Genomic DNA, 144179 nt, shown 5'->3' with positions numbered 1-144179 from the left:
CTAAAACACTACAAATAAATAAAGCAGTACCTATCTGTGCCTCCTCTTCACCCCCTCCTTTGGCTCAGTGCCAGTTTAAAGTAGCCAGTGGTGACACCCTCCAAACATGCCCTCATATCAGCTAGCATGGACTCATCAATGGGCCTCTGACTATCCTCCGCTACCAGCTGTTCCCTAGCCCCTCCCTTTAACGTTTTCCAAACCAGAAACCCTTAGTAACATCACACTGACCCTGTAAGTTAGAGTAAATGGAGATTCCCACTAAGGCTGTGGACATGGCACCCTTAAACATACCCCACTGGAAACAGTCCCAGATAATGGCAGACCTACAGTGCTGCAGCCCTTTACCTCGCTGTCCTTGAAAGCCAACCAGTCTCTCCAAACTGCACCATACATCCTGTGCGTGGTTAGAGCCAGGGATTTTTCTGATATGCTAAGCCAGACAGACCATCTGCCAAACATAAGGGGGACATGGCACACTGGTAACTGTGGCATGGGGCGCCAGCCCTCTACACCTATCCCACTAAAACCTGGACAGGGAGTCAGCTATAGAATTCTCAACCCCCAAAACAAACAGCACGGAAAACAATATTAAAATGCAAACATCGCAGCACGAAATGAAGCAACAACCAAATAGTCGGGGAGGATGAGGCATATTGTTAATAGCCTGGACCACCCACATGTTGTCGCACCAAAATATTATTGATCTGTCCTGAAGGCTCTCCGTCCAGAGGCAGACAGCTATGTGACCTCTGTGGCCACACATAGGGAGAAGGAGGTGACCACGGCCACTAAAAAGAAAGGAGTCTGGTCTTGGGAAAGGGGCCAGCCACCAACCACACTACGTGTCCTGTGCTGGCATCTTTGGCCCACGGGGAACCTGAAAGAGGGAGTTGGAAGACGTGCATTGTAACATGGTTTTGTCCAGGAGACTGAAATAAGAAGTTTCTCAAGTTAAGATCCTTATTGAATCAGGCCCCATGTCCCTATCTTCCTGGTATATACTCTGTACTACACTATTTTTCTCCCTCTCCGCCACACCATTAAGTCACAGGTTTACAATGGTTCATTCTTAATGTGACCCATACATTTATCTCACCCCCTTCTCTCTGTGGTCTTGTGCACAAGAACTTGCTTTTACTCTATTTTTAGATTTATGTTTAAGGACAATTAAGTTTCTCCCACGTAGCGCTACAATGCATAATGTTTTCTGAAGTCAGATTATCTTCTGTGCTTTATATGTATCCATTTGATGTTCTGTCTTTAATCAACAGAAGCTGTTCCTATCTTTTGTAATCATTAAATTATTCACTAAATGTCTACTGTTCTATTTGAAAATGCAATTCAAATGTTGTTTTCTTTAAAATAAGAGTATATTTAGCTCTGTCTGTAAAGAATTACCATATATTTAAGCTGCACACTGGCCTGATGATTGCATAAAAAAACCTCCAATCAGCCGACATACAAACATTCTGTCAGATATCGTGTCACAACTAACGGCGCCTAATATCGTAACATACAAGCTATTCACGGAAATAACAGTTAGTAAATAGTCTTAAACAAAATCAGCTCTTGAAAGCCGTTTAATTCACAGTGTATGACTCTTCTTTATGATGATACATTTCATCCGGATCCTTATGAAAAGAAATCCCCCTCAGGGAGATGTACTCACCAGAAATAGGTAGTACATCAGCATGTATCACTCTCCTACGGACATTCCGTTTATGCCGTGAACTCCTCCACGAGCTGCGATCAGGATGACGCCCTCTATTGCAAACCCAATCATCAGGCACGGACAGAAGGGGGAGTGGTCGCGTCTCCCGTTCTTTCATCGATCCACGATCCTCTGTATTTAAATCACTCTTTTCCTTGAATGACCTCAGTAGATGAAATATATGTATGTATCCCGCAATCACTTGCCTCGGTTCAGGTATAGCGAATCCTCCATAGTATAGATCCACCGCATATGATATGAAACGGGGGATATAAGGAAATGCTAATAGTGCATTATCTTCTTATATAAAACAGTTTATTCAATAAAAAATAGACATACATAAAATACAATAAATGCTCCTCTCATCCGATGTACCCTTACCAGCATAAGATGGTATATATGCAATATATATATGTCCTCAGAATCGCCGGCAACTCACGGGAACAGCTATATAAGGTAAGGGATATGCACAGTGAACCTCCAGCCAACGCATTTCGATTCAGTATGGATCTTTCTCAAGGCTTATGGAGGGTGGGTTCTTCCTTACTATTTATACTAATGGGTAATCTTATCTGCAGGTGTTGTGTATGACCTGCATAAAAGTAATTCTCGTAGAGCCCGTGAATTAAGGCGGTTCATCCGATATACGCTACATGGAAAGGTAATAATATCAATCACCTTAAATAGTCTAAACAGCACATATGTATGAAATCATATATAAAAAGACATATTCTATAATTCCCAATGGTCTCAAAAGCTTAAAAAGGAAGGAACTGAGTTTATCCACGGGTGTGGTGTATAATCAGTACCCATAAAAATCCATGATGCAATATATCTATATGGACATATCCTTAATATAATCAATAAAATACACATATCCCAATGGTCTCAAAAGCTTAAAAAGGAAGGAACTGAGTTTATCCACGGGTGTGGTGTATAATCAGTACCCATAACAATCCATGATGCAATATATCTATATGGACATATCCTTAATATAATCAATAGAATACACACCCTATTTAAAATATGCAAACCAACGGCAATATATTATGCCAAGCCTCCATATATGTTAGGCATAATGAACAGAATAAAAAACAGATATTAAAACAAATATATAGAAAATGTGCAGAATCTGTTAAATAACACACATATAGTGGGGGAAAATCTGTATATTAGAATAACATTAAAAACCATTTAGTCTCAAAATCTTTATTAAGACCCCTAGGGATAAGAGAATCCATATGGTATATAATTCTCATTTCTGCTTGTGCTAGCTGTACTGCTGAGTCTTTTTTTCTCCAATCTCCCCATATCTTCTGTATCCCACAGAAAATTTTTATTCCTTTTGTGTCACAATTATGATGTTCCTTAAAATGTAACGATAGTGAGTGTTGTTCATAACCTTTTTTAATGTTTCTAATATGCTCGCTCCATCGTTCTCTAAGTTTTCTAGATGTTCTCCCAACATACTGTCTATTACAAGTGCATTCCACCACGTAAATACAGTTTGTAGTATTACACGTAATAAAATCTTTTATATTATGCACGTAATCTGCAACAGAGGATCTTACTTCTTCACATTTTTTCCCATTCCCCTTAACTGTACGACAGGATAGGCACATTCCACACCTAAAAAAACCTTGTGATTTAATGGTCATTTTCTGTTTTTGTTTCAAACAACTTTTTACTACATGGTTTTTGATGGTGGGAGCTCTTCTGTATATAAACTTGGGATATTGTTGAATGACCCCATTTAGCATCGGGTCTCTCATGAGGATAGGCCAATGGCCTTTTATGATTTTTTTGAACTCCTTTGAGTGTGAGCAATGTTGGGAGATGAATGGGATTCCCAAGTCTTTATATTTGGGATTCTTATCTTTTGTTTTAGGGATAAGCAATTGATCTCTATTAATCTTCTCAACTTGTTCATTCATTCGTTCTAGTTCTTCCCTATTGTACCCTTTTTCTATAAACTTGACTTTTAGTTCCTGTGATCAAAAGTTATACATTCAAATAGAAAAGGAATACAAATAGTGTAATATGTTCTGGATAAATGTAATCATAAGATAGTAGTAATACATATATAATGGGAAAAACAAATCAAACAGTGAAAATGAGATCATATTTATATAATTAACTGAACATTCACTCAATGAATTATTGTTCCCCTCTTTGATATTTAAATGAACATGAAAGTTTTAGTGCTGAATTAGTTTACCAAAGTGCTCGTGTAAATATCCTCTATAATCCCATAGTACTAATAGTGAATATATTAATATATATTAAACATTTGATACCACAGCACTGATAGAGAAAAATTGCACACATGACACCACAGTACTGATAGAAAAATAATTCACAGTAGTGTACTCTTATAATTATATGTATGATTGTTGGATTGCAATACTAGCTATATAAATATTACTAAGACAAGAATACAAACAATTATAAATCACAAAATCTGCAATCACTTCTGTATGGATCAATATATTCTAATGCATAATATAGTTACCTTACTCTGTAGATTTCTCCTTCAGTCTCTTTTCCTCATGCTCATTCTTACTGTTCCATCCTTCCAGGTCTCCAGCCACCAACTAACTAACACCAGCCTGATACAGCCTATTTATATTCATTCCTCCCCAATTCTCTTCAATAGTTTCTTGGATTACCAAAATGTATTCTCACACTATTTGTCCACAGATGAAATTTAAATTAGTCTCTCCAAAAATTAAATTATTTAATCACAGCAGCTTCAGTTTCTGGTGTAAACCTCCTTGACTTGTAAATGAGGTATAAACATTCCTAAGGTCACTTACAACTAGGGATGTGCACCGGCGACTTTTGAGGTCTCGTGTTTTGTGTTTTGGATCCGGATTTTCGTTATTTTTGAGGTTCGGATTTGTCTCGCAAAACACTTGACGAAAGGTCTCGGTTCGGATTTAAGGTATTGGATTCGGATTTTTTTTGAAAAAAACATAAAAAGTTTAAAAATCAAGTTTTTGGGCTTATTTTCACTCCTAAGCTATTATTAACCTCAATAACATTCAATAACAAGCATTTCCACTAATTTACAGTGTATTCTGAACACCTCACAATATAGTTATTAGTCCAAAACGTTGCAAAAAGGTATCTTTCTGGACTGCGTAGAGGAGTGGGTCACCACAATATCTTAAAAACCCTGAACTTTTATGATTCGCACCAATAATTGTACCTGGACTGCGTAGAGGAGTGGGTCACCACAATATATTAAAAACCCTGAACTTTTATGAATCGCACCAATAAATGTACCTGGACTGCGTAGAGGAGTGGGTCACCACAATATATATAATAAGAAAACCATCAACTTGTTTGATTCGCACCAATAAATGTACCTGGACTGCGTAGAGGAGTGGGTCACCACAATATATTAAAAACCCTGAACTTTTATGATTCGCACCAATAATTGTACCTGGACTGCGTAGAGGAGTGGGTCACCACAATATATTAAAAACCCTGAACTTTTATGAATCGCACCAATAAATGTACCTGGACTGCGTAGAGGAGTGGGTCACCACAATATATTAAAAACCCTGAACTTTTATGAATCGCACCAATAATTGTACCTGGACTGCGTAGAGGAGTGGGTCACCACAATATCTTAAAAACCCTGAACTTTTATGAATCGCACCAATAAATGTACCTGGACTGCGTAGAGGAGTGGGTCACCACAATATATATAATAAGAAAACCATCAACTTGTTTGATTCGCACCAATAAATGTACCTGGACTGCGTAGAGGAGTGGGTCACCACAATATATTAAAAACCCTGAACTTTTATGAATCGCACCAATAAATGTACCTGGACTGCGTAGAGGAGTGGGTCACCACAATATATTAAAAACCCTGAACTTTTATGAATCGCACCAATAAATGTACCTGGACTGCGTAGAGGAGTGGGCACTGGGCACCACAATAAAATATATAAAAAACCTTCAACAGGTCTGCATTACACTACACATACGGCTGCTCCTCCATCCTCTCCATCATATACATGTTGGAGTTTTAGCGTGTGACAACCTCTTGTTTTTGATAATGTCAGTGCATTTTGAATATTTTTCAATTTGCCCCACACCACTGAATGTACTTTATCTATGATACGCATCTATCTATCTTGACTGCGTAGTGTGGTGGCCCCGGTACACAATTTGGTACCGAGGCCACAATATAATTAAAAAACCCTCCACGTGTCAGAATTCCACCAAACAAGTATCTGGACTGCGTAGTGGGGTGGCCCCGGTACCCAACTTGATACCGGGGCCACAATAAAATAAATACACCCTCCACGTGTCAGAATTCCACCAAACAAGTATCTGGACTGCGTAGTGGGGTGGCCCCGGTACCCAATTTGATACCGGGGCCACAATACCTCCTCCAAACATGCTACAGACAATTCGTCATTGAGATCCCATTAAGTATGTTAAAGACAGACAGGGTCCAAGTGTTATTAGTTGACTTTGTAAAGAAAAAAACTGTCCCTGTTGCACATAGTCGTGCAATGAAGACTTACTTTTTCATTTAAAGGCACGATCTTTCAAGTGTAGTGTTTGTAAGTCTAAGTCATATTATACTTTTGGTAAAATTGGTTTTTTTTGTTCCTCTTTATGTTAATTAATTAGTAATAGAATTAAAGTAGGAAATAGAATTAAATAGAATTAAAGTAGGAAATAGAGTGGTATAGAGTTGTAGTGTGGTATAGATAGAGTGGTCCACACAATATAATAATAAAACCCTCAACTGGTCTGAATTCCACCAAACAAGTATCTTGACTGCGTAGTGTGGTGGCCCCGGTACACTTTTTGGTACCGAGGCCACAATATAATTAAAAAACCCTCCACGTGTCGGAATTCCACAAAACAAGTATCTGGACTGCATAGTGGGGTGGCCCCGGTACCCAATTTGATACCGGGGCCACAATACCTCCTCAAAACATGCTCCAGACAATTCGTCATTGACAGACCCCAGACAGACAGGGTCGTAGTGTTATTGTTTGACTTTGTAAACCCAAAAAAATGTCCCTGTTGCACTTGCACATAGTCGTGCAATGAAGACTGACTTTTTCATTTAAAGGCACGATCTTTAAAGTGTCAGAAAGAGAGAGAAGACACAGGAGAGGAGAGTTGTAGCTGGGGACCTGGGGTGGAAGCTCCCAGGCTCCCCCAGCATTGCCTGGAAGTCTGAGCGTGGTGACTGAGCCAGGGCAAGGAATGTGTGCCCTGGATGAGGGGGAGAACTCCATGCCACTATAGTGAACCCAAGAGAGAGGGGGACACTGCACATGGAAGAGGCCCTGGAGTGAGGGCTGCTACAAGAGGCATGGTAGCTGTAGTGTCAGATCCTGAGGCTGAGAGTACACAGAGTGACGTGTCAGAGCACAGGAGACATTATCCCCGCAGAGGAGGGATGAGCTGCAGTTGAGAGGTATGTTGTTGAAATAGGACATGCACACTTTAACAAACCAATCATTTCAGCGACAGGGCCTACCAAACAACTTTGACTGAAATGATTGGTTTGTTTGGGCCCCCACACCAAAAAAGCTATTCATCTCTCCCTGTACAGACTAAACAGGCTCTACTGAGGCAAGATGTCGTCCTCATCCTCAACCTCTGATTCCTCTCCCCCTACAGTGTGTACTTCCTCCTCATCACACATTATCAATTCGTCCCCGCTGGACTCCACAACCACAGGTCCCTCTGTAGTATCTGGAGGGCAGTGCTGTACTTCATTGAGGAATTGATTATTCATTTTTATAAACATCATTTTTTCAACGTTGTGAGGAAGCAACCTCCTTCGCCGCTCACTGACCAGGTTCCCCGCTGCACTAAAAACTCTTTCCGAGTACACACTGGAGGGGGGACAACTCAGGTAAAATAGAGCCAGTTTGTACAGGGGCTTCCAAACTGCCTTTTTTTCCTGCCAGTAACAATATGGACTGTCTGACATGTCTACTTGGATGGTGTCAGCAAAGTAATCATCCACAATTTTTTCTATTGTGACAGCATCCAATGCAGCGAGAGTAGACATGTCTGCAATGGTTGGCAGGTCCTTCAGTCCGGACCAGATGTTATCAGCATCCCCGCCAGTGCCTCTTTTGGGAAAACTGAGCTTTTTCCTCGCAGCCATAGATGTGGAAGAAAATGAGGGTGGAGCTGTTGGCATGTCACGGTCCTCTTCAGAGGACAATCTCCTGACCAGCAGGTCTTTGCACCGCTGTAGATTTGTGTCCGCCGGAAACAGAGACACAACATACGCTTTAAACCGAGGATCGAGCACGGTGGCCAGAATGTATTCCTCTGACTTTAAAAGAGTGACCACCCTCGGATCCTGGCAAAGCGTACGAAGGGCTACATCCACAAGAGCTACATGCTTGCTGTAATCGCAATGGCTTACCAGCTCCTCCCTCACTTTCTCCAGCTGCTTCTGCAACAGCCTGATCAGGGGAATGACCTGACTCAAGCTGGCAGTGTCGGAACTGACTTCTCGTGTGGCAAGTTCAAATGGCTGCAGAACCTTGCACAACACGGAAATCAGTCTCCACTGCGCTTGACTCAGGCGCATCCCCACTCCTTTGCCTATGTCGTAGGTGGCTGTGTAGGCCTGAATGGCCTTTTGCTGCTCCTCCATCCTCTGCAGCATATAGAGGGTGGAGTTCCAGCGCGTCACAACCTCTTGTTTGAGGTGATGGCAGGGCAGGTTCAAGCTTTTTTGATGTGCCTCTAGTCTGCGGTAGGCACTGGCTGAATGCCGAAAGTGTCCAGCAATTTTGCGCGCCACCGCAAGCATCTCCTGCACACCCCTGTCACTCTTCAGGTAATGCTGCACCACCAAATTAATGGTGTGGGCAAAACATGGGACGTGCTGGAAATTGCCCATATTTAATGCCCGCACAATGTTACTGGCATTGTCTGACACCACAAATCCCCATGAGAGTCTAAGTGGGGTAAGCCACTGGGAGATAATTTCCCTCATTTTCTCTAATATGTTGGCAGCGTTGTGCCTCTTATTAAAGCCTGTAATGCACAATGTTGCCTGCCTTTGCATGAGCAGCCATTTTGTAGATGCTGCTACTGATGCAGCTGTTGCTGTTGCTGCGGAAGGGGATGCATCTACCCAGTGGGCTGTCACAGTCATATAGTCCTTCGTTTGCCCAGAACCACTTGTCCACATGTCCGTGGTTAAGTGGACAGTGGGTACAACCGCATTTTTAAGAGCACTGAGGACACTTGATCGTACTTCTCTGTACATTTTTGGTATCGCCTGCCTAGTGAAGTGGAATCTCGAGGGGATTTGGTACCGGGGACACAATACCTCCATCAACCCTCTAAATCCCACTCCACTGATGGCGGACACCGGGCGCACGTCTAACACCAACATTGCAGTTACAGCCGCAGTTATACGCTTTGCAATAGGGTGACTACTATCGTATTTGGTGGTCATGGCAAACGACTGTTGGACGGTCAATTGTTTGGTGAAAGACTTAGCGGTCTTACGACTTCCCCTCTGGGAAGATGACCGACTAACAGCAGCAACAGCAGCAGTGGCAGTAGTAGGCGTACCGCTGCAGGATTCCTCGGATGAATCCCGTATTGAGGAGGACTCAGTCTGGCTGGTGACTTGGGCTGCAGGACTGAATCTGATGGAGATTGTGGAGGAAGTTGACGAGGAGGGTGTTGCTGGTGTGTATCCAACTGGACCACGGGATTTAGGTGTCCCTGTACCGATGAGGGTCCTAGCCCCAGTTCCTGAACTAACCACTGAACTATGAAGGTTATTCAGGTGACGTATAAGGGAGGATGTTCCTAGGTGGGCAAGATCCTTACCCCTGCTTATTTGAGCTTTACATAAGCTACATATTGCCATACATTGGTTGTCTGGATTTGGATAAAAATAACTCCAGACCGAAGAGGTGCATTTTTTGGTCTTCTGACCAGGCATGACGATGGGCTTTTTCATCCCATGGACATCAGCTGTTTCCCCCCCTGGTGCCTCATTTACAATAACCACATCACCATCCTCATCATCAAGTTCCTCCACAGCGCCAGCTACATCATCAATAGCCTCCTCCCGAGCCACCTCTTCCCGTACAGTGATGGGAAGGTCAGGCTTGACAACCACCAACACCCTTGGACTCGCCTTGGGGATTTGTGATAATTTCTCTTTAGAAGGCAGAGTTGTTTGCTGTTTTGTTGCTGACAGCATAACTCTCTTCAATTTTTTGTAGGGGGGGGGAGGAGGAGGAGGGCTAAGATCCGTGGGTGAAGCTGAACCACTAGTCATGAACACGGGGCAGGGCCTAAGCCGTTCCTTGCCACTCCGTGTCGTAAATGGCATATTGGCAACTTTACGTTTCTCCTCAGATGATTTTAAGTTTCTCTTTTTGCTACTTTTTCTTAACTTGGGCTTTTTGGATTTTACATGCCCGGTACTACGAGATTGGGCATCGGGCTTGGAAGACGACGTTGATGGCATTTCATCGTCTATGTCATGACTAGTGGCAGCAGCTTCAGCATTAGGAGGAAGTGGGTCTTGATCTTTCCCTACTTTATCCTCCAAATTTTTGGTCTCCATTATATGTAGCACAAGATACTGCAGAATGTGTGAACTTGGTAATATTGCAGTACCAATGGACTTATAATGCTGGATTGGTTTTGCAAATTTGGTTATAATTATTATATATTTTTTTTTTTTTTAATTTTTTATTTTTTTTTACTTTTTTTTTATTTTTTACAAACTTGGGAATAATGGGGAAATAACTATGCCCTTAGAAGCACAGAGCACAGGACACAGCACCACTGGACTGAACAGGACACGGCACAGGACCCAGCAGCACTACGGAACTCAGCAGGACAGAGCACAGGACACAGCACCACTGGACTGATACTGCAGAATGTGTAAACTTTGTAATATTGCAGTACCACTGGACTTTTACTGCTGAATGTGTGAACTTGGTAATATTGCAGTACCAATGGACTTATAATGCTGGATTGGTTTTGCAAATTTGGTTATAATTATTATATATTTTTTTTTTTTTTTAATTTTTTATTTTTTTTTACTTTTTTTTTATTTTTTACAAACTTGGGAATAATGGGGAAATAACTATGCCCTTAGAAGCACAGAGCACAGGACACAGCACCACTGGACTGAACAGGACACGGCACAGGACCCAGCAGCACTACGGAACTCAGCAGGACAGAGCACAGGACACAGCACCACTGGACTGATACTGCAGAATGTGTAAACTTTGTAATATTGCAGTACCACTGGACTTTTACTGCTGAATGTGTGAACTTGGTAATATTGCAGTACCAATGGACTTATAATGCTGGATTGGTTTTGCAAATTTGGTTATAATTATTATATATTTTTTTTTTTTTTTAATTTTTTATTTTTTTTTACTTTTTTTTTATTTTTTACAAACTTGGGAATAATGGGGAAATAACTATGCCCTTAGAAGCACAGAGCACAGGACACAGCACCACTGGACTGAACAGGACACGGCACAGGACCCAGCAGCACTACGGAACTCAGCAGGACAGAGCACAGGACACAGCACCACTGGACTGATACTGCAGAATGTGTAAACTTTGTAATATTGCAGTACCACTGGACTTTTACTGCTGAATGTGTGAACTTGGTAATATTGCAGTACCAATGGACTTATAATGCTGGATTGGTTTTGCAAATTTGGTTATAATTATTATATATTTTTTTTTTTTTTTAATTTTTTTTTTTTTTTTACTTTTTTTTTATTTTTTACAAACTTGGGAATAATGGGGAAATAACTATGCCCTTAGAAGCACAGAGCACAGGACACAGCACCACTGGACTGAACAGGACACGGCACAGGACCCAGCAGCACTACGGAACTCAGCAGGACAGAGCACAGGACACAGCACCACTGGACTGATACTGCAGAATGTGTAAACTTTGTAATATTGCAGTACCACTGGACTTTTACTGCTGAATGTGTGAACTTGGTAATATTGCAGTACCAATGGGCTTATACTGCAGGATTGGTTGTGAAAATTTTGTGGTAATTAAAAAATATTAAAGTAGTTTTTGGTATTTTATAAAAAAAACTTTTTTTTATTTTTTTAAACACAGGGGAATATTGGGGAAATAACTATGCCCTTAGAAGCACAGAGCACAGGACACAGCACCACTGGACTGAACAGGACACAGCACAGGACCCAGCAGCACCACTGACCTCAGAAGGACAGAGCACAGCACACAGCACCACTGGACTGATACTGCAGAACACAGCACAGCACAGCACAGCACAGCACAGCACAGCACAGCACAGCACAGCACAGCACTAAACAGCACAGCACAGCACAGCACTAAACAGCACAGAACTAAACAGCACAGAACTAAACAGCACAGAGGACCACCTAACACACCCTCCCTCTACCCTGATCAATGCCCGAGTGAAGATGGCGGCGACTAGCGGGGAATTTATAGGATCCGAGTATCGCGAGATCCGACAACGGGATTATGAGTCAGAGCCTCAGTTTCACTTTTGAATTTGGCGCCAATACCCGGATCTGTCTCGGATCCGACTCGGATCCGCAACGTTCGGGTGGGCTCGGATTTCAGAAATCCGAGCGCGCTCATCCCTACTTACAACAGAGGAGAATTGTAATTAGATCTTGGCTGGTGGTAACATCTTGCTTTCTAATTAGATCACAGCAGTCTCTGACATCCTGTTATGTCAACATATGGAACTTTTGTTTAAGATTCTCCTATTGTTTAGCCAGAGAGAGCCACAATCTTCTCTTTTGCTCAGTTTTAGCTAGTTTGAGGTGATTACTGACTCCACACATCTCATGTAGTCTATAATGTTTTAGAAACATAATAACTAATATTATTGTGAAGTATAATAATATATAAGAATACTGTGAAATTAGGATACAGGTCATACATTTACTAATAAGATACTCAGGTGTTTACTTCTCGGAAAAACTTGTGACAGCAGCCAATTTATTGGTTAGAGGGAGACCAGTGTCAGTATTTAATCTCTGAACATTCTCAATGAGTGCTGCCAGGATTTGAAGAAGTATCAATCATGTTCTATATATTTCATACATTTACCCTGTACTAGCTGAACATAATAAACAAAGAATCATACATGCATTTATGTTTAAGACAATGGCGGAATACGTTAAAATAAATATGGCCATATATTGTTTGAACGAATAATCTATAACAATAGGTTATATCAATTTGAATGATTTAGAAACATGTGAGTATTGAAGAAGAGCTTCAGGAATTGATTATATGATATAGGGAAATAGTCCTAATTATTATATTTTCAATAGACACAAAAAAATATGAAATCAGATCAAATCAATTCTTCCCTTTGGCATTTTTATATGGTTCAATATTCTTCTTTCTGATACACCTTCTTGACTATCAATTGTAAATGATGTTACTGCTTTTAGACTAATTAGTGTTCAGTGGGGGGATTGAACATTTTAACATTACCAAAAGAATTATATACGTTTTATATATTTATATTTCCCAGTATCTGAGTGGACCTCTACATATGATAAACACCACTTTCCTCTGCTTTGTATACATTAGTATGAAGATCAAGAAAGTAGCAGGGTAAGATCGTACTGGAGGATACACTGAGGTTGGTTGGGTCCTGGACTTATAAGTGTCACGATCTGCCCTCAGCTTATGTATTACATGCTGCTTTGCATGGCAGCTCCTGCCCTTTGTGTCCTATTATTGAATTGTATTGCAGCAGTACCTCTGATTACCAGAGGTGCTGCTATTATGCCTTTCTTGTTTGCCTTAGGGGTTAACTTGTTCACCAATTATCCCATGCACCTGGGTGTGGTTTTCCCTTTATATACCTGTCACTCCCAGCACACAGGGCTGGTTATTGTTGTCCCATCCTGTGATGTCCTTTCCTGTTGTCCAATCCTGATGTAATTTCCTGTTGTCCTTACCTGATTGTTGCTGGACATTCATGCTACTTTCTGCATCAGCTGGAACCTGGTATTTATCACTGCTCCTTATTACCTGTTGTTAATACCTCTCTGCAAATAAACACTGAGTGTTTTCACCAAATTCGTGACTCCTAGCTGTACTTCTGTTTGAGATCCGTGACAATAAGGAAGTGGAAGGTTTTAGAGATTCAAAGTAAGTTTTTTAAGGTGGATGACAAAGGAGGTAAGTAATAAAATTGGAGGTTCCCAAGGAGAAGTAACTGAGCACAAGAGGGCAAAATAGGATAGTTACAGCTTTGTTCAGCGAATTTTGACGGAACCTGTGCAAGTGTCCGATCTGCTCAGTAATATCACCTCACTGCTTCTACAGAACTATAAATACAGCTGCATTAGTGTGAGAAGCAGCGGTACGTTTTATGTACTTACAAAAGTACATAAAAATGAGAGAAGACCACCCGGCAGACCAATAGTTTCAGGTCTAGACAACCTAACGGAGAAAGCTAGTATATATGTTTACACCTATTTGAGAGAATTTGAATTCTTCTTGCCTTCATCTGTACAAGACACCTTAGATGTCCTTAGTAAAATGCAACATATCACGGTATATGAGAACACTTGGTTATGTACATGTGATATGGAGGCTCTATACACTAGTATTGACCATCAAAAAGATTTAGAAGCTGCCAGACAATTGTTTAAGTCCAAAGTGAGAAATGAACATAATAGCTTTGTTCTAAACCTATTAGGATTTGTCCTGACAAAGAACTTTTTTTACATTTCATGACAAATTCTTCTTACAGGTGAGGGGCACGGCAATAGGGACGACTTGTGCCCCAAGCTATGCCAATCTCTTCATTGTAGGGTGGGAAAGAGAGATAGTGTTCACCACCGAAAATGAGATCTACACACAGCATGTTGTTTTATGGTTAAGATTCATAGATGACATATTCCTCATTTGGGAAGGAGATGAGATTCTCATAAGATTTATTAACCATCTGAATGTCAATCAAATTAATCTTAAACTCACTTTTGACATCAATTCTGACAAGATAACCTTTCTAGACCTTACAATTTCCGTTACAGATCAGAAAGAACTTTCTAGTGACATTTTTAGGAAGAAAACAGCAACAAACAGTATTCTCCACGCATCTAGCTCTGATCTCCCTTCTACAATTCGTAGTATCCCTAAAGGAGAATCTCTCCGTATGAGAAGAAACTGTGGTGATTTAGCTACTATTGAGAAAAGAGCTAAGGAGTTACGTGAAAGACTCCTGAAAAGAGGGTATAGCCATAATTCGATCAAAAAAGCATATAGAGAAACTAGAACTATTAAAAGAGATTCTTTAATCCTTCCACAAAGACAACATAAATCAGAAAATACAATCATTAGATTTGTTAGTACCTTCAACAATCAGTGGCAGCAAATTCAATCTATCCTACAAAAACATAATCACATCTTGAAATTAGATCCAGATCTTCAAGAGATAATGGGAAACAGAATACTTACCAGCTGGAGGAGATCGAAGAATCTACGTGACTTATTTGTACATAGTCATTTTCAGGACAATTCAAAACAGATGACAATTAGAAAACAATAACTGCATTTTACCCTTGTGGGAAATGTAAAGCCTGCAAGTATACAAAGAAGACCTACGAATTTGTGGACAAATTTGCTAATCGCCACACCATTAAAAGCTTTATTAATTGTGACACACAAGGTGTCATATATTGTCTCACCTGTCCTTGTGAGTTAAGCTATATCGGGATGACTAGCAGACCTTTTAAACATCGACTGCTAGAACATGTAGGCAACATTTGGAATGCCGAACAAGATACCAAGAGAATGAAAACTTTAACTTTAGTAGCCAGACATTTCTTAAAGGCACATAACAACAACGCAAAATACTTAGTAGCTTATGGAATGGAAAAAATAAATCTTGGAACTAGAGGTGGCGATATTAAACAGATGTTGTTGAAACATGACGCGAAAATAATCTTTTTAATGGGGACAATTAATCCTAAGGGATTAAATGACAACAATAATTATACATCTTTTCTCTGATTGATGGAGTGATATAATTAAATCCAAATGGATTATCATATGGACCCTCACTGTATTTCATTTGCTAATACTGATACATTTGGGTGGAACCGCAGCCATAATTAATTATGCAAGGGACCATTATACAGAATTTTTATTTGACTTTAACTGCCAATATTAATATATCTGGGTGGAACTATAGTTACATAATGAGTTATATATATAAAAATTCAATAAACTCTTAATGATTTAGTTACAATTATATATAATCTACACTATTTAGTGTCTTGTAGGGAAACATATATAAGAGTATACTTAATTTGAATTTATGTAATTGTTAAAATAAGAAAAATGTCATTATTATTATAATATAGTTTTTGTCACTTAATATCACATAAAACTAATATAAAGAACAAAAAAATGAAAAGTAATAAATTAAATAATATAAATAAAAACTAAAAATGTAAAAAATGTAAGAAAAATAAAATAATAATATATAAATTAAATATTAATTAATAATAAAAATAAAAAACAATGAATAATTAATTTAAAAAAATTAAATATAAAAATATTCAAAAATATTAACAATTATTGCACAAATTAATGAATATGTTATAACAAAATAACACACTATTAATATTAGTCACATCATCACTTACCTCACTTTGGATCTAACAATCCCTTATTATAGTTTCATTTGGATACTTTAATACCTTATCTTCAACACTTTTTGGCATCATAGCACATTATTTTCACTTTATTTTCTTTTTTGTTTTAATTTGATTCATAATTTTATTATGGTACATATCTGAATTCTATATCACCAAAAACAATATATAGATCTAACCCACTGATCTTTAGTGATCGTGATTAATTATGGCTTACTTGATCATCTATGATTAAGATCTGCTAGACCTAGTAGCAACTATAGTAAATCCCGTATTATTAAGCCGTATTATTAAGTTTATTTATTATTCCGTTCCTTATTATCGGCAATGCAATGCATTTGGACCAATAGAAATCCGAATGGGAGGAGTTGGGATTGTAACCATCAGAGATTGGCTGTATATTATGCCAATCACTTTGATAACACTCTTTCTGATAGGTGGAGACACCCTCACGTCATGAGGTTAGCCCCACACTGACAGTATTTATTAACTGTAAGAACAGTCTCTCGGCTTGCCTTGAATAAGCACACAGCGAAACGTGAGTCGTTCTATCGCTGGATGCACTAGATTATACTTGACCTTAGGGGAAAGAAGAAACGAGAAATTGCTCCAGCAAAACCAGAGATATTCTGGAGCTTTTTGTAGGCAGATAGTTAGCCGCCGCTGTATAATTGAAAGCTGTTTGAGAGTATAATTAATAATACTGGCGCCACTACCACTACATAACTGGAAGCTGATTGAGAGTATAACAAACAATACTGGCACTACCACTACATATCTAACAAATGAGACTATCTTTTACCTGATGGGGTATATGTATCTAAGATGAATGGGAGCTAATTGAGAGACTAGCGAGTAATATTAATGTTACTGCTATATATAATCACGAGACCATCCACATCAGATGTGTAAAATAGAAACTATGACTCGCTCCAACAAATCCTAGTTAGTGTAGAGCCTCTCTAGGTAGATAGCAAATCATCTCCGTGTATTACTAAAGCTGATCAAGAGAATAGTGAATAACACTGGTGTCATTATCATATATGCATTTAATGAGATTATTCACAGCCAATGTATTTGGAGATATGAAATGTGGGTATTACTCTAACTCTATTATATATTATACTCCCCATTATATTAAGGCAAGTTACCTGGTGCACCCAGTCACTTTTAATTACACACATTGATTTTATTGAATATATACTTTTATATATCGCTGATTTAATCTAAACAATAAAAGTTACGTTTTAAAAGTTAATATCCTTTAATATTGAGAACCAATGTGCACCTATTTATTTCCATTCAACTTTGTTGAAGATTGTACATGGCAAGGAGAGGACCTGGGAGGAGTGAGGGTGTTCCGCACACAGTACAGAGTAAGCATACAGTGCACATTGTTTTGCAGAGACGAAATTTCATTTTGCGGTTCAAGATGGCCATCGGCGCACTCTCGCTGTTGTTTGCTGTGTGGAAGGTGCACGACCATTTCCAGTCTCCATAAGGACCTGAGTTTTGCACCAGCTCAGAGCTGGAAGAGATTACGTCTCATCCTATACTTTAAATTGGATACATTTAAAACCTCCATATTGAACTCCAAACAATGTAATAAAAGGGTTGACAGACAAATAATCGTCACATGGAATTTTCAAAAAATCCTTTATTTCTAAGGCACTAGAACGAGTTTGACAACCAGCAAAATAAAATAAAATGTACGTGAGCAATAAAATTGTATACGTACAGGCAGCAAGCTTACACTATTATACCCTGTAAAATAACATAAAGAAAACACTTGGAAAGAGGGACTTGCGTGGGTGACAGCAGTATAGAGATGGTAATGGAGGCCAAAGGAGCTGATACCATCACAGAGGGAAGAATTATAGAGGGAGAGGAGCAGGGGGACGAGAACAGATTACTGGGGGATGGTGACAGGTAGTGGCAGAGGAGGGAAAATAGAGACAGAACTAGAGACCCATAAGGAGTAGATGGTGAGTAGCAGTTGAACCATATAAGGGCAGTTTCACAGAAGCTAATGAAGAGAAGGGATTGCTGGAGGAGAGGGTGGTCAATGGTGTCTAGTTGTGCAGAGGTCTAGAAAGATAAGCAGGATGAAAAAACACTTAGATGGGACCTTAGTGAGGGTGGCTTCATTGGAGTTGAGGGGATAAAAACCAGATTGAAGAGGATCAAAAAGGGGAGTGGGAGGAAACGAAGATAGAGATATGGTTGTAGCCCCTATTACCAGTCCCTCTCATGATTATTTAATCGGTTTGCAGAGTGAATCGAATGCACTTTGTAAATTACCTCCACTGTGTGTAAGTGACATGGACACTTTAAATGTGCTACTGGTTTAAAATAAGAACATAATAAAAAACATTCAACTTCATTAGTATCTTAATAAACCACATGACACCTTGGGACTTCTTTGTCATTGATGGTTGGTATACAGTTGCTCTCAATTACAGGGAGACCATCCCAGGGGAAAAATTCCTAAGTCTCAATGGTAGACGTTCCAGTCTAAAAAATATTTGATTTTACAAACAACATTTGCCACATCCAGTAAATAAAAATTGATTCTCTCCTTTGTGAATATTATAATGATTAAACAAGTTAACTTGTCTATGAAATACATGCTCTATTCGGAAACAAGTGACTTCCTTGTGTGACTTCTCTGGTGCGTAAGAAGTGTTATCTTTTGTTTAAAACATTTGTTACATTCAGAGCATATAAATGGTTTCTCTCCTGTGTGGCTTCTCTGATGACTAACAAGGTGTGAATCAGTGTTAAAACACTTGCTACATTTAGAACATGAAAAGGGCTTCTCTCCAGTGTGAATCATGTGGTGTCTAACAAGGTGTGACTTCTGTTTAAAACATTTGTTACATTCAGAGCATGAAAATGGTTTTTCTCCTGTGTGAATCCTCTGGTGCATGATTAATTTTGAATTGGTACGAAAATGTTTGTTACATTCAGAGCATGAATATGGTTTTTCTCCTGTGTGAAACCTCTGGTGCAGGATTAAGTGTGAATTGGTCCCAAAACATTTACTACATTCGGAGCATGAAAATGACTTCTCTCCAGTGTGACTCCTCTGGTGACTAATAAGGTGTGATTTCTGTTTAAAACATTTACTACACTCGGAGCATGAAAATGATTTCTCTCCAGTGTGAATCCTCTGGTGACTAATAAGGTGTGATTTCTGTTTAAAACATTTACTACATTCAGAACATGAAAATGGGTTTTCTCCTGTGTGGATCCTCTGATGTGTAACAAGATCTGACTTATGAGTAAAACACTTGTTACATTCAGAGCAACTAAACATTTTTTCTCCTGTGTGACTCCTCTGGTGTAGGATTAATTTTGAATTGGCACTAAAACATTTACTACATTCAGAACATGAAAATGGCTTTTCGTCTGTGTGAATCCTCTGGTGTATGATCAGGTTTGACTTCCGTGTAAACATTTTATCACACTCAGAGCATTGATATGGCCTCTGTCCTGTGAGACTCATTGTGTGTTTATTAAGTTACAAGCTATAGAAGGCTGCTGCTATTCAGAAAATGAAAATAGCTTTTGTAAATCCTCAAGTTTTATAAGAGCTGACTTCTGTAGTGGATATGACTTGTGGGTGACTCAGATATTCAGTATAGAATGTCGTTCTATGGGTGTCCTCTTCTGCTGCTAGAGGGAATCCTGCTCATTAATCCACCTGTTGAAAAAATAAATATATTTTATACCAAAATTATATGAATGTACATTTTACACGTTGTTTGTAAGCTGTTGACAATGGATTGTACATAATTAAGAAATTTTGATTATTTCATCTTGGAATACATTCTGATTTCAGACACATATATAGTAAAAAGGAAATATCAGAACAAAAAGGCGCCTAGTAGTGCAGTAATTTCTAAATCATAACTGACAACGTCCCAAAATATGCTCAAAATGTGAATTAGCCTCATACCAATGTGCATAACATGAACCAGGTTTATCTGATTATCTCTGGAGAGATTCCAAAGCTCCTTGCTAAGGTGGACTCCAGATCAAAAGTTATACATTCAAAAAGAAAAGGAATACAAATAGTGTAATATGTTCTGGATTAATGTAATCATAAGATAGAAGTGATACATACACAATGGAAAAAACAAATCCTGTGTATCTAATTTATAAAAGATTATATGGGGAATCAAACAGTGAAAATGAGATCATATTTGTATAAATAACTGAACATTCACTCAATGAATCATTGTTTCCCTCTTTGATATTTAAATGAACATAAAAAGTTTTAGTGCTGAATTAGTTTACCAAAGTGCTCATGAAAATATCCTATATAATCCCATAGTACTAATAGTGAATATATCAATATATATTATACATTTGATACCACAGCACTGATAGAGAAAACTTGCACACATGACACCACAGTACTGATAGAAAAATAATTCACAGTAGTGTACTCTTAATATTATGTTTATGATTGTTAGATTGCATTAATAGCTATATAAATATTACTAAGACAAGAATACAAACAATTATAAATCACAAAATCAGCAAGCACTTGTGTAAGGATCAGTACATTCTAATGCATAATATAGTTACCTTACTCTGTAGATTTCTCCTTCAGTCTCTTTTCCTCATGCTCATTCTTACTGTTCCATCCTTCCAGGTCTTCAGCCACCAACTAACTAACACCAGCCTGATACAACCTATTTATATGCATTACTCTCCATCTCTGTCTTAAATAGTTCCCGGGATGACCAAAACTTATTCTCACACTATTTGTCTTCTGGTGAAATTTAAATTAGTCTCTCATAAAATTAAATTATTTAATCAGAGCAGCTTCAGTTTCTGGTGTATACCTCCTTGACATGTAAATGAGATATAAACATTCCTAAGGTCACTTACTAAAAGGAGAATTGTAATTAGATCTTGGCAGGTGATAACATCTTGCTTTCTAATTAGATCACAGCAGTCTCTGACATCCTGTTATGTCAACAAATGGAACTTTTGTTTAAGATTCTCCTATTGTCTAGGCAGAGAGAGCCATAATCTTCTCTTTTGTTCAGTTTTAGCTAGTTTGAGGTGATTACTGACTCCACACATCTTATGTAGTCTATAATGTTTTAGAAACATAAGAACTAATATTATTGTGAAGTATAATAATATATAAGAATACTGTGAAATTAGGATACAGGACATAAATTTACTAATAAGATACTCAGGTGTTTACCTCTCGGAAAAACTTGTGACAGCAGCCAATTTATTGGTTAGAGGGAGACCAGTGTCAGTATCTAATCTCTGAACATTTGGAACGAGTGCTGCCAGGATTTGAAGAAGTATCAATCATATTCTATATATTTCATACATTTACCCTGTACTAGCTGAACAGAATAAACAAAGAATCATACATGCATTATGTTTAAGACAATGGCGGAATACGTTAAAATAAATATGGCCATATATTGTTTGAACGAATAATCTATAAAAATAGTTTATAACAATTTGAATGATTTAGAAACATGTGAATATTGAAGAAGAGCTTCAGGAATTGATTATATGATATAGGGAAATAGTCCTAATTATTATATTTTTAATTGACACAAAAAAATATTAAATCAGATCAAATCAATTCTTCCCTTTGGCATTTTTATATGGTTCACTATTCTTCTTTCTGATACACCTTCTTGACTATCAATTGTAAATTATGTTACTGCTTTTAGACTAATTAATGTTCAGTGGGGGGATTGAACATTTTAACATTACCAAAAGAATTCTATAAGTTTTATATTTTTATATTTCCCGGTATAAGAGTGGGGCTCTACATATAATAAACAGCACTTTCCTCTGCTTTGTATACATTAGTATGAAGATCAAGAAAGTAGCAGGGTAAGATCGTACTGGAGGATATACTAAGTTTGGATGGGTCCTGGACCTATAGGAAAGTGGAGCATTTTAGGTATTCAAAGTAAGCTTTTTAATATGGATGACAAAGGGGATAAGTAATAAAATTAGAGGTTCCCAAAGAGAAGGAACTGAGCACAGGAGGGCAAAATAGTCAATGTTGGGTGGAAGGGAGACAGATGGGCTAATTACCAGAGAAGCTGAATGTTTGCAGATTCACGAAAAGGAGTAAACATATCAATCTGCGGAATATTGAAGTCGACGATATTCAGCGACTTTGTGGCAGGATTTAAAATGGCAATGTCTTCAAAGGCAAGTTTTGTCACACGCCAGTCCCATAAACAGGTACCCACTATGTTACTTTCCTCTTGTAAGTGGTGATTGAACCTACTTCTTTGTTCTGAGACTTGACTTTAACACATGTGCTCCTTGTTAATTTGTTTTGGGCCTCCTCCCTATTCTCATTGGTTCAGGTATTTTGGAGCACTATTTAAACCTCCCATGGTTCTCTGTTCTTTGTCTGTTCTTCGTGTTACCCACTCAGTACGAGGATTTGACTTCCATAGGTCTGACTTACCTATTATCCGTTGAACGTCTGGAATCAGCTGTACTCTTCACTGCTACTGTTTGTTTCACCTGGACTCATAATAGCGGTTGAACAACTCGTCTTGTAGCACCTTGTTCGGTCCAGCTGTTTTAACACTGTTATTGCCTCACTATCAGGACTACTACCAAATTGCTTACCACTTGTAGTTCCACGAACTGCTCAGCTACAATTCCCTTCTTCGCTACTCCTAGGTAACGAACTGTTTGATATACCTGATATCCCTGTATTCATCTCTGCTGCTTGGGATTGTTATCTGTGGATCAACGGGTTCAACGCTTTTGCCTTTTCTACAACAGGAATTACCACTATGCCAGTAACTCCCCTGCTACGTTGAATTATCTTCGTTTACGGATCAGCTAGTTCTAAACTATCATTCTGTTCGAACTGTCTCTGTATTAGTGATTCGCCTTCTATGCTGTGAGTTACTAATATTGGATCTAGCTATTCTCCCTCCGTCATCTTCAGCGTTGAACTGTTGCTCTGCTCACTCCCTGCAGTTGTCAAGGGTTACCAACTATGAAGTAGCGTGTTGTGACTCATCACTTCACCCTGACCAAGTTGCTGTGTGTTCAGTCTTTGCCGTTATCTCAAGTTATCCTATCATTCAATTATACCAGTATCCATTACTATTACTTGGCAGCACCCCCTAGTCTGTAGCTACTATTTCTCAGTACTACTGCTACCTGTGTTACCAGTGAGCTATGAACTTTTAACTCTTGTATTTGAATTCTCTTGTTTATCCATCGTGTCTAAAACTCCACTACCATCTGCCAGCACTCGTTTGGGAGACCGCGACCTGCGGGACAGGAGCAGTGAAGTCCATATTCCCTTGTGGGGATCACTGGCAAAGACCTCCTACCCATTAGACTCCACACTAATGGGCGAGGTCCATCTCGGCAGAGACAAGGGATCTATTAATTCATTCAGAGTCATGACAGCCGGTAATGACATTGCCATTTTAAATCTGCCCTGTAAAGTCTGCAAGAATTGGCGATTTTCAGAATGTGTGGATTGATACATTTACCCCCAGGGCAATTACAGCCTTGCTCAGAGAATTTTGTTTGATGATTCATAGAAAATGCACCGTAAGGGGCGTGGCCTGGACGCCATAGTAGCTGGCAGCATTTTCTAAGAGCTCCTCGATCCACTCTAGGAAAAACCCTCTTTCCCTTAAAATACCCGTATTCTGGCTGGCCAAATCGGGTCCTGGTGGAACTGGGAGGCGTTAGAGTGCACTTGGGCTCAAGTGTGACTGCTGGACCCGTCGGACGGAAAGATAGTACACTGTGGACATCGGAACCCGGCCGGGTTGCATCTTCCCTGTAAATAGCCCCTCTCCTGCTGTACAACTTACCGGCAAACGAGCCTCCGCCGGGGTCAGGACATCGCTGGTCGCCTTAGTTAGTGCGGGGGCCTAATTCCGGTTCAGAAGCCTGGGCCTCAGGTAACAACTGTAATATGCTAAGACATTCAGCGCTATCTGGTTCTCACGAAACACAAGAATAGGTGCAGATAAACTCCACCTTAATCACAATGCAAACTTGTTCAGCCCTTCATTAACAAGTATTGTAGAACAGTTCATATATTCGTCTCTATCTTGCAGAGATGTTAATGATGATCTTTTCACATCATAAGTAGTTTATTTCAAAGAAATAAGCACCTCCCCATCACCTTCGTGGTAATAATATAAGATGGACTCCTACCAGATTGTAGAATAATGTGAGCTTGTAAGTATTTAGAGGACTTCTCCCAACTTAGAATTCCTGTATAACAAATATCTCGCTGTTCATCTCCTCTCCAACATGGATGACATCAGTTCCAATTCACAAAAGGGAAATAAACAGAATCTGGCGTGATATCGTTTAAATTTTCCAAAATGTATTAAAACTACACATAAAATCACAATAATAAGTGAATACTCCTACCAGAGATATGGTCTTTATCGCATATAGGGAAGAAATCAGATGTTATTGATCCCGGGCTATTTTTCTTCACTTTTATGCCATACAGTCAATCTCTAGCAAGCTGTTAAAATGTCTTCATAAATCAGTCATACCGCTCCGACGTGTTTCAACCGTCTTGCGGTATTTGTCAAGGAGATATGACTGATAATAAAACCCATAGCTACTTAAACCGGATGTAGCCAATCCGGAATAGTTATGATATCAATATGTCACGCTATGTTAAATATAAATGAAATTGTATATTCGATGTGCTAAATAATGCAATATGTTCCGATGGGCATAAAATGAGACATAAAATACAATTCAGATATCTACATCTCTTAAAAATAATAAATCCATCGTAACTAAACCGGATATGGCGTATCAATATCAGTGGGAATCTTGGGAAATGTAGTTCACACTTCATACAGGGCTCCAAATGTCAAAAATCGGATGTGACGTATCGCTACTAGCCCTCACTGATATCAATATAATCCACAGTGCATGATATATATCGCTAATACATCTGACATATTGGGTAGAAATATACATTAAATATAAAACATAAAACATAATTTCATGACTTTATGCACTGTAGAACTCAGATCACCAAAAGTGGCGTATCGTTACCAGAGCTTAATGTTGTAATGCAGTCTATAATGTGTAACATACATCGTCAAACCATCTGATATATTCAGTTGGGATTTACAATAAATATAGAACACAATATCATGACTGTCAAGTGTATATAACCGAAAGAGAAAGGGGCACGGCTTTTTGACTCTAGAAGTGAAGTGAGGGATTGAGGAGGACTCCTGAGATACTCCCCAAGAGAGTTGCTGATCGCCCAGCGCTGCTCCTGACATCCCCTTGGAGCCACCGAGGCTGTTCACTGCTCTCTTCAGTGAAACGTATTCAGAGTGGGAACTGTGACCAGGATTGGCTGATCATCCTGACAGCGCTGCGCTACAGGTCAGTCTGGGGCTTTCAGAGAGGGATCTACATTCAACTTGATACCAAGGATCCCCACAGTTGAAAAGTTTACTGAATGCCTGTGTTGCCTGTGTAGCTTATGCCAAGCTGAGAGTAAAACTATCCACCCCAGCCTCTATTATCTACCTGCTGCAGATCCTGATCAGCTAAAATCAAAATCATCTGCTTTACTCAGTTGCTCCAACACTTTCAGTACCCAGGCTGTAATTTATCTATAGACCCACTATCAGTCCTATTTGCTGCGGGTTGCCGCCATCTAGTGGTCATATGTTTTATTGCAATGTATTGACTGGGTGACAGCTGCCAGATGACAGTGAATCCAGTTTTAGCTAATATTCGCATGTAAATTACCAGATGTTCTGACCACCGCCCGCATGTGTCCTACTATACGAGATTGAGCACGACTAAATCATAGGATCAAACCTCATGTTGTGTCAATAGTGTAACGTGGAAGGATCACCCGGTAATTAACTGACCTCCTTATCTATAACAATATAGAGCTCCGTCTGGTTACCTCCCTCCAGAGCTTCTGCAAAGTTGAGTCTGCATATCTGATTGACACTCCCATTAAACTAAGTGCCCTGACAATGTACCCAGATGGCTCCAAGAAGGATCAAAAAGCTTAACCCGCCTAGCACAACTGCGCAGCTTCCCTTCTTTAGACAAAACAAACAGCGATCTATGTCCCCCCTTCGGGAAGCGGGAAGTGGATGGGGTGATGACTCTAAACAGCTGGATATTACCTCGACATCTACCCCACCTTCTGAGTCCCCTATTCGTATGACCGATCCTGAGGCACCGATTTTGCTTAAGTCAATGCAATCCTTATTACCTTCTTTGAAAGCCGACTTATCATCGGAACTTAGAGCTTCCATGAAAGCCATTCAAGCAGATGTGGCTGCATTAGGTTCCAGGATGGTCCAGCTAGAGAACAAGTCAGAAGAGGTGGTCTCCTCACATAATGAGCTAATTACATCTCATGAACAACTGGGGGCAGAGGTTGCCACCATGAGGGATAAGATGGAGGATATGGAGGATAGATCGCGTCGCAACAACCTCAAAATTCGGGGAATACCAGAGCAGATCTCAAATGCAGATTTACCATCCTTTGCCACAAATCTGTTTCAGAAACTTCTCCCTTCTGCTTCCATATTAGACTTAAACATTGACCGCATACACCGGCTCCCTAAAAATAAGAGAGTTCCGGACAACGTTCCCAGAGATACCTTATTATGCATCCACTTCTTCCATATTAAGGAACGTATCCTGTGGGCAGCCAGGGAAGCATAGGGCACAGATCTCCTACAGGATATTCAAGTGCTCCCAGATTTTTCCCAACACACATTGGCGAAGCGAAGAGCTTTCCAATCAGTCACTAGAGCTCTAAGAAGTAATGATATTTCCTACAGATGGGGTTTCCCAGTGAAACCATTAATCTACAGACACAACGTGCTACATATCATAAACTCAGTTGAGGAAGGGACAAAGCTCCTAATTTCCTGGAACCTTCCGGTTATACAGTCTGATCCCAAAGCTAGAACCCACATTTCCAACGATTGGTCTACTCAGGGGGGATCGAGACATAGTGAATCTCCTTCTCGGGAGGAACTCCCTAGTTCGGTTTGAGCTCTTTCTTATTTGGACTGAGACCCAAGTACACATTCTTCCTCTGATAATGAAAATAGTCGGTCAGAGTTATACAAACTCTCCGGGGACACTTCTCCTTAAAGACAATACAGAAAGATCCGTTGAAGCAAGTACTTATCAAGTCCATCCGACTATTTCTGGGCTAAACTTACAATTATTCTCTAACAACCCTCTGACCCACAAACCAAACTACATTGTGAACACATTTAGTTCCACTAATCACTTTTTCTATTTTAATCTGTTAGATCCAATATACACTCTGATACACTTATCATCATGTATAAACTCCTATTTTGCTATAAACTGCAAATGTGTGAGCATGACTTCCATACAGCTTTGTCAATCACCTGTCTTGTTCGTGACCAACTATAAAGTGCTGTGGAATATGTTAATGCTGTATAAATCAAAGTTTTTATTAACAATTGTCTGTAAAGTAACATATGTAACTAACCCCTAACCCTCTAATCCCCGCCGCCTCTTCGCCACCTTCAGCACTCTCTTGGCCCCCTCCCCTCCCCCCCCCTCCCTCCTCCCTGACTGCCTCCGATTTCGCCTCCTTCTTCTCCCCTAAAATCAAGGCCATCCGACTTGAAATCTCCTCCTCCACTCTCTCTTTCACCCCTCCCACTCTTCCGTCCTCCCCCTCCCTCCTGTTATTATTCTACTATTTATATGCATTTATCTTGTTTTTCCTGATTTTATATTTACCAGCAACTACTTTTACCTGTTATTATTCTTGCCTATTTCCATTGTCCTTATTACCTCTCCTTCTGTTATTCCTTGCCTTCCACGCCCTAATTGGTTGTTGTCCTCCATCTTGCTATTGTCTCCCTGCTTATTCTTACCTGTTATCCGCTGTCCTTATTATCTGACTGTTCTGCTATCATTCTTACCTGTTTTCATTGTCCTTAATATCTCACTGTACTGTTGTTCCATGCCCTCCACGCCCTAATTCGTTATTGTCTTCCACCTTGTCATTGTCTTCCTGCCATTGTTCTTACCTGTTTTTCACTGTCCCCACTATCTCACTGTTCTGTTACTCTCTCTCCCTACTATGCCTCCCCGCTCTCACTCCATACCCATACTCTCCCCCCGCCCTACCTCTCCCGTTCCTCCCCGCCCTCCCCTGCACGCTGCTCATCTTGCTAACCTCATCCCCATTTCATCCCCATTTCCCCCCTCTCTTCTCCCCCTTTCTTCTGTGCCCTCTGGAATGCCAGATCCGTCCGCAGCAAACTAACTGCTATCCACGATCTCCTTTAACCTTCTTGCCGTTACTGAAACCTGGCTCTCCGATTCTGATACTACTTCCCCCGCTGCCCTCTCCTATGGTGGCCTCTCCTTCACCCACTCCGCCAGGCCTGGTGCCCGCCCAGGCGGTGGAGTAGGCCTCCTCCTCTCCTCCACCTGTACTTTTCGTTTCATTCACCCTGAACCCTCTCTCTCTTTCTCCTCCTTTGAAGCTCACTCCATCCGCCTCTTCTACCCCATTCACCTCCGCGTCACTGTCATCTACCGCCCCCCTTGGCCCCACCTCCCTCTTCCTTGACAACTTTGCTAGCTGGCTTCCCCAACCCTGGCACTCCAAATTTACCCGCTTCCTCTAAAAATGCTCCAGTACCGCCGAACGTCATTGGAGAAAATCCCGCTCCCTGGCTGACTTCCTCCACTTTAAATTTATCCTTTCATCCTACAGCTCTGCACTCTCACTCGCTAAACAATCTTTCTTTAAATCCCGAATCTCTTCCCAGTCCTCTAACCCCCGCCGCCTCTTCGCCACCTTCAGCACTTTCCTGGCCCCCTCCCTTCCCCCCCCCCTCCTCCCTGACTGCCTCCGATTTCGCCTCCTTCTTCTCTAAAATCCAGGCCATCCGACTTGAAATCCCCTCTTCCACCCCTCCCACTCTTCCGTCCTCCCTCCCAACCACTTTTTCCTCCACTCCTTCCGCCCCACCATCGGCGAGGAAGTCCATTCTCTCATTTCATCCCCCCCCACTACCTGTCCCCTGGATCCCATCCCCTCCCACCTTCTTCGGTCCCTTTCCCCCACCACCTGCTCCCACCTCGCTCACCTCTTTAATCTCTCCCTCTCCACTCCCCTCCTCCTTCAAACATGCTCTCGTATCCCCCATTCTAAAGAAACCTAATCTTGACCCCACTTCTCTCTCGAACTATCGCCCCATATCTCTTCTCCCCTTTGCCTCCAAAATTCTCGAGAGGCTCGTCTGCAGCCGTCTCACCTCCTACCTTTCTGAACACTCCCTCCTTGATCCTCTCCAGTCTGGTTTCCGCCCCCTCCACTCCACTGAAAATGCCCTGGCTAAAGTCACCAATGACCTCCTCTCTGCTGAATCCAGGGGCCACTTCTCCCTTCTCATCCTCCTTGACCCCTCTGCAGCCTTTGACACCATTGAACACCCCCTCCTCCTTCACAATCTCCAGTCTTTCGGCCTCTCCGGCCCAGTCCTGTCCTGGTTCACCTCTTACCTTACTCACCGATCCTTCTCTGTCACCACCTCTGGGTCTCTCTTCCCCCCGTCCACCCTTCCAGTTGGGGTCCCTCAGGGCTCTGTTCTGGGACCCTTACTCTTATCTATATACACCTCCTCCCTGGGTGAACTCATCAGCTCCTTTGGCTTCAGCTACCACCTTTACGCTGATGACACTCAACTATACCTCTCCTCTCCTGATTTCTTTCCCTCCCTCCTCTCTAGGGTGTCCGCCTGCCTCTCTGCCATCTCCTCCTGGATGTCCTCTCGATTCCTATAACTTAACCTTGCCAAAACTGAGCTCATAGTTTTTCCTCCCTCTCATACCTCATCCCCTTCTGACCTCTCCATCACTGTCGACAACACCTCTTTCTCCCCTGTCCCCCAACTTCGCTGCCTTGGTGTCATCCTCGACTCCTCTCTCTCCTTTGGCCCCCACATCCTCTCTCTTGCTAAATCCTGCCACTTCCAGCTGCGTAACATCGCTCGCATCCGGCCCTTCCTCTCCCAAGATGCCACCAAATTCCTTATCCACTCTCTGATCATCTCCCGCCTGGACTACTGCAACTTCCTCCTCACTGGTCTCCCCCGCTCTCATCTTGCTCCCCTTCAATCTGTTCTTAACGATGCTTCTAGGCTTATTTTCCTTTCTCGGCGCTCCTCTTCTGTCTACCCCCTCTACCTAGCCCTTCACTGGCTCCCATTCCCCTTTAAGCTCCTCACACTCACCTACAAGGCCCTCGCCAACTCCACTGCGCCCTACATCTCCACCCTCCTCTCTATTCATGCTCCATCCCGCCCTCTCTGTTCTGCCTCTGACGTCGCCTCTCTTCCCCCTATATAACCTCCTCCCATGCACGTATCCAAGACTTCGCCCGCGCTGCCCCCCTCCACTGGAACAAGTTCCCTCCCTCCATCAGAACTTCCCCTAATTTGTCCAGTTTCAAACGGGCCCTAAAAACTCCTCTTTTTTTTAAAGCCTTTCTGTCTCCCACTTAACTTCCTACCTTATCTTCTGCCTTCGTCCCCCTACTCTCCCTCTCTCCCCTGCGTCTCTCTCTGTCTGTCCACCCCTCCTCTTAGATTGTACGCTGCTCTAAGCAGGTCCTTCTCTCCTCCTGTTTCCACCAGTTCTAACTCTGCTCTCCAGGTACTTATTCCCCCTCCTCCTCGAGGGTCCTCCACCCCACGTCCACTCTCCTTCCCTCCTCCCCCCTGGGGGTCTCCCTGTCTTCTGAGCCCTCCTTCTTGGGGCCTCCTCTTGGGCGGATCCTGCCTCCCCCTTCCCCGCCCTCTCAAGCTGTGCATTGAGCTTATTGAGTTACTGTGCTTACTCTTTACTGTACTGTGCTGTCTCCCATTGTATTGTAATTTGTTTGTCCCTGTACGGCGCTACGGACACCTTGTAGTGCCTTATAAATAAAAATTAATAATAATAATAATAATAAAGCCAAATGTTTACATTTCAGTACAGGTTGAAAAATTCATAGTTAATACATTTGCTGTATATTAACATGGATAACTGGTGTTTGTGGGTATTTTGGTTGTTGGGTGCCAGATTGTCAGCCCTGCATCAAATATCAACTCTGTTTTCAGCTTCTAAAATGCATAAGAATGTAAAATATTTACTAACAATGAAAAAATATATTAATTCCAAAAATAAAAAAGAATCTGCACATTCATCCACATCTCAATCTTTATGCATCATCAAGTGTTATGGAGGCAGCTGTTGTACATGTTTTGCAGAGAGGATATTTCATCTTGCAGTTCAAGGTGGCCATCGGTACACTCTTTCTGTTGTTTTATGTGTGGAAGGTGCACGACCATTTACAGTCTGAATAAAGACCTGAGTTTTGCACCAGCTGAGAGCTGGAAGAGATTACGTCTCATGCTGTACTTTAAATTGGATACATTTTAAACCTCCATATTGAACTTAAACAATGTAATAAAAAGGTTGATTGACAAAAACTCGTCACATGAAATATTAAAAAAAAATCCTTTATTTCTAAGGCACCAGAACGGATTGGACAACCAGCAAAATAAAATAATATGTACATGAGCAATAAAATTGTATACGTACAGGCAGCAAGCTTACATTATTATACCCTGTAAAATAACATAAAGAAAACACTTGGAAAGAGGGACTTGCGTGGGAGTCAGCAGCATAGAGATGGTAATGGAGGCCAAAGTAGCTGATACCATCACAGAGGGAAGAATTATAGAGGGAGAGGAGGGGGACGAGAACAGATTATTGGGTGACAGGTAGTGGCAGAGGAGGGAAAATAGAGACAGAAATAGAGACCCATAAGGAGTGGATGGTGAGTAGAAGTTGAACCATATAAGGGCAGTTTCACAGAAGCAAATTAAGAGAAGGGTTTACTAAAGGAGAGGGTGGTCAATGGTGTCTAGTTGTGCAGAGGTCTAGAAAGATAAGCAGGATGAAAAAACACTTAAATGTGAATCCTCTGGTGTATGGTCAGCTTTGACTTCTGTGTAAACATTTTATCACACTTACAGCATTGATACGGCCCCTCTCCTGTTAGACTCATTGTGTGTTTAATGAGTAACAAGCTATAAAAGGCTGCTCCTTTTCTGATAATTAAAGAAGCTTGTGTGAATCCTCAAGTTTTATAAGAGCTGACTTCTGTAGTCGATATGACTTATGGGTGACTCATATATTCAGTATAGAATGTCATTCTATGTGTGTCCTCTTCTGCTGCTAGAAGGAATCCTGCTCATTAATCTACCTGTTAAAAAATATATATATTTTATACCAAAGTTATATAAATGTAAATTGTACACATTGTTTGTAAGCTGTTGGGAATAAATTGTACATAATTAAGAAATGTTGATTATCTCATCTTGGTGTACATTCTGATTTCAGACACATATATATATAGTAAAAAGGAAAGATCAGAACAAAAAGGCGCCTAGTAGTGCAGTAATTTCCAAATCAAAACTGACAACGTCCCAAAATGTGCTCATACCAATGTGCACAACATGAATCAGGATTATCTGATTATCTCTAGATTCTAAAGCTTCTTCATAGTGAGGACTCCAGATCAAAAGTTATACATTCAAATTGAAAAGGAATACAAATAGTGTAATAAGCTTCGGATAACTGTAATCATAAGATAGAAGTGATACATACACAGTGGATAAAAACAAATCCTGTGTATCTGATTTATAAAAGATTAAATGGGGAATCAAACAATAAACATTAGATCATATTTGTATAAATAACTGAACATTCACTCAATGAATCATTGTTCCCCTCTTTGATATTTAAATGAACATGAAAGTTTTAGTGCTGAATTAGTTTACCAAAGTGCTCATGAAAATATCCTATATAATCCCATAGTACTAATAGTGAATATATCAATATATATTATACATTTGATACCACAGCACTGATAGAGAAAAATTGTACTCATGATACCACAGTACTGATAGAAAAAGAATTCACGATAGTGTACTCTTATTATTATATTTATGATTGCTAGATTGCAATATTAGCTATAGAAATATTACTAAGAGAAGAATATAAACAATTATAAATCACAAAATCTGCAATCACATGTGTATGGATCAATATATTCTAATGCATAATATAGTTACCTTACTCTGTAGATTTCTCCTTCAGTCTCTTTTCCTCATACTCATTCTTACTGTTCCATCCTTCCAGCTCTCCAGCCACCAACTAACTAACACCAGCCTGATACAGCCTATTTATAGTCATTCCTCCCCATCTCTCTTCAATAGTTCCCGGGATGACCAAAACTTATTCCCACACTGTTTGTCTTCAGGTAAAATTTAAATTAGGTTCTCATAAAATTAAATTATTTAATCAGAGCAGCTTCAGTTTCTGGTGTATTGTTGTACAGTTCTTTGACATGTAAATGAGGTATAAACATTCCTAAGGTCACTTACAACAAAGGAGAATTGTAATTTGATCTTGGTTGGTGGAAACATCCTGCTTCCTAATTAGATCACAGCAGTCTCTGACATCCTATTATGTCAACAAATGGAACTTTTGGTTAAGATTCTCCTATTGTCTAGGCAGAGAGAGCCACAATCCTCTCTTTTGTTCAGATTTAGCTCGTTTGAGGTGATTACTGACTCCACACATCTCATGTAGTCTATAATGTTTTAGAAACATAAGAACTAATATTAATGTGAAGTATAATAATATATAAGAATACTGTGAAATTAGGATACAGGACAAAAATTTACTAATAAGATACTCAGGTGTTTACCTCTCGGAAAAACTTGTGACAGCAGCAATTTATTGGTTAGAGGGAGACCAGTGTCAGTATCTAATCTCTGAACATTCGCAATGAGTGCTGCCAGGATTTGAAGAAGTATCAATCATATTCTATATATTTCATACATTTACCCTGTACTAGCTGAACAGAATAAACAAAGAATCATACATGCATTTATGTTTAAGACAATGTCGGAATACGTTAAAATAAATATGGCCATATATTGTTTGAACGAATAATCTATAACAATAGGTTATAACAATTTTAATGATTTAGAAACATGTGAATATTGAAGAAGAGATTCAGGAATTGATTATATGATATAGGGAAATAGTCCTAATTATTATATTTTCAATAGACACAAAAAAATATGAAATCAGATCAAATCAATTCTTCCCTTTGACATTTTTATATGGTTCACTATTCTTCTTTCTGATACACCTTCTTGACTATCAATTGTAAATTATGTTACTGCTTTTAGACTAATTAATGTTCAGTGGGGGGATTGAACATTTTAACATTACCAAAAGAATTATATAAGTTTTATATATTTATATTTCCCAGTATAAGAGTGGGCCTCTACATATAATAAACAGCACTTTCCTCCGCTTTGTATACATTAGTATGAAGATCAAGAAAGTAGCAGGGTAAGATCCTACTGGTGGATACACTGAGGTTGGTTGGGTCCTGGACTTATAAGGAAGTGGAGGGTTTTAGAGATTCAAAGTAAGTTTTTTATGGTGGATGACAAAGGGGGTAAGTAATAAAATTGGATGTTCCCAAGGAGAAGGAACTGAGCACAAGAGGGCAAAATAGAATAGTTACAGCTTTGTTCAGCGAATTTTGACGGAGCCTGTGCAAGTGTCTGATATGCTCAGTAATATCACCTCACTGCTTCCAGAGAACTATAAATACAGCTGCATAAGTGTGAGAAGCAGTGGTACATTTTATGTACTTCCGAAAGTACATAAAAATGAGAGAAGACCACATGGCAGACCAATAGTTTCAGGTCTAGACAACCTAACGGAGAAAGCTAGTATATATGTTTACACCTATTTGAGAGAATTTGAATTCTCCTTGCCTTCATATGTACAAAACACCTTAGATGTCCTTAGTAAAATACAACATATCACGAGAACACTTGGTTATGTACATGTGATGTGGAGGCTCTATACACTAGTATTGAGCATCAAAAAGATTTAGAAGCTGCCAGACAATTTTTTGAGACCAAAGTGAGAAATGAACATAAAAGCTTTGTTCTAAACCTATTAGAATTTGTCCTGACAAAGAACTTTTTTTACATTTGATGACAAGTTCTTCTTACAGGTGAGGGGCACGGCGATGGGGACGACTTGTGCCCCAAGCTATGCCAATCTCTACATTGTGTGGTGGGAAAGAGAGATAGAGTTCACCACCGAAAATGAGATCTACACACATCATGTTGTTTTATTTTTAAGATTCATATAAAGGAGATAACGAGATTCTCATAAGATTTATTAACCATCTGAATGTCAATCAAATGAATCTTAAACTCACTTTTGATATCAATTCTGAGAAGATAACCTTTCTAGACCTTACAATTTTTGTTACAGATCAGAAAGAACTTTCTAGTGACATTTTTAGGAAGAAAACAGCAACAAACAGTATTCTCCACGCAACTAGCTCTCATCTCCCTTCTACAATTCGTAGTATCCCTAAAGGAGAATCTCTCCGTATGAGAAGAAAACTGTGGTGATTTAGCTACTATTGACAAAAGAGCTAAGGAGTTACGTGAAAGACTCCTGAAAAGAGGGTATAGCCATAATTTAATCAAAAAAGCATATAGAGAAACTAGAACTATTAAAAGAGATTATTTAATCTTTCAACAAAGACAACATAAATCAGAAAATACAATCATTAGATTTGTTAGTACCTTCAACAATCAGTGGCAGGAAATTCAATCTATCCTACAAAACCATAATCACAACTTGAAATTAGATCCAGATCTTCAAGAGATAATGGGAAACAGAATACTTACCAGCTGGAGGAGATCGAAGAATCTTCGTGACTTATTTATACATAGTCATTTTCAGGACAATTCAAAACAGATGACAATTAGAAAAACAATAACTGGATTTTACCCTTGTGGGAAATGTAAAGTCTTCAAGTATACAAAGAAGACCTACCAATTTATGGATAAATTTGCTAATCGCCACACCATTAAAAGCTTTATTAATTGTGACACACAAGGTGTCATATATTGTCTCACCTGTCCTTGTGAGTTAAGCTATATCAGGATAACTAGCAGACATTTTAAACATCGACTGCTAGAACATGTAGGCAACATTCTGAATGCCGAACAAGATGCCAAGATAATTAAAACTTTTACTTCATTAGCCAGACATTTCTTAAAGGCACATAACAACAACCCAAAATACTTAGTAGCTTATGGAATGGAAAAAATAAATCTTGGAACTAGAGGTGGCGATATTAAACATACGTTGTTGAAACATGACGCAAAAATGATCTTCTTAATGGGGACAATTTATCCTAAGGGATTAAATGACAACAATAATTATACAGCTTTTCTCTGATTGATGGAGTGATATAATTAGATCCAAATGGATTATCATATGGACCCTCACTGTATTTCATTTGCTAATACTGATACATTTTGGTGGAACCACAGCCATAATAAATTATGCAAGGGACCATTATACAGAATTTTTATTTGACTTTAACTGCCAATATTAATATATCTGGGTGGAACTATAGTTACATAATGAGTTATATATATTAAGATTCAATAAACTCTTAATGATTTAGTTATAATTATATATAATCTACACTATTTAGTGTCTTGTAGGGAGACATATATAAGAGTATACTTAATTTGAATTTATGTAATTGTTAAAATAAGAAAAATGTCATTATTATTATTATAATATAGTTTTTGTCACTTAATATCACATAAAACTAATATAAAGAACAAAAAAATGAAAAGTAATAAATTAAATAATATAAATAAAAACAAAAAATGTAAAAAAAATAAAATAATAATATATAAAATAAATATTAATTAATAATAAAAATAAAAAATAATGAATAATTAATTTAAAAAAATTAAATATAAAAATAGTCAAAAATATTAACAATTATTCCACAAATTAATGAATATGTTATAACAAAATAACACACTATTAATATTAGTCACATCATCACTTACCTCACTTTGGATATAACAATCCCTTATTATAGTTTCATTTGGATACTTTAATACCTTATCTTCAACACTTTTTGGCATCATAGCACTTTATTTATACATTATTTTCACTTTATTTTCTTTTTTGCTTTAATTTGATTCATAATTTTATTATGGTACATATCTGAATTCTATATCACCAAAAACAATATATAGATCTAACTCACTGATCTTTAGTGATCGTGATTAATTATAGCTTACTTGATCATCTATGATTAAGATCTGCTAGACCTAGTAGCAACTATAGTAAATCCCGTATTATTAAGCCGTATTATTACGTTTATTTATTATTCCGTTCCTTATTATCGGCAATGCAATGCATTTGGACCAATAGAAATCCGAATGGGAGGAGTTCGGATTGTAACCATCAGAGATTGGCTGTATATTATGCCAATCACTTTGATAACACTCTTTCTGATAGGTGGAGACACCCTCATGTCATGAGGTTAGCCCCACACTGACCGCCGCTGTAGACTTGAAAGCTGTTTGAGAGTATAATTTATAATACTGGCGCCACTGCCACTACATAACTGGAAGCTGATTGAGAGTATAACAAACAATACTGGCACTTCCACTACATATCTAACAAATGAGACTATCTTTTACCTGATGTGGTATATGGATCTAAGAAGAATGGGAGCTAATTGAGAGACTAGCGAGTTATATAATATTGATGTTACTGCTATATATAATCACGAGACCATCCACATCAGGTCTGTAATATAGAAACTATGACTCGCTACAACAAATCCTAGTTAGTGTGGAGCCTTTCTAGGTAGATAGCAAATCATCTCCGTGTATTACTAAAGCTGATCAAGAGAATAGTGAGTAACACTGGTGTCATTATCATATATGCATTTAATGAGATTATTCACAGCCAATGTATTTGGAGATATGAAATAAGGGTATTACTCTACCTCTATTATATATTATGCTCCCCGTTATATTAAGGCAAGTTACCTGGTGCACCCAGTCACTTTTAATTACACACAGTGATTTTATTGAAGATATACTATTATATATCGCTGATTTAATCTAAACATTAAAAGTTACGTTTTAAAAGTTAATATCCTTTAATATTGAGAACCAATGTGCACCTATTTATTTCCTTTCAACTTTGTTGAAGATTGTACATGGCAAGGAGAGGACCTGGGAGGAGTGAGGGTGTTCCGCACACAGTACAGAGTAAGCATACAGTGCACATTGTTTTGCAGAGACGAAATTTCATTTTGTGGTTCAAGGTGGCCATCGGCACACTCTCGCTGTTGTTTGCTGTGTGGAAGGTGCACGATCATTTCCAGACTGCATAAGGACCTGAGTTTTGCGCCAGCTCAGAGCTGGAAGAGATTACGTCTCATCCTATACATTAAATTGGATACATTTATAACCTCCATATTAAACTCCAAACAATGTAATAAAAAGGTTGACAGACAAATAATCGTCACATGGAATATTCAAAAAATCCTTTATTTCTAAGGCACCAGAATGAGTTTGACAACCAGCAAAATAAAATAATATGTATGTGAGCAATAAAATTGTATACGTACATGCAGCAAGCTTACACTATTATACCCTGTAATATAACATAAAGAAAACACTTGGAAAGAGGGACTTGCGTGGGTGTCAGCAGCATAGAGATGGTAATGTAGGGCAAAGGAGCTGATACCATCACAGAGGGAAGAATTATAGAGGGAGAGGAGCCGGGGGACGAGAACAGATCCATGGGGGATTCTGATAGGTAGTGGAATGAATAAACACTTAGATGTGACCTTAGTGAGGGTGGCTTCATTGGAGTGGAGGGGATAAAAACCAGATTGAAGAGGATCAAGAAAGGGAGTGGGAGGAAAGGAAGATAGTGATATGGTTGTAGCCCCTATTACCAGTCCCTCTCATGATTATTTAATCGGTTTGCAGAGTGAATCGAATGCACTTTGTAAATTACCTCCACTGTGTGTAAGTGACATGGACACTTTAAATGTGCTACTGGTTTAAAATAAGAACATAATAAAAAACATTCAACTTCATTAGTATCTTAATAAACCACAAGACACCTCGGGACTTCTATGTCATTGTTGGTTGATATACAGTTGCTCTCGATTACAGGGAGACCATCCCAGGGGAAAAATTCTCAATGTTAGTCGTTTCAATCTAAAAAATATTTGATTTTACATACAACATTTGCCACATCCAGTAAATGAAAATTGATTCTCTCCTTTGTGAATATTATAATGATTAAACAAGTTAACTTGTCTATGAAATACATGCTCTATTCGGAAACAAGTGACTTCCTTGTGTGACCTCTCTGGTGAGTAAGAAGTGTTATCTTTTGTTTAAAACATTTGTTACATTCAGAGCACAGAAATTATTTCTCTGCTGTGTGGCTCCTCTGATGCCTAACAAGGTGTGAATCAGTCTTAAAACACTTGCTACATTTAGAACATGAAAAGGGCTTCTCTCCGGTGTGAATCATGTGGTGTCTAACAAGGTTTGACTTCTGGTTAAAACATTTGTTACATTCAGAGCATGAAAATGGTTTTTCTCCTGTGTGAATCCTCTGGTGCATGATTAAATGTGAATTGGTACAAAAATGTTTGTTACATTCAGAGCATGAATATGGTTTTTCTCCTGTATGAAACCTCTGATGTAGGATTAAGTTTGAATTGGACCCAAAACATTTACTACATTCGGAGCATGAAAATGACTTCTCTCCAGTGTGAAGCCTCTGGTGACTAATAAGGTATGATTTCTCTTTAAAACATTTGTTACACTCAGAGCATGAATATGGCTTTTCTCCAGTGTGAAACCTCTGGTGTCTAATAAGGTGTGACTTCCGTTTAAAACATTTACTACATTCAGAACATGAAAATGGGTTTTCTCCTGTGTGGATCCTCTGATGTTCAACAAGAAGTGACTTGGAAGTAAAACACTTGTTACATTCAGAACAACTAAACATTTTTTCTCCTGTGTGACTTCTCTGGTGTATGATTAATTTTAAATTGGTACTAAAACATCTACTACATTCACAACATGAAAATGGCATCTCGCCTGTGTGAATCCGCAGGTGTATAATCAGCTGTGACTTCCATCTAAACATTTTATCACACTCAGAGCATTGATATGGTCTCTCTCCTGTGAGACTCATTGTGTGTTTAATGAGTAACAAGCTATAGAAGGCTGATTCTATTCAGAAAATGAAAATAGCTTGTGTGAATCCACAAGCTTTATAAGAGCTAACTTCTGTAGTCGATATGACTTGTGGGTGACCCAGATATTCAGTATAGAATGTTGATCTATGGGTGTCCTGTTCTGTTGCTAGAGGGAATCCTGCTCATTAATCCACCTGTTAAAAAAATATATATATTTTATACCAAAATCATACGAATGTAATATTTCCCTCTTGTTTGTAAGCTGTTGAGAATGGATTGTACATAATTAAGAAATTTTGATTTTTTTTTATCTTGGAGTACATTCTTATTTCAGACATATATATAGTAAAAAGGAAAGATCAAAACAAAAAGGCGCCTAGTAGTGCAGTAATTTCCAAATCAAAACTGACAACATCCCAAAGTATGCTAAAAAACACAATGTGAATCAGCCTCACACCAATGTGCATAACATGAATCAGGTTTATCTGATTATCTCTGGAGAGATTCCAAAGGGCCTTCCTGGTGTGGACTCCAGATCAAAAGTTATACATTCAAATAGAAAAGGAATACAAATAGTGTAATATGTTCTGGATAACTGTAATCATGAGATAGAAGTGATACACACACAATGGAAAAAACAAATCCTGTGTATCTGATTTATAAAAGATTAAATGAGGAATCACTCAATGAATCATTGTTCCCCTCTTTGATATTTAAATGAACATGAAAGTTTTAGTGCTGAATTAGTTCACCAAAGTGCTTGTGAAAATATCCTCTATAATCCCATAGTACTAATAGTGAATATACCAATATATATTATACATTTGATACCACACCACTGATAGAGAAAACTTGCACACATGACACCACAGTACTGATAGAAAAAAAAATTCACGATAGTGTGCTCTTAATATTATATTTATGATTGTTAGATTGCAATATTAGCGATATAAGTATTACTAAGACAAGAATACAAACAATTATAAATCACAAAATCTGCGATCACTTGTGTATGGATCAGTACATTCTAATGCATAATATAGTTACCTTACTCTGTATATTTATCCTTCAGTCTCTTTTCCTCATGCTCATTCTTACTGTTCCATCCTTCCAGCTCTCCAGCCACCAACTAACTAACACCAGCCTGATACAGCCTATTTATAGTCATTCCTCCCCATCTCTCTTCAATAGTTCCCCGGGTGACCAAAATTTATTCTCACACTAATTGTCTTCAGGTGAAATTTAAATTAGTCTCTCATAAAATTAAATTATTTCATCAGAACAGCTTCAGTTTCTCCTGTATACCTCCTTGACTTGTAAATGAGATATAAACATTCCTAATTTCATTAGATCTTGGCAGGTGGTAACATCTTGATTTCTAATTAGATCACTGCAGTCTCTGACATCCTGTTATGTCAACAAATGGACCTTTTGTTTAAGATTCTCCTGTTGTCTAGGCAGAGAGAGCCACAATCTTCTCTTTTGTTCAGATTTAGCTGGTTTCAGTTGATTACTGACTCAGCACAAATGAGAAACAAATCTCATGTAGTCTATAATGTTTTAGAAACATAAAAACTAATATTATTGTGAAGTATAATAATATATAAGAATACTGTGAAATTAGGATACAGGACATAAATTTACTAATAAGATACTCAGGTGTTTACCTCTCGGAAAAACTTGTGACAGCAGCCAATTTATTGGTTAGAGGGAGACCAGTGTCAGTATCTAATCTCTAAACATTTGGAACGAGTGCTGCCAGGATTTGAAGAAGTATCAATCATATTCTATATATTTCATACATTTACCCTGTACTAGCTGAACAGAATAAACAAAGAATCATACATGCATTTATGTTTAAGACAATGGCGAAATACGTTAAAATAAATATGGACATAAATTGTTTGAACGAATAATCTATAACAATAGGTTATAACAATTTGAATGATTTAGAAACATGTGAATATTGAAGAAGAGCTTCAGGAATTGATTATATGATATAGGGAAATAGTCCTAATTATTATATTTTCAATAGACACAAAAAATATTAAATCAGATCAAATCAATTCTTCCCTTTGACATTTTTATATGGTTCACTATTCTTCTTTCTGATACACCTTCTTGACTATCAATTGTAAATTATGTTGCTGCTTTTAGACTAATTAATGTTCAGTGCGGGGATTGAACATTTTAACATTACCAAAAGAATTATATAAGTTTTATATTTTTATATTTCCCAGTATAAGAGTGGACCTCTACATATAATAAACACCACTTTCCTCCGCTTTGTATACATTAGTATGAAGATCAAGAAAGTAGCAGGGTAAGATCATACTGGAGGATACACTGAGGTTGGTTGGGTCCTGGACTTATAAGGAAGTGGAGGGTTTTAGAGATTCAAAGTTAGTTTTTTATGGTGGATGACAAAGGGGGTAAGTAATAAAATTAGAGGTTCCCAAGGAGAAGACACTGAGCACAAGAGGGCAAAATAGGATAGTTACAGCTTTGTTCAGCGAATTTTGACGGAGCCTGTGCAAGTGTCCGATCTGCTCAGTAATATCACCTCACTGCTTCCAGAGAACTATAAATACAGCTGCATTAGTGTGAGAAGCAGCCGTACGTTTTATGTACTTCCGAAAGTACATAAAAATGAGAGAAGACCACCCGGCAGACCAATAGTTTTAGGTGTAGACAACCTAACAGAGAAAGCTAGTATATATGTTTACACCTATTTGAGAGAATTTGAAATCTCCTTGCCTTTATATGTACAAGACACCTTAGATGTCCTTAGTAAAATACAACATATCACGGTACATGAGAACACTTGGTTATGTACATGTGATGTGGAGGCTCTATACACTAGTATTGAGCATCAAAAAGATTTAGAAGCTGCCAGACAATTTTTTGAGACCAAAGTGAGAAATGAACATAATAGCTTTGTTCTAAACCTATTAGAATTTGTCCTGACAAAGAACTTTTTTTTACATTTGATAACAAGTTCTTCTTACAGGTGAGGGGCACGGCGATGGGGACGACTTGTGCCCCAACCTATGCAAATCTCAACATGGGGTGGTAGGAAATAGAGATAATGTTCACCACTGAAAATGAGATCTACACATGGCATTTTTTTTATGGCTAAGATTCATAGATGACATATTCCTCATTTGGAAAGGAGATAAGGAGATTCTAATAAGATTTATTAACCATCTGAATGTCAATCAAATCAATCTTAAACTCACTTTTGATATCAATTCTGAGAAGATAACCTTTCTAGACCTTACGATTTTTGTTACAGATCAGAAAGAACTTTCTAGTGACATTTTTAGTAAGAAAAGAGCAACAAACAGTATTCTCCACGCATCTAGCTCTGATCTCCCTTCTACAATTCGTAGTATCCCTAAAGGAGAATCTCTCTGTATGAGAAGAAACTGTGGTGATTTAGCTACTTTTGACAAAAGAGCTAAGGAGTTACGTAAAAGACTCCTGAAAAGAGGGTATAGCCATAATTCGATCAAAGCATATAGAGAAACTAGAACTATTAAAAGAGATTATTTAATCTTTCCACAAAGACAACATAAATCAGAAAATATAATCATTAGATTTGTTAGTACCTTCAACAATCAGTGTCAGGAAATTCAATCTATCCTACAAAAACATAGTCACATCTTTAAATTCGATCCAGATCTGCAAGAGATAATGGGAAACAGAATACTTACCAGCTGGAGAAGATCGAAGAATCTACTTGACTTATTTGTACATAGTCATTTTCAGGACAATCCAAAACAGATGACAATTTGAAAAACAATAACTGGATTTTACCCTTGTGGGAAATGTAAAGCCTGCAAGTATACGAAGAAGACCCATAAATTTGTGGAAAAATTTGCTAATCGCCACACCATTAAAAGCTTTATTAATTGTGACACACAAGGTGTCATATATTGTATCACCTGTCCTTGTGAGTTAAGCTTTATCGGGATGACTAGCAGACCATTTAAACGTCGACTGCTAGAACATGAAGGCAACATTTGTAATGACGAAGAAGATGCCAAGAGAATGAAAACTTGAACTTCAGTAGCCAGACATTTCTTAAAGGCACATAACAACAACCCCAAATACTTAGTAGCTTATGGAATGGAAAAATTAAATCTTGGAACTAGAGGTGGCTCTATTAAATAGACGTTGTTGAAACATGAAGCGAAAATGATCGTCTTAATGGGGACAATTTATCCTAAGGGATTAAATGACAACAATAATTATACAGCTTTACTCTGATTGATGGAGTGATATAATTAGATCTAATGGGATTATCATACTGACCCTCATTGTATTTCATTTGCTAATACTGATACATTTGGGTGGAACCACAGCCACAATAAATTATGCAAGGGACCATTATACAGGATTTTTATTTGACTTTAACTGCCAATATTAATATATTGGGGTGGAACTATAGTTACATAATGAGTTATATATATTAAGATATAATAAACTCTTTCTGATTTAGTTACAATTATATATAATCTACAATTGTTAGTGTCTTATAGGGAGAGATATATAAGAGTATACTTAATTTGAATTTATGCAGTTGTTTAAAAAAAGAAAAATGTCATTATTATTATAATATAGTTTTTGTCACTTAATATCACATAAAACTAACATAAAGAACACAAAAATGAAAAGTAATACATTAAATAATATAAATTAAAACTAAAAATGTAAAAAATAAAAAATGAAATACAAATACAAAATATAAAATAAATATTAATTAATATTAAAAAAAAAAAAAAGAATAATTAACAATTTTAAAAAATTGGACCAATAAAAATCCGAATGGGAGGAGTTCGGATTATAACCATCAGAGATTGGCTGTATATTATGCCAATCACTTTGATTAACACTCTTTCTTATAGGTGGAGACACCCTCACGTCATGAGGTTAAGCCCCACACTGACAGTATTTAATAACCGTCAGAACAGTCTCTCGGCTTGCCTTGAATAAGCACACAGCGAAACGCGCGTCAGTTCTGGATAACTGTAATCATGAGATAGAAGTGATATACACACAATGGAAAAAACAAATCCTGTGTATCAGATTTATAAAAGATTATATGGGGAATCACTCAATGAATCATTGTTTCCCTCTTTAATATTTAAATGAACATGAAAGTTTTAGTGCTGAATTAGTTTACCAAAGTGCTTATGAAAATATCCTCTATAATCCCATAGTACTAATAGTGAATATATCAATATATATTATACATTTGATACCACAGCACTGATAGAGAAAACTTGCACACATGACACCACAGTACTGATAGAAAAAGAATTCACGTTAGTGTGCTCTTAATATTATATTTATGATTGTTAGATTGAAATATTAGCGATATAAGTATTACTAAGACAAAAATACAAACAATTATAAATCACAAAATCTGCGATCACTTGTGTATGGATCAGTACATTCTAATGCATAATATAGTTACCTTATTCTGTATATTTATCCTTCAGTCTCTTTTCTTCATGCTCATTCTTACTGTTCAATCCTTCTAGCTCTCCAGCCACCAACTGACTAACACCAGCCTGATACAGCCTATTTATAGTTATTCCTCCCCATCTCTCTTCAATAGTTCCCCGGGTGACCAAAATTTATTCTCACACTGTTTGTCTTCAGGTGAAATTTAAAATAGTCTCTCATAAAATTAAATTATTTCATCAGAACAGCTTCAGTTTCTCCTGTATACCTCCTTGACTTGTAAATGAGATATAAACATTCCTAATTTAACTTACTACAAAGGAGAATTCTAATTAGATCTTGGCAGGTGGTAACATCTTGCTTTCTAATTAGATCACTGCAGTCTCTGACATCCTGTTATGTCAACAAATGGAACTTTTGTTTAAGATTCTCTTATTGTCTAGCCAGAGAGAGCCACAATCTTCTCTTTTGTTCAGATTTAGCTAGTTTGAGGTGATTACTGACTCCACACATCTCATGTAGTCTATAATGTTTTAGAAACATAAGAACTAATATTATTGTGAAGTATAATAATATATAAGAATACTGTGAAATTAGGATACAGGACAAAAATTTACTAATAAGATACTCAGGTGTTTACCTCTCGGAAAAACTTGTGACAGCAGCAATTTATTGGTTAGAGGGAGACCAGTGTCAGTATCTAATCTCTGAACATTCGCAATGAGTGCTGCCAGGATTTAAAGAAGTATCAATCATTCTATATATTTCATACATTTACCCTGTACTAGCTGAACTGAATAAACAAAGAATCATACATGCACTTATGTTTAAGACAATGGCGGAATACGTTAAAATAAATATGGACATATATTGTTTTAACAAATAATCTATAACAATAGATTATAACAATTTGAATGATTTAGAAACATGTGAATATTGAAGAAGAGATTTAGTAATTGATTATATGATATAGGGAAATAGTCCTAATTATTATATTTTCAATAGACACAAAAAAATATGAAATCAGATCAAATCAATTCTTCCCACTGGGATTTTTATATGGTTCATTATTCTTCTTTCTGTTACACCTTCTTGACTATCAACTGTAAATTATGTTGCTGCTTTTAGACTAATTAATGTTCAGTGGGGGGATTGAACATTTTAACATTACCAATAAAGTTATATAAGTTTTATATTTCCCAGTATAAGAGTGGGCCTCTACATATAATAAACAGCACTTTCCTCTGCTTTGTATACATTAGTATGAAGATCAAGAAAGTAGCAGGGTAAGATCCTACTGCAGGATACACTGAGGTTGGTTGGGTCCTGGACTTATAAGGAAGTGGAGGGTTTTAGAGATTCAAAGTAAGTTTTTTATGGTGGATGACAAAGGGGGTAAGTAATAAAATTGGAGGTTCCCAAGGAGAAGAAACTGAGCACAAGAGGGCAAAATAGGATAGTTACAGCTTTATTCAGCGAATTTTGACGGAACCTGTGGAAGTGTCCGATCTGCTCAGTAATATCACCTCACTGCTTCCAGAGAACTATAAATACAGCTGCATAAGTGTGAGAAGCAGCGGTACATTTTATGTACTTCCGAAAGTACATAAAAATGAGAGAAGACCACACGGCAGACCAAAAGTTTCAGGTCCAGACAACCTAACGGAGAAAGCTAGTATATATGTTTACACCTATTTGAGAGAATTTGAATTCTCCTTGCCTTCATATGTACGAAACACCTTAGATGTCCTTAGTAAAATACAACATATCACGGTACATGAGAACACTTGGTTATGTACATGTGATGTGGAGGCTCTATACACTAGTATTGACCATCAAAAAGATATAGAAGCTGCCAGACAATTGTTTAAGTCCAAAGTGAGAAATGAACATAATAGCTTTGTTCTAAACCTATTAGAATTTGTCCTGACAAAGAACTTTTTTTACATTTGATGACAAATTCTTCTTACGGGTGAGGGGCACGGCAATAGGGACAACTTGTGCCCCAAGCTATGCCAATCTCTACATTGTGGGGTGGGAAAGAGAGATAGTGTTCACCACCGAAAATGAGATCTATACACAGCATGTTGTTTTATGGTTAAGATTCATAGATGACATATTCCTCATTTGGGAAGGAGATGAGGAGATTCTCATAAGATTATTAACCATCTGAATGTCAATCAAATTAATCTTAAACTCACTTTTGATATCAATTCTGACAAGATAACCTTTCTAGACCTTACAATTTCTGTTACAGATCAGAAAGAACTTTCTAGTGACATTTTTAGGAAGAAAACAGCAACAAACAGTATTCTCCATGCATCTAGCTCTCATCTCCCTTCTACAATTCGTAGTATCCCTAAAGGAGAATCTCTCCGTATGAGAAGAAACTGTGGTAATTTAGCTACTATTGATAAAAGAGCTAAGGAGTTACGTGAAAGACTCCTGAAAAGAGGGTATAGCCATAATTCGATCAAAAAAGCATATAGAGAAACTAGAACTATTAAAAGAGATTCTTTAATCTTTCCACAAAGACAACATAAATCAGAAAATACAATCATTAGATTTGTTAGTACCTTCAACAATCAGTGGCAGCAAATTCAATCTATCCTACAAAAACATAATCACATCTTGAAATTAGATCCAGATCTTCAAGAGATAATGGGAAACAGAATACTAACCAGCTGGAGGAGATCAAAGAATCTACGTGACTTATTTGTACATAGTCATTTTCAGGACAATTCAAAACAGATGACAATTAGAAAACAATAACTGGATTTTACCCTTGTGGGAAATGTAAAGCCTGCAAGTATAAAAAGAAGACCTACGAATTTGTGGACAAATTTGCTAATCGACACACCATTAAAAGCTTTATTAATTGTGACACACAAGGTGTCATATATTATCTCACCTGTCCTTGTGAGTTAAGCTATATCGGGATGACAAGCAGACCTTTTAAACATCGACTGCTAGAACATGTAGGCAACATTTGGAATGCCGAACAAGATACCAAGAGAATGAAAACTTTAACTTCACTAGCCAGACATTTCTTAAAGGCACATAACAACAACTCAAAATACTTAGTAGCTTATGGAATGGAAAAAATAAATCTTGGAACTAGAGGTGGCGATATTAAACAGACGTTGTTGAAACATGACGCGAAAATGATCTTCTTAATGGGGACAATTTATCCTAAGGGATTAAATGACAACAATAATTATACAGCTTTTCTCTGACTGATGGAGTGATATAACTAGATCCAAATGGATTATCATATGGACCCTCACTGTATTTCATTTGCTAATACTGATACATTTGGTTGGAACCACAGCCATAATAAATTATGCAAGGGACCATTATACAGAATTTTTATTTGACTTTAACTGCCAATATTAATATATCTGGGTGGAACTATACTTACATAATGAGTTATATATATTAAGATACAATAAACTCTTACTGATTTAGTTACAATTATATATAATCTACACTCTTTAGTGTCTTATAGGGAGACATATATAAGAGTATACTTAATTTGAATTTATGTAATTGTTAAAATAAGAAAAATGACATTATTATTGTAATATAGTTTTTTCACTTAATATCACATAAAACTAACATAAAGAACAAAAAAATGAAAAGTAATAAATTAAATAATATAAATAAAAAACTAAAAATGTAAAAAATTAAAAAAATAATAATAATATATAAAAAAAAAATTAATTAATAATAAAAATAAAAAAACAATGAATAATTAACAATTTAAAAAAATTAAATATAAAAAATATTCAAAATTATTAACAATTATTGCACAAATTAATGAATATGTTATAACAAAATAGCACACTATTAATATTAGTCACATCATCACTTACCTCACTTTGGATATAACAATCCCTTATTATAGTTTAATTTAGATACTTTAATCCCTTATTTTCAACACTTTTTAGCATCATAGCACTTTATTTTCTTTTTTGTTTTAATTTAATTCATAATTTCATTATGGTACATATCTGAATTCTATATCACCAAAAAAATATATAGATCTAACTAACCGATATTTAGTGATTGTGATTAATTATGGCTTACTTGATGACGTATTATTAAGATCTGCTAGACCTAGTAGCAACTATAGTAAATCCCGTATTATTAAGCCATATTATTAAGTTTATTTATTATTCCCCTCCTTATTATCGGCAATGCAATGCATTTGGACCAATAGAAATCCGAATGGGAGAAGTTTGGATTGTAACCATCAGAGATTGGCTGTATATTATGCCTATCACTTTGATAAACACTCTTTCTGATAGGTGGAGACACCCTCACGTCATGAGGTTAGCCCCACACTGACAGTATTTATTAACCATCAGAACAGTCTCTCGGCTTGCCTTGAATAAGCACACAGCGAAACGCGCGTCGTTGTATCACTGGGTGCACTAGATTATACTTGACCTTAGGGGAAAGAAGAAACGAGGAATTGCTCCAGCAAAATCAGAGATATTCTGGAGCTTTTTGTAGGCAGATAGTTAGCCGCCGCTGTATAATTGAAAGCTGTTTGAGAGTATAATTAATAATACTGGCTCCACTACCACTACATAACTGGAAGCTGATTGAGAGTATAACAAACAATACTGGCACTACCACTACATATCTAACAAATGAGACTATCTTTTACCTGATGAGGTATATGGATCTAAAAAGAATGGGAGCTAATTGAGAGACTAGCGAGTAATATTAATGTTACTGCTATATATAATCACGAGACCATCCACATCAGGTGTGTAATATAGAAACTATGACTCTCTCCAACAAATCCTAGTTAGTGTAGAGCCTCTCTAGGTAGATAGCAAATCATCTCCGTGTATTACTAAAGCTGATCAAGAGAATAGTGAATAACACTGGTGTCATTATCATATATGCATTTAATGAGATTATTCACAGCCAATGTATTTGGAGATATGAAATGTGGGTATTAGTCTACCTATATTGTATATTATACTCCCCACTATATTAAGGCAAGTTACCTGGTGCACCCAGTCACTTTTAATTACACACAGTGATTTTATTGAATATATACTTTTATATATCGCTGATTTAATCTAAACAATAAAAGTTAAGTTTTAAAAGTTAATATCCTTTAATATTGAGAACCAATGTGCACCTATTTATTTCCTTTCAACTTTGTTGAAGATTGTACATGGCAAGGAGAGGACCTGGGAGGAGTGAGGGTTTTCCGCACACAGTACAGAGTAAGCATACAGTGCACATTGTTTTGCAGAGACGAAATTTCCTTTTGTGGTTCAAGATGGCCATCGGCACACTCTCGCTGTTGTTTGCTGTGTGGAAGGTGCACAATTATTTCCAGTCTGCATAAGGACATGAGTTTTGCACCAGCTCAGAGCTGGAAGAGATTACGTGTCATCCTATACATTAAATTGGATACATTTAAAACCTCCATATTGAACTCCAAGCATTGAAATAAAAAGGTTGACAGACAAATAATCGTCACATGGAATATTCAAAAAATCCTTTATTTCTAAGGAAACAGAACGAGTTTGACAACCAGCAAAATAAAATAATATGTGCGTGAGCAATACAATTGTATACTTACAGGCAGCAAGCTTACACAATTATACCCTGTAAAATAACATAAAGAAAACACTTGGAAAGAGGGCCTTGCGTGGGTGTCAGCAGCATAGAGATGGTAATGGAGGCCAAAGGAGCTGATACCATCACAGAGGGAAGAAGTGAAGAGGGAGAGGAGCAGGGGGGGGGGCGAAAATAGATCCATGGGGGATTCTGATAGGTAGTGGGAGAGGTGGGAAAATAGAGACAGAAATAGAGACCCAAAATTAGTGGTTGGTGAAGGAGAAATCGAACCAGATAAGCGCTGTTTCACGGAAGCTGATGAACAGGAGAGTTTTCTGGAGGAGAGGGTGGTCAATGGTGTCTAGTTGTGCAGAGGTCTCGAAAGATAAGCAGGATGAAAAAACACTTAGATGTGACCTTAGTGAGGGTGGCTTCATTGGAGTGGAGGGAATAAAAAACAGATTGAAGCGGATCAAGAAAGGGAGTGGGAGGAAAGGAAGATAGTGATATGGTTGTAGCCCCTATTACCAGTCCCTCTTATGATTATTTAATCGGTTTGCAGAGTGAATCGAATGTACTTTGTAAATGACCTCCACTGTGTGTAAGTGACATGGACACTTTAAATGTGCCACTGGTTTAAAATAAGAACATAATAATAAACATTCAACTTCATAAGTATCTTAATAAACCACAAGACACCTTGGGACTTCTTTGTCATTGTTGGTTGATATACAGTTGCTCTCGATTACAGGGAGACCATCCCAAGGGAAAATTTCCTAAGTCTCAATGTTAGTCGTTCAAGTCTAAAAAAGATTTGATTTTACAACATTTGCCACATCCAGTTAATTAAAATTGATTCTCTCCTTTGTGAATATTATAATGATTAAACAAGTTAACTTGTCTATGAAATACATGCTCTATTCGGAAACAAATTACTTCCTTGTGTGACTTCTCTGGTGCATAAGAAGTGTTATCTCTTGTTTAAAACATTTGTTACATTCAGAGCACATAAATGGTTTTTCTCCTGTGTGGCTTCTCTGATGCCTAACAAGGTGTGAATTAGTGTTAAAACACTTGCTACATTTAGAACATGAATAGGGCTTCTCCCCGGTGTGAATCATGTGGTGTCTAACAAGGTTTGACTTCTGTTTAAAACATTTGTTACATTCAGAGCATGAAAATGGTTTTTCTCCTGTGTGAATCCTCTGGTGCATGATTAATTTTGAATTGGACCCAAAACATTTACTACATTCGGAGCATGAAAATGATTTCTCTCTAGTGTGAGTCCTCTGGTGACTAATAAGGTGTGATTTCTGTTTAAAACATTTACTACATTCGGAGCATGAAAATGATTTCTCTCCCGTGTGAGTTCTCTGGTGACTAACAAGTAATGACTTCTGTTTAAAACATTTGTTACATTCAGAACATGAATATGGTTTTTCTCCAGTGTGAATCCTCTGGTGACAAATAAGTTGTGATTTCTGTTTAAAACATTTACTACATTCAGAACATGAAAATGGGGTTTCTCCTGTGTGGATCCTCTGATGTCTAACAAGATCTGACTTATGAGTAAAACACGTGTTACATTCAGAGCAACTAAACATTTTTTCTCCTGTGTGACTCCTCTGGTGTAGGATTAAGTTTGAATTGGTACTAAAACATTTACTACATTCAGAACATGAAAATGGCTTCTCGCCGGTGTGAACCCTCAGGTGTATGATCAGCTTTGACTTACATGTAAACATTTTATCACACTCAGAGCATTGATATGGCCTCTGTCCTGTGAGACTCATTGTGTGTTTAATGAGTAACAAGCTATAGAAGGCTGCTTCTATTCAGAAAATTAAAATAGCTTTTGTGAATCCTCAAGTTTTATAAGAGCTGACTTCTGTAGTTGATATGACTTGTGGGTGACTCAGATATTCAGTATAGAATGTCGTTCTATGGGTGTCCTCTTCTGCTGCTAGAGGGAATCCTGCTCATTAATCCACCTGTTAAAAAATATATATATATATTTGATACCAAAGTTATATGAATGTAAATTGTACACCTACTTTGCAAGCTGTTGGGAATGGATTGTACATAATTAAGATATTTTGATTAAATCATCTTGGAATACATTCTGATTTCAGACTTATATATAGCAAAAAGGAAAGATCAGAACATAGAGGCACCTAGTAGTGCAGTAATTTCCAAATCAAAACTGACAACGTCCCAAAATATGCTCATGAACACAATGTGAATCGGCCTCATACCAATGTGCACAACATGAATCAGGTTTATCTGATTACCTCTAGAGATATTCCAAAGCGCCTTCCTGTTGTGGTCTCCAGATACAAAGACATATATTCCAAAAGGAAAGGAATACAAATAGTGTAATATGTTCTGGATAAATGTAATCATAAGTTGTAATACATATATAATGGATAAAACAAATCCTGTGTATCTGATTTACAAAAGATTAAATGGGGAATCAAACAGTGACAATGAGATCATATTTGTACAAATAACTGAACATTCACTCAATGAATCATTGTCCCCCTCTTTGATATTTAAATGAACATGAAAGTTTTAGTGCTGAATTAGTTTACCAAAGTGCTCATGAAAATATCCTAAATAATCCCATAGTACTATTAGTCAATATACCAATATATATTTTTCATTTGATACCACAGTACTGATAGAGATAAATTGCACACATGACACCACAGTACTGATAGAAAAATAATTCAAAGTAGTGTACTCCTATAATTATATGTATGATTGTTAGATTACAATACTAGCTATATAAATATTACTAAGACAAGAATACAAACAGTAATAAATCACAAAATCTGCAATCACTTGTGTATGGATCAATACATTCTAATGCATAATATAGTTACCTTACTCTGTAGGTTTCTCCTTCAGTCTGTTTTCCTCATGCTCATTCTTACTGTTCCATCCTTCCAGCTCTCTAGCCACCAACTGACTAACACCAGCCTGATACAGCCTATTTATAGTCATTCCTCCCCATCTCTCTTCAATAGTTCCCGGGATGACCAAAACTTATTCTCAAACTATTTGTCATCAGGTGAAATTTAAGTTAGTCTCTCATAAAATCAAATTATTTCATCAGAGCAGCTTCAGTTTCTGGTGTAAACCTCCTTGACATGTAAATGAGGTATAAACATTCCTAAGGTCACTTACAACAAAAGAGAATTGTAATTAGATCTCGGCTGTTGATAACATCTTCCTTTCTAATTAGATCACAGCAGTCTCTGACATCCTGTTATGTCAACAAATGGACCTTTTGTTTAAGATTCTCCTATTGTCGAGGCAGAGAGAGCCACAATCTTCTCTTTTGTTCAGATTTAGCTAGTTTAAGGTGATTACAGACTCTACACAAATGAGAAACACATCTCATGGAGTCATTAATGTTTTAGAAACATAGGAAGTAATATTATTGTGAAGTATATTAATATATAGGGTTACTGGGGAATTAGCATATAGGACATAAATTTACTATTAAGTCACTCAGGTGTTTACACCCCGGAAATACTTGGGACAGCAGCCAATTTATTGATTAGAGGGAGACCAGTGTCAGTATCTAATCTATGAACATTCGCAACGAGTGCTGCCAAGATTTGAAGAAGTATCAATCATGTTCTATATATTTCATACATTTACCTTGTGCTAGTTAAACTGAATAAACAAAGAATCATACATGCATTTATGTTTAAGACAATGGCGGAATACGTTAAAATAAATATGGCTATATATTGTTTGAATGAATAACCTATAAAAATAGGTTATAACAATTTGAATGATTTAGAAACATGTGAATATTGAAGAAGAGGTTCAGGAATTGATTATATGATATAGGGAAATAGTCCTAATTCTTAAATCTTCAATAGACACAAAAATATTAAATCATATCAAATCAATTCTTCCTTTTGCCATATTTATATATGGCACTATTCTTCTTTCTAATACACCTTCTTGACTATCAATTGTAAAATATGTTGCAGTTTTTAGACTAATTAATGTTCAGTGGGGGGATTGAACATCTTAACACTACCAATAAACTTATATACGTATTATATATTTATATTTCCCAGTATCTGAGTGGACCTCTACATATAATAAACACCACTTTCCTCTGCTTTGTATACATTAGTATGAAGATCAAGAAAGTAGCAGGGTAAGATCGTACTGGAGGATACACTGAGGTTGGTTGGGTCCTGGACTTATAAGGAAGTGGAGGGTTTTAGAGATTCAAAGTAAGTTTTTTAAGGTGGATGTGAAAGGGGGTAAGTAATTAAATTGGAGGTTCCCAAACAGAAGGAACTGAGCACAAGTGGGCAAAAGAGTTGATGGTGGGAGGAAGAGAGACAGATGAACTAATTACCAGAGAAGCTGAATGCTTGCAGATCCACGGCCAAGGGGTAAATGTATCAATCTGTGCATTCTGCAAATCAGCGATATTCGGCAACTTTCCAGTGGAATGTAAAATGACAATGTCTTTAAAGGCAAGTTTTGCCTGTAATGACATTGCCATTTTAATTCAGCCCTGCCAAATCTCCAAATATTGGCGATTTACAGAATGCGCAGATTGATACATTTACCCCCAGGATAGTTACCGCTTTGCTCAGTGAATGTTGACAGAACCTGTGCAAGTGTCCAATCTGCTCAGTAATATCACCTCACTGCTTCCAGAGAACTTTAAATACAGCTGCATTAGTGTGAGAAGCAGCGGTACATTTTTTTTGCTTCCGAAAGTACATAAAAATGAGAGAAGACCACCCGGCAGACTAATAGTTTCAGGTCTAGACAACCTAACGGAGAAAGCTAGTATAAATGTTGACATCTATTTGAGAGAATTTGTATTCTCCTTGCCTTCATATGTACGAGACACCTTAGATATCCTTGGTAAAATACAACATATCACAGTACATGAGAACACTTGGTTATGTACATGTGATGTGGAGGCGCTATACACTAGTATTGAGCATCAAAAATATTTAGAAGCTGCCAGACAATTTTTTGAGACCAAAGTGAGAAATGAACGTAATAGCTTTGTTCTAAACCTATTAGAATTTGTCCTGACAAAGAACTTTTGTTACATTTGATGACAAGTTCTTCTTACAGGTGAGGGGCCAGGCGATGAGGATGACTTGTGCCCCAAGCTATGCCAATCTCTACATTGTGTGGTGGGAAAGAGAGATAGTGTTCACCATCGAAAATGAGATCTACACATGGCATGTTTTTTTATGGCTAAGATTCATAGATGACATATTCCTCATTTGGGAAGGAGATAAGGAGATTCTCATAAAATTATTAACCATCTGAATGTCAATCAAATTAATCTTAAACTCACTTTTGATCTAAATTCTGACAAGATAACCTTTCTAGACCTTACGATTTTTGACAAAAGAGCAATGGAGTTACGTGAAAAGACTCCTGAAAATAGGGTACAGCCATAATTCGATCAAAAAAGCATATAGAGAAACTAGAACTATTAAAAGAGATTCTTAAATCTTTCCACAAAAACAACATAAATCAGAAAATACAATCATTAGATTTGTTAGTACATTCAACAATCAGTGGCAGCAAATTCAATCTATCCTACAAAAACATAGTCACATCTTGAAATTAGATCCAGATCTGCAAGAGATAATGGGAAACAGAATACTTACCAGCTGGAGGAGATCGAAGAATCTACGTGACTTATTTCTACATAGTCATTTTCATCACAATTCAAAACAGATGACAATTAGAAAAACAATAACTGGATTTTACCCTTGTGGGAAATGTAAAGCCTGCAAGTATACGAAGAAGACCCACCAATTTGTGGACAAATTTACTAATCGCCACACCATTAAAAGCTTTATTAATTGTGACACAAAAGGTGTCATATAATGTTTCACCTGTCCTTGTGAGTTAAGCTATATCGGGATGACTAGCAGACCATTTAAACATCGACTGCTAGAACATGAAGGCAACATTTGTAATGACGAACAAGATGCCAAGAGAATGAAAACTTGAACTTCTGTAGCCAGACATTTTTTAAAGGCACATAACAACAACCCAAAATACTTAGTAGCTTATGGAATGGAAAAATTAAATCTTGGAACTAGAGGTGGCGATATTAAACAGACGTTGAAGCATGAAGCGAAAATGATCTTCTTAATGGGGACAATTTATCCTAAGGGATTAAATGACAACAATAATTATACAGCTTTACTCTGATTGATGGAGTGATATAATTAGATCTAATGGGATTATCATACTGACCCTCATTATATTTCATTTGCTAATACTGATACATTTAGGTGAAACCACAGCCATAATAAATTATGCAAGGGATTATTATACAGGATTTTTATTTGACTTTAACTGCTAATATTAATATATTGGGGTGGAACTATAGTTACATAATGAGTTATATATATTAAGATACAATAAACTCTTACTGATTTAGTTACAATTATATATAATCTACACTTTTTAGTGTCTTATAGGGAGGCATGTATAAGAGTATACTTAATTTAGATTTATGTAATTGTTAAAATAAGAAAAATGTCATTATTATTATAATATAGTTTTTGTCACTTAATATCACAAAAAACTAATATAAAGAACAAAAAATGAAAAGTAATAAATTAAATAATATAAATAAAAACTAAAAATGTAAAAAATGTAAAAAAAATAAAATAATAATATATAAAATAAATATTAATTAATAAAAAAAAATGAATAATTAAAAATTTTAAAAAATTAAATATAAAAAATATTCAAAAATATTAACAATTATTGCACAAATTAATGAATATGTTATAACAAAATAACACACTATTAATATTAGTCACATCATCACTTACCTCACTTTGGATATAACAATCCCTTATTATAGTTTAATTTAGATACTTTAATCCCTAATCTTCAACACGTTTTAGCATCATAGCACTTTATTTTCTTTTTTATTTTAATTTGATTCATAAATTCATTATGGTACATATCTGAATTCTATATCACCAAAAACAATATATAGATCTAACTCACCGATCTTTAGTGATCGTGATTAATTATGGCTTACTTGATTATGTATGATTAAGATCTGCTAGACCTGGTAGCAACTATAGTAAATCCCGTATTATTAAACCATATTATTAAGTTTATTTATTATTCCCTTCCTTATTATCGGCAATGCAATGCATTTGGACCAATAGAAATCCGAATGGGAGGAGTTTAGAATGTAACCATCAGATATTGGCTATCATTTTGGCAATCACTTTGATAAACACTCTTTCTGATAGGCGGAGACACCCTCACGTCATGAGGTTAGCCCCACACTGACAGTATTTATTAACTGTCAGAACAGTTTCTCGGCTTGCCTTGAATAAGCACACAGCGAAACGCGTGTCGTTGTATCGCTGGGTGCACTAGATTATACCTGACCTTAGGGGAAAGAAGAAACGAGGAATTGCTCCAACAAAACAAGAGATATTCTGGAGCTTTTTTTAGGCAGATAGTTAGCCGCCGCTGTATAATTGAAAGCTGTTTGAGAGTATAATTAATAATACTGGCGCCACTACCACTACATAACTGGAAGCTGATATAACAAACAATACTGGCACTACCACTACATATCTAACAAATGAGACTATCTTTTACCTGATGTGGTATATGGATCTAAGATGAATGGGAGCTAATTGAGAGACTAGCGAGTAATAATAATGTTACTGCTATATATAATCACGAGACCATCCACATCAGATGTGTAATATAAAAAACTGTGACTCGCTCCAACAAATCCTAGTTAGTGTAGAACGTCTCTAGGTAAATAGCAAATCATCTCCGTGTATTACTAAAGCTGATCAAGAGAATAGTGAGTAACACTGGTGTCATTATCATATATGCATTTAATGAGATTATTCACAGCCAATGTATTTGGAGATATGAAATGTGGGTATTGCTCTACCTCTATTATATATTATACTCCCCATTATATTAAGGCAAGTTACCTGGTGCACCCAGTCACTTTTGATTACACACAGTGATTTTATTGAAGATATAGTTTTATATATCTCTGATTTAATCTAAACAATAAAAGTTACGTTTTAAAAGTTAATATCCTTTAATATTGAGAACCAATGTGCACCTATTTTTTCCTTTCAACTTTGTTGAAGATTGTACATGGCAAGGAGAGGACCTGGGAGGAGTGAGGGTGTTCCGCACACAGTACAGAGTAAGCATACAGTGCACATTGTTTTGCAGAGACGAAATTTCATTTTGTAGTTCAAGATGGCCATCGGCACACTCTCGCTGTTGTTTGCTGTGTGGAAGGTGCACGATTATTTCCAGTCTGCATAAGGACCTGAGTTTTGCACCAGCTCAGAGCTGGAAGAGATTACGTCTCATCCTATACTTTAAATTGGATACATTTATAACCTCCATATTGAACTCCAAACAATGTAATAAAAAGGTTGACAGACAAATAATCGTCACATGGAATATTCAAAAAATTCTTTATTTCTAAGGCACCAGAACAAGTTTGACAACCAAAAAAATAAAATTATATGTACGTGAACAATAAAATTGTATACGTACAGGCAACAAGCTTACACTATTATACCCTGTAATATAACATAAAGAAAACACTTGGAAGGAGGGCCTTACGTGGGTGTCAGCAGCATAGAGATGGTAATGGAGGCCAAAGGAGCTGATACCATTACAGAGGAAATTATTATAGAGGGAGAGGAGGGGGACGAGAACAGATCCATGGGGGATGGTGACAGGTAGTGGCAGAGGAGGGAAAATATAGACAGAAATAGAGACCCAAAATTAGTGGTTGGTGAAGTAGCAGTTAAACCATATAAGGGCAGTTTTCACGGAAGATGATGAAGAGGAGAGTTTGCTGGAGGAGAGGGTGGTCAATGGTGTCTAGTTGTGCAGAGGTCTAGAAAGATAAGCAGGATTGGTATACAGTTGCTCTTGATTACAGGGAGACCATCCCAGTGGAAAAATTCCTAAGTCTAAATGTTAGTCGTTCCAGTCTAAAAAATATTTGATTTTACATACATTTGCCACATCCAGTAAATGAAAATTGATTCTCTCCTTTGTGAATATTATAATCATTAAACAAGTTAACTTGTCTATGAAATACATGCTCTATTCGGAAACAAGTGACTTTCTTGTGTGACTTCTCTGGTGAGTAAGAAGTGTTATCTCTTGTTTAAAACATTTGTTACATTCAGAGCACATAAATGGTTTCTATCCTGTGTGGGTTCTCTGATGACTAACAAGGTGTGAATCAGTCTTAAAACACTTGCTACATTTAGAACATGAAAAGGGCTTCTCTCCAGTGTGAATCATGTGGTGTCTAACAAGGTTTGACTTCTGGTTAAAACATTTGTTACATTCAGAGCATGAAAATGGTTTTTCTCCTGTGTGAATCCTCTGGTGCATGATTAAATGTGAATTGGTACGAAAATGTTTGTTACATTCAGAGCATGAATATGGTTTTTCTCCTGTATGAAACCTCTGATGTAGGATTAAGTTTGAATTGGACCCAAAACATTTACTACATTCGGAGCATGAATATGGTTTTTCTCCAGTGTGAATCCTCTGGTGTCTAAAAAGGTGTGACTTCCGTTTAAAACATTTACTACATTCAGAACATGAAAATGGGGTTTCTCCTGTGTGGATCCTCTGATGTTCAACAAGAAGTGACTTGGAAGTAAAACACTTGTTACATTCAGAACAACTAAACATTTTTTCTCCTGTGTGACTCCTCTGGTGTATGATTAATTTTAAATTGGTACTAAAACATTTACTACATTCAGAACATGAAAATGGCTGCTCGCCTGTGTGAATCCGCAAGTGTATAATCAGCTGTGACTTCCATCTAAACATTTTATCACACTCAGAGCATTGATATGGTCTCTCTCCTGTGAGACTCATTGTGTGTTTAATGAGTAACAAGCTATAGAAGGCTGCTTCTATTCAGAAAATGAAAATAGCTTGTGGGAATCCTCAAGTTTTATAAGAGTTGACTCCTGTAGTCGATATGACTTGTGGGTGACTCAGATATTTAGTATAGAATGTTGATCTATGGGTGTCCTCTTCTGTTGCTAGAGGGAATCCTGCTCATCAATCCACCTGTTACAAAAAATATATATATTTTATACCAAAATCATACGAATGTAATATTTCCCTCTTGTTTATAAGCTGTTGAGAATGGATTGTACATAATTAAGAAATTTTGATTTTTTTTTTATCTTGGAGTACATTCTTATTTCAGACATATATATAGTAAAAAGGAAAGATCAAAACAAAAAGGCGCCTAGTAGTGCAGTAATTTCCAAATCAAAACTGACAACATCCCAAAGTATGCAAAAAACACAATGTGAATCAGCCTCACACCAATGTGCATAACATGAATCAGGTTTATCTGATTATCTCTGGAGAGATTCCAAAGCTCCTTCCTGGTGTGGACTCCAGATCAAAAGTTATACATTCAAATAGAAAAGGAATATAAATAGTGTAATATGTTCTGGATAACTGTAATCATGAGATAGAAGTGATACACACACAATGGAAAAAACAAATCCTGTGTATCAGATTTATAAAAGATTAAATGTGGAATCACTCAATGAATCATTGTTTCCCTCTTTGATATTTAAATGAACATGAAAGTTTTAGTGCTGAATTACTTTACCAAAGTGCTCGTGAAAATATCCTCTATAATCCCATAGTACTAATAGTGAATATATCAATATATATTATACATTTGATACCACAGCACTGATAGAGAAAACTTGCACACATGACACCACAGTACTGATAGAAAAAGAATTCACGATAGTGTGCTCTTAATATTATATTTATGATTGTTAGATTGCAATATTAGCTATATAAGTATTACTAAGACAAGAATACAAACAGTAATAAATCACAAAATCAGCAATCACTTGTGTATGGATCAATACATTCTAATGCATAATATAGTTACCTTATTCTGTATATTTATCCTTCAGTCTCTTTTCCTCATGCTCATTCTTACTGTTCCATCCTTCCAGCTCTCCAGCCACCAACTAACTAACACCAGCCTGATACAGCCTATTTATAGTCATTACTTCCCATCTCTCTTCAATAGTTCCCGGGATGACCAAAACTTATTCTCACACTAATTGTCTTCAGTTGACATTTAAATTAGTCTCTCATAAAATTAAATTATTTCACCAGAGCAGCTTTAGTTTCTCATGTAAACCTCCTTGATATGTAAATGAGGTATAAACATTCTTAAGGTCACTTACAACAAACGAGAATTGTAATTAGATTTTGGCAGGTGGTAACATCTTCCTTTCTAATTAGATCACAGCAGTCTCTGACATCCTGTTATGTCAACAAATGGAACTTTTGTTTAAGATTCTCCTATTGTCGAGGCAGAGAGAGCCACAATATTCTCTTTTGTTCAGATTTAGCTATTTTGAGGTGATTACTGACTCCACACAAATGAGAAACACATCTCATGGAGTCAATAATGTTTTAGAAACATAAGAAGTAATATTATTGCAAAGTATATTAATATATAAGAATACTGGGGAATTAGGATATAGGACAGAAATTTACTAAAAAGTCACTCAGGTGTTTACCTCCCGGAGACAGCAGCCAATTTATTGGTTAGAGGAGACCAGTGTCAGTATCTAGTCTCTGAACATTCGGAACGAGTGCTGCCAAGATGTGAAGAAGTAGCAATCATATTCTATATATTTCATACAATAACCCTGTACTAGCTGAACTGAATAAACAAAGAATCATACATGCATTTATGTTTAAGACAATGGCGAAATACGTTAAAATAAATATGGCCATATATTGTTTGAACGAATAACCTATAAAAATAGGTTATAACAATCTGAATGATTTAGAAACATGTGAATATTGAAGAAGAGATTCAGGAATTGATTATATGATATAGGGAAATAGTCCTAAGTATTATATATTCAATAGACACAAAAAATATGAAATCAGATCAAATCAATTCTTCCCTTTGGCATTTTTATATGGTTCACTATTCTTCTTTCTGATACACCTTCTTGACTATCAATTGTAAATTATGTTGCTGCTTTTAGACTAATTAATGTTCAGTGGGGGGATTGAACATTTTAATATTACCAAAAGAATTATATAAGTTTTATATTTTTATATTTCCCAGTATAAGAGTGGGCCTCTACATATAATAAACAGCACTTTCCTCCGCTTTGTATACATTAGTATGAAGATCAAGAAAGTAGCAGGGTAAGATCATACTGGTGGATACACTGAGGTTGGTTGGGTCCTGGACTTATAAGGAAGTGGAGGGTTTTAGAGATTCAAAGTAAGTTTTTAAGGTGGATGACATAGGGGGTAAGTAATAAAATTGGAGGCTCCCAAGGAAAAGGAACTGAGGGCAAAATAGAATAGTTACAGCTTTGTTCAGCGAATTTTGACGGAACCTGTGCAAGTGTCCGATCTGCTCAGTAATATCACCTCACTGCTTCCAGAGAACTATAAATACAGCTGCATTAGTGTGAGAAGCAGCGGTACGTTTTATGTACTTCCGAAAGTACATAAAAATGAGAGTAGACCACCCGGCAGACCAATAGTTTCAGAAATTCACAATGGACTGTTTATGAGTGAACAGATATCTTGAATACTGTATGTGTTTAACATCTGATTAGAAATACTCTTGTATAACTAAAAATGTATTCTTTTGTTGTTACAGAGGCCAAGGATTCCAGCTATGAATTAGTTTATTAAATACACTTTAAGTAGTTACAGTACATATGGTCATAGGTTCGTGTTGTAAGTTATATAACTATGATTTTGCAAGCATACTAGTGACTATAAATATAAATGCGTTTAGAATGATACTAAAATATTAATGAACAATTATATAATGTTTTTGGTAGATTATATCCAACAAATGAACAAATAGTCACGTGTGTGCAAGTGTGAAATTATAGATATAGACATACAGTGAGAGAATAATATTATAAAGTCATGTTTAGTCTTAAATTAACAAGCTTTTACTAACATATCTGATAAAAGCATTTTCCAAGATTTCAAATTGTTTTACTTAAAACTTATCTTATTATTAAGATTTTAGTCTACTGTCTATTTCAATGTTAATCAAGTGTATTTTCTCATGGGAAAATTTCCTTCCACACCAAAGTATTTAACATATGTTTGTGGATTCAACAAAAGGCTGTGCATATAGATTAAGTTACAAGGTATCTTTTGTTTTTGTTTGCTAACTTAATAAACATTAACCTATTCATTCTTTGTTCCCAAGAGAGCCAAACAGGGTGGGATCCAATGCCAAATGTTTATTTTTTTTACAGGAGACAAGCTGTTGATTTATTTGGTTTTAAAACAAGTAATTTAGATACTAGTTTGAAACATATAGTTCAAATTGTTATAATATACTGATTATATTTTATTAATGTTTTTTCTCTCACTTCATTTAGGATACACCAACAGGATTTAAGGACTATCACTTAGTTAATTTTAAGGTTTGAGCACACAGATTTAAGAAATTACAAATTGTGCAGAGATACAGTGTTTGTGATATGCCTGATACATATAAATATATGAGATGTATGAATGCAGTATACTAGTGTGATTTTAGAGATATATTGATAGAACTATTATCTGAACAAAGCATATGAGTGTGTTAATGATTAAAAGGAAAATACTAATTGAATATATATATATATATATATATATGTTCAATTAGTATTTTATCAATATATATATATATATATATATATTGCTATTTTATGAAAAAAACAGGTATAGTAAGATGGTGCAAACCAATTGAATATCACAGAAAATGTCCAAATTATGTTTATTTTTAGTTTTCTTCATCTGTTCTCTTTCCTTTCCCTTGAGTAAGTTCCGGATATATTTTAGAATGAACCTGCTTATAAAAATATTAAATAATTATAAATGTTTGATAATGACAGAACCTTTGGCTTATAATTAAATTGGGAGTTAAGAATGTTGTATTAACCTTCTGTGGTGTATAGGGGCACTCTAACAGCTCCACTGGGGTTTGATCTATATGGTTGAGTGAAATTTATTTTTAACCGCCCTACTGTGGGGACCTGGGGAATTCGATTTATCCACAGAGAGTGGATAAGGTAGGAACATATCTTTCTATACTTTTATTAAATCTAATATTGATAAACCAAATTCCTGATTTGAGAGTCTATCGGTGGTGCCTGAGTGTACCTAAAGGGACAGCGGTAATATTGGTTTAAATAGTCCTAATGTGATTGCTGTACACAGCATTAGTATGTATTGCATTGCATAGCGCATATGTACTTCCTGCATTGTGTATGTGTACTTCCAGTATTGATGCCACGTGTTTAAACAGTTGTGTTCATAGTCTGTTATATATGCATAGTATAATCACTTGGTAAAGCTTCTGAAAAGATATTACTATTGTTTGGGAAATGTATTTTCTGCGCAGAAAACTAAGGTCTATGTGTTTGTAAACTGTATGATTCTGAAGTGAAAGTTGATTTACTGTTGAAAAAGACAGGGATAATGGTTGCTGCCGGCAGGTATAGTGGCAGCAAGAGCTCTGTTTGAAAGGAGAACAGTTAAAGAGGCTTTTGAGACACACTCCCCAATAGTAATCGCAAAGCTTAGCGATAGCTAGTATCTCTAAGCGGTGTGATCGGACCGCATGGTTTATTGTGTAACCGTGATTGTGACTTGGGTGGAGCTGTGGGAGGAATTACGCTGGCAAGGCGGGTAAACGCTGATGCTACCAGTTCAGTAATATACTCAGCAGATTTGTTGAAGAGGCAGGGTATCGAGGAGCTGATATTCCTGTGGTTCACGTTGATATTTCTGTGTTAGGAGGTGAGTGGACGTAGCCTGTGAAGTCGTTTACGGGTAAAGTCTCTAGTAGGCTCTGTTTGAAAGGAGAACAGTTAATGAGGCCTGTGTTGCGTAGCGTTGAGAAATAGGTTATTTTCACAATGGGTGCTAAGCAAATGCTAGAGATGGTTGATGGTGTGCTGCCTAAAGAAGGACCGATTGGTTCGGCGAGGTTTCTTATGTTTAAGAAGTATGGTGCATACTGTCAAAGTCAGCAAATTGGATAAAGTCATTTCAATTAATATCGAGCAAACTTGATTGTCATTGTCTGAAATTATGCGTAGAGCACGCTACGGCGTGCAAGGGCGTATCCAGCCGCAACACGTGGCAATAACAGCTTTTACACCTTTTGTATACATTCGCACAAACACACACATTTGTAAATAGTACACATTAATCGTAGATGCAACACATAGTTATTTATGTCGAAATATAGTAGTATTTATGTGTAATATTATGAGTTTTATGCATATTAGTGATACATATGGTTCAGGTTAAAGGAAATGTGTCATGTCTGATATCATATTAATCCCCATGACCAGACATCAACAGCTGTCTGGTGCATTCGGCAAAGAGATCGCACATTGCATACTCTAGTTATTGATGTTAGGGAATAAACCTTTAATATGATGCTGACTATAAAATGCTAATAGACTAGTTGTAATTGGAGTCTGGGCGGGAAGAAAGGAGCACATCCCCTGGAGAGATAACCCCCCTTTTGGATTCTTTAGTTTAAACTAACCTATGATCTGCAACCCCATGGACCTTCCTGAAGCCTGGATCAATAGAAGCAAGCCATACCATCTGCTGTCACGGGCACTAGGAGTCTTTACCCAGGAAATCACCAGATGGTGGCTTACCAGAGTAATATAGGTGGTAATAGGTACTCTGGTAGCAGGGTGACAACGGAACAGGAAGAACAGCAGATGGTGAGAGAATGCTCAGGAAAAGTCTATGACTAGCAGCACTGGTAATGAGTATATAACTGTACACGAGGAACCAGATGGACAAGGAAACGTGAGGGTAGTCAGTGGTCTGCGTATAGCAAGTTGTACCACTGCTATAGTGAGGAGGAATGTCCAGAGGTAACAAGGAGGCAGTGAGAGTCAGCGGTCTGCGTATAGCAAGTTGTACCGCTGTCTAGGTGAAGGACTGGAATCCAGGTGGAGGTAGATAACAGGGAAGTCAGTGGTCTGCGGATAGCAAGTTGTACCACTGCTATGTGAGAGGATACTGGAAACTGGTGTCACAGGGAACAGGAATCAATGGTCTGCATCTAGCAAGTTGTACCACTGAAATATATATGTGAGGAGAGCACGAGGAGATGAATGCTATGCAGAGTATACACGGGCACACAGGACTTGATCCCATGATGATATCACAATACAAATGATAACAGAGCAGCACTGCTAAGGTATACAAAGTCACAATAACAATCCACGCAAATAGGAAACAAAGTCAATGGTAGCGATAGTCTCAGTGGATAAAGGACTCCGGAGGAGAACACAACTCAGTCCAGCTAGATATGCAATCACAAGCAAAGTCAATGAGAAGTATGCATACCGCGGTTCAGGAGAGCAGGCTGTCAGAGAGATGTGCAGGGATACCTGAACGGCTGTAGACCGGCAGGAGGAGAGACCACTGGAAGGTGGGAGCGGTAATCAAGTTGGTGCAGCGCACGGCAAGTAAACCAGCATGAACGAGGCAATACTCTGGAAGCAGTAGTAAAAGTAACTGGAACATGAAGAACACGGGAGAGTTGAGGCGGTCTGAACTCCAGTAGCAGAGATGGTAACAGCGGAGCGCTGACCCGATGAACACAGGAGAGTTGAGATGAACTGGAACTCTGTAGAGGCAATGGAGGCAGCGGATAGGAATCAGCTGGCTGCAGACACGATGAACACCGGGGAGTTGAGGTGAGCAGGAACTCTGTAGAAACAACGGAGGCAGCGGATAGGAATCAGCTGGTGCAGACACGATGAACACAGGAGAGTTGAAGTGAGCCTGGAAACTCTGTAGAAACAACGGAGGCAGCGGATAGGAATCAGCTGGTGCAGACACGATGAACACAGGAGAGTTGAAGTGAGCCTGGAAACTCTGTAGAAACAACGGAGGCAGCGGATAGGAATCAGCTGGTGCAGATACGATGAACACAGGAGAGTTGTAGTGAGTCTGGAAACTCTGTAGACACAACGGAGGCAGTGGATAGGAATCAGCTGCTGCAGACACGAGGAACACAGGAGAGTTGAAGTGGTCTGGAAACCACAAAAGAATAACAGGAATCAGCTGAAGCTGAATACACGAGGAAACACAGGAACACCTTCAGAGGCTCATAGGAATGAGACTCCAAGATCAGGCAACGAGGTATTGACCTCAGGTGCTTTAAATAGGGAGTGTTGCCTGATCAGCCAATTAATGAAAAGGAACAGGTACTGAAGGCTTGAAAGGGCTGCACATGCGCAGACCCTCAGGATGGCGGACGGCCATGGTTCCTAAACACACGAGAAGCAGCACTCACAGTCCGGTGAGTGACATCTGCATTGTTTCACTGTATTTCTGTTTGCATATAAGCAGTAGCTCTCATCTAGTGTTCAGTCACATTGACCACAGACTTCAGACCTGAATGACTGTTCACTGGATCCAGAGCGCCTGCGTTAAGTAACGGCTGTGCTTATTATTATTTCGCCTGAATTATTCTGCTACTTTTTGAGAATAAATATTTGTGCGTTGGAAACACAAATCGAGATTCGACAATCGTTATTGGATAGCGACAAAACGTGCATAACAATACACAACGGCGTTTTGCGACAAATGGGTCAAGATGACCAAGGATTGTTTGAGACCTTTTCCAAAGATCGGTAGTTTTGATTCAGAGGTGTTTAATAATATTAGAGATAAGGTACGGTTGATTAAATCAACAAAAGTGAGAATTGAAAATGATGACTGTTTAAAACTGTGGCAACTTCAAGGGAGCATGTAGCAGGATAGCATGCAAAGCGAACGGTAGCGCAGCAAAATGAAGCGAGCGCAAGCAGGAAAGTTTAAAGCAAATTTAAAAAAAAGTTCACAAAAAAAAAATTGTGACTTAAACATAATTGCGTGTTTTAATTTTTGGCAGTATGCGTCCGACAATAGCCTTGTGCTTCACAGCCAAAGTGGCCGACCAGAGCAGAGGGGAGAAGCAGTGCACGGCTCAGCCCCAAAACTATGGTTGACCATCAGGAAGTTGGGACATCTGAGTTAAGTACACAAAGCATGGCTACAAGTAAAGAGGTTAACAGTAATTACAATAGTGAATAGTACAAAAATTGTAAATGCTAAAATATGTAGAATCAACTCATGCGAGTTGTAATTAGAGGTAAATTATTGTTTAGAAATATGGCCACATCTTGAAATCGAAACAAAATATAGTTGCGCCAGTGTTTAGTGCGTAAGGATTATTTACAAGTTAAACTGTTTATAAAACAGATTGTAGGGGAACTGTCATTATCAAATGTTCTAAATGAAAAATCCACATATATAGTATGCGTGTCCTGGGAAAATGATATTAGTGTAATGTGTAAAGGAATAACGTGTATTATGAATTCTCATATTTTTTCTCTATTATATATAAATTTGAAATTCTTGTTTTGTTGTTTGTTTTTCTCCTCCCCAATAGATATTAGGAGAAAAATGGGGGGGTTTGAAAAGTTGTAATAAGAAGATGCTAAAATCTGCGATTTTTGGACGAATGACAAGACTCCATCTTACCTTGCCAAAGTTTGACATCATGATGTCACAACAATGAAAGAAAATATTCTCTTAGACGTTTTTGACAGGGATAAGATATAGCTTAATTAGGAGTTGTTCAAATCTGCCTGGTGTCAGAAGCAAAATAAGGCAGACGTGTTTGTTTTATCTCTGCATAGTGGAATGAGTTTGAAGACATTTTGTCTCTTCTTCTATAATCAAATATTACTGTGAATCGTAAAAATGTATCTGTATTACCACAACTAAATTCAAAATTGTATTATATGTATATCTTTGAGTCAACAATAGTCAACAAAATGCACACAGACACATTCTGGACGATCTATATTTGTATTCGAAATTATTGAGTAGATATCTGATTGCATCTTTGTCACTTGTGATATTGCCCGCACAGATTACTGCCTTAGAATTTCTCATCATTTATGTAGGGTGTGGGATTTGTGAAAACGTATGTATATAGTACAGTATATTTTTATAGTCTAGTGGTATATATATATATATATATATATATATATATATAAAGTAAAGGATTCATTATGTAGACCTGATCAGTAAAATGTTTTGCTGTATAATAGATTTAGAAAATGTTAAGTAGGTTGTCATATCTTGATGTTCTATTACAATTTAGTTCAGAAGGTTATCATTATGTCTTTACATGTGATTACATCCGGATTTATATAACATAGTACTGGATATATATTGTGAACAGTGTAAATTAGGCGAGGGATAAAAGTAAGATTGTTTAGAAGGGTTAAAGTTAGTTTTTTGTTTTAATACCTTAAGAAAAATGTATTGATTTAATTGTTTTAAGAAAGATAGCATGCACCTTAGTTTAATGAAGGACAAGGGAATTATGATCAATTATTGACTATATATATTAGGTACTGCTGTTAGAATTGAGCAAAGTAATGACTGAGCCAAGCTGTGGCCAGAGGGTTATCTTTTGGTTTTGCACAGCATCATAATCACTTTCAGACCTCTATCTAACTTTTCATTTTTTTTTTTAAAACATTTTTGTTTGGGGAAGCAGCCACATGTAATGACATTTGAACTGTAACAATGAAGTGACTGTCAAATATTTGATTACCATAAGTCAAACAACTGAAAGAAAAAAAAGGGATTTTGAAGATCCTCTCCCCAGACTTGTGAACCACTGACTATTACAAGTAGAAATGTACTCTGTTTTGGTTGTGTAATAAAGCAATGGGAAGGATATTACCAGGTGTTAAAGACTGCTACCACATTACTGAACGTTGTGAAAAGAGACACTCTACAATTTGTAAGAAGAACACCAAGCCCCCAAAAGACCAAGCAGAAGAGGGAGAAATACTTCCACAGCTTGAGAATGTGTTCCAGGAAGTGAAAGATTGATTGGTGCAAGAAAAGCGAATCAGTGAAGAAGCATTAGCCGTACATGGTGGCCACCACGTGTTTGTTTTCCTCCTCATTGATTTCTATATGTTCCAGCATCATCTATTTTCAACACAGAAAGTGGTTTTGATAGTGATTCTGAAAATGCTGTTAAGGTTTTAAAAAGGTAACAAGTGAAGTCCAGTTAATTTCTTTTGTTCTGTCCACAAATTTAAATGAAATTCATTAGTTTAGAGATTAGATTTGGGATGATATATTGAGCATATCTCACTGGTTGAACAGATGACCAAAATAAGAAATTGATCAAAAAGAAAATATGTCTGCATTGGGGAAACTTTTATTAGTGGTTCTTACTGATCTGTTCCTGAAATATGTAATAATATATATAAAAAAGACAAAAACGGAAATTCATAGAATAATCAATGGTGAAATACATACTAATAGAAACATCTGGTACAGGGAAAGGGTCATACTTAGGTTAGGACAAATTGGGTTAAGCACTACATGGTAAAATCAAGGGAAGAATGTTTTTATTATTATTTTTAATACACTTTTTAAAATTATTGTAGTTTTGGGTACTACAAGAGAGTGGACTGTTAAAGTTGTATATATGAAAAAATTAAAATTTATTGTCAGCAACCTGATTTGCAATATTATTATATATTATTGTTATAATACATATTACTATTTTGAGGAATTGCTGGTAAAATACTGTGAAAAAGCTAGGAACTACATCTTGTGCAAATATCTCTTTTAAGAAAGTAGATCCGTGAAGTTAATGCTGATTCATTGTAAACCATCCATGTGACCTCTGTGATGACATCATTTTGTAAACACACCCACCATTATAAAAGTTTTTAAGCTGGTCTGCAGCCAACAGAGGACACACACTCTCTACCAAGAAATCATGGGTCTGCAGGCTGTATGGGAATTGAACTCTCTCTTTGGTAACTATGTAACTTAAGATCTAAAATCTCTTTTTGTTGCAAAATCTACAATTGGATTGGACAATATTGATTTATTCTGAAAATTAATTCAACACACTCTTGCGACTTCAAGTGTGATCTATTAAATCTCTCTCTGGTTCATATGCTGGCAGAGAAGGGTACAAGGAGGGTAACCAGCTTTTTTCAATGCCTGATTGGTGCCACTAATCTTGTGGGGCTGATATGACATTTATTCTATGCCTGAGAACTTTTGCTGGTTGTGGCTCTGTGTTGTCTGGAGATAATTTTCAACTAAATTTATCTTATTTTAAGATATGTGCAATTCAAAATACACAAGTAGGAAGGCAAATGTGCAGGTGTATCCTATTTTTACATTTGGCCTGCAACATTGCATTCAACTATAAATGAGACCCAATCGCTCTATAACCCCTATCCCATCTCAACCTTTTTGCTATATACAGTCTCTAGTATAGTGTATGTTATGCTTGTCTCTCCTGCAGCTCCAGACATCTTTGGTTGGCTGGCCGTGTTGGCTACTCTATTTCAGGTTGATCCCTACTGCTGCATCATCTTATACTTTAAACAGATTAGCATGATGAGCAATTTCAAGTTTCTGATGCAGAGGAGAAGGTCAGCTATAGACTGAAAGCTTTGAGCGGCTGGCTGACTGATGGGGGCGGGCCATACAGGTCATGTAAGTGCTGAATGCTTCATAAACAAATCAGTCACAACATTAAAACCACTGACAAGTGAATAACTTTGAGTATCTTGCTACAATTACAGCTGTCAAGGGGTGGGATATATTAGGCAGCAAGTGAACAGCCAGTTATTGAAGTTCAAGTCTCGGAAGCAGGAAAATTGGGCAAGCATAAGGATCTAAGCTACTTTGACGAGGGTCAAATTGTGATGACTATACGACTGAGTCAGAGCATCTCCAAAGCAGCAAGTTTTGTGGCATGTTCTCATGTGAGAGGGACAGGGGAGAGGAAGGTGCAGGGAGACATGTGAGAGGGACAGGGGAGAAGAAGGTGCAGGGAGACAGGGAGAAGATGGTGCACTGAGACATGTGAGAGGGACGGGAGAATATGGTGCAGGGAGACATGTGAGAGGGACAGGGGAGTAGATGGTGCAGGGAGACATGTGAGAGGGACAGGGGAGAAGAAGGTGCAGGGAGACATGTGAGTGGGACAGGGGAGAAGAAGGTGCAGAGGGATATGTGAGAGGGACAGAAGAGTAGATGGTGCAGGGAGATATGTGAGAGAGACAGGGGAGAAGATGGTGCAGGAAGACATGTGAGAGGGCAGGGGAGAAGAAGGTGCAGTGGTATATATGGGAGGGACAGGGGAGTAGATGGTGCAGGGAGACATGTGAGGACAGTGGAGAAGAAGGTGCAGGTAGACATGTGAGAGGGACAGGGGAGAAGAAGTTGCAGGGAGATTCGCGAGAGGGACAGGGGAGAAGATGGTGCAGGAAGACATGTGAGAGGGACAGGGAAGAAGGTGCAGGGGGATATGTGAGAGGGACAGGGGAGAAGATGGTGCAGGGAGATATGTGAGAGGGACAGGGGAGAAGATGGTGCAGGAAGACATGTGAGAGGGACAGGGGAGAAGGTGCAGGGGGATATGTGAGAGGGACAGGGGAGTAGATGGTGCAGGGAGACATGGGAGAAGAAGGTGCAGGGGGATATGTGGGAGGGACAGGGGAGAAGAAGGTGCAGGGAGACAGGGGAGAGGGGAGAAGAAGGTGCAGGGAGACATATGTGATGGACAGGGGAGCAGATGGTGCAGGGAGACGTGAGAGGAGCAGGGGAGAAGATGGTGCGAGGAAAAATGTGAGAGGGACGGGGAGAAGAATGTGCAGGGAGACAGGGGAGAGGGACAGGGGAGAAGAATAGAAAAAAATCTATTGCATTGCACCACCAGAAAACAACACTTGTGTCATCATCATCATCAGCAGCTATTTATATGGCGCCACTAATTCCGCAGCGCTGTACAGAGAGCTCACTCACATCAGTCCCTGCCCCATTGAAGCTTACAATCTAAATTCCCTAACACACACACACACATAGTGTGGTCAATTCACTGTGACCAAGAGGTTGAGAAATCATTTATCACCGATCTATTATTCAAAATACAGGGACTATGCTTTCTGAAGAAGGTTTTTCTCTATATTTTGGAGCATTTTTCCTTAAATATACTATATATTATAAATAGAAATGACCCCAGTCTTTCCAGTTACTACCCCTGACATTCCTCATCTCATGAGAGTTGTCAAGCAGAGCTCCTCACATTAACTGAAGGAGACACTTTCTGATCATGTCTGTATGCATGACCTTATCACCAAATAGCAATAATTATTTACAGTCTTCCTTTCTGATTTTCATTATTATCTGTTTAATGGTTTTCCAGGTAAAAGAACCCATAACTGTACCTGTATTCATAATTATTAACTTGTACTCATGTGATCCTTCCTTCCATTCTTATTTCCTTCTGGTATTTTTGCAGAGTAAACCACTTTCCCAGAATTCCTCACATGAGATAGCACCAAAGTGTATTGCGGCATGGGGACAGCTCATGTCCTGCTGACCCAGTTATTTGGCCAGCAACAAGCCTCCTTCGTATATATCAGCTGGCAGTCTGTATCCGTAGTACTCAGGGCCTCTAATAGGACTCCAGCGGTGGTAATCATTTTTACGATTACCACCATAACGACACCGAGGACTCCTCCAATTAACTTTAACGTCAGTGCGACTTCTACCCCTTTTAATTTAAAGCGCTTTGACATTGTTTAAGTGTTTAAACATTTAACCAACATTGCCGCTTTAAATTAAAAGGGATAGAAGTCGCAATGATGTTAAAGTCTCCTGACGGACACCTCAGTAGTCGGAGTCACTTGCGGTCAGCATCCTTCGCCCATCGGACATCTCCAACATTGAGATGCAGGTAAGTCTGCTTTTCTTTAAATCATTTTTTTACAGATTTGGATTTTTATTGGAGGAGTCCTCGGTTTCAGAATATTCAACACCGATAACCCATACCCAACCCGACTCCAGGGCCCCTGTGCATGTGCTTCTTATGGGCACCCCTTAGTCTTGGCTTATGGGGGTGACCATGCAGACCAGTAAGAAACTATTAGTTTTCCCAGTTACTCTCCCCAGAATCAGGCTTTGATGGGACCGGAGGTGTGGCCAGAGCCCTATGCGTCCTTACACAATCATTACCTCCCCTGATGGAAACCCATTGATAACCAACTAGTTACCTAGCTATACCTAATTTGATAATTGTATTTAAGTGTGTGTGTAGCTTACTTTAAACAAGAATCAGACAAAGTTTATTTGAAAAATTTTTTTTTAACAATATGCAGTGATGCAAATGAAATATTGCTAAAATTTTATTTATTAACAAACACTGCTAGCACCCAGGGAACCCCAAATATCTAGGTGCAGTCATTTTAACCAATTCTCCAAATATATCTGTAATAATAGCCATTGTTCTGGTTATGTTTGGGGCTTCCTGGGATCTTGTTTCGGGATTACTGCTCTATAGATCCAGTGGCAGGTGAAGAAAACCCCCGGAGACATTTAATTTTTCTCAAAGAGGGAAAAATAATTCCTCTTTGTGGAGTCAGTAAGGAATTATTGTTCCCACTTTGAGAAAAATTAAATGTCTTCCGGGGTTTTCTTCACCTTCCAGAGCATACATTCTGATGAGATGAATCTTACCCACTAACGCTTACAATTTCATTCATCTATACAGAAGAGGGGAGGGAGCCCTGCTCGTAGGAGATCACAATCTAATGAGATGAATATTGCCGGTTAGGGCTTACAATATGATTCATCTATACAGAAGAGGGATGGGAGCCTATACAAATACAATGACATGTTTCTCACGTACCTCTACATTAGCAATGACAGAATAACATCCATATATTAGAACTGGATACATTATGATCGGGTCTAACAATGGTTGAAGCCTTGGCGTGGTGTTATGGCTCACCTGGAGGCTATCCATGTGCTAATTCAATCTGTATGTGTCTCTGGAACATCAATATGGTTCACTTGTACCCAGAGCTGGCTCACGCAGCAACGGATAGTCACTAGATTCAGGGCAGACTCAGATGTAGGCAACTATGCATTGCCTGCAAAACAGCAAAGAACAAAAGCACTCAATATATAACAGAATTCACTTCTACCACTTAAAACACAACATTAAGGAAAAAATAACATCCAGAACTATAGTTGTATGCCTCCAACAGTGACCATGTGGCCTTTCGTACGTGGGCCAAACAATAATCTGGAGACGAGAACTGCAGAGCACATCAGATACCTAGCAAAGAAAGCACAAACACAGCAGATTAGAACACTTCCAGTGTCGTGTCTTAGCTTTTTGCCCAAAATTGTTTATGTATATGAACTGGGGGAGTGACAAGGGTGTAGTGGAGAATGCAGTGGGAGCAGTGTGTGACTCAGTGACAGGAGACATGAAAGGTGTGTAAATGTTCAGTAACAATGGTTGACGCCTTGGCGTGGCGTTAATGCTCACATGGAGGATACCCATGTGCTAATTCAACCTGCACGTGTGATTGAAACAGTATGGATGACAGGTAAGACTGTGTTCTCTGGGCCAGACAATACCAGAGGGATTGATGTTTTACATATTAATCACATTCCTGGTCTGAAGAAGTTGTCAAAGAGATACGAGACCCGTCATTACAGGGAGATAAATGTGGTGGATCATTTTTATAGCAGTTGCATTTTATTTACCAACATTTTAAGATTAACCTTAAAAATATCAAAGCCATGATGACCTTGTATCATCCCTCATAGGTAGAAATAAAGTAATACAATCTGGGAGAAGGGGGCACTACATGGCCTAGATCTCAAGAGGAAAAGGAAAATAGGCACACAACCTAGGCATACTCACCCCCAAAGGCCTCAACATACTTTAACCTGGGGACACTTCTCTGTAATTACTAAGAAATAGTTCTACTGCCCAATACCATTAGCACAAACCGTAGACACCTAATAATGTCTATTTTAGATTTTACTTCCAATCAGCCGTTTTCCCAAATACCAATCAATCAGAGACAGCCGTTATGATTTGCTGTCCGTTTATAATTCTCATTGTGCTATTAATTTAATATTCTAATAAAAAGGTAAACAGCATTCTATTTATCTGTTGTATCTCTTAAATTATTTTACTGTATCATCATCAGCTATTTTTATAGCACCACTAATTCCGCAGCGCTGTACAGAGAACTCACATCCGTCTCTGCTCAAATAGAGATTTCAGTCTAAATTCCCTAACACACATACACACACGCACTCAGACTAGGGTCAATGTAATAGTAGCCAATTGACCTACTAGTATGTTTTTGGCGTGTAGGAGGAAACCAGAGCACCCGGAGGAAACCCTCGCAAACATGGGGGGAACATACAAACTCCACACAGATAAGGCCATGGTCGGGAATCGAACTCATGATCCCAGTGCTGTGAGGCAGAAGTGCTAACCACTAAGCCACCATGTTGAAAGATTACTACATGCATCTATCGCTCGTTTGGTAAAAAAAAAAAGTTCTTCCTTACATTAACTTTCGGTCTTTTTCCCTCCAAAACGTAAAAAAAATTGGTGGCGTGAAAATAACAGAGCACCGATCTGCTAAAACACTACAAATAAATAAAGCAGTGCCTATCTGTGCCTCCAGTGCCTCCTCTTCACCCCCTCCTTTGGCTCAGTGCCAGTTTAAAGTAGCCAGTGGTGACACCCTCCAAACATGCCCTCATATCAGCTAGCATGGACTCATCAATGGGCCTCTGACTATCCTCCGCTACCAGCTGTTCCCTAGCCCCTCCCTTTAACGTTTTCCGAACCAGAAACCCTTAGTAACATCACACTGACCCTGTAAGTTGGAGTAAAAGGAGATTCCCACTAAGGCTGTGGACATGGCTACCTTAAACATACCCCACTGGAAACAGTCCCAGATAATGGCAGACCTACAGTGCTGCAGCCCTTTACCTCGCTGTCCTTGAAAGCCAACCAGTCTCTCCAAACTGCACCATACATCCTGTGCGTGGTTAGAGCCAGGGATTTTTCTGATATGCTAAGCCAGACAGACCATCTGCCAAACATAAGGGGGACATGGCACACTGGTAACTGTGGCATGGGGCGCCAGCCCTCTACACCTATCCCACTAAAACCTGGACAGGGAGTCAGCTATAGAATTCTCAACCCCCAAAACAAACAGCACGGAAAACAATATTAAAATGCAAACATCGCAGCACGAACTGAAGCAACAACCAGATAGCCGGGGGAGGATGAGGCATATTGATTGTTAATAGCCTGGACCACCCACATGTTGTCGCACCAAAATATTATTGATCTGTCCTGAAGGCTCTCCGTCCAGAGGCAGACAGCTATGTGACCTCTGTGGCCACACATAGGGAGAAGGAGGTGACCGCGGCCACTAAAAAGAAAGGAGTCTGGTCTTGGGAAAGGGGCCAGCCACCAACCACACTACGTGTCCTGTGCTGGCATCTTTGGCCCACGGGGAACCTGAAAGAGGGAGTTGGAAGACGTGCATTGTAACATGGTTTTGTCCAGGAGACTGAAATAAGAAGTTTCTCAAGTTAAGATCCTTAATGAATCAGGCCCCATGTCCCTATCTTCCTGGTATATACTCTGTACTACACTATTTTTCTCCCTCTCCGCCACACCATTAAGTCACAGGTTTACAATGGTTCATTCTTAATGTGACCCATACATTTATCTCACCCCCTTCTCTCTGTGGTCTTGTGCACAAGAACTTGCTTTTACTCTATTTTTAGATTTATGTTTAAGGACAATTAAGTTTCTCCCACGTAGCGCTACAATGCATAATGTTTTCTGAAGTCAGATTATCTTCTGTGCTTTATATGTATCCATTTGATGTTCTGTCTTTAATCAACAGAAGCTGTTCCTATATTTTGTAATCATTAAATTATTCACTAAATGTCTACTGTTCTATTTGAAAATGCAATTCAAATGTTGTTTTCTTTAAAATAAGAGTATATTTAGCTCTGTCTGTAAAGAATTACCATATATTTAAGCTGCACACTGGCCTGATGATTGCATAAAAAAACCTCCAATCAGCCGACATACAAACATTCTGTCAGATATCGTGTCACAACTAACGGCGCCTAATATCGTAACATACAAGCTATTCACGGAAATAACAGTTAGTAAATAGTCTTAAACAAAATCAGCTCTTGAAAGCCGTTTAATTCACAGTGTATGACTCTTCTTTATGATGATACATTTCATCCGGATCCTTATGAAAAGAAATCCCCCTCAGGGAGATGTACTCACCAGAAATAGGTAGTACATCAGCATGTATCACTCTCCTACGGACATTCCGTTTATGCCGTGAACTCCTCCACGAGCTGCGATCAGGATGACGCCCTCTATTGCAAACCCAATCATCAGACACGGACAGAAGGGGGAGTGGTCGCGTCTCCCGTTCTTTCATCGATCCACGATCCTCTGTATTTAAATCACTCTTTTCCTTGAATGACCTCAGTAGATGAAATATATGTATGTATCCCGCAATCACTTGCCTCGGTTCAGGTATAGCGAATCCTCCATAGTATAGATCCACTGCATATGATATGAAACGGGGGATATAAGGAAATGCTAATAGTGCATTATCTTCTTATATAAAACAGTTTATTCAATAAAAAATAGACATACATAAAATACAATAAATGCTCCTCTCATCCGATGTACCCTTACCAGCATAAGATGGTATATATGCAATATATATATGTCCTCAGAATCACCGGCAACTCACGGGAACAGCTATATAAGGTAAGGGATATGCACAGTGAACCTCCAGCCAACGCATTTCGATTCAGTATGGATCTTTCTCAAGGCTTATGGAGGGTGGGTTCTTCCTTACTATTTATACTAATGGGTAATCTTATCTGCAGGTGTTGTGTATGACCTGCATAAAAGTAATTCTCGTAGAGCCCGTGAATTAAGGCGGTTCATCCGATATACGCTACATGGAAAGGTAATAATATCAATCACCTTAAATAGTCTAAACAGCACATATGTATGAAATCATATATAAAAAGACATATTCTATAATTCCCAATGGTCTCAAAAGCTTAAAAAGGAAGGAACTGAGTTTATCCACGGGTGTGGTGTATAATCAGTACCCATAAAAATCCATGATGCAATATATCTATATGGACATATCCTTAATATAATCAATAAAATACACATATCCCAATGGTCTCAAAAGCTTAAAAAGGAAGGAACTGAGTTTATCCACGGGTGTGGTGTATAATCAGTACCCATAACAATCCATGATGCAATATATCTATATGGACATATCCTTAATATAATCAATAGAATACACACCCTATTTAAAATATGCAAACCAACGGCAATATATTATGCCAAGCCTCCATATATGTTAGGCATAATGAACAGAATAAAAAACAGATATTAAAACAAATATATAGAAAATGTGCAGAATCTGTTAAATAACACACATATAGTGGGGGAAAATCTGTATATTAGAATAACATTAAAAACCATTTAGTCTCAAAATCTTTATTAAGACCCCTAGGGATAAGAGAATCCATATGGTATATAATTCTCATTTCTGCTTGTGCTAGCTGTACTGCTGAGTCTTTTTTTCTCCAAACTCCCCATATCTTCTGTATCCCACAGAAAATTTTTATTCCTTTTGTGTCACAATTATGATGTTCCTTAAAATGTAACGATAGTGAGTGTTGTTCATAACCTTTTTTAATGTTTCTAATATGCTCGCTCCATCGTTCTCTAAGTTTTCTAGATGTTCTCCCAACATACTGTCTATTACAAGTGCATTCCACCACGTAAATACAGTTTGTAGTATTACACGTAATAAAATCTTTTATATTATGCACGTAATCTGCAACAGAGGATCTTACTTCTTCACATTTTTTCCCATTCCCCTTAACTGTACGACAGGATAGGCACATTCCACACCTAAAAAAACCTTGTGATTTAATGGTCATTTTCTGTTTTTGTTTCAAACAACTTTTTACTACATGGTTTTTGATGGTGGGAGCTCTTCTGTATATAAACTTGGGATATTGTTGAATGACCCCATTTAGCATCGGGTCTCTCATGAGGATAGGCCAATGGCCTTTTATGATTTTTTTGAACTCCTTTGAGTGTGAGCAATGTTGGGAGATGAATGGGATTCCCAAGTCCTTATATTTGGGATTCTTATCTTTTGTTTTAGGGATAAGCAATTGATCTCTATTAATCTTCTCAACTTGTTCATTCATTCGTTCTAGTTCTTCCCTATTGTACCCTTTTTCTATAAACTTGACTTTTAGTTCCTGTGATCAAAAGTTATACATTCAAATAGAAAAGGAATACAAATAGTGTAATATGTTCTGGATAAATGTAATCATAAGATAGTAGTAATACATATATAATGGGAAAAACAAATCAAACAGTGAAAATGAGATCATATTTATATAATTAACTGAACATTCACTCAATGAATTATTGTTCCCCTCTTTGATATTTAAATGAACATGAAAGTTTTAGTGCTGAATTAGTTTACCAAAGTGCTCGTGTAAATATCCTCTATAATCCCATAGTACTAATAGTGAATATATTAATATATATTAAACATTTGATACCACAGCACTGATAGAGAAAAATTGCACACATGACACCCCAGTACTGATAGAAAAATAATTCACAGTAGTGTACTCTTATAATTATATGTATGATTGTTGGATTGCAATACTAGCTATATAAATATTACTAAGACAAGAATACAAACAATTATAAATCACAAAATCTGCAATCACTTCTGTATGGATCAATATATTCTAATGCATAATATAGTTACCTTACTCTGTAGATTTCTCCTTCAGTCTCTTTTCCTCATGCTCATTCTTACTGTTCCATCCTTCCAGGTCTCCAGCCACCAACTAACTAACACCAGCCTGATACAGCCTATTTATATTCATTCCTCCCCAATTCTCTTCAATAGTTTCTTGGATTACCAAAATGTATTCTCACACTATTTGTCCACAGATGAAATTTAAATTAGTCTCTCCAAAAATTAAATTATTTAATCACAGCAGCTTCAGTTTCTGGTGTAAACCTCCTTGACTTGTAAATGAGGTATAAACATTCCTAAGGTCACTTACAACAGAGGAGAATTGTAATTAGATCTTGGCTGGTGGTAACATCTTGCTTTCTAATTAGATCACAGCAGTCTCTGACATCCTGTTATGTCAACATATGGAACTTTTGTTTAAGATTCTCCTATTGTTTAGCCAGAGAGAGCCACAATCTTCTCTTTTGCTCAGTTTTAGCTAGTTTGAGGTGATTACTGACTCCACACATCTCATGTAGTCTATAATGTTTTAGAAACATAATAACTAATATTATTGTGAAGTATAATAATATATAAGAATACTGTGAAATTAGGATACAGGTCATACATTTACTAATAAGATACTCAGGTGTTTACTTCTCGGAAAAACTTGTGACAGCAGCCAATTTATTGGTTAGAGGGAGACCAGTGTCAGTATCTAATCTCTGAACATTCGCAATGAGTGCTACCAGGATTTGAAGAAGTATCAATCATATTCTATATATTTCCTACATTTACCCTGTACTAGCTGAACAGAATAAACAAAGAATCATACATGCATTTATGTTTAAGACAATGGCGGAATACGTTAAAATAAATATGGCCATATATTGTTTGAACGAATAATCTATAACAATAGGTTATATCAATTTGAATGATTTAGAAACATGTGAGTATTGAAGAAGAGCTTCAGGAATTGATTATATGATATAGGGAAATAGTCCTAATTATTATATTTTCAATAGACACAAAAAAATATGAAATCAGATCAAATCAACTCTTCCCTTTGGCATTTTTATATGGTTCAATATTCTTCTTTCTGATACACCTTCTTGACTATCAATTGTAAATTATGTTACTGCTTTTAGACTAATTAGTGTTCAGTGGGGGGATTGAACATTTTAACATTACCAAAAGAATTATATACGTTTTATATATTTATATTTCCCAGTATAAGAGTGGGCCTCTACATATAATAAACACCACTTTCCTCTGCTTTGTATACATTAGTATGAAGAGCAAGAAAGTAGCAGGGTAAGATCATTCTGGTGGATACACTGAGGTTGGTTGGGTCCTGGACTTATAAGTGTCACGATCTGCCCTCAGCTTATGTATTACATGCTGCTTTGCATGGCAGCTCCTGCCCTTTGTGTCCTATTATTGAATTGTATTGCAGCAGTACCTCTGATTACCAGAGGTGCTGCTATTATGCCTTTCTTGTTTGCCTTAGGGGTTAACTTGTTCACCAATTATCCCATGCACCTGGGTGTGGTTTTCCCTTTATATACCTGTCACTCCCAGCACACAGGGCTGGTTATTGTTGTCCCATCCTGTGATGTCCTTTCCTGTTGTCCAATCCTGATGTAATTTCCTGTTGTCCTTACCTGATTGTTGCTGGACATTCATGCTACTTTCTGCATCAGCTGGAACCTGGTATTTATCCCTGCTCCTTATTACCTGTTGTTAATACCTCTCTGCAAATAAACACTGAGTGTTTTCACCAAATTCGTGACTCCTAGCTGTACTTCTGTTTGAGATCCGTGACAATAAGGAAGTGGAAGGTTTTAGAGATTCAAAGTAAGTTTTTTAAGGTGGATGACAAAGGAGGTAAGTAATAAAATTGGAGGTTCCCAAGGAGAAGTAACTGAGCACAAGAGGGCAAAATAGGATAGTTACAGCTTTGTTCAGCGAATTTTGACGGAACCTGTGCAAGTGTCCGATCTGCTCAGTAATATCACCTCACTGCTTCTACAGAACTATAAATACAGCTGCATTAGTGTGAGAAGCAGCGGTACGTTTTATGTACTTACAAAAGTACATAAAAATGAGAGAAGACCACCCGGCAGACCAATAGTTTCAGGTCTAGACAACCTAACGGAGAAAGCTAGTATATATGTTTACACCTATTTGAGAGAATTTGAATTCTTCTTGCCTTCATCTGTACAAGACACCTTAGATGTCCTTAGTAAAATGCAACATATCACGGTACATGAGAACACTTGGTTATGTACATGTGATATGGAGGCTCTATACACTAGTATTGACCATCAAAAAGATTTAGAAGCTGCCAGACAATTGTTTAAGTCCAAAGTGAGAAATGAACATAATAGCTTTGTTCTAAACCTATTAGGATTTGTCCTGACAAAGAACTTTTTTTACATTTCATGACAAATTCTTCTTACAGGTGAGGGGCACGGCAATAGGGACGACTTGTGCCCCAAGCTATGCCAATCTCTTCATTGTAGGGTGGGAAAGAGAGATAGTGTTCACCACCGAAAATGAGATCTACACACAGCATGTTGTTTTATGGTTAAGATTCATAGATGACATATTCCTCATTTGGGAAGGAGATGAGGAGATTCTCATAAGATTTATTAACCATCTGAATGTCAATCAAATTAATCTTAAACTCACTTTTGACATCAATTCTGACAAGATAACCTTTCTAGACCTTACAATTTCCGTTACAGATCAGAAAGAACTTTCTAGTGACATTTTTAGGAAGAAAACAGCAACAAACAGTATTCTCCACGCATCTAGCTCTGATCTCCCTTCTACAATTCGTAGTATCCCTAAAGGAGAATCTCTCCGTATGAGAAGAAACTGTGGTGATTTAGCTACTATTGAGAAAAGAGCTAAGGAGTTACGTGAAAGACTCCTGAAAAGAGGGTATAGCCATAATTCGATCAAAAAAGCATATAGAGAAACTAGAACTATTAAAAGAGATTCTTTAATCCTTCCACAAAGACAACATAAATCAGAAAATACAATCATTAGATTTGTTAGTACCTTCAACAATCAGTGGCAGCAAATTCAATCTATCCTACAAAAACATAATCACATCTTGAAATTAGATCCAGATCTTCAAGAGATAATGGGAAACAGAATACTTACCAGCTGGAGGAGATCGAAGAATCTACGTGACTTATTTGTACATAGTCATTTTCAAAACAGATGACAATTAGAAAACAATAACTGCATTTTACCCTTGTGGGAAATGTAAAGCCTGCAAGTATACAAAGAAGACCTACGAATTTGTGGACAAATTTGCTAATCGCCACACCATTAAAAGCTTTATTAATTGTGACACACAAGGTGTCATATATTGTCTCACCTGTCCTTGTGAGTTAAGCTATATCGGGATGACTAGCAGACCTTTTAAACATCGACTGCTAGAACATGTAGGCAACATTTGGAATGCCGAACAAGATACCAAGAGAATGAAAACTTTAACTTTAGTAGCCAGACATTTCTTAAAGGCACATAACAACAACGCAAAATACTTAGTAGCTTATGGAATGGAAAAAATAAATCTTGGAACTAGAGGTGGCGATATTAAACAGATGTTGTTGAAACATGACGCGAAAATAATCTTTTTAATGGGGACAATTAATCCTAAGGGATTAAATGACAACAATAATTATACATCTTTTCTCTGATTGATGGAGTGATATAATTAGATCCAAATGGATTATCATATGGACCCTCACTGTATTTCATTTGCTAATACTGATACATTTGGGTGGAACCGCAGCCATAATTAATTATGCAAGGGACCATTATACAGAATTTTTATTTGACTTTAACTGCCAATATTAATATATCTGGGTGGAACTATAGTTACATAATGAGTTATATATATAAAAATTCAATAAACTCTTAATGATTTAGTTACAATTATATATAATCTACACTATTTAGTGTCTTGTAGGGAAACATATATAAGAGTATACTTAATTTGAATTTATGTAATTGTTAAAATAAGAAAAATGTCATTATTATTATAATATAGTTTTTGTCACTTAATATCACATAAAACTAATATAAAGAACAAAAAAATGAAAAGTAATAAATTAAATAATATAAATAAAAACTAAAAATGTAAAAAATGTAAAAAAAATAAAATAATAATATATAAATTAAATATTAATTAATAATAAAAATAAAAAACAATGAATAATTAATTTAAAAAAATTAAATATAAAAATATTCAAAAATATTAACAATTATTGCACAAATTAATGAATATGTTATAACAAAATAACACACTATTAATATTAGTCACATCATCACTTACCTCACTTTGGATATAACAATCCCTTATTATAGTTTCATTTGGATACTTTAATACCTTATCTTCAACACTTTTTGGCATCATAGCACCTTATTTTCACTTTATTTTCTTTTTTGTTTTAATTTGATTCATAATTTTATTATGGTACATATCTGAATTCTATATCACCAAAAACAATATATAGATCTAACCCACTGATCTTTAGTGATCGTGATTAATTATGGCTTACTTGATCATCTATGATTAAGATCTGCTAGACCTAGTAGCAACTATAGTAAATCCCGTATTATTAAGCCGTATTATTAAGTTTATTTATTATTCCGTTCCTTATTATCGGCAATGCAATGCATTTGGACCAATAGAAATCCGAATGGGAGGAGTTGGGATTGTAACCATCAGAGATTAGCTGTATATTATGCCAATCACTTTGATAACACTCTTTCTGATAGGTGGAGACACCCTCACGTCATGAGGTTAGCCCCACACTGACAGTATTTATTAACTGTAAGAACAGTCTCTCGGCTTGCCTCGAATAAGCACACAGCGAAACGCGAGTCGTTCTATCGCTGGATGCACTAGATTATACTTGACCTTAGGGGAAAGAAGAAACGAGAAATTGCTCCAGCAAAACCAGAGATATTCTGGAGCTTTTTGTAGGCAGATAGTTAGCCGCCGCTGTATAATTGAAAGCTGTTTGAGAGTATAATTAATAATACTGGCGCCACTACCACTACATAACTGGAAGCTGATTGAGAGTATAACAAACAATACTGGCACTACCACTACATATCTAACAAATGAGACTATCTTTTACCTGATGGGGCATATGTATCTAAGATGAATGGGAGCTAATTGAGAGACTAGCGAGTAATATTAATGTTACTGCTATATATAATCACGAGACCATCCACATCAGATGTGTAAAATAGAAACTATGACTCGCTCCAACAAATCCTAGTTAGTGTAGAGCCTTTCTAGGTAGATAGCAAATCATCTCCGTGTATTACTAAAGCTGATCAAGAGAATAGTGAATAACACTGGTGTCATTATCATATATGCATTTAATGAGATTATTCACAGCCAATGTATTTGGAGATATGAAATGTGGGTATTACTCTAACTCTATTATATATTATACTCCCCATTATATTAAGGCAAGTTACCTGGTGCACCCAGTCACTTTTAATTACACACATTGATTTTATTGAATATATACTTTTATATATCGCTGATTTAATCTAAACAATAAAAGTAACGTTTTAAAAGTTAATATCCTTTAATATTGAGAACCAATGTGCACCTATTTATTTCCATTCAACTTTGTTGAAGATTATACATGGCAAGGAGAGGACCTGGGAGGAGTGAGGGTGTTCTGTACACAGTACAGAGTAAGCATACAGTGCACATTGTTTTGCAGAGACGAAATTTCATTTTGCGGTTCAAGATGGCCATCGGCGCACTCTCGCTGTTGTTTGCTGTGTGGAAGGTGCACGACCATTTCCAGTCTGCATAAGGACCTGAGTTTTGCACCAGCTCAGAGCTGTAAGAGATTACATCTCATCCTATACTTTAAATTGGATACATTTAAAACCTCCATATTGAACTCCAAACAATGTAATAAAAAGGTTGACAGACAAATAATCGTCACATGGAATTTTCAAAAAATCCTTTATTTCTAAGGCACTAGAACGAGTTTGACAACCAGCAAAATAAAATAAAATGTACGTGAGCAATAAAATTGTATACGTACAAGCAGCAAGCTTACACTATTATACCCTGTAAAATAACATAGAGAAAACACTTGGAAAGAGAGACTTGCGTGGGTGACAGCAGCATAGAGATGGTAATGGAGGCCAAAGGAGCTGATACCATCACAGAGGGAAGAATTATAGAGGGAGAGGAGCAGGGGGACGAGAATAGATTACTGGGGGATGGTGACAGGTAGTGGCAGAGGAGGGAAAATAGAGACAGAACTAGAGACCCATAAGGAGTAGATGGTGAGTAGCAGTTGAACCATATAAGGGCAGTTTCACAGAAGCTAATGAAGAGAAGGGATTGCTGGAGGAGAGGGTGGTCAATGGTGTCTAGTTGTGCAGAGGTCTAGAAAGATAAGCAGGATGAAAAAACACTTAGATGGGACCTTAGTGAGGGTGGCTTCATTGGAGTTGAGGGGATAAAAACCAGATTGAAGAGGATCAAAAAGGGGAGTGGGAGGAAACGAAGATAGAGATATGGTTGTAGCCCCTATTACCAGTCCCTCTCATGATTATTTAATCGGTTTGCAGAGTGAATCGAATGCACTTTGTAAATTACCTCCACTGTGTGTAAGTGACATGGACACTTTAAATGTGCTAATGTTTAAAATAAGAACATAATAAAAAACATTCAACTTCATTAGTATCTTAATAAACCACATGACACCTTGGGACTTCTTTGTCATTGATGGTTGGTATACAGTTGCTCTCAATTACAGGGAGACCATCCCAGGGGAAAAATTCCTAAGTCTCAATGTTAGACGTTCCAGTCTAAAAAATATTTGATTTTACATACAACATTTGCCACATCCAGTAAATAAAAATTGATTCTCTCCTTTGTGAATATTATAATGATTAAACAAGTTAACTTGTCTATGAAATACATGCTCTATTCGGAAACAAGTGACTTCCTTGTGTGACTTCTCTGGTGCGTAAGAAGTGTTATCTTTTGTTTAAAACATTTGTTACATTCAGAGCATATAAATGGTTTCTCTCCTGTGTGGCTTCTCTGATGACTAACAAGGTGTGAATCAGTGTTAAAACACTTGCTACATTTAGAACATGAAAAGGGCTTCTCTCCAGTGTGAATCATGTGGTGTCTAACAAGGTGTGACTTCTGTTTAAAACATTTGTTACATTCAGAGCATGAAAATGGTTTTTCTTCTGTGTGAATCCTCTGGTGCATGATTAATTTTGAATTGGTACGAAAATGTTTGTTACATTCAGAGCATGAATATGGTTTTTCTCCTGTGTGAAACCTCTGGTGCAGGATTAAGTGTGAATTGGTCCCAAAACATTTACTACATTCGGAGCATGAAAATGACTTCTCTCCAGTGTGACTCCTCTGGTGACTAATAAGGTGTGATTTCTGTTTAAAACATTTACTACACTCGGAGCATGAAAATGATTTCTCTCCAGTGTGAATCCTCTGGTGACTAATAAGGTGTGATTTCTGTTTAAAACATTTACTACATTCAGAACATGAAAATGGGTTTTCTCCTGTGTGGATCCTCTGATGTGTAACAAGATCTGACTTATGAGTAAAACACTTGTTACATTCAGAGCAACTAAACATTTTTTCTCCTGTGTGACTCCTCTGGTGTAGGATTAATTTTGAATTGGCACTAAAACATTTACTACATTCAGAACATGAAAATGGCTTTTCGTCTGTGTGAATCCTCTGGTGTATGATCAGGTTTGACTTCCGTGTAAACATTTTATCACACTCAGAGCATTGATATGGCCTCTGTCCTGTGAGACTCATTGTGTGTTTATTAAGTTACAAGCTATAGAAGGCTGCTTCTATTCAGAAAATGAAAATAGCTTTTGTGAATCCTCAAGTTTTATAAGAGCTGACTTCTGTAGTGGATATGACTTGTGGGTGACTCAGATATTCAGTATAGAATGTCGTTCTATGGGTGTCCTCTTCTGCTGCTAGAGGGAATCCTGCTCATTAATCCACCTGTTGAAAAAATAAATATATTTTATACCAAAATTATATGAATGTACATTTTACACGTTGTTTGTAAGCTGTTGACAATGGATTGTACATAATTAAGAAATTTTGATTATTTCATCTTGGAATACATTCTGATTTCAGACTAATATATAGTAAAAAGGAAATATCAGAACAAAAAGGCGCCTAGTAGTGCAGTAATTTCTAAATCATAACTGACAACGTCCCAAAATATGCTCAAAATGTGAATTAGCCTCATACCAATGTGCATAACATGAACCAGGTTTATCTGATTATCTCTGGAGAGATTCCAAAGCTCCTTGCTAAGGTGGACTCCAGATCAAAAGTTATACATTCAAAAAGAAAAGGAATACAAATAGTGTAATATGTTCTGGATTAATGTAATCATAAGATAGAAGTGATACATACACAATGGAAAAAACAAATCCTGTGTATCTAATTTATAAAAGATTATATGGGGAATCAAACAGTGAAAATGAGATCATATTTGTATAAATAACTGAACATTCACTCAATGAATCATTGTTTCCCTCTTTGATATTTAAATGAACATAAAAAGTTTTAGTGCTGAATTAGTTTACCAAAGTGCTCATGAAAATATCCTATATAATCCCATAGTACTAATAGTGAATATATCAATATATATTATACATTTGATACCACAGCACTGATAGAAAAATAATTCACAGTAGTGTACTCTTAATATTATGTTTATGATTGTTAGATTGCAATAATAGCTATATAAATATTACTAAGACAAGAATACAAACAATTATAAATCACAAAATCAGCAAGCACTTGTGTAAGGATCAGTACATTCTAATGCATAATATAGTTACCTTACTCTGTAGATTTCTCCTTCAGTCTCTTTTCCTCATGCTCATTCTTACTGTTCCATCCTTCCAGGTCTTCAGCCACCAACTAACTAACACCAGCCTGATACAACCTATTTATATGCATTACTCCCCATCTCTGTCTTAAATAGTTCCCGGGATGACCAAAACTTATTCTCACACTATTTGTCTTCTGGTGAAATTTAAATTAGTCTCTCATAAAATTAAATTATTTAATCAGAGCAGCTTCAGTTTCTGGTGTATACCTCCTTGACATGTAAATGAGATATAAACATTCCTAAGGTCACTTACTAAAAGGAGAATTGTAATTAGATCTTGGCAGGTGATAACATCTTGCTTTCTAATTAGATCACAGCAGTCTCTGACATCCTGTTATGTCAACAAATGGAACTTTTGTTTAAGATTCTCCTATTGTCTAGGCAGAGAGAGCCATAATCTTCTCTTTTGTTCAGTTTTAGCTAGTTTGAGGTGATTACTGACTCCACACATCTTATGTAGTCTATAATGTTTTAGAAACATAAGAACTAATATTATTGTGAAGTATAATAATATATAAGAATACTGTGAAATTAGGATACAGGACATAAATTTACTAATAAGATACTCAGGTGTTTACCTCTCGGAAAAACTTGTGACAGCAGCCAATTTATTGGTTAGAGGGAGACCAGTGTCAGTATCTAATCTCTGAACATTTGGAACGAGTGCTGCCAGGATTTGAAGAAGTATCAATCATATTCTATATATTTCATACATTTACCCTGTACTAGCTGAACAGAATAAACAAAGAATCATACATGCATTTATGTTTAAGACAATGGCGGAATACGTTAAAATAAATATGGCCATATATTGTTTGAACAAATAATCTATAAAAATAGTTTATAACAATTTGAATAATTTAGAAACATGTGAATATTGAAGAAGAGCTTCAGGAATTGATTATATGATATAGGGAAATAGTCCTAATTATTATATTTTTAATTGACACAAAAAAATATTAAATCAGATCAAATCAATTCTTCCCTTTGGCATTTTTATATGGTTCACTATTCTTCTTTCTGATACACCTTCTTGACTATCAATTGTAAATTATGTTAATGCTTTTAGACTAATTAATGTTCAGTGGGGGGATTGAACATTTTAACATTACCAAAAGAATTCTATAAGTTTTATATTTTTATATTTCCCGGTATAAGAGTGGGGCTCTACATATAATAAACAGCACTTTCCTCTGCTTTGTATACATCAGTATGAAGATTAAGAAAGTAGCAGGGTAAGATCGTACTGGAGGATACACTAAGTTTGGATGGGTCCTGGACCTATAGGAAAGTGGAGCATTTTAGGTATTCAAAGTAAGCTTTTTAATATGGATGACAAAGGGGATAAGTAATAAAATTAGAGGTTCCCAAAGAGAAGGAACTGAGCACAGGAGGGCAAAATAGTCAATGTTGGGTGGAAGGGAGACAGATGGGCTAATTACCAGAGAAGCTGAATGTTTGCAGATTCACGAAAAGGAGTAAACATATCAATCTGCGGAATATTGAAGTCGACGATATTCAGCGACTTTGTGGCAGGATTTAAAATGGCAATGTCTTCAAAGGCAAGTTTTGTCACACGCCAGTCCCATAAACAGGTACCCACTATGTTACTTTCCTCTTGTAAGTGGTGATTGAACCTACTTCTTTGTTCTGAGACTTGACTTTAACACATGTGCTCCTTGTTAATTTGTTTTGGGCCTCCTCCCTATTCTCATTGGTTCTGGTATTTTGGAGCACTATTTAAACCTCCCATGGTTCTCTGTTCTTTGTCTGTTCTTCGTGTTACCCACTCAGTACGAAGATTTGACTTCCATAGGTCTGACTTACCTATTATCCGTTGAACGTCTGGAATCAGCTGTACTCTTCACTGCTACTGTTTGTTTCACCTGGACTCATAATAGCGGTTGAACAACTCGTCTTGTAGCACCTTGTTCGGTCCAGCTGTTTTAACACTGTTATTGCCTCACTATCAGGACTACTACCAAATTGCTTACCACTTGTAGTTCCACGAACTGCTCAGCTACAATTCCCTTCTTCGCTACTCCTAGGTAACGAACTGTTTGATATACCTGATATCCCTGTATTCATCTCTGCTGCTTGGGATTGTTATCTGTGAATCAACGGGTTCAACGCTTTTGCCTTTTCTACAACAGGAATTACCACTATGCCAGTAACTCCCCTGCTACGTTGAATTATCTTCGTTTACGGATCAGCTAGTTCTAAACTATCATTCTGTTCGAACTGTCTCTGTATTAGTGATTCGCCTTCTATGCTGTGAGTTATTAATATTGGATCTAGCTATTCTCCCTCCGTCATCTTCAGCGTTGAACTGTTGCTCTGCTCACTCCCTGCAGTTGTCAAGGGTTACCAACTATGAAGTAGCGTGTTGTGACTCATCACTTCACCCTGACCAAGTTGCTGTGTGTTCAGTCTTTGCCGTTATCTCAAGTTATCCTATCATTCAATTATACCAGTATCCATTACTATTACTTGGCAGCACCCCCTAGTCTGTAGCTACTATTTCTTAGTACTACTGCTACCTGTGTTGCCAGTGAGCTATGAACTTTTAACTCTTGTATTTGAATTCTCTTGTTTATCCATCGTGTCTAAAACTCCACTACCATCTGCCAGCACTCGTTTGGGAGACCGCGACCTTCGGGACAGGAGCAGTGAAGTCCATATTCCCTTGTGGGGATCACTGGCAAAGACCTCCTACCCATTAGACTCCACACTAATGGGCGAGGTCCATCTCGGCAGAGACAAGGGATCTATTAATTCATTCAGAGTCATGACAGCCGGTAATGACATTGCCATTTTAAATCTGCCCTGTAAAGTCTGCAAGAATTGGCGATTTTCAGAATGTGTGGATTGATACATTTACCCCCAGGGCAATTACAGCCTTGCTCAGAGAATTTTGTTTGATGATTCATAGAAAATGCACAGTAAGGGGCGTGGCCTGGACGCCATAGTAGCTGGCAGCATTTTCTAAGAGCTCCTCGATCCACTCTAGGAAAAACCCTCTTTCCCTTAAAATACCCGTATTCTGGCTGGCCAAATCGGGTCCTGGTGGAACTGGGAGGCGTTAGAGTGCACTTGGGCTCAAGTGTGACTGCTGGACCCGTCGGACAGAAAGATAGTACGCTGTGGACATCGGAACCCGGCCGGGTTGCATCTTCCCTGTAAATAGCCCCTCTCCTGCTGTACAACTTACCGGCAAACGAGCCTCCGCCGGGGTCAGGACATCGCTGGTCGCCTTAGTTAGTGCGGGGGCCTAATTCCGGTTCAGAAGCCTGGGCCTCAGGTAACAACTGTAATATGCTAAGACATTCAGCGCTATCTGGTTCTCACGAAACACAAGAATAGGTGCAGATAAACTCCACCTTAATCACAATGCAAACTTGTTCAGCCCTTCATTAACAAGTATTGTAGAACAGTTCATATATTCGTCTCTATCTTGCAGAGATGTTAATGATGATCTTTTCACATCATAAGTAGTTTATTTCAAAGAAATAAGCACCTCCCCATCACCTTCGTGGTAATAATATAAGATGGACTCCTACCAGATTGTAGAATAATGTGAGCTTGTAAGTATTTAGAGGACTTCTCCCAACTTAGAATTCCTGTATAACAAATATCTCGCTGTTCATCTCCTCTCCAACATGGATGACATCAGTTCCAATTCACAAAAGGGAAAAAAAACAGAATCTGGCGTGATATCGTTTAAATTTTCCAAAATGTATTAAAACTACACATAAAATCACAATAATAAGTGAATACTCCTACCAGAGATATGGTCTTTATCGCATATAGGGAAGAAATCAGATGTTATTGATCCCGGGCTATTTTTCTTCACTTTTATGCCATACAGTCAATCTCTAGCAAGCTGTTAAAATGTCTTCATAAATCAGTCATACCGCTCCGACGTGTTTCAACCGTCTTGCGGTCTTTGTCAAGGAGATATGACTGATCCTAAAACCCATAGCTACTTAAACCAGATGTAGCCAATCCGGAATAGTTATGATATCAATATGTCACGCTATGTTAAATATAAATGAAATTGTATATTCGATGTGCTAAATAATGCAATATGTTCCGATGGGCATAAAATGAGACATAAAATACAATTCAGATATCTACATCTCTTAAAAATAATAAATCCATCGTAACTAAACCGGATATGGCGAATCGATATCAGTGGGAATCTTGGGAAATGTAGTTCACACTTCGTACAGGGCTCCAAATGTCAAAAATCGGATGTGACGTATCGCTACTAGCCCTTACTGATATCAATATAATCCACAGTGCATGATATATATCGCTAATACATCTGACATATTGGGTAGAAATATACATTAAATATAAAACATAAAACATAATTTCATGACTTTATGCACTGTAGAACTCAGATCACCAAAAGTGGCGTATCGTTACCAGAGCTCAATGTTGTAATGCAGTCTATAATGTGTAACATACATCGTCAAACCATCTGATATATTCAGTTAGGATTTACAATAAATATAGAACACAATATCATGACTGTCAAGTGTATATAACCGAAAGAGAAAGGGGCACGACTTTTTGACTCTAGAAGTGAAGTGAGGGATTGAGGAGGACTCCTGAGATACTCCCCAAGAGAGTTGCTGATCGCCCAGCGCTGCTCCTGACATCCCCTTGGAGCCACCGAGGCTGTTCACTGCTCTCTTCAGTGAAACGTATTCAGAGTGGGAACTGTGACCAGGATTGGCTGATCATCCTGACAGCGCTGCGCTACAGGTCAGTCTGGGGCTTTCAGAGAGGGATCTACATTCAACTTGATACCAAGGATCCCCACAGTTGAAAAGTTTACTGAATGCCTGTGTTGCCTGTGTAGCTTATGCCAAGCTGAGAGTAAAATTATCCACCCCAGCCTCTATTATCTACCTGCTGCAGATCCTGATCAGCTAAAATCAAAATCATCTGCTTTACTCAGTTGCTCCAACACTTTCAGTACCCAGGCTGTAATTTATCTATAGACCCACTATCAGTCCTATTTGCTGCGGGTTGCCGCCATCTAGTGGTCATATGTTTTATTGCAATGTATTGACTGGGTGACAGCTGCCAGATGACAGTGAATCCAGTTTCAGCTAATATTCGCATGTAAATTACCAGATGTTCTGACCACCGCCCGCATGTGTCCTACTATACGAGATTGAGCACGACTAAATCATAGGATCAAACCTCATGTTGTGTCAATAGTGTAACGTGGAAGGATCACCCGGTAATTAACTGACCTCCTTATCTATAACAATATAGAGCTCCGTCTGGTTACCTCCCTCCAGAGCTTCTGCAAAGTTGAGTCTGCATATCTGATTGACACTCCCATTAAACTAAGTGCCCTGACAATGTACCCAGATGGCTCCAAGAAGGATCAAAAAGATCAAAAAGCTTAACCCGCCTAGCACAACTGCGCAGCTTCCCTTCTTTAGACAAAACAAACAGCGATCTATGTCCCCCCTTCGGGAAGCGGGGAGTGGACGGGGTGATCACTCTGAACAGCTGGATATTACCTTGACATCTACCCCACCTTCTGAGTCCCCTATTCGTATGACCGATCCTGAGGCACCGATTTTGCTTAAGTCAATGCAATCCTTATTACCTTCTTTGAAAGCCGACTTATCATCGGAACTGAGAGCCTCCATGAAAGCCATTCAAGCAGAGGTGGCTGCATTAGGTTCCAGGATGGTCCAGCTAGAGAACAAGTCAGAAGAGGTGGTCTCCTCACATAATGAGCTAATTACATCTCATGAACAACTGGGGGCAGAGGTTGCCACCATGAGGGATAAGATGGAGGATAGATCGCGTCGCAACAACCTCAAAATTCGGGGAATACCAGAGCAGATCTCAAATGCAGATTTACCATCCTTTGCCACAAATCTGTTTCAGAAACTTCTCCCTTCTGCTTCCATATTAGACTTAAACATTGACCGCATACACTGGCTCCCTAAAAATAAGAGAGTTCCAGACACCGTTCCCAGAGATACCTTATTATACATCCACTTCTTCCATATTCAGGAACGTATCCTGCGGGCAGCCAGGGAAGCAGAGGGCACAGATCTCCTACAGGACATTCAAGTGTTCCCAGATTTTTCCCAACACACGGTGGCGAAGCGAAGAGCTTTCCAATCAGTCACTAGAGCTCTAAGAAGTAATGATATTTCCTACAGATGGGGGTTCCCAGTGAAACCATTAATCTACAGACACAACGTGCTACATATCATAAACTCAGCTGAGGAAGGGACAAAGCTCCTAATGTCCTGGAACCTTCCGGTTATACAGTCTGATCCCAAAGCTAGAACCCACATTTCCAACGATTGGTCTACTCAGGGGGGATAGAGACGTAGAGAATCTCCGTCTCGGGAGGAACTCCCTAGTTCGGTTTGAGCTCTTTCTTATTTGGACTGAGACCCAAGTACACATTCTTCCTCTGATAATGAAAATAGTCGGTCAGAGCTATACAAACTCTCCGGGGACTCTTCTCCTTAAAGACAATACAGAAAGATCCGTTGGAGCAAGTACTTATCAAGTCCATCCGACTATTTCTGGGCTAAACTTACATTTATTCTCTAACAACCCTCTGACCCACAAACCAAACTACATTGTGAACACATTTAGTTCCACTAATCACTTTTTCTATTTTAATCTGTTAGATTCAATATACACTCTGATACACTTATCATTATATAAAGTGCTGTGGAATATGTTAATGCTGTATAAATCAAAGTTTCTATTAACAATTGTCTGTAAAGTAACATATGTAACTAACCCCTAACCCTCTAACTCCCGCCGCCTCTTCGCCACCTTCAGCACTCTCCTGGCCCCCTCCCCCCCCTCCCTCCTCCCTGACTGCCTCCGATTTCGCCTCCTTCTTCTCCTCTAAAATCAAGGCCATCCGACTTGAAATCTCCTCCTCCACTCTCTCTTCCACCCCTCCCACTCTTCCGTCCTCCCCCTCCCTCCTGTTATTATTCTACTATTTATATGCATTTATCTTGTTTTTCCTGATTTTATATTTACCAGCAACTACTTTTACCTGTTATTTTTCTTGCCTATTTCCATTGTCCTTATTACCTCTCCTTCTGTTATTCCTTGCCTTCCACGCCCTAATTGGTTGTTGTCCTCCATCTTGCTATTGTCTCCCTGCTTATTCTTACCTGTTATCCGCTGTCCTTATTATCTTACTGTTCTGCTATCATTCTTACCTGTTTTCATTGTTCTTATTATCTCACTGTACTGTTGTTCCAAGCCCTCCATGCCCTAATTCGTTATTGTCTTCCACCTTGTCATTGTCTTCCTGCCATTGTTCTTACCTGTTTTTCACTGTCCCCACTATCTCACTGTTCTGTTACTCTCTCTCCCTACTATGCCTCCCCGCTCTCACTCCATACCCATACTCTCCCCCCGCCCTACCTCTCCCGTTCCTCCCCGCCCTCCCCCGTGCGCTGCTCATCTTGCTAACCTCATCCCCATTTCCCCCCTCTCTTCTCCCCCTTTCTTCTGTGCCCTCTGGAATGCCAGATCCGTCCGCAACAAGCTAACTACTATCCACAACCTCTTTCGATCCAACTCCTTTAACCTTCTTGCCGTTACTGAAACCTGGCTCTCCGATTCTGATACTACTTCCCCCGCTGCCCTCTCCTATGGTGGCCTCTCCTTCACCCACTCCGCCAGGCCTGGTGCCCGCCCAGGCGGTGGAGTGGGCCTCCTCCTCTCCTCCACCTGTACTTTTCGTGTCATTCCCCCTGAACCCTCCCTCTCCTTCTCCTCCTTTGAAGCTCACTCTATCCGCCTCTTCTACCCCATCCACCTCCGCGTCAATGTCATCTACCGCCCCCCTGGCCCCACCTCCCTCTTCCTTGACAACTTTGCTAGCTGGCTTCCTCACCACCTCTCCTCCGATCTCCCCTCAATCATTCTCGGTGACTTTAACATCCCCATCAACAACCCCACCTACCCTGCTTCCAGCAAACTGCTCACCCTCTCTTCCTCCCTTGGTCTAACCCAATGGACCTCCACCTCTACCCACTGCCTTGGTCACTCCCTTGATCTTGTCTTCTCCTACCTATGTAGTCTCTCCGACTTCTCCATCTCTCTCTTTCCTCTATCCGACCACCATCTCCTCTCCTTCTCTCTCTCCTCTTCTCCTGCTCCCCTCCCCCTGCCCAAACCTACTCTGTCCAAACGCAACCTCGACACTCTTGACCCTGCCTCTCTGTCCTCCTCTCTCGATAACCTCCTTTCTCCCCTTTCCTCCCAGGCCTGCCCCAACCAGGCGGTCTCCCTCTAGAATCACACCCTCACCTCCGCTCTGGACGCGGTCACCCCTGCCCACTCCGTCCACCCCCGCTGCTCCAAACCCCAACCCTGGCACTCCAAATTTACCCGCTTCCTCCAAAAATGCTCCCGTACCGCCGAACGTCATTGGAGAAAATCCCGCTCCCTGGCTGACTTCCTCCACTTTAAATTTATTCTTTCATCCTACAGCTCTGCCCTCTCACTCGCTAAACAATCTTTCTTTAAATCTCGCATCTCTTCCCAGTCCTCTAACCCCCGCCACCTCATCGCCACCTTCAGCACTCTCCTGGCCCCCTCCCCCCCCTCCCTCCTCCCTGACTGCCTCCGATTTTGCCTCCTTCTTCTCCTCTAAAATCAAGGCCATCCGACTTGAAATCTCCTCTTCCACTCTCTCTTCCACCCCTCCCACTCTTCTGTCCTCCCCCAACCACCTTTTCCTCCACTCCTTCCGCCCCACCATCGGCGAGGAAGTTCATTCTCTCATTTCATCCCCCCCCACTACCTGTCCCCTGAATCCCATTCCCTCCCACCTTCTTCGGTCCCTTTCCCCCACCACCTGCTCCCACCTCGCTCACCTCTTTAATCTCTCCCTCTCCACTGGCATCTTCCCCTCCTCTTTCAAACATGCTCTTGTATCCCCCATTCTTAAGAAACCTAATCTTGACCCCACTTCTCTCTCGAACTATCGCCCCATATCTCTTCTCCCCTTTGCCTCCAAAATTCTCGAGAGGCTCGTCTGCAGCCGTCTCACCTCCTACCTTTCTGAACACTCCCTCCTTAATCATCTCCAGTCTGGTTTCCGCCCCCACTGAAACTGCCCTGGCTAAAGTCACCAATGACCTCCTCTCTGCTAAAGCCAGAGGCCACTTCTCCCTTCTCATCCTCCTTGACCTCTCTGCAGCCTTTGACACCGTTGACCACCCCCTCCTCCTTCACACTCTCCAGTCTTTCGGCCTCTCCGGCCCAGTCCTGTCCTGGTTCACCTCTTACCTTACTCACCGATCCTTCTCTGTCACCACCTCTGGGTCTCTCTCCCCCCAGTCCACCCTTCCAGTTGGGGTCCCTCAGGACCCTTACTCTTCTCTATATACACCTCCTCCCTGGGTGAACTCATCAGCTCCTTTGGCTTCAGCTACCACCTTTACGCTGATGACACTCAACTATACCTCTCCTCTCCTGATCTCTCTCCCTCCCTCCTCTCTAGGGTGTCCGCCTGCCTCTCTGCCATCTCCTCCTGGATGTCCTCTCGATTCCTCAAACTTAACCTTGCCAAAATTGAGCTCATAGTTTTTCCTCCCTCTGATACCTCATCCCCTTCTGACCTCTCCATCACTGTCGACAACACCTCTATCTCCCCTGTCCCCCAACTTTGCTGCCTTGGTGTCATCCTCGACTCCTCTCTCTCCTTTGGCCCCCACATCCTCTCTCTTGCTAAATCCTGCCGCTTCCAGCTGTGTAACATCGCTCGCATCCGGCCCTTCCTCTCCCAAGATGCCACCAAATGCCTTATCCACTCACTGATCATCTCCCGCCTGGACTACTGCAACCTCCTCCTCAATGGCCTCCCCCACTCTCATCTCGATCCCCTTCGATTAGTTCTTAACGCTGCCGCTAGGCTTATTTTCCTTTCTCGCTGCTCCTCTTCTGTCTCCCCCCTCTACCTAGCCCTTCACTGGCTCCCATTCCCCTTCAGAATCTTCTTTAAGCTCCTCACACTCACCTACAAGGCCCTCACCAACTCCACTGCGCCCTACATCTCCACCCTCCTCTCTATTCATGCTCCATCCCGCCCTCTCCATTCTGCCTCTGACCGTCGCCCCTCTTCCCCCCTTATAACCTCCTCCCAGGCGCGTATCCAAGACTTCGCCCGCGCTGCCCCCCTCCACTGGAACAAGCTCCCTCCCTCCATCAGAATTTCCCCTAATCTGTCCAGTTTCAAACGGGCCCTAAAAACTCATCTTTTTCTTAAAGCCTTTCTGTCTCTCACTTAACTTCCTACCTTATCTTCTGCCTTTGTCCCCCTACTCTCCCTCTCTCCCCTGCATCTCTGTCTGTCCACCCCTCCACTTAGATTGTAGGCTCCTCTGAGCAGGGCCTTCTCTCCTCTTGTTTCCACCACTTCTAACTCTGGTATCCAGCTACTTAGTTCCCCTCCTCCTTGAGGGTCCTCCACCCCATGTCCACTCTCCCTCCCTCCTCCCCCCTGGGGGTCTCCCTGTCTTCCGAGCCCTCCTTCTTGGGCCCTCTTCTTGGGCGGATCCTGCCTCCCCCTTCCCCGACCTCTCTAGCTGTGCATTGAGCTTATTGAGTTACTGTGCTTACTCTTTACTGTACTGTGCTGTCTCCCATTGTATTGTAATTTGTTTGTCCCTGTTTGACGCTACGGACACCTTGTGGCGCCTTATAAATAAAAATAAATAATAATAATAATGCCAAATGTTTACATTTCAGTACAGATTGAACAATTCATAGTTAATACATTTGCTGTATATTAATATGGATAACTGGTGTTTGTGGGTATTTTTGTTGTTGGGTGCCAGATTGTCAGCCCTGCATCAAATATTAACTCTGTTTCCAGCTTCTAAAATGCATAAGAATGTAAAATATTTACTAACAATGAAAAAATATATTAATTCCAAAAATAAAAAATAATCTGCACATTCATCCACATCTCAATCTTTATGCATCATCAAGTGTTATGGAGGCAGCTGTTGTACATGTTTTGCAGAGAGGATATTTCATCTTTCAGTTCAAGATGGCCATCGGTACACTCTTTATGTTGTTTTATGTGTGGAAGGTGCACGACCATTTACAGTCTGAATAAAGACCTGAGTTTTGCACCAGCTGAGAGCTGGAAGAGATTATGTCTCATGCTGTACTTTAAATTGGATACATTTTAAACCTCCATATTGAACTTAAACAATGTAATAATAAGGTTGATTGACAAAAACTCGTCACTTGAAATATTAAAAAAAAATCCTTTATTTCTAAGGCACCAGAACAGATTGGACAACCAGCAAAATAAAATAATATGTACATGAGCAATAAAATTGTATATGTACAGGCAGCAAGCTTACACTATTATACCCTGTAAAATAACATAAAGAAAACACTTGGAAAGAGGGACTTGCATGGGTGTCAGCAGCATAGAGATGGTAATGGAGGCCAAAGGAGCTGATACCATCACAGAGGGAAGAATTATAGAGGGAGAGGAGGGGGACGAGAACAGATTATTGGGGTACGGTGACAGGTAGTGGCAGAGAAGGGGAAAATAGAGACAGAACTAGAGACCCATAAGGAGTGGATGGTGAGTAGCAGTTGAACCATATAAGGGCAGTTTCACAGAAGCTGATGAAGAGGAGAGTTTACTGGAGGAGAGGGTGGTCAATGGTGTCTAGTTGTGCAGAGGTCTAGAAAGATAAGCAGGATGAAAAAACACTTAGATGGGACCTTAGTGAGGGTGGCTTCATTGGAGTTGAGGGGATAAAAACCAGATTGAAGAGGATCAAAAAGGGGAGTGGGAGGAAAAGAAGATAGAGATATGGTTGTAGCCCCTATTACCAGTCCCTCACATGATTATTTAATCGGTTTGCAGAGTGAATCGAATGCACTTTGTAAATTACCTCCACTGTGTGTAAGTGACATGGACACTTTAAATATGCTACTGGTTTAAAATAAGAACATAATAAAAAACATTCAACTTCATTAGTATCTTAATTAACCACATGACACCTTGGGACTTCTATGTCATTGTTGGTTGGTATACAGTTGCTCTCGATTACAGGAAGACCATCCCAGGGGAAAAAATCCTCAAGTCTCAATGTTAGTCGTTCCAGTCTAAAAAATATTTGATTTTACATACATTTGCCACATCCAGTTAATGAAAATTGATTCTCTCCTTTGTGAATATTATAATGATTAAACAAGTTAACTTGTCTATGAAATACATGCTCTATTCGGAAACAAGTGACTTTCTTGTGTGACTTCTCTGGTGTGTAAGAAGTGTTATCTCTTGTTTAAAACATTTGTTACATTCAGAGCACATAAATGGGTTCTTACCTGTGTGGCTTCTCTGATGCCTAACAAGGTGTGAATCAGTCTTAAAACACTTGCTACATTTAGAACATGAAAAGGGCTTCTCTCCGGTGTGAATCATGTGGTGTCTAACAAGGTTTGACTTCTGGTTAAAACATTTGTTACATTCAGAGCATGAAAATGGTTTTTCTCCTGTGTGAATCCTCTGGTGCATGATTAAATGTGAATTGGTACGAAAATGTTTGTTACATTCAGAGCATGAATATGGTTTTTCTCCTGTATGAAACCTCTGATGTAGGATTAAGTTTGAATTGGACCCAAAACATTTACTACATTCGGAGCATGAAAATGACTTCTCTCCAGTGTGAGTCCTCTGGTGACTAATAAGTTGTGATTTCTCTTTAAAACATTTGTTACACTCAGAGCATGAATATGGTTTTTCTCCAGTGTGAATCCTCTGGTGTCTAATAAGGTGTGACTTCCGTTTAAAACATTTACTACATTCAGAACATGAAAATGGGGTTTCTCCTGTGTGGATCCTCTGATGTTCAACAAGAAGTGACTTGGAAGTAAAACACTTGTTACATTCAGAACAACGAAACATTTTTTCTCCTGTGTGACTTCTCTGGTGTATGATTAATTTTAAATTGGTGCTAAAACATTTACTACATTCAGAACATGTAAATGGCTTCTCGCCTGTGTGAATCCGCAGGTGTATAATCAGCTGTGACTTCCATCTAAACATTTTATCACACTCAGAGCATTGATATGGTCTCTCTCCTGTGAGACTCATTGTGTGTTTAATGAGTAACAAGCTATAGTAGGCTGCTTCTATTCAGAAAATGAAAATAGCTTGTGTGAATCCTCAAGCTTTATAAGAGCTGACTTCTGTAGTCGATATGACTTGTGGGTGACCCAGATATTCAGTATAGAATGTTGATCTATGGGTGTCCTCTTCTGTTGCTAGAGGGAATCTTGCTCATTAATCCACCTGTTAAAAAAAATATATATATTTTATACCAAAATCATACGAATGTAATATGTCCCTCTCGTTTATAAGCTGTTGAGAATGGATTGTACATAATTAAGAAATTTTGATTTTTTCATCATGGAGTACATTCTTATTTCAGACATATATAGTAAAAAGGAAAGATCAAAACAAAAAGGCGCCTAGTAGTGCAGTAATTTCCAAATCAAAACTGACAACATCCCAAAGTATGCTAAAAAACACAATGTGAATCAGCCTCATACCAATGTGCACAACATGAATCAGGTTTATCTGATTATCTCTGGAGAGATTAAAAAGCTCTTTCCTGGTGTGGACTCCAGATCAAATGTTATACATTCAAATAGAAAAGGAATACAAATAGTGTAATATGTTCTGGATAACTGTAATCATAAGATAGAAGTGATACACACACAATGGAAAAAACAAATCCTGTGTATCTGATTTATAAAAGATTAAATGGGGAATCACTCAATGAATCATTGTTCCCCTCTTTAATATTTAAATGAACATGAAAGTTTTAGTGCTGAATTAGTTTACCAAAGTGCTTGTGAAAATATCCTCTATAATCCCATAGTACTAATAGTGAATATATCAATATAGATTATACATTTGATACCACAGCACTGATAGAGAAAACTTGCACACATGACACCACAGTACTAATAGAAAAAGAATTCACAGTAGTGTACTCTTATTATATTTATGATTGTTAGATTACAATATTAGCGATATAAGTATTACTAAGACAAGAATACAAACAATTATAAATCACAAAATCTGCAATCACTTGTGTATGGATCAGTACATTCTAATGCATAATATAGTTACCTTACTCTGTAGATTTCTCCTTCAGTCTCTTTTCCTCATGCTCATTCTTACTGTTCCATCCTTCCAGCTCTCCAGCCACCAACTAACTAACACCAGCCTGATACAGCCTATTTATAGTCATTCCTCCCCATCTCTCTTCAATAGTTCCCGGGATGACCAAAGCTTATTCTCAAACTATTTGTCTTCAGGTGAAATTTAAATTAGCCTCTCATAAAATCAAATTATTTCATCAGAGCAGCTTCAGTTTCTGGTGTAAACCTCCTTGATATGTAAATGAGGTATAAACATTCCTAAGGTCACTTACAACAAAAGAGAATTGTAATTAGATCTCGGCTGTTGGTAACATCTTCCTTTCTAATTAGATCACAGCAGTCTCTGACATCCTGTTATGTCAACAAATGGACCTTTTGTTTAAGATTCTCCTATTGTCTAGGCAGAGAGAGCCACAATCTTCTTTTTTGTTCAGATTTAGCTAGTTTAAGGTGATTACTGCCTCTGCACAAATGAGAAACACATCTCATGGAGTCATTAATGTTTTAGAAACATAAGAAGTAATATTATTGCAAAGTATATTAATATATAGGGTTACTGGGGAATTAGGATATAGGACATAAATTTACTAATAAGTCACTCAGGTGTTTACCTCCCGGAAATACTTGTGACAGCAGCCAATTTATTGGTTAGAGGGAGACCAGTGTCAGTATCTAATCTCTGAACATTCACAACGAGTGCTGCCAAGATTGGAAGAAGTATCAATCATGTTCTATATATTTCATACATTTACCCTGTACTAGCTGAACTGAATAAACAAAGAATCATACATGCATTTATGTATTTGACAATGGCGGAATACGTTAAAATAAATATGGCCATATATTGTTTAAATGAATAACCTATAAAAATAGGTTATAACGGGGGGGGGGGGGGGGGGGTGGCTAGGCAGCCATTTCAGGTGGTCGCTTTCCACATCAGCTCCTGCACTTAAATCAGGTATTTGGGGAATTACCTGTAAATTCTCGGTTCATTCTCCCTGAATCTGGCACCAGAGGATTGGGGCACTACCCTGGATATCCCAGCTGCAGCTGGTCACTCACCTCCCCCTCCCGACGGTACCGCAACTGGTTCCCGCCGCGCTGGGCCTCTCAGCTCCTGACCGCCCATACAAAGGACAACTCCCTGGGGCTTCTTTAAGCGGAGCTCCGCTTCCCATCGAGCCCCCACGGCACTCGGAGCCACAGACGCCGCCATCTGACAGGATTGGGTGAGCGGGACCCGGAGGCCTACTTCCGGAGAAGGCCTGGGGCTCAATTTCAGACCTACCCGGCGGACATCTCCACTTCCGGTTCTACCGCGGGGACTTCCGGTCGGGCGATTCGTCCCAGGGCTTCCTGCGCTGGGCCTTCAGCTTAGCTTAGAGCTTATGACTGGGCTAGAGCTCGGAGGTTCCTACCATCAGGGGTCCGCCAGCAGCTAACCACCAGGCGCACTTCCGGCCTGACAATCAGAGGCGCAGGTATATCCCCCAGCGGTGCTGGACCAGAGGACACGGGCCAAGCTTGCAGCTGAAGATCCCCGAAGAAAAACCACCCGGACTGGCGAGGAGACTGGAGAAACCACCCACTGCCAGCGCCCAACCACAGGAGCCAGGTTAGTGTGAAAAAAAACCTGCTACACACGGGGCAACTACACTACCTCTGCCCATTCTGCTTGCCTCCTTCAAGTATTCTGAGATTCTTCTAAGACTCCAGGCTTCACACCTCCTGAATCACTATAGTTCTAACCCATATTGTATTTTACCTATTATTGGAGCCGACCCCAGAGTTCCAGGGGTGCGCAATGACCCTGTAACCCCCTAAAGTGCTGACAGGGGCGGGAAGTCTTTTCCATGCTATTTACACTCAGACCCATGTGAATTCTCTTCCCTATGTGGGCCCTCCCATTGTAATTTACTCTACTATCCGGTTTGCTCACACAGCCCCTCTTACTGCCTGACAGCCCTGCCTTTGAGGATCCTCCACAATGCCTAAGGGCAGTAAGAAATCCCACCCCAAAAGCCTCCCTCAATATTTCTCGAAGCAATCAACCTCAACCTCGCATCGGTCGAGGACGGGTTCCCGTCACACTTCTGCTGAATCTGACTCAGAGGAAGATGATACGTCCCCGATAACCAGACGGGACTTCCTAACGTTAATTAAAGAAATGAAAGAACTGAAATCTTCCGTGCACTCAGAAGTACAAGCTGCCCTCCACTCACTGCGGACAGAGGTGGCTTCAATAGGAACCCGCACTGACCAAGTTGAACAAAGATTAGAGACGGTGGTGTCCTCTCAGACAGGCATGGAGGAAGACATTGTACGCCTACGAAGGGACTTGACATCTGTCCAGGAACATCAAGAGGATATGGACAATCGGGCGAGGCGGAACAATCTGCGCCTAAAAGGCATTCCAGAAACGGTCGAACCTGCGCATCTGGACCAATACTTGAAGAAGCTTTTCTCCCAATTGGCCCCTGAGGTCCCGGAGGACCACTTATTACTGGACAGAGCTCATAGGGCCCTAAAGCCCAGATCTACCGACCAGAACCAGCCTAGAGATGTCATCTTACGACTTCACTTCTATACTACCAAAGAGATGGTCTTGCGCGGAGCCAGAAAATTACATACCTTAACATTCGAGGGTCACAACATACAGATCTTCCAGGACTTGTCACCAACCACTCTGGCCAGACGTCGGGAGCTTGCCCCGGTAACGCAAGTTCTACGAGATCATAATGTCCGTTATTGCTGGGGCTTCCCCTTCCGCCTGTTCCTCTGGCACCAGGAGAGACAGATTTCCGCCCGCACACTACCGGAGGCTCAGGCCCTCCTACACCGCTTAGGCCTTGCTCCTGAGCCCCCTACGGGTGCCTCTCATTCATCTACCTCGAGCAACCAGGATATAAATCCGCGGCCCCAAAGAGCTCCGCGAGGTGAATGGTCTACAGTACAAAAGTCCTCCACTCCTCGCAAGACCTAGTAATTTATATCCCTGACTGTCTTTTAGGGATCAGAAACTCCCCACCCAGGGAAGGTCAATCTGATCCGATCCAGGGCTATTGTAAGCCGTTCCTGACCGCCTAATGGCCATTTCTACCGAAGGACATTTGAGGAACTATACTTACCCGGAGACGAGCCCTCCGAAATGTCCATATGTTACCTAATTTCTCAATATATTGTTCACATGCCTGAGGTCTGGGGTTTCTGTTTGCCCTGCCTTGTTTTTTGCTTTCTCCGTATACAGGTGGATTTCCATACCCATGGCCTTCTAGGAGTTACAGCGGAATGCCGCTATGGACCCCCCTCGGAAAGGCTGCATCTCCCCCATGACCATCGGCAGGCATGTTTATCTGTTTTTTGGGGCCCATTTGGACTCGTTATGTAATTGTTTTTTGTTTAATTGTTGAAATTCTCTATACGCTCACAGTGGTTCAAATTGGCATTTGTAAGCATTCGTTTGTTATCTCTGTACCCTCTGGTTCGACAATGTTACATAGTTAATCCATATGTTTATATGTTTACATGATGTGGCCCCACCTTACTGATACAGCCCTCTCTGTCATCCCCTCCTCCCCCACACCCACACACATGGGCCCACTGGGTAGCAGATACCCACCTCCCGCCTCCCCCCCCACCCCTGTCAGCCATCTACCTTTCGCCCTCCCGATTGGTAAGCCCTAGCCACCTCCCCCATAGAGCTTGGCTGCTCTCAGCTGGTCCCCGGGTACCTAGAGTACCGTTCCTTCTGCCCCACCAGCATCCTGGACGGGTTCCCTGCACCACTCCCGTCCTCCTTTCCCCACTCTCCCACCACACCTACAATGTCTCCCCAACCATGGTCGTCTCTGGCATCTATCCCTTCAGCAAGTCAAAACTACAATTCACTACATATATTTTCACCTCCTGACTCTCCCACTTTGACTTTCTCATGACACTCCGTCTGATTTCTTTCAATGTTAACTCTCCCCAAAAAAGAGGCAAACTCTACGCTTCTTTACAGGCCCTTAAGGGCGACCTAGTATTCCTACAGGAGACCCATTTTATCAAACACTTGCACCCGGAACTTAAATCCAAGAGATTCCCCCTTTCTTATCATGCTTGTGACTCTGCCAAGAAGAGATGCGGGGTGGCAATCCTCTTCTCACGTAATCTTGTCTTTGATCTCGCAGACTCACACAGAGATAAAGAAGGTAGATACATTATCCTAGTAGGTAAATTGAACAACCTCCCGTGCACACTAGTGAATATCTATGCCCCAAACCAAGACCAGCACAAATTCTTTAGGCGCCTGGGAGCTACACTCTCTCAGGTTCGCAAGGGAGAATTGATAGTAGGAGGAGACTTTAACGCGGTCCTCACCCCCCATTTGGATAGGTCTGCCCCTTCAACTGCTCCTTCCGACGGGAGGGACAGGAGGAACTCTAGGGCCTTGCAAGATTTCATGAAACTGCACAATCTGTACGATACTTGGAGAATCTCTGACCCCTTGGCCCGGGATTATTCTTTCTACTCCTCAGTCCATAACACCTATTCCCGAATCGATATGATCCTGCTCAGCCACGACCTGACCCTCAAACTCACTAATTCCACTATCCATTCAATTACATGGTCTGACCATGCCCCAATTTCGGCGGACCTCTCCTCCCTAGTATCTCGCTCCTCCACTTTCCCCTGGAGACTCAACGAGTCCCTTCTCCACGACAAAAATACAGTAGCTCATATTAAATCCCTAATATCCGAATATTTTGAAACAAATGAATCTCCTGATATCTCCCCCTCTACTCTCTGGAATGCTCATAAGGCGGTCATTAGAGGCCATCTAATGGCTTTGGCAGCAAATGCTAAGAGGGCTAGGGTGGCCGAGACCATGCGTCTCTCCACGACCCTCCACCAGTTGGAGGAACAACATAAATCTAACCCTGACTCTGCTTTATTTGAACAAATGGCCTCTGTGAGGGGTGAACTTAACCTACTTCTCTCCCACCGAGTGGCCAACAAGCTGAAATGGCTGAACCAGCGCTTTTACGAAAAAGGTGATAAGGCGGACAAGCTCTTGGCCACTCGGCTGCGGACCAAAGTCTCGGCCCGTAATCTAATGGCTATTAGGGATCCCTCCGGAACTCTGGTCTATGACCCAAAATTAATCCGCTCAGAATTCCAGAATTACTATTTAAAATTGTACAACCTCCCTCAACCCCCCAACACTTCGGCCCACCGGGAACAGTCAGAGCGTATAGATAAGTTCCTGGAGGACGCTCGCCTTCCGAAGCTTACTCCCCAGGCTGCAGACCGCCTTAGTGAACCCATCTCCTTGGAGGAGGTAGTGCAGGTTATTAAGGCTCAGAAAACAGGAAAGGCACCTGGTCCTGATGGGTTTTCAGCAGCCTACTATAAGAAATTCGCTGCTCTTCTGGCCCCTCAACTCTCCACTCTTTTTAACTCTATCCTAAAGGGCAAACCCTGGCCTAAAGAATCTCTGGAGGCTCGGATAACCCTGATCCACAAGGAAGGCAAAGAAGTCCATAATTGTGCTAGTTATCGCCCAATATCCCTCCTTAATAATGACTTGAAACTTTACGCTAAGATCCTGGCCAATCGCCTAAACACTGTACTCCCCGGGCTAGTTCACTATGATCAGGTGGGGTTTGTCCCTGGTAGGCAGGCCAGGGATAACACAAGGAGAACTATCGACCTCATTCATATAATTAACACTAGGAAAACTCCCTCCATCATTTTATCCTTGGATGCCGAAAAGGCCTTCGACAGGATCTCCTGGCAGTTCATGACTCATAACCTCAAGCATTTCGGTCTGTCTGGGGATTTCTTGTCGGGGGTCCAGGCCTTGTATTCTCACCCCTCTGCTAAGGTTATGGTCAATGGTTCTCCTTCTGATCCTGTCCCAATAAGTAATGGCACCCGCCAAGGATGCCCACTCTCCCCTTTAATTTTTGCCCTGGTCATTGAGCCTCTGGCAGCCACTATCCGAGCCTCCCCAGATATCAGAGGAGTGGAGACAGGGTCCCTGGAGAGTAAGCTCTCACTATTTGCTGACGATATACTCCTCACGCTCCAGCAACCAAGAATATCTCTGCCCAACCTGTTCTGCCTCCTCTCGAGATATGGCGACCTGTCCGGGTATAAAATCAACATAACAAAATCCGAAGCCCTATTTCTTAATGTGCCCTCACAGGACTGCTATGATCTCACCTCCCATTTTCACTTTAGATGGCAGAAGAAAAAATTAAAATACCTGGGAGTATATATAACCACCTCATATGAATTCCTGTATCAGGAGAACTATCCAGCCCTCTTCCACAAACTCAAATCAGACATTTTCTCCTGGCGAACCCTAATCATCTCGTGGCTGGGCAGTATCATTGCGGTTAAAATGACTGTTCTCCCTCAACTTCTTTACCTTTTCCAGACACTGCCTGTGAGAATACCCTTAACTGAAATTTACTCTATGCAACAACACCTTTCTAAATTTGTTTGGCGAGGCAGGTCTCCCAGGCTCCGATTGGCACTACTTAAAAAACCTAAGGGCTGTGGAGGCAGGGGCTTCCCCGACCTCAAGGCCTACTACTGGGCAGCTCAGCTTAGTTCAATAGCTTCCTCATTTGCTCCACCGGCATCTCATGCATGGGCAGACCTGGAGGCTGCCTACCTTTCCATACCCGACTTGTCAGGCCTTTGGGGAGTCCCTTCTGATATTCGGAAGGTCCTAACCAAACGTTTTCCAACTCTGGAATTTGCAGCTCGGATCTGGGAGACCTGCAAGGGTCATCTCGCTATCTTTCCTAACCCTCTGCACATTATACCCCTGTGGCATAACCCCACCTTCCCTCCGGGAAAGTCCCGATCTTTCTCTCGGCTATGGACTAGGGCAGGTTTCCGTTTTGCCGGGAGCCTTCTTGAGCGAGGAAGGCCCATATCCTATGACGCCCTCTGCTCCAGAGTCCCTAACTTTCACCCGCCGTTCTACCAATACCTGCAGGTTCGGCACTTCCTCCTGTCACTCCTGTCGGACAATTCACCTCACTCCCCCTCCCAATTTGAATCTCTCTGCCTCTCTTCCCCTCTGCGAAGGGGTATGATCTCGTCCTTGTATAGTCTACTACTAGGAAAACTGATTCCCTCCGGGAACGCACATGAGAGGGAGTGGGAGAGGGATCTGGGCCCTCCCCCGGAGGAGGACTGCTGGGAGACCATCAGGCTGAATGTGGCTTCTAGTTCCATCTCCACATTAATTAAGGAAAATGCGTACAAAGTCTACTACAGGTGGTATCTCACACCTGACAGGCTCGCAAAAATGTACCAGTCAGCCTCTCCCGATTGCTGGAGAAATTGTGGCCATCGAGGCACCTTCGTGCATATTTGGTGGTCATGCCCGGTTATCTCCTCCTTCTGGGACAGGGTATCGAGACTTCTTTCCTCCCTCCTCCAATGCCCTATCAGAAAGGATCCATGGTCCTTCCTCCTCTGTTATCCTATACAAGACCTAGACACCCACTCCGCAAAACTTGCCTCGCATGTTCTGGCAGCCGCCAGATGTCTGATTGCTAAGTTCTGGAAGCAGGCGAACCCCCCCCCCCGCATCTCTTCTCTTAAATCTTATATATGGTTTATTGCCAACATGGAAAAAATCACGTCGCTGCTGCGAGACAAAGAAGACAAATTTCATCAAATCTGGGCCCCCTGGCTTTATGCCTAAGATCCCCGTAGCTTTCTCTTCCTCCAAATAGTTTCTCCCTTCACAACTCCAGATAACATTGACCCCTTTACTCCTTTAAAACACTCCCATGCAGATATGACAGCACCCCCTTCTGAAGGTGAACATGCTCTTCTCAAGTATATCCTATGATTCGACCATCTCCCCCCCCCCTTACCTACCCTACACCTCCTCCTCCTCCTCCAATGCCCATTCCCTCTCCCTCCCGCCCCTCACCCATTACCATTCTGTTATATTGCAATATACTTTACTGTTTTATGAGTGACATTGCTGGATATCTACTATGCTTTATGATTATTCCAATCAATATGCTTGTTGTCTAAATTCTATGTCATTCATACTTTATTATACAATAAAAATTTTGAGTTAAAAAAAATAGGTTATAACAATTTGAATGATTTAGAAACATGTGAATATTGAAGAAGAGGTTCAGGAATTGATTATATGATATAGGGAAATAGTCCTAATTATTATATCTTCAATAGACACAAAAATATTAAATCAGATCAAATCAATTCTTCCTTTTGCCATTTTTATATATGGCACAATTCTTCTTTATAATATACCTTCTTGACTATCAATTGTAAAATATGTTGCAGTTTTTAGACTAATTAATGTTCAGTGCGGGGATTGAACATCTTAACACTACCAATAAACTTATATACATTTTATATTTTTATATTTCCCAGTATATGAGTGGACCTCTACATATAATAAACACCACTTTCCACTGCTTTGTATACATTAGTATGAAGATAAAAAAAAGTAGCAGGGTAAGATCGTACTGGAGGATACACTGAGGTTGGTTGGGTCCTGGACTTATAAGGAAGTTGTAACAATCCTGACCAGGTTTTGTTACTTTCCCTGTCTGCTCTGTTTTTCTGTGCATTACATGACACACCCTCAGGGCGTGGTCACTTTACCTGCTCTATTTAAACTCAGCACTGACATCTGCTCACTGTCAGTGCAACTTGTTGCTAGCCTGATTCGTTGGACTCCTGTGTATCCTGTGCCTTCCTGTGTATGAGTTTCAGTTCTCTACCTAGTGCTGGAGCACTTCTACTGGGATTTCCCTGCTGCAAGTATCATCTTGTGCATATTACCAAGACTTTGTTTTCTCTCTATTGTGCCTCTACTGATTCACAGCCTGCTGCAAGTCTGTTCATGTGCATATAACAAGACTGTTATTGTGTTTATCCTCAGTCTAATGGCCTGACCGAACGGACTAACCAAGAGCTCGAAAAATTCCTACGAATGTATGTGTCTGCTCACCAAGCGGATTGGCTGGAACTCCTCCCATGGGCTGAATTACAATCATTTCCATGAAGCTGTTGGTAATTCACCCTTTTTTATCATGTATGGATGTCATCCCAGACCACCTACCTTTTCTCAAACTCCTATCTCCTCAGTTCCTGCAGTAAATTCCCTGCTACGCAAGTTTTCTCTCATTTGGACTCAAACCAAAAGTAATCTGGAGAATTCTGCTGCACGGGCCAAAAAAATTTTCAATAGAAAAAGGTGTCCTGCACCTCCACTTCTACCAGGGGATAAAGTCTGGTTATCCACAAAAAATATCTGTTTAAAAGTTCCTAGTATGAAACTAGCACCCAAGTTTATCGGTCCCTACCGAATCTCTGAGATAATTAATCCAGCAGCTTTCAGATTGGAACTTCCATCCTCACTACGGATTCCCAATGTGTTTCATGTCTCTCTGTTAAAACCTGTGGTACAAAATCAATTTTCAAGAGTCACAGCTTCTCCGCCTCCGGCTACTTCTCAAGATCAAACTGAATATGATATTAAACAACTATTGGACTCTCGTAGATCCAGAGGATCACTGCAATTCCTGGTCGATTGGAAAGGCTATGGACCTGAGGAACGTTCTTGGGTTAAAGCTTCAGACATTCATGCTCCTCGTTTACTCAAACAGTTTCGGAAAAGATTCCCTAAAAAATATCGTAGGTGTCCGGAGTCCACCCCTAGGGAGGGGGGTACTGTAACAATCCTGACCAAGTTTTGTTACTTTCCCTGTCTGCTCTGTTTTTCTGTGCATCACATGACTCACCCTCAGGGCGTGGTCACTTTACCTGCTCTATTTAAACTCAGCACTGACATCTGCTCACTGTCAGTGCAACTTGTTGCTAGCCTGATTCCTTGGACTCCTGTGTATCCTGTGCCTTCCTGTGTATGAGTTTCAGTTATCTACCTAGTGCTGGAGCACTTCTACTGGGATTTCCCTGCTGCAAGTATCATCTTGTGCTTATTACCAAGACTTTGTTTTCTCTCTATTGTGCCTCTATTGATTCACAGCCTGCTGCAAGTCTGTTCATGTGCATATAACAAGACTGTTATTGTGTTTATCCTTGTCACGCTCCGCCGTGGCTATTGGACATCTGCATATTATCATCTGTGCTGTGAATAGACTGCTATTGTGTTTACCACCTTGTCACGCTCCGCCGTGGCTAATTGACATCTGCATATCATCATCTGCATATTTATATATTTATATATGTTTTTCATTGAAGTTTTGAAGAACTACATCGTGTCTTGCCTCCTTATTCTGAACCTAGTAGACTCGGCATCTGGTCGTGTACAGGCCTGCTCTGACTTTCAGACCTTGTAACTACCAGCACCGTAACAGTTTGCACTGACCCAAAAAAGGAAATGAACACCATGGACGATCCCACTACCAAGGACCTATTTCAACACCTAATAGGGAGAGTAGAAAAACAAGAGACCAATCAAGATCGTCTCATGCAGTTCTTACAGGATGTATCCTCTCGTCTTGATTCTTTTCAGGACACTCTGGCATCCTCCCATAAATCTAAGACATCTGCTGAGTCTTCTGCTAACACAACCACCATGTACCCACAAATTCCTAATCCTCCTATGTACGATGGGAACCCCAAGTCATGTAGAGGATTCCTGAATCAGTGCGCAATTCACTTCGATTTATTGCCCAGAAACTTTCCTACGGATAGGGCAAAAATTGTCTACATTTTGTCCCTTCTTTCTGGTCAAGCCCTGGCCTGGGCCTCACCCCTATGGGAGAAGAATGACCCCTTGCTGCAAAATTATACAGAATTTCGGACAACCTTCAAAAACATTTTTGATGAACCTGGTCGGCTTTCCAGTGCAGCTACAGGAATTCTTTGTTTACGACAAGGCTCTCATTCTGTGGGACAATATGCTATCTTATTTAGGACAATGGCCTCCGAGCTGCGCTGTAATGACGAAGCGCTGGTGACCACGTTCTGGCAAGGCCTATCTGATCAAATAAAAGACGTGTTGGCTTCCCAAGACCTCCCATCTTCCTTGGATGATCTGATCTCATTGTGTGTCAAAATAGATCTTCGATTCAAGGAGAGGGTTCAAGAAAAGGAACAGATTCGGTGTCCTAATCATCGCCCTGTTTTCCATAACTTAGGGACCGCTAAGCCCCCAAAAGAACCCATGCAAGTGGGTAGGTCCCGCCTATCTCCAAGTGAGAGAGAGAGAAGATTTAAAAATAATCTGTGCCTCTATTGTGGAGGGAAGTCCCATCACATCAGTAGTTGTCCTACGCATCCAGGAAAACGCTCAGACCAAACAGAACAAGTGGGAACCTCGTTAAGTCTGTTTGATTTTTCCCTCAACAGTTCTCATCACAAAGAGAACCTCTTGTTGTCTGTTATTCTGTTTTTTGGGGATCTCTCTATTCCGCTGGATGCTTTTCTGGATTCTGGTGCAGCCGGTAATTTTATTGCCGCCACTGTGGTTGAAAAATATGTTCATGTGCATATAACAAGACTGTTATTGTGTTTATCCTTGTCACGCTCCGCCGTGGCTATTGGACAGCTGCATATTATCATCTGTGCTGTGAATAGACTGCTATTGTGTTTACCACCTTGTCACGCTCCGCCATGGCTATTGGACACCTGCATATTATCATCTGTGCTGTGAATAGACTGCTATTGTGTTTACCACCTTGTCACGCTCCGCCGTGGCTAATTGACATCTGCATATCATCATCTGCATATTTATATATATATATATGTTTTTCATTGAAGTTTTGAAGAACTACTTCGTGTCTTGCCTCCTTATTCTGAACCTAGTAGACTCAGCATCTGGTCGTGTACAGGCCTGCTCTGACTATCAGACCTTGTAACTACCAGCACCGTAACAGAAGTGGAGGGTTTTAGAGATTCAAAGTAAGTTTTTTTAAGGTGAATGAGAAAGGGGGTAAGTAATTAAATTAGAGGTTCCCAAGGAGAAGGAACTGAGCACAAGTGGGCAAAATAGTTGATGCTGGGAGGAAGAGAGACAGATGAACTAATTACCAGAGAAGCTGAATGCTTGCAGATCCACGGCCAAGGGGTAAATGTATCAATCTGTGCATTCTGCAAATCAGCGATATTCAGCAACTTTTCGGTGGAATGTAAAATGACAATGTCTTTAAAGGCAAGTTTTGCCTGTAATGACATTGCCGTTTTAATTCAGCCCTGCAAAATCGCCAAATATTGGTGATTTACAGAATGCGCATAATATTGATACATTTACCCCCAGGATAGTTACAGCTTTGCTCAGCGAATTTTGACGGAACCTGTGCAAGTGTTCGATCTGCTCAGTAATATCACCTCACTGCTTACAGAGAACTATAAATACAGCTGCATTAGTGTGAGAAGCAGCGGTACGTTTTATGTGCTTCCGAAAGTACATAAAAATGAGAGAAGACCACCCGGCAGACCAATAGTTTCAGGTCTAGACAACCTAACGAAGAAAGCTGGTATATATGTTAACACTTATTTGAGAGAATTTATATTCTACTTGCCTTCATATGTATGAGACACCTTAGATATCCTTGGTAAAATACAACATATCACGGTAAATGAGAACACTTGGTTATGTACATGTGATGTGGAGGCTCTATACACTAGTATTGAGCATCAAAAAGATTTAGAATCTGCCAGACAATTTTTGGAGACCAAAGTGAGAAATGAACATAATAGCTTTGTTCTAAAACTATTAGAATTTGTGCTGACAAAGAACTTTTTTACATTTGATGACAAGTTCTTCTTACAGGTGAGGGGCACGGCGATGGGTACAACTTGTGCCCCAAGCGATGCCAATCTCTTCATTGTGTGGTGGGAAAAAGAGATAGTGTTCACCACCAAAAATGAGATGTACACACGGCATGTTGTTTTATTTTTAAGATTCATAAAAAGGAGATGAGGAGATTCTCATAAGATTTATTAACCATCTGAATGTCAATCAAATTAATCTTAAACTCACTTTTGATATCAATTTTGACAAGATAACCTTTTTAGACCTTACAATTTTTGTTACAGGTCAGAAAGAACTTTCTAGTGACATTTTTAGTAAGAAAAGAGCAACAGAATTCTCCACGCATCTAGCTCTGATCTCCCTTCTACAATTCGTAGTATCCCTAAAGGAGAATCTCTCTGTATGAGAAGAAACTGTGGTGATTTAGCTACTATTGACAAAAGAGCTAAGGAGTTACGTGAAAGACTCCTGAAAAGAGGGTATAGCTATAATTCAATCAAAAAAGCATATAGAGAAACTAGAACTATTAAAAGAGATTCTTTAATCTTTCCACAAAAACAACATAAATCAGAAAATACAATCATTAGATTTGTTAGTACCTTCAACAATCAGTGGCAGCAAATTCAATCTATCCTACAAAAACATAGTCACATCTTGAAATTAGATCCAGATCTGCAAGAGATAATGGGAAACAGAATACTTACCAGCTGGAGAAGATCGAAGAATCTACTTGACTTATTTGTACATAGTCATTTTCATCACAATTCAAAACAGATGACAATTAGAAAAACAATAACTGGATTTTACCCTTGTGGGAAATGTAAAGCCTGCAAGTATACGAAGAAGACCCACCAATTTGTGGACAAATTTACTAATCGCCACACCATTAAAAGCTTTATTAATTGTGACACAAAAGGTGTCATATAATGTTTTACCTGTCCTTGTGAGTTAAGCTATATCGGGATGACTAGCAGACCATTTAAACATCGACTGCTAGAACATGAAGGCAACATTTGTAATGACGAGCAAGATGCCAAGAGAATGAAAACTTGAACTTCTGTAGCCAGACATTTTTTAAAGGCACATAACAACAACCCAAAATACTTAGTAGCTTATGGAATGGAAAAATTAAATCTTGGAACTAGAGGTGGCGATATTAAACAGACGTTGTTGAAGCATGAAGCGAAAATGATCTTCTTAATGGGGACAATTTATCCTAAGGGATTAAATGACAACAATAATTTTACAGCTTTACTCTGATTGATGGAGTGATATAATAAGATCTAATGGGATTATCATACTGACCCTCATTGTATTTCATTTGCTAATACTGATACATTTGGGTGGAACCACAGCCATAATAAATTATGCAAGGGATTATTATACAGGATTTTTATTTGACTTTAACTGCCAATATTAATATATTGGGGTGGAACTATAGTTACATAATGAGTTATATATATTAAGATACAATAAACTCTTACTGATTTAGTTACAATTATATATAATCTACACTTTTTAGTGTCTTATAGGGAGACATATATAAGAGTATACTTAATTTAGATTAATGTAATTGTTAAAATAAGAAAAATGTCATTATTATTATTATAATATAGTTTTTGTCACTTAATATCACAAAAAACTAATATAAAGAACAAAAAAATGAAAAGTAATAAATTAAATAATATAAATAAAAACTAAAAATGTAAAAAATGTAAAAAAAATAAAATAATAACATATATAATAAAAAATTTAATTAATAATAAATAAAAATGAATAATTAAAAATTTAAAAAAATTAAATATAAAAAATATTCAAAAATATTAACAATTATTACACAAATTAATGAATATGTTATAACAAAATAACACACTATTAATATTAGTCACATCATCACTTACCTCACTTTGGATATAACAATCCCTTATTATAGTTTAATTTAGATACTTTAATCCCTAATCTTCAACACGTTTTGGCATCATAGCACTTTATTTTTTTTTTTATTTTAATTTGATTCATAAATTCATTATGGTACATATCTGAATTCTATATCACCAAAAACAATATATAGATCTAACTCACCGATCTTTAGTGATCGTGATTAATTATGGCTTACTTGATTATGTATGATTAAGATCTGCTAGACCTGGTAGCAACTATAGTAAATCCCGTATTATTAAGCCATATTATTAAGTTTATTTATTATTCCCTTCCTTATTATCGGCAATGTAATGCATTTGGACCAATAGAAATCCGAATGGGAGGAGTTCGGATTATAACCATCAGAGATTGGCTGTATATTATGCCAATCACTTTGATAACACTCTTTCTGATAGGTGGAGACACCCTCACGTCATGAGGTTAGCTCCACACTGACAGTATTTATTAACTGTCAGAACAGTCTCTCGGCTTGCCTTGAATAAGCACACAGCGAAACGCGCGTCGTTGTATCGCTGGGTGCACTAGATTATACTTGACCTTAGGGGAAAGAAGAAACGAGGAATTGCTCCAGCAAAACCAGAGATATTCTGGAGCTTTTTGTAGGCAGATAGTTAGCCGCCGCTGTATAATTGAAAGCTGTTTGAGAGTATAATTTATAATACTGGTGTCACTACCACTACATAACTGGAAGCTGATTGAGAGTATAACAAACAATACTGGCACTACCACTACATATCTAACAAATGAGACTATCTTTTACCTGATGTGGTATATGGATCTAAGGTGAATGGGAGCTAATTGAGAGACTAGCGAGTAATATTAATGTTACTGCTATATATAATCACGAGACCATCCACATCAGATGTGTAATATAGAAACTATGACTCGCTCCAACAAATCCTAGTTCGTGTAGAGCCTCTCTAGGTAGATAGCAAATCATCTCCGTGTATTACTAGAGCTGTTCAAGAGAATAGTGAGTACAACTGGTGTCATTATCATATATGCATTCAATGAGATTATTCACAGCCAATGTATTTGGAGATATGAAATGTGGGTATTACTCTAACTCTATTATATATTATACTCCCCATTAAATTAAGGCAAGTTACCTGGTGCACCCAGTCACTTTTAATTACACACAGTGATTTTATTGAAGATATACTTTTATATATCGCTGATTTAATCTAAACAATAAAAGTTACGTTTTAAAAGTTAATATCCTTTAATATTGAGACCCAATGTGCACCTATTTATTTCCTTTCAACTTTGTTGAAGATTGTACATGGCAAGGAGAGGACCTGGGAGGAGTGAGGGTGTTCCGCACACAGTACAGAGTAAGCATACAGTGCACATTGTTTTGCAGAGACGATATTTCATTTTGCGGTTCAAGATGGCTATCGGCACACCCTCGCTGTTGTTTGCTGTGTAGAAGGTGCACGATCATTTCCAGTCTCCATAAGGACCTGAGTTTTGCACCAGCTCAGAGCTGGAAGAGATTACGTCTCATCCTATACATTAAATTGGATACATTTAAAACCTCCATATTGAACTCCAAACAATGTAATAAAAAGGTTGACAGACAAATAATCGTCACATGGAATTTTCAAAAAATCCTTTATTTCTAAGGCACCAGAACAAGTTTGACAACCAGCAAAATAAAATAATATGTATGTGAGCAATTAAATTGTATACGTACAGGCAGCAAACTTACACAATTATACCCTGTAAAATAACATAAAGAAAACACTTGAAAAGAGGGCCTTTTGTGGGTGTCAGCAGCATAGAGATGGTAATGGAGGCCAAAGGTGCTGATACCATCACAGAGGGAAATAGTATAGAGGGAGAAGAGCAGGGGGGCAAGAACAGATCCATGGGGGATTCTGATAGGTAGTGGGAGAGGTGGGAAAATAGAGACAGAAATAGAGACCCAAAATTATTGGTTGGTGAAATAGAAGTTGAACCATATAAGGGCAGTTTCACGGAAGCTGATGAAGAGAAGAGTTTGCTGGAGGAGAGGGTGGTCAATGGTGTCTAGTTGTGCAGAGGTCTAGAAAGATAAGCAGGATGAAAAAACACTTAGATGTGACATTAGTGAAGGTGGCTTCATTGGAGTGGAGGGGATAAAAACCATATTGAAGAGGATCAAAAAAGGGATTGGGAGCAAATGAAGATAGAGATATGGTTGTAGCCCATATTACCAGTCCCTCTCATGATTATTTAATCGGTTTGCAGAGTGAATCGAATGCACTTTGTAAATTACCTCCACTGTATGTAAGTGACATGGACACTTTAAATGTGCTAATGTTTAAAATAAGAACATAATAAAAAACATTCAACTTCATAAGTATCTTAATAAACCACATGACACCTTGGGACTTCTTTGTCACTGATGGTTGGTATACAGTTGCTCTCAATTACAGGGAGACCATCCCAGGGAAAAAATTCCTCTCTCATTGTTAGACGTTCCAGTCCAAAAAATATTTAATTTTACATACAACATTTGCCACATCCAGTAAATGAAAATTGATTCTCTCCTTTGTGAATATTATGATGATTAAACAAGTTAACTTGTCTATGAAATACATGCTCTATTCGGAAACAAGTAACTTCCTTGTGTGACTTCTCTGGTGCGTAAGAAGTGTTATCTTTTGTTTAAAACATTTGTTACATTCAGAGCACATAAATGGTTTCTCTCCTGTGTGGCTTCTCTGATGACTAACAAGGTGTGAATCAGTGTTAAAACACTTGCTACATTTAGAACATGAAAAGGGCTTCTCTCCGGTGTGAATCATGTGGTGTCTAACAAGGTTTGACTTCTGGTTAAAACATTTGTTACATTCAGAGCATGAAAATGGTTTTTCTCCTGTGTGAATACTCTGGTGCATGATTAAATGTGAATTAGTACGAAAATGTTTGTTACATTCAGAGCATAAATATGGTTTTTCTCCTGTGTGAAACCTCTGATGTAGGATTAAGTTTGAATTGGACCCAAAACATTTACTACATTCGGAGCATGAAAATGACTTCTCTCCAGTGTGAAGCCTCTGGTGACTAATAAGTTGTGATTTCTCTTTAAAACATTTGTTACACTCAGAGCATGAATATGGTTTTTCTCCAGTGTGAGTCCTCTGGTGTCTAATAAGGTGTGACTTCCGTTTAAAACATTTACTACATTCAGAACATGAAAATGGGGTTTCTCCTGTGTGGATCCTCTGATGTTCAACAAGAAGTGACTTGGAAGTAAAACACTTGTTACATTCAGAACAACTAAACATTTTTTCTCCTGTGTGACTTCTCTGGTGTATGATTAATTTTAAATTGGTACTAAAACATTTACTACATTCAGAACATGAAAATGGCATCTCGCCTGTGTGAATCCGCAGGTGTATAATCAGCTGTGACTTCCATCTAAACATTTTATCACACTCAGAGCATTGATATGGTCTCTCTCCTGTGAGACTCATTGTGTGTTTAATGAGTAACAAGCTATAGAAGGCTGATTCTATTCAGAAAATTAAAATAGCTTGTGTGAATCCTCAAGTTTTATAAGAGTTGACTCCTGTAGTCGATCTGACTTGTGGGTGACTCAGATATTCAGTATAGAATGTTGATCTATGGGTGTCCTGTTCTGTTGCTAGAGGGAATCCTGCTCATCAATCCACCTGTTAAAAAAATATATATATTTTATACCAAAATCATACGAATGTAATATTTTCCCCTTGTTTGTAAGCTGTTGAGAATGGATTGTACATAATTAAGAAATTTTGATTTTTTTTATCTTGGAGTACATTCTGATTTAAGACATATATATAGTAAAAAGGAAAGATCAAAACAAAAAGGCGCCTAGTAGTGCAGTAATTTCCAAATCAAAACTGACAACATCCCAAAGTATGCTAAAAACACAATGTGAATCAGCCTCACACCAATGTGCACAACATGAATCAGGTTTATCTGATTATCTCTGGAGAGATTCTAAAGCTCCTTCCTGGTATGGACTCCAGATCAAATATTATACATTCAAATAGAAAAGGAATACAAATAGTGTAATATGTTCTGGATAACTGTAATCATGAGATAGAAGTGATACACACACACAATGGAAAAAACAAATCCTGTGTATCAGATTTATAAAAGATTAAATGGGGAATCACTCAATGAATCATTGTTTCCCTCTTTGATATATAAATGAACATGAACGTTTTAGTGCTGAATTAGTTTACCAAAGTGCTCGTGAAAATATCCTCTATAATCCCATAGTACTAATAGTGAATATATCAATATATATTATACATTTGATACCACAGCACTAATAGCGATATCTTGTGTATGGATCAGTACATTCTAATGCATAATATAGTTACCTTATTCTATAGATTTCTCCTTTAGTCTCTTTTCCTCATGCTCATTCTTACTGTTCCATCCTTCCAGCTCTCCAGTCACCAACTAACTAACACCAGCCTGATACAGCCTATTTATAGTCATTCCTCCCCATCTCTCTTCAATAGTTCCCGGGATGACCAAAGCTTATTCTCACACTAATTGTCTTCAGTTGACATTTAAATTAGTCTCTCATAAATTAAATTATTTCACCAGAGCAGCTTCAGTTTCTCATGTAAACCTCCTTGACATGTAAATGAGGTATAAACATTCTTAAGGTCACTTACAACAAAAGAGAATTGTAATTAGATCTTGGCTGGTGGTAACATCTTCCTTTCTAATTAGATCACAGCAGTCTCTGACATCCTGTTATGTCAACAAATGAACCTTTTGTTTAAGATTCTCCTATTTTCTAGGCAGAGAGAGCCATAATCTTCTCTTTTGTTCAGATTTATCTATTTTGAGGTGATTACTGACTCCACACAAATGAGAAACACATCTCGTGGAGTCAATAATGTTTTAGAAACATAAGAAGTAATATTATTGCAAAGTATATTAATATATAAGAATACTGGGGAATAAGGATATAGGACAGAAATTTACTAAAAAGTCACTCAGGTGTTTACCTCCCTGAAATACTTGTGACAGCAGCCAATTTATTGGTTAGAGGGAGACCAGTGTCAGTATCTAATCTCTGAACATTTGCAACGAGTGCTGCCAAGATTGGAAGAAGTATCAATCATGTTCTATATATTTTATACATTAATCCTGTACTGGCTGAACTGAATAAACAAAGAATCATACATGCATTTATGTATTTGACAATGACGGAATACGTTAAAATAAATATGGCCATATTTTGGTTGAACGAATAACCTATAACAATAGGTTATAATAGGTTATAATCTGAATGATTTAGAAACATGTGAATATTGTAGAAGAGTTTCAGGAATTGATTATATGATATAGGGAAATAGTCCTAATTATTATATCTTCAATAGACACAAAAAATAATAAATCATATCAAATCAATTCTTCCCTTCGGCATTTTTATATGATTCACTATTCTTTTTTATGATACACCTTCTTGAATATCAATTGTAAAATATTTTGCAGTTTTAATTAATATTCAGTTGGGGGATTGAACATTTTAACATTACCAAAAAAGTTATATAAGTTTATATTTTTATATTTGCCTGTATAAGAGTGGGCCCCTACATATAATAAACATAACTTTCCCCTGCTTTGTATACATCAGTATGAAGATCAAGAAAGTAGCAGGGTGAGATCTTACTGGTGGATACACTGAGGTTGGTTGGGTCCTGGACCTATAAGGAAGTGGAGGGTTTTAGAGATTCAAAGTAAGTTTTTTAAGGTGGATGACAAAGGGGGTAAGTAATAAAATTAGAGGTTCCCAAAGAGAAGGAGCTGAGCACAAGAGGGCAAAATAGTTGATGCTGGGGGGGTGGCAGACAGATGAACTAATCACCAGAGAAGTTGAATGCTTGCAGATCCATGACAAGGAGTAAATGTATCAATCTGCGGATTATTTAGGTCGACGATATTCGGCGACATGCGGCAGGATTTAAAATGGCAATGTCTTCATAGGCAACTTTTGCAGCTTTACTCCGAGACTTTTAAAGGAACCTGTGCAGGTGTTCGATTGGCTCAGTAATATCACCGCACTGCTTCCAGTGCGATGACATCTTTGTAACATTACTGTATGTTATTTACACACATCTATACATGAACAATACAAAAACATTTTACATGAACAATTCTTTCAGTAAAATCAAAGCCTTTTTAAATAATTCTAATCCCAATATATATATATATATATATATATATATATATATATATGTATGTATAACTAGGATCCTGCTTTCTTTATAAAGCAGTTAGGTATCACATGAAAAGGAAAAAAACTGCACATGTATAGAATGTATCCATGTGTATTAGCACCATCATTAAATGAACAAGGAGGGGTGTCAGTAACTAGTAGCAAAACCTGAACTGTGCAGCACAAAAGCAGCTTTAAGTTCAGCGACTGCCTTAATTTGCACAAGTGCACCTAGTTTCCACCAAGTGGCATGGGTCTACGCAGTAATAAGCAGCGTCTGCAGAAGCCTGTACATGGCAAGGAGAGCACCTGGGAGGAGTGAGGGTGTTCTGTACACAGTACAGTGTAAGCAGTAAGCATACCGTGCACATTGTTTTGCAGAGACGAAATTTCATTTTGCGGTTCAAGATTGACATGCGACACACTCTCGCTGTTGTTTCCTGTGTGGAAGGTGCACAACCATTTCCAGTCTGCATATGGACTTGAGTTTTGCACCAGTTCAGAGCTGGAAGAGATTACGTCTCATCCTATACTTTAAATTGGATATATTTTAAACCTCCATATTACATAGTAACATAGTTGATGAGGTTGAAAAAAGACACCAGTCCATCAAGTTCAAGCTATTTTGGATCTCCTGCGATCCTGCACTTATATTTGAAATTGATCCAGAGTAAGCAACCGCCAATCTGTTTCAATTGTGAAAATCCCCCCAGACTCAATATTGCAGTCCTATTTTTACCCTATATCCATTACTATCCTTTATTTTTATTAACGGTTGTATCCCTGGATACACTTTTCCGCTAAATATTTGTCTAAACTTTTCTTAAACATATCTATTGAATCTGCCAAACCTTCCCTGGCAATGAATTCCATATCTTGACTGCTCTTACTGTAAGGAACCCCTTCCAATGCTGGTTGTGAAATTTCCTCTCCTCTAACCTTAGGGGGTGACCGCGTGTCCTGTGTATAGTCCTTGGGGTAAAAAGTTCCCATGAAAGTTCTCTGTATTGACCCTTAATGTATTTGTACATAGTAATCATATCTCCCCTTAGACGCCTCTTTTCTAAAGTAAACATTCTAAACTGGCTAACCTTTCCTCATAACTTAATGACTCCATACCCTTTATCAATTTTGTCACCCTTCTTTGAACCCTTTCTAGTTCCAAATTATCTTTTTAATATAGTGGTGCCTAGAACTGTACTGCAAATTCAAGATGAGGTCTTACCAACGATTTATACAGTGGCAAAATTACACTGTCTTCCCTTGCATCTATGCTTCTTTTTATGCATGTCAATACTTTGTTTGCCCTTGCAGCTGCTGCTTGACATTGAGCAGTATTGCTAAGTCTACTGTCTACGAGCACTCCCAAATCCTTTTCCATTATAGATTCTCCCAAATTAATTCCATTTAATTTATAGATTGCGTTCTTGTTTTTGATCCCTAAATGCATAAACTTACATTTATCTATGTTAAACCTCATGTTCCATTTGGCCGCCTAATCCTCCAGTTTATTTAAGTCCCTCTGTAGAGCTACATCTTACTCTGATTTTATTACCTTACAGAATTTAGTGTCATCTGCAAAAATAGAAACTTTACTCTCCTAACCATCACCAAGGTCATTAATAAATATATTAAAAAGGAGTGGCCCCAGCACAGAACCTTGAGGTACTCCACTTAAGACATTTGACCAATTAGAAAATGTTCCATTTATCACAACTCTCTGTTCCCTATTCTCTAACCAGTTTTCGATCCAAGTACAAATGTTGATTTCTAGACCCAGTTCCCTTATTTTGTAAACCAACCTCTTGTGTGGCACTGTATCAAAGGCCTTTGCAAAATCTAAGTAGACCACATCTACTGTGCTGCCCTGGTCTAAGTTCCCAACAATCTGTCCACCTGATCCACAATATGCCGAGCCCGAGCACCCGGGAGATAACACACTGTTTGGCATGCACAGTCCTGGTAACAGATTACCCTATCTACCCTCCTAATAATTGAATCCCCTACCACCACAATCTGCCTGGGTCCCTGAGTAACTCTGGTCCCCTCTATGCTGGAGAGACCATTCCCCTGGTTGCTAGAGGAAGTCTCATCCAAATCTACCAATTCTGAACTGCCTTCCACAGCATCTTCATCCAATCTGGCAAATATGCTGGGATTGGTTAGCTCAGAACTGGCCTGGCTCTTCCTCCCTCTGCTACTCCTAGTAACTGTTACCCAGCTGTCTACCTGTGCATCCTCCTCTGTCTCTGCTCCACCCTGCTCAGCTAAAGCATCAACGGTGAGCTGTAAACTCTGCTCCAGGTTGGCAATCTCTCTCAATGTTGCAATGGTCTGCTTTAGATCAGTTACCTGGGCTTCCAAAGAGACCAATTGCTCACATTTCTCACAGAGGTATAAACCTTGAAACACTTGCTCGAAGTCTGCATACATATGAAAAGATATACATTGAGTGAGATGAACTCCAAGCAATAAAATAAAAAGTTTGACAGACAAAAAATCACCACATGAAATATTCACAAAATCCTTTATTTCTAAGGCACCAGAACGAGTTTGACAACCAGCAAAATAAAATAATATCTACATGAGCAATAAAATTGTATACGTACAAGCAGCAAGCTTACACAATTATACCCTGTAAAATAACATAAAGAATACACTTGGAAAGAGGGCCTTGTGTCAGTGTCAGCAGCATAGAGATGGTAATGGAGGCCAAAGGAGCTGATACCATCACAGAGGGAAGAAGTGTAGAGGGAGAGGAGCAGGGGGACGAGAACAGATCCTTGGGAGATGCTGACAGGTAGTGGCAGAGGAGGGAAAATAGAGAAAGAAATAGAGACCCATAAGGATTGGATGGTGAAGTAGCAGTTGAAATATATAAGGGCAGTTTCACAGAAGCTGATGAAGAGGAGAGTTTGCTGGAGGAGAGGGTGGTCAATGGTGTCTAGTTGTGCAGAGGTCTAGAAAGATAAGCAGGATGAAAAACACTTAGATGTGACCTTAGTGAGAGCGGTTTCATTGCAGTGGAGGGGATAAAAACCAGATTAAAGAGGATCAAGAAAGGGAGTGGGAGGAAAGGAAGATAGTGATATGGTTGTAGCCCCTATTACCAGTCCCTCTCATGATTATTTAATACGTTTGCAGAGCGAATCGAATGTACTTTGTAAATTAACCTGCCACATCCAGTAAATGAAAATTGATTCTCCCCTGTGTGAATATTATAATCATTAAACAAGTTAACTTGTCTATGCTCTATTCAGTGCCAAGTGACTTCCTTGTGTGACTTCTCTGGTGAGTAAGAAGTGTTATCTCTTGTTTAAAACAATTGTTACATTCAGAGCACATAAATGGTTTCTCTCCTGTGTGGCTTCTCTGATGCCTAACAAGGTGTGAATCAGTGTTAAAACACTTGCTCCATTTAGAACATGAAAAGGGCTTCTCTCCAGTGTGAATCATGTGGTGTCTAACAAGGTGTGACTTCTGTTTAAAATATTTGTTACATTCAGAGCATGAATATGGTTTTTCTCCTGTGTGAAATCTCTGGTGTAGAATTAAGTGTGAGATGGACCCAAAACATTTACTACATTCGGAGCATGAAAATAACTTCTCTGCAGTGTAAATCCTCTGGTGACTAACAAGTAATGACTTCTCTTTAAAACATTTGTTAGACTCAGAGCATGAATATGGTGTTTCTCCTGTGTGAATTCTCTGGTGTCTAATAAGGTGTGACTTCCGTTTAAAACATTTACTACATTCAGAAAATGGAAATGGGTTTTCTCCTGTGTGGATCCTCTGATGTGCAACAAGAAGTGACTTATGAGTAAAACACTTGTTACATTCAGAGCAATTAAACATTTTTTCTCCTGTGTGACTCCTCTGGTGTAGGATTAATTTTGAATTGGTACTAAAACATTTACTACATTCAGAACATGAAAATGGCTTCTCGCCTGTGTGAATCCTCTGATATCTGATCAGCTTTGACTTCCATGTAAACATTTTATCACACTCAGAGCACTGATATGCCCTCTCTCCAGTGAGGCTCATTGTGTGTTTAATTAGTAACAAGCTATAGAATTCTGCTCCTTTTCAGATAATTAAAGAAGCTTGTGTGAATCCTCAAGTTTAATAAGAGCTGACTTCTGTAGTCGATATGACTACAGATATACTGAGATATTCAGTATAGAATGTTGTTCTATGGGTGTCCTCTTCTGTTGCTAGAGGGAATCCTGCTCATTAATCCACCTGTTAAAAAAAATATATATATTTGATACCAAAGTTATATGAATGTAAATTGTACACCTACTTTGGAAGCTGATGGGAATCGATTGTACATAACTAAGAAATTTTGATTATCTCATCTTGGAATACATTCTGATTTCAGACATATATATAGTAAAAAGGAAAGATCAGAACATAAAGGCGCCTAGTAGTGCAGTAATTTCCAAATCAAAACTGACAACATCCTAAAATATGCTCATAAACACAATGTGAATCGGCCTCATACCAACGTGCACAACATGAATCAAGTTTATCTGATTACCTTTAGAGAGATTCCTAAGCTCCTTCCTGGTGTGGTCTCCATATACAAAGACATATATTCCAATAGAAAAGGAATACAAATAGTGTAATATGTTCTGGATAAATGTAATCATAAGTTGCAATACATATATAATGGATAAAACAAATCCTGTATATCTGATTTACAAAAGATTAAATGGGGAATCAAACAGTGATAATGAGATCATATTTGTACAAATAACTGAACAGTCACTCAATGAATCATTGTTTCCCTCTTTGATATTTAAATGAATATGAAAGTTTTAGTGCTGAATTAGTTTACCAAAATGCTCTTGAAAATATCCTCTATAATCCCGTAGGTTTAATGGTCAATATACCGATATATATTATACATTTGATACCACAGCACTGCTAGAGATAAATTGCACACATGCCACCACAGTACTGATAGAAAAATAATTCACAGTAGTGTACTTCTATAATTATATGATTGTTAGATTGCAATACTAGATATATAAATATTGCTAAGACAAGAATACAAACAGTAATAAATCACAAAATCAGCAATCACTTGTGTATGATCAATACATTCTAATGCATAATATAGTTACCTTACTCTATAGATTTCTCCTTCAGTCTCTTTTACTCATGCTCATTGTTACTGTTCCATTCTTCCAGATCTCCAGCCACCAACTAACTAACACCAGCTTGATACAGCCTATTTATAGTTATTCCTCCCCATCTCTCTTCAATAGTTCCCAATATGACCAATAATTATTCTCACACTATTTGTCTTCAGGTGAAATTTAAATTAGTCTCTCAAAAAAATAAATTATTTCATCAGAGCAGCTTCAGCTTCTGGTGTAAACCTCCTTGACATGTAAATGAGGTATAAACATTCCTAAGGTCACTTACAACAAACGAGAATTGTAATTAGATCTTGGCAGGTGGTAACATTTTCCTTTCTAATAAGATCACAGCAGTCTCTGACATCCTGTTATGTCAACAAATGGACCTTTTGTTTAAGATTCTCCTATTGTCTAGGCAGAGAGAGCCACAATCTTCCTTCTTGTTCAGATTTCGCTATTTTGAGGTGATTACTGACTCCACACAAATGAGAAACACATCTCATGGAAACAATAATGTTTTAGAAACATAAGAAGTAATATTATTGTGAAGTATAATAATATATAAGAATACTGGAGAATTAGGATATAGGACATAAATTTACTAAAAGGTCACTCAGGTGTTTACCTCCCCGAAATACTTGTGACAGGAGCCAATTTATTGGTTAGAGGAGACCAGTGTCAGTATCTAATCTCTGAACATTCGCAACGAGTGCGGCCAAGATTTGAAGAAGTATCAATCATGTTCTATATATTTCATACATTAATCCTGTACTGGCTGAACTGAATAAACAAAGAATCATACTTGCATTTATGTATTTGACAATGGCGGAATACGTTAAAATAAATATGACCATATTTTGGTTGAACGAATAACCTATAACAATAGGTTATAATAGGTTATAATCTGAATGATTTAGAAACATGTGAATATTGTAGAAGAGTTTCAGGAATTGATTATATGATATATAGGGAAATAGTCCTAATTATTATATCTTTAATAGACACAAAAAATAATAAATCATATCAAATCAATTCTTCCCTTTGGCATTTTTATATGATTCACTATTCTTGTTTATTTTACAATTGATATTCAAGAAGGTGTATCATATTTTGCAGTTTTTTGACTAATTAATATTCAGTTGGGGGATTGAACATTTTAACATTACCAAAATAGTTATATAATTTTATATTTTTATATTTGCCTGTATAAGAGTGGGCCCCTACATATAATAAACATAACTTTCCCCTGCTTTGTATACATTAGTATGAAGATCAAGAAAGTAGCAGGGTGAGATCCTACTGGTGGATACACCAAGGTTGATGCAAATGGGTTATAAAATTGCCTAGGCACTCCACTAAGATGTGCAGCTAAGTATGTAACAATGAACCCCACTGGTATTCACATAAAACAATATGTATAAAAACAGAGGTTACAAACATTTGCGCTCTGTTTTCCTACTCATAGGGTATTCATCTGAAAGGTTTCAGGTGGAAAAGAAACCTTCTTGCTTTGTACATTCAATCTCCAATGTTACTTGTGTACCATGAAACAAAATAATAAATGCAACATAGTGTAATTTGTTTAAATAACAACAGGGATATTCCACCACCACTGATACATATATGTATTACAGAATAGTGTCACAAATGTCCTAATGGGAATCCACAACCGTAATATTTCTTCAAGGAAAAAAATCCCCTTAGGGTATGTGCTTACGAGAACATAGTATATCATGCGCCTTATAATAATTCTTGTGTCAGGGGTCTTCTGCCACGGATATCAGACAAACTGAATGTTCCTCTCAGCACATATATGAAAAAGTAAAACCAAGGAGAAAACCTCGTGTGATACCATTTAAAAATTTATTGCAACAACAATAATAAAAAAGTACTAATCCCCTTGAGAGGAGTTGTACTTAAAGATAAAACTCGTACCGGAAAAACATCCTTGATAATCACATAGCAAGTTCTTTATACAGGATACATGTAGCAAAACCACACCATGGGGTAAATGTATCAAGGTGAGATTTTTCCGGCGGGTTTGAAAAGTGGAGATGGTGCCTATAGCTACCAATCAGATTCTAGCTGTCATTTTGTAGAATGTACTAAATAAATGATAGCTAGAATCTAATTGGTTTTTTTGAAACCCGCCGTAAAACTCTCAGCTTGATATATTTACCCCCATATGTCACCTTGGATGATCCTCTGGATACCGTCACTGAACCAACGCGTTTTAACCCTTAAAACGAGGGTGTTTATCAAGGATATACTGAGGTTGGTTGGGTCCTGGACCTATAGTGAAGTGGAGGATTTTAGAAATTCAAAGCACGTTTTGAAGGTGGATGACAAAGGGGGTAAGTAATAAAATTAGAGGTTCCCAAGGAAAAGTAACTGAGCACAGGAGGGCAAAATAGTCGATGTTGGGTGGAAGAGAGACAGATGAACTAATTACCAGAGAATCTGAATGCTTGCAGATCCACTCCAAGGGGTAAATGTTTCAATCTGTGCATTCTGCAAATCAGCAAAATTCTGCGACATTGCGGGGGGATTTAAAATGGCAATGTCTTTAAAGGCAAGTTTTTCCTGTACTGATATTGCCATTTTAAATCTGCCCTGCAAAGTCGCCAAATATCGTCGATTTACAGAATGCGCAGATTGATATATTTACCCCCAGGACAGTTACAGCTTTGCTCAGCGAATTTTAAAGGAACCTGTGAAAGTGTCCGATAGGCTCAGGAATATCACCGCACTGCATCCAGAGAACTATAAATACAGCTGCATTAGTGTGAGAAGCAGTGGTACATTTTATGTACTTCCAAAAGTAGCTATAAAGGAGAGAAGACCACCCGGCAGAACAATAGTTTCAGGTCTAGACAACCTAACGGAGAAAGCTAGTATATATGTTGACACCTATTTGAGAGAATTTATATTCTACTTGCCTCCACATGTACAAGACACCTTATATGTCCTTAGTAAAATACAACATATCACGGTACATGAGAATACTTGGTTATGTACATGTGATGTGGAGGCTCTATACACTAGTATTGAGCATCAAAAAGGTTTAGAAGCTGCCAGACAATTTTTAGAGACCAAAGTGAGAAATAAACATAATAGTTTTGTTCTAAAACTATTAGAATTTGTCCTGACAAAAAACTTTTTTACATTTGATGACAAGTTCTTCTTACAGGTGAGGGGCACGGCGATGGGGACGACTTGTGCCCCAACCTATGCAAATCTCTACATGGGGTGGTGGGAAAGAGAGATAGTGTTCATCACTTAAAATGAGATCTACACCTTGCATGTTTTTTTTATGGCTAAGATTCATAGATGACATATTCCTCATTTGGGAAGGAGATAAGGAGATTCTCATAAAATTATTAACCATCTGAATGTCAATCAAATGAATCTTAAACTCACTTTTGATATAAATTCTGAGAAGATAACCTTTCTAGACCTTACGATTTCTGTTACAGATCAGAAAGAACTTTCTAGTGACATTTTTATTAAGAAAAGAGCAACAAACAGTATTCTCCACGCATCTAGCTCTGATCTCCCTTCTATAATTCGTTGTGTCCCTAAAGGAGAATCTCTCTGTATGAGAAGAAACTGTGGTGATTTAGCTACTATTGACAAAAGAGCTAAGGAGTTACGTGAAAGACTCCTGAAAAGAGGGTATAGCCGTAATTTGATCAAAAAAGCATATAGAGAAACTAGAACTATTAAAAGAGATTCTTTAATCTTTCCACAAAGACAACATAAATCAGAAAATACAATCATTAGATTTGTTAGTACCTTCAACAATCAGTGTCAGGAAATTCAATCTATCCTACAAAAACATAATCACACCTTGAAATTAGATCCAGATCTTCAAGAGATAATGGGAAACAGAATACTTACCAGCTGGAGGAGATCGAAGAATCGACATGACTTATTTGTACATAGTCTTTTTCAGGACAATTCAAAACAGATGATAATTAGAAAAACAATAACTGGATTTTACCCTTGTGGGAAATGTAAAGTCTGCAAGTATACAAAGAAGACCCACCAATTTGTGGAAAAATTTGCTAATCGCCACACCATTGAAAGCTTTTTAATTGTGACAAACAAGGTGTCATATATTGTCTCACCTGTCCTTGTGAGTTAAGCTATATCGGGATGACTAGCAGACCTTTTAAACATCGACTGCTAGAACATGTAGGCAACATTCTGAATGCCGAACAAGATGCCAAGATAATTAAAACTTTAACTTCATTAGCCAGACATTTCTTAAAGGCACATAACAACAACCCCAAATACTTAGTAGCTTATGGAATGGAAAAAATAAATCTTGGAACTAGAGGTGGCGATATTAAACAAACATTGTTGAAACATGAAGCGAAAATAATCTTAATGGGGACAATTTATCCTAAGGGATTAAATGATAACAATAATTATACAGCTTTTCTCTGATTGATGGAGTTATACAATAAGATCCAAAGGGATTATCATATGGACCCTCACTGTATTTCATTTGCTAATACTGATACATTTGGGTGGAACCACAGCCATAATAAATTATGCAAGGGACCATTATACAGAATTTTTATTTGACTTTAACTGCCAATATTAATATATCTGGGTGGAACTATAGTTACATAATGAGTTATATCTATTAAGATACAATAAACTCTTACTGATTTAGTTACAATTATATATAATCTACACTTTTTAGTGTCTTATAGGGAGACATATATAAGAGTATACTTAATTTGAATTTATGTAATTGTTAAAATAAGAAAAATGTCATTATTATTATAATATAGTTTTTGTCACTTAATATCACATAAAACTAACATAAAGAACAAAAAAATGAAAAGTAATAAATTAAATAATATAAATAAAAACTAAAAATTTAAAAAAAATTTAAAAATAAAATAATAATATATAAAATAAATATTAATTAATAATAAAAATTAAAAAAAATGAATAATTAACCATTTAAAAAAATTAAATATAAAAAATAGTCAAAAATATTAACAATTATTGTAGAAATTAATGAATATGTTATAACAAAATAACACACTATTAATATTCACTTACCTCACTTTGGATATAACAATCCCTTATTATAATTTAATTTGGATACTTTAATCCCTTATCTTCAACACTTTTTTGGCATCATAGCACTTTATTTTCTTTTTTGTTTTAACTTGATTCATAATTTCATTATGGTACATATCTGAATTCTATATCACCAAAAACAATATATAGATCTAACTCACCGATCTTTAGTGATCGTGATTAATTATGGCTTACTTGATCATGTATGATTAAGATCTGCTAGACTTGGTAGCAACTATAGTAAATCCCGTATTATTAAGCCGTATTATTAAGTTTATTTATTATTCCCTTCCTTATTATCGGCAATGCAATGCATTTGGACCAATAGAAATCCGAATGGGAGGATTTTGGATTGTAACCATCAGAGATTGGCTGTATATTATGCCAATCACTTTGATAAACACTCTTTCTTATAGGTGGAGACACCCTCACGTCATGAGGTTAGCCCCACACTGACAGTATTTATAAACTGTCAGAATAGTCTCTCGGCTTGCCTTGAATAAGCACACAGCGAAACGCGCGTCGTTGTATCGCTGGGTGCACTAGATTATACTTGACCTTAGGGGAAATAAAGAAACGAGGAATTGCTCCAGCAAAACCAGAGATATTCTGGAGCTTTTTGTAGGCAGATAGTTAGCCGCCGCTGTATAATTGAAAGCTGTTTGAGAGTATAATTAATAATACTGGCGCCACTACCACTACATAACTGGAAGCTGATTGAGAGTATAACAAACAATACTGGCACTACCACTACATATCTAACAAATGAGACTGTTTTTTACCTGATGTGGTATATGGATCTAAGATGAATGGGAGCTAATTGAGAGACTAGCGAGTAATATTAATGTTACTGCTATATATAATCACGAGACCATCCACATTAGATGTGTAATATAAAAAACTATGACTCGCTCCAACAAATCCTAGTTAGTGTGGAGCGTCTCTAGGTAGATAGCAAATCATCTCCGTGTATTACTAAAGCTGATCAAGAGAATAGTGAATAACACTGGTGTCATTATCATATATGCATTTAATGAGATTATTCACAGCTAATGTATTTGGAGATATGATATGTGGGTATTACTCTAACTCTATTATATATTATACTCCCCATTATATTAAGACAAGTTACCTGGTGCACCCAGGCACTTTTAATTACACACAGTGATTTTATTGAAGATATACTATTATATATCACTGATTTAATCTAAACAATAAAAGTTACGTTTTAAAAGTTAATATCCTTTAATATTGAGAACCAATGTGCACCTATTTATTTTCTTTTAACTTCGTTGAAGATTATACATGGCAAGGAGAGGACCTGGGAGGAGTGAGGGTGTTCCGCACACAGTACAGAGTAAGCATACAGTGCACATTGTTTTGCAGAGACGAAATTTCATTTTGCGGTTCAAGATGGCCATCGGCACACTCTCGCTCTTGTTTGCTGTGTGGAAGGTGCACAATCATTTCCAGACTACATAAGGACCTGAGTTTTGCCCCAGCTCAGAGCTGGAAGAGATCACGTCTCATCCTATACTTTAAATTGGATTCATTTAAAACCTCCATATTGAACTCCAAACAATGTAATAAAAAGGTTGACAGACAAATAATCGTCACATGGAATTTTCAAAAAATCCTTTATTTCTAAGGCACTAGAACGAGTTTGACAACCAGCAAAATAAAATAAAATGTACGTGAGCAATAAAATTGTATACGTACAAGCAGCAAGCTTACACTATTATACCCTGTAAAATAACATAAAGAAAACACTTGGAAAGAGGGACTTGCGTGGGTGACAGCAGCATAGAGATGGTAATGGAGGCCAAAGGAGCTGATACCATCACAGAGGGAAGAATTATAGAGGGAGAGGAGCAGGGGGACGAGAACAGATTACTGGGGGATGGTGACAGGTAGTGGCAGAGGAGGGAAAATAGAGACAGAACTAGAGACCCATAAGGAGTAGATGGTGAGTAGCAGTTGAACCATATAAGGGCAGTTTCACAGAAGCTAATGAAGAGAAGGGATTGCTGGAGGAGAGGGTGGTCAATGGTGTCTAGTTGTGCAGAGGTCTAGAAAGATAAGCAGGATGAAAAAACACTTAGATGGGACCTTAGTGAGGGTGGCTTCATTGGAGTTGAGGGGATAAAAAACAGATTGAAGAGGATCAAAAAGGGGAGTGGGAGGAAACGAAGATAGAGATATGGTTGTAGCCCCTATTACCAGTCCCTCTCATGATTATTTAATTGGTTTGCAGAGTGAATCGAATGCACTTTGGAAATTACCTCCACTGTGTGTAAGTGACATGGACACTTTAAATGTGCTACTGGTTTAAAATAAGAACATAATAAAAAACATTCAACTTCATTAGTATCTTAATTAACCACATGATACCTTGGGACTTCTTTGTCATTGATGGTTGGTATACAGTTGCTCTCAATTACAGGGAGACCATCCCAGGGGAAGAATTCCTAAGTCTCAATGTTAGACGTTCCACTCCAAAAAATATTTGATTTTACATACAACAATTGCCACATCCAGTAAATAAAAATTGATTCTCTCCTTTGTGAATATTATAATGATTAAACAAGTTAACTTGTCTATGAAATACATGCTCTATTCGGAAACAAGTGACTTCCTTGTGTGACTTCTCTGGTGCGTAAGAAGTGTTATCTTTTGTTTAAAACATTTGTTACATTCAGAGCATATAAATGGTTTCTCTCCTGTGTGGCTTCTCTGATGACTAACAAGGTGTGAATCAGTCTTAAAACACTTGCTACATTTAGAACATGAAAAGGGCTTCTCTCCAGTCTGAATCATGTGGTGTCTAACAAGGTGTGACTTCTGTTTAAAACATTTGTTACATTCAGAGCATGAAAATTGTTTTTCTCCAGTGTGAATCCTCTGGTGCATGATTAATTTTGAATTGGTACGAAAATGTTTGTTACATTCAGAGCATGAATATGGTTTTTCTCCTGTGTAAAACCTCTGGTGCAGGATTAGGTGTGAATTGCTCCTAAAACATTTACTACATTCGGAGCATGAAAATGACTTCTCTCCAGTGTGACTCCTCTGGTGACTAATAAGGTGTGATTTCTGTTTAAAACATTTACTACATTCGGAGCATGAAAATGATTTCTCTCCAGTGTGAATCCTCTGGTGACTAATAAGGTGTGATTTCTGTTTAAAACATTTACTACATTCAGAACATGAAAATGGGTTTTCTCCTGTGTGGATCCTCTGATGTGTAACAAGATCTGACTTATGAGAAAAACACTTGTTACATTCAGAGCAACTAAACATTTTTTCTCCTGTGTGACTCCTCTGGTGGAGGATTAATTTTGAATTGGCACTAAAACATTTACTACATTCAGAACATGAAAATGGCTTCTCGCCTGTGTGAATCCTCTGGTGTATGATCAGGTTTGACTTCCGTGTAAACATTTTATCACACTCAGAGCATTGATATGGCCTCTGTCCTGTGAGACTCATTGTGTGTTTATTAAGTTACAAGCTATAGAAGGCTGCTTCTATTCAGAAAATGAAAATAGCTTCTCTGAATCCGCAAGTTTTATAAGCGCTGACTTCTGTAGTCGATCTAACTTATGGGTTACGCAGATATTCAGTATAGAATGTTGATCTATGGGTGTCCTGTTCTGTTGCTAGAGGGAGTCCTGCTCATTAATCCACTTGTTGAAAAAATAAATATATTTTATACCAAAATTATATGAATGTACATTTTACACGTTGTTTGTAAGCTGTTGACAATGGATTGTACATAATTAAGAAATTTTGATTATCTCATCTTGGAGTACATTCTGATTTCAGACACATATATAGTAAAAAGGAAATATCAGAACAAAAAGGCGCCTAGTAGTGCAGTAATTTCCAAATCATAACTGACAACGTCCCAAAATATGCTCAAAATGTGAATTAGCCTCATACCAATGTGCATAACATGAACCAGGTTTATCTGATTATCTCTGGAGAGATTCCAAAGCTCTTTGCTAAGGTAGACTCCAGATCAAAATTTTATACATTCAAAAAGAAAAGGAATACAAATAGTGTAATATGTTCTGGATTAATGTAATCATAAGTTTTAAGTAATACATATACAATAGAAAAAACAAATCCTGTGTATCTAATTTATAAAAGATTATATGGGTAATCAAACAGTAAAAATTAGATTGTATTTGTATAAATAACTGAACATTCACTCAATGAATCATTGTTCCCCTCTTTGATATTTAAATGAACATTAAAGTGTTAGTGCTGAATTAGTTTACCAAAGTGCCCGTGAAAATATCCTCTATAATCCCATAGTACTAATATTGAATATATCAATATATATTATACATTTGATACCACAGCACTGATAGAGAAAACTTGCACACATGACACCACAGTACTGATAGAAAAATAATTCACAGTAGTGTACTCTTAATATTATATTTATGATTGTTAGATTGCAATCATAGCTATATAAATATTACTAACACAAGAATACAAACAATTATAAATCACAAAATCAGCAATCACTTGTCTAAGGATCAATACATTCTAATGCATAGCATAGTTACCTTACTCTGTAGATTTCTCCTTCATTCTCTTTTCCTCATGCTCATTCTTACTGTTCCATCCTTCCAGCTCTCCAGCCACCAACTAACTAACACCAGCCTGATACAGCCTATTTATATGCATTTCTCCCCATCTCTCTTCAATAGTTCCCGGGATGACCAAAGCTTATTCTCACACTATTTGTTTTCTGGTGAAATTTAAATTAAACTCTCATAAAATTAAATTATTTAATCAGCGAAGCTTCAGTTTCTGGTGTAAACCTCCTTGACATGTAAATGAGGTATACACATTCATAAGGTCACTTACTACAAAGGAGAATTATAATTAGATCTTGGCAGGTGGTAACATCTTGCTTTCTAATTAGATCACTGCAGTCTCTGACATCCTGTTATGTCAACAAATGGAACTTTTGTTTAAGATTCTCCTATTGTCTAGGCAGAGAGAGCCACAATCTTCTCTTTTGTTCAGTTTTAGCTAGTTTGAGGTGATTACTGACTCATCTCATGTAGTCTATAATGTTTTAGAAACATAAGAACTAATATTATTGTGAAGTATAATAATATATAAGAATACTGTGAAATTAGGATACAGGACATAAATTTACTAATAAGATACTCAGGTGTTTACCTCTCGGAAATACTTGGGACAGCAGCCAATTTATTGATTAGAGGGAGACCAGTGTCAGTATCTAATCTCTGAACATTTGGAATGAGTGCTGCCAGGATTTGAAGAAGTATCAATCATATTCTACATATTTCATACATTTACCCTGTACTAGCTGAACATAATAAACAAAGAATCATACATGCATTTATGTTTAAGACAATGGCGGAATACGTTAAAATAAATATGGCCATATATTGTTTGAACGAATAATCTATAACAATAGGTTATAACAATTTGAATGATTTAGAAACATGTGAATATCGAAGAAGAGCTTCAGGAATTGATTATATGATATAGGGAAATAGTCCTAATTATTATATTTTCAATAGACACAAAAAAATATTAAATCAGATCAAAATCAATTCTTCCCTTTGGCATTTTTATATGGTTCACTATTCTTCTTTCTGATACACCTTCTTGACTATCAATTGTAAATTATGTTACTGCTTTTAGACTAATTAGTGTTCAGTGGGGGGATTGAACATTTTAACATTACCAAAAGAATTATATACGTTTTATATTTTTATATTTCCCAGTATCTGAGTGGACCTCTACATATAATAAACACCACTTTCCTCTGCTTTGTATACATTAGTATGAAGATCAAGAAAGTAGCAGGGTAAGATCGTACTGGAGGATACACTGAGGTTGGTTGGGTCCTGGACTTATAAGGAAGTGGAGGGTTTTAGAGATTCAAAGTAAGTTTTTAAGGTGGATGACAAAGGGGGTAAGTAATAAAATAGGAGGTTCCCAAGGAAAAGGAACTGAGGGCAAAATAGGATAGTTACAGCTTTGTTCAGCGAATTTTGACGGAGCCTGTGCAAGTGTCCGATCTGCTCAGTAATATCACCTCACTGCTTCCAGAGAACTATAAATACAGCTGCATTAGTGTGAGAAGCAGCGGTACGTTTTATGTACTTCCGAAAGTAGCTATAAATGAGAGAAGACCACCCGGCAGACCAATAGTTTCAGGTCTAGACAACCTAACGGAGAAAGCTAGTATATATGTTTACACCTATTTGAGAGAATTTGAATTCTTCTTGCCTTTATATGTACAAGACACCTTATATGTCCTTAGTAAAATACAACATATCACGGTACATGAGAACACTTGGTTATGTACATGTGATGTGGAGGCTCTACACACTAGTATTGAGCATCAAAAAGGTTTAGAAGCTGCCAGACAATTTTTAGAGACCAAAGTGAGAAATGAACTTAATAGCTTTGTTCTAAACCTATTAGAATTTGTCCTGATAAAAAAAGAAAACAGCAACAAACAGTATTCTCCACACATCTAGCTCTGATCTCCCTTCTACAATTCGTTGTATCCCTAAAGGAGAATCTCTCTGTATGAGAAGAAACTGTGGTGATTTAGCTACTATTGAGAAAAGAGCTAAGGAGTTACGTGAAAGACTCCTGAAAAGAGGGTATAGCCATAATTAGATCAAAAAAGCATATAGAGAAACTAGAACTATTAAAAAAGATTCTTTAGTCTTTCCACAAAGACAACATAAATCAGAAAATACAATCATTAGATTTGTTAGTACCTTCAACAATCAGTGGCAGCAAATTCAATCTATCCTACAAAAACATAATCACATCTTGAAATTAGATCCAGATCTTCAAGAGATAATGGGAAACAGAATACTAACCAGCTGGAGGAGATCGAAGAATCTACATGACTTATTTGTACATAGTCATTTTCAGGACAATTCAAAACAGATGATAATTAGAAAAACAATAACTGGATTTTACCCTTGTGGGAAATGTAAAGTCTGCAAATATACAAAGAAGACCCACCAATTTGTGGACAAATTTGCTAATCGCCACACCATTGAAAGCTTTTTAATTGTGACACACAAGGTGTCATATATTGTCTCACCTGTCCTTGTGCGTTAAGCTATATTGGGATGACTAGCAGACCTTTTAAACATTGACTGCTAGAACATGTAGGCAACATTCTGAATGCCGAACAAGA

General features: G+C 38.3%; 3 protein-coding genes across 3 annotated transcripts; all 3 read right to left on the bottom strand.

The window, feature by feature from the left end:
* Nucleotides 1-19049: 19049 nt before the first annotated feature.
* On the bottom strand, nt 19050-61652 carry LOC142150611 (uncharacterized). The gene is made up of 6 exons (XM_075205810.1): nt 60986-61652; nt 52644-53421; nt 44363-44485; nt 44119-44129; nt 39951-40680; nt 19050-19905 (listed from the first exon to the last, which is right to left on the bottom strand). Exons 1-6 carry the CDS (start codon nt 61650-61652, stop codon nt 19050-19052), a joined length of 3165 nt encoding a protein of 1054 aa, XP_075061911.1.
* A 27340-nt stretch (nt 61653-88992) lies between these two features.
* Nucleotides 88993-123957, bottom strand: LOC142150610 (uncharacterized). The gene is made up of 5 exons (XM_075205809.1): nt 123174-123957; nt 103845-104739; nt 103497-103537; nt 89726-90424; nt 88993-89018 (listed from the first exon to the last, which is right to left on the bottom strand). The coding sequence occupies exons 1-5, from the start codon at nt 123955-123957 to the stop codon at nt 88993-88995; spliced, it is 2445 nt and encodes an 814-aa protein (XP_075061910.1).
* Nucleotides 123958-124188: 231 nt separating this feature from the next.
* LOC142150609 (uncharacterized) lies at nt 124189-140458 on the bottom strand (the record flags this gene model as incomplete). Its single annotated transcript, XM_075205808.1, has 3 exons — nt 124189-124223; nt 130631-130677; nt 139617-140458. Coding segments are annotated over 3 exons (924 nt in total), but the record flags the coding sequence as incomplete, so codon positions are not given.
* Between the last annotated feature and the right edge of the window lie 3721 nt (nt 140459-144179).

This window comes from Mixophyes fleayi, chromosome 4 (genome assembly GCF_038048845.1).
Source record: "Mixophyes fleayi isolate aMixFle1 chromosome 4, aMixFle1.hap1, whole genome shotgun sequence".
Taxonomy (NCBI): domain Eukaryota; kingdom Metazoa; phylum Chordata; class Amphibia; order Anura; family Limnodynastidae; genus Mixophyes; species Mixophyes fleayi.
This window is presented reverse-complemented; position numbering and strand designations above follow the sequence as displayed.

Bases quoted from the DNA above. Each gene is read 5' to 3' on its own strand.
- LOC142150611 (XM_075205810.1), bottom strand. From the start codon at position 61,652: ATGAGTCTCACAGGAGAGAGACCATATCAATGCTCTGAGTGTGATAAA. The intron at 44,486-52,643 runs GTAATTTGTTTC...GTATACTTGCAG, and splicing joins CAGAGAAGTCACACAAGGAA to GCTTTACATTTCCCACAAGG. The intron at 19,906-39,950 runs GCCCTTTTCATG...CACAGGACAGAG, and splicing joins ATGATTCACACCGGAGAGAA to GCCATATCAATGCTCTGAGT.
- LOC142150610 (XM_075205809.1), bottom strand. From the start codon at position 123,957: ATGAGTCTCACAGGAGAGAGACCATATCAATGCTCTGAGTGTGATAAA. The intron at 90,425-103,496 runs GTAATTTACAAA...TGAGTCTCACAG, and splicing joins GTCACTTACACACAGTGGAG to GACAGAGGCCATATCAATGC. The intron at 89,019-89,725 runs GTAGCAAGTGTT...TTATCTTTCTAG, and splicing joins GCCCTTTTCATGTTCTAAAT to ACCTCTGCACAACTAGACAC.